At 51.5% G+C, this 113,760-nt stretch overlaps 7 protein-coding genes and 2 non-coding genes across 22 annotated transcripts; 6 read left to right on the plus strand and 3 right to left on the minus strand.

The window, feature by feature from the left end:
- Positions 1-407: 407 nt before the first annotated feature.
- On the minus strand, positions 408-28,852 carry SLC44A2 (solute carrier family 44 member 2 (CTL2 blood group)). Of its 3 annotated transcripts, none has more exons than XM_030764447.2 (22): positions 14,771-14,901; positions 14,251-14,299; positions 10,947-11,020; positions 10,739-10,823; positions 10,074-10,158; positions 9,766-9,876; positions 9,626-9,686; positions 9,415-9,538; positions 9,212-9,295; positions 9,006-9,118; positions 7,224-7,355; positions 7,026-7,125; positions 6,849-6,941; positions 6,588-6,672; positions 5,715-5,977; positions 5,535-5,629; positions 4,883-4,986; positions 4,704-4,777; positions 4,545-4,615; positions 4,292-4,380; positions 2,572-2,656; positions 408-1,702 (listed from the first exon to the last, which is right to left on the minus strand). In XM_030764447.2, exons 1-22 carry the CDS (start codon positions 14,805-14,807, stop codon positions 1,596-1,598), a joined length of 2,121 nt encoding a protein of 706 aa, XP_030620307.1. In that variant the 5' UTR covers positions 14,808-14,901; the 3' UTR covers positions 408-1,595. The 3 variants fall into 3 exon arrangements, with proteins under 3 accessions (XP_030620307.1, XP_022412907.1, XP_030620306.1); XM_022557199.3 differs by lacking the exons at positions 408-1,702; positions 14,771-14,901 and adding exons at positions 1,709-2,113; positions 28,727-28,852; XM_030764446.2 differs by lacking the exon at positions 408-1,702 and adding an exon at positions 1,709-2,113 and having other exon boundaries at positions 14,771-14,902.
- A 6,008-nt stretch (positions 28,853-34,860) lies between these two features.
- On the plus strand, positions 34,861-34,933 carry TRNAD-GUC (transfer RNA aspartic acid (anticodon GUC)). Its single transcript has one exon. It is a non-coding gene; the product is annotated as a tRNA-Asp (tRNA).
- A 2,659-nt stretch (positions 34,934-37,592) lies between these two features.
- AP1M2 (adaptor related protein complex 1 subunit mu 2) lies at positions 37,593-47,019 on the plus strand. 3 transcript variants are annotated; one of them, XM_022557277.3, is made up of 12 exons: positions 37,593-37,700; positions 38,823-38,979; positions 39,142-39,209; positions 41,141-41,271; positions 41,379-41,526; positions 41,632-41,758; positions 42,252-42,400; positions 42,481-42,552; positions 44,678-44,836; positions 45,349-45,474; positions 46,124-46,199; positions 46,631-47,019. In XM_022557277.3, the coding sequence occupies exons 1-12, from the start codon at positions 37,659-37,661 to the stop codon at positions 46,651-46,653; spliced, it is 1,278 nt and encodes a 425-aa protein (XP_022412985.2). In that variant the 5' UTR covers positions 37,593-37,658; the 3' UTR covers positions 46,654-47,019. The 3 variants fall into 3 exon arrangements, with proteins under 3 accessions (XP_022412985.2, XP_022412986.2, XP_030620291.2); XM_022557278.3 differs by having other exon boundaries at positions 42,258-42,400; XM_030764431.2 differs by lacking the exons at positions 38,823-38,979; positions 39,142-39,209 and having other exon boundaries at positions 37,605-37,700.
- Positions 47,020-48,572: 1,553 nt separating this feature from the next.
- On the plus strand, positions 48,573-50,907 carry CDKN2D (cyclin dependent kinase inhibitor 2D). The gene is made up of 2 exons (XM_022557535.3): positions 48,573-48,911; positions 49,949-50,907. Exons 1-2 carry the CDS (start codon positions 48,771-48,773, stop codon positions 50,306-50,308), a joined length of 501 nt encoding a protein of 166 aa, XP_022413243.1. The 5' UTR covers positions 48,573-48,770; the 3' UTR covers positions 50,309-50,907.
- Positions 50,908-51,349: 442 nt separating this feature from the next.
- Positions 51,350-63,199, plus strand: KRI1 (KRI1 homolog). 3 transcript variants are annotated; one of them, XM_022557195.2, is made up of 19 exons: positions 51,350-51,475; positions 51,565-51,638; positions 52,408-52,513; positions 53,016-53,124; positions 53,368-53,422; positions 53,512-53,558; positions 53,856-53,952; positions 54,040-54,117; positions 54,401-54,528; positions 55,205-55,331; positions 55,417-55,512; positions 55,616-55,786; positions 56,622-56,697; positions 56,792-56,880; positions 56,966-57,092; positions 57,178-57,308; positions 58,225-58,289; positions 58,387-58,485; positions 59,262-63,199. In XM_022557195.2, exons 1-19 carry the CDS (start codon positions 51,382-51,384, stop codon positions 59,599-59,601), a joined length of 2,109 nt encoding a protein of 702 aa, XP_022412903.1. In that variant the 5' UTR covers positions 51,350-51,381; the 3' UTR covers positions 59,602-63,199. The 3 variants fall into 3 exon arrangements, with proteins under 3 accessions (XP_022412903.1, XP_030620308.1, XP_022412902.1); XM_030764448.2 differs by having other exon boundaries at positions 53,509-53,558; positions 58,368-58,485; positions 59,262-59,488; XM_022557194.2 differs by having other exon boundaries at positions 51,351-51,475; positions 53,509-53,558.
- On the minus strand, positions 59,834-65,971 carry ATG4D (autophagy related 4D cysteine peptidase). 3 transcript variants are annotated; one of them, XM_022557196.2, is made up of 10 exons: positions 65,443-65,934; positions 64,804-64,887; positions 64,549-64,722; positions 63,977-64,253; positions 63,839-63,903; positions 62,288-62,418; positions 61,148-61,226; positions 60,995-61,071; positions 60,798-60,917; positions 59,834-60,374 (listed from the first exon to the last, which is right to left on the minus strand). In XM_022557196.2, exons 1-10 carry the CDS (start codon positions 65,672-65,674, stop codon positions 60,192-60,194), a joined length of 1,422 nt encoding a protein of 473 aa, XP_022412904.1. In that variant the 5' UTR covers positions 65,675-65,934; the 3' UTR covers positions 59,834-60,191. The 3 variants fall into 3 exon arrangements, with proteins under 3 accessions (XP_022412904.1, XP_022412906.1, XP_089761596.1); XM_022557198.3 differs by lacking the exon at positions 60,798-60,917 and having other exon boundaries at positions 65,443-65,971; XM_089905470.1 differs by lacking the exon at positions 64,804-64,887 and having other exon boundaries at positions 65,443-65,936.
- A 23,385-nt stretch (positions 65,972-89,356) lies between these two features.
- On the plus strand, positions 89,357-93,967 carry S1PR5 (sphingosine-1-phosphate receptor 5). Of its 4 annotated transcripts, XM_030764449.2 has the most exons (3): positions 89,358-89,998; positions 90,359-90,418; positions 91,832-93,967. In XM_030764449.2, the coding sequence occupies exon 3, from the start codon at positions 91,850-91,852 to the stop codon at positions 93,050-93,052; it is 1,203 nt and encodes a 400-aa protein (XP_030620309.1). In that variant the 5' UTR covers positions 89,358-89,998; positions 90,359-90,418; positions 91,832-91,849; the 3' UTR covers positions 93,053-93,967. The 4 variants fall into 4 exon arrangements, with proteins under 4 accessions (XP_022412901.1, XP_089761608.1, XP_030620309.1 ...); XM_022557193.3 differs by lacking the exon at positions 90,359-90,418 and having other exon boundaries at positions 89,357-89,998; XM_089905482.1 differs by lacking the exon at positions 90,359-90,418 and having other exon boundaries at positions 89,357-89,521.
- A 2,447-nt stretch (positions 93,968-96,414) lies between these two features.
- KEAP1 (kelch like ECH associated protein 1) lies at positions 96,415-104,429 on the plus strand. Of its 3 annotated transcripts, XM_089905480.1 has the most exons (7): positions 96,416-96,731; positions 97,021-97,122; positions 98,796-99,481; positions 100,904-101,589; positions 102,876-103,081; positions 103,360-103,536; positions 103,695-104,429. In XM_089905480.1, the coding sequence occupies exons 3-7, from the start codon at positions 98,843-98,845 to the stop codon at positions 103,859-103,861; spliced, it is 1,875 nt and encodes a 624-aa protein (XP_089761606.1). In that variant the 5' UTR covers positions 96,416-96,731; positions 97,021-97,122; positions 98,796-98,842; the 3' UTR covers positions 103,862-104,429. The 3 variants fall into 3 exon arrangements, with proteins under 3 accessions (XP_022412899.1, XP_089761606.1, XP_022412898.1); XM_022557191.3 differs by lacking the exon at positions 97,021-97,122 and having other exon boundaries at positions 96,415-96,731; XM_022557190.3 differs by lacking the exon at positions 96,416-96,731 and having other exon boundaries at positions 96,792-97,122.
- An 8,106-nt stretch (positions 104,430-112,535) lies between these two features.
- On the minus strand, positions 112,536-112,642 carry LOC115804199 (U6 spliceosomal RNA). The gene has a single exon (XR_004025060.1). It is a non-coding gene; the product is annotated as a U6 spliceosomal RNA (small nuclear RNA).
- Between the last annotated feature and the right edge of the window lie 1,118 nt (positions 112,643-113,760).

Below are 113,760 nucleotides of genomic sequence, written 5' to 3' on the forward strand. Positions count from 1 at the left end.
GACAGTAAGCGAGCTGGCACCAAGGGGGCAGTAGTGAGCCTCCAGGTTAGCAGGGTTGGGCAGCTTGGCAGGTCTGAAGCCCTTTAGACGAGACTATGGTGCCCAGGTGCCCGGCCAGGGACAAAGCAGGCCTCGGGGCACATGTCCAGGCTGTGTGATGAGGAGGTAGGCAGGTCACTGCCACCTTCTGCAGTCTGAGGATCAGAGCCTAATAAGGGCTATTTGTTCAGGAGAAACCTGAGCCGCCCGCATGGTGGAATTCAGGCGGAGGCCAGCAGACAGAGGCTTCCTGCCCTCCCTCCTTCTCCCTGGGGAGAGTAGCCCCAGATCAGAGGATCCCAGGGAGGTTGAAGCTGGGGTTCCCCCTAACAGCCTCCCACTCCCCCCACAAACACTCCAGGCTCCGGCTCTGTACAATAGGCACTTTATTAGTGGTTGGAATGCAGTTACAAGTAGGGCTGTACGGACAGAATGGGGGAGGGGGCGGCAGGCACTGGAGACAGAAACCCCAGGCTGGGATTTCTCCAGATCCCGGATTGGGATCCTGGATTGGATTGAGCGGGGGGGGGGGGGGGGGGGGGGGGGGGGCGGCTTGGGATATGGCGAAGGGGGAACCAGCACACCCGTTCCCCCCGAGTTCAACAAATTTGGCAAAAGGATCCTCAAGGGGAGGGGACTGGGCGGGGGGAGGGGTCCCCCCATTTGCCCAGGGCATCTGCCCATCTCCCCACTTCCTCTGAAATCATCCCTTGGGTGGATTCAGTTTCTTTTCTCTCTTACAAAGAGAGCTGTGTCAATAACTGGCAGAGAAGGGCGGCGGGGGGCGGCGGGATTCGGCCCAACCTGCCAGCCAGCCTGTTTCCATTAAGCCGCTATTAGCGACCTCCTCCCCCCTGTTCCACACCAGCTTGATCCCAGCCTCCCTCCCCGGACAGCCTGCCTTCTGTGCCAGGAGACACCCCTACCTGGCACACCCCCACCCCAACCCCAACCCTACCCGAGGAGGGGACATCGGAAAGCATTCCTCAGTGGCCCCGTCTCAGCCGTGATGACAGACAGAAAAAAAGCTAACAGACCCTTTAACGCATGTCCAGGTTAAAAAAACAATAATAAATGCCTGCAGCAGCCGGTAACCAGTTGTTCAGCCCCAGAGAAGGGTCCTGGCATCCTGGCCGGAGCAAACGCAAGTGAAAAGTGGACTTCCTGTGGCCACCGTTGCTGCAGACACAAACGCTGTCCTGTCATAAGAGGGGGACAGGAAGCGGAGGGCAGCCCGCAGAGGGCCCTTGCATGTCAGACATCAAGAAGCCTCGCTGGGCTTCTCATCCCGGCCAGTGGGGGCTGGAGAGACTCATCGCACAGTTTTTTTGGGGGGTGGGGGGCGGCCGTGAAAACGCGGACTGGCCCTTGGCATAGGGAGGAGATCCCACAAATCCTCCAGGTTCCCAGAAACTGGTGGTAACTGGATGATGGGGAGGGGCAGGAAGGGGGCGGCAGTGATAGGACTTCAGGTCAGCCCGATGGGCTGGGGGTTCTGACCCAGCTGCCAAGCACCCATTGTGAGACTTCCAGGGAGGGGTAGGAGGGCGGGGCCTTTAGGACTCCACCGGCTTCTTGTTGGCCTTGTTCAAAAGCTTCTTGAGGGTGAGAGACATGAAGTAAGGCCTCTCAGCGGTGCCATCGTTCCTCTCCAGGTCCTCCACTGCGGAGAGAGAGGCCCCAGAGCAGGTGGCATGAGGGGAGCCCACGGGCAGGGGCCTTAGGGGACAGGGTGGGCGGACAGGGGCCACAGAGAAGCCTCAGAGGGTTAGGAAGCAAGACATGCTGGGACTGGAGGGGGCGGACTGGAGCAGGCTGGGAACTCGACACACACACCCACACACCCACACACATGCTCCCCACTCCCAGGCCAGGAAGCCCCACGTGCACCCCCGATCTACAGGGAGGAAACAAGGAGGCCTGCGTGGCCTCCAAGCCAGCCTCCCTCTCTACTCCTCGACTTCGCCCCGCTTCCCCTCCTCCTCCGCACTCTCCTTCAACAGGATGTCTCTCAGCTCGGGCGACATGAAGTAGGGTCGCTCCTGAGAGCCGTCATTCCTTTCCAGGTCCTCACCTGGGCTCCCCCCAGGAACCAGCAGGGGGGGAATGGGGGTGGTCAGGAAGGGAGGGAAAGAGGGAGGCAGGGAAGAACAGGGAAGCCAGCAGGCATGGAGGAGAGGAAGAGAAAGAGAAAACAAAACAAAAAAACACAGACAGATGGAGAGACCAGAGTTAGTGGCAGCCACCGATCCCACCCACCCCGCAACAAAGCCGGAAACTCCAAAGCTGAGGGCCCAGGGGCACAGTGTTCTAGTTGCAGCCTGGACCAGGGGACAACAGGATGGAGAAGCTCTGAGCGCAGGGGGAAGCTGAGAGGGGGCGCGCCAGGGCCCTGCGACGAGGGACAGCCAGGCCCTAGGGGAGGCTGCAGGCACTGGGTTGGCGTGTGTACCCCCATCGGAGGGAGACGTTCTGCCCAGAGGGGAGAAGGGAGTCAGGGCCCAGGAAGGGTGGGGATGAGGGGTTACTCACAGAAACAGAGGAATAGTGTGTCCACACACATGCCGTAGACACTGAAGAAGCCGTGGGCAATCAGGTAGGAGCCGATGATCACCGTCTAGGCAAGGAGAGACAAGCTGTTTCCACCCCAGCTCCTGCTCAGGGCAACCCCCCACTCACCACCACGTCCCTCCCCAGCTGGGGTTATGGCATTTCCCTGCTGATAAGCCCCTCCTCTGGACCTCCCCGGTGGTGCAGTGGTTACGAATCTGCCTGTCGATGCAGCGGACACGGGTTCGATCCCTGGTCCGGGAAGATCCCACATGCCGCGGAGCAACTGAGCCCGCGCACCACAACTACTGAGCCCGCGTGCCACAACTACTGAAGCCTGCGCGCCCTAGAGCCCGTGCTCCGCAACGAGAAGCCACCGCAATTAGAAGCCCGCGCACCACAACGAAGAGTAGCCCCCACTTGCCGCAACTAGAGAAAGCCTGCGCGCAGCAACAAAGACCCAGTGCAGCCAAAAAAAAAAAAAAAAAAAAGCCCCTCCTCTTAGGCCTTCCTCTGGCTGCAATTTTATGCATCTTCAGGGCAAGACAGGTTTAATGCTCACAACCCTACTAGACTGTGTCTATCCCGTTTATAACTATATCCCCAGTTGGGACTTCCCTGGTAGTATAGTGGTTAAGACTCTGCACTTCCACTGCAGGGGATGTGGGTTCGATCCCTGGTCATGGAACTAAGATCCCGCATGCCACGAGATGTGGCCAAAAATATAAATAATTTAAATTTTTTTTGTTAATTTAAAAATAACTATATCCCCAGCAATCTGGAAACTCACGGGGCCTTGGTAGGTACCTGATAAGCATTTATTGACTGAAGTGAGCAGACTTCAGAGAGATGACATAACTTGCCCAGAGTCACTCAGAACTAGCAAATAAAGAACTAAGATAAAAATCGAGGTCACATATATACACTAATGTGTATAAAATAGATAACTAATAAGAACCTGCTGTATAAAAAAATAAATAAAATTCAAAAAAAAAAAATCGAGGTCACTGGGCTCCAAGGCCTGCACTCAGATACTGTACTGCTCTTAGGGTGATGACCTAATCCCTCCATGGCCCCATCACCTCCCTGCCCTTATCTCCACCTCCTTGCCACTTCACTACCTCCACACCAGCCACACTGATTTGCTCACTGTTCCTGGCATAGTCCTGCCTCAGGGCTTCCGTACTTGTTCCCTCTGCCTGGATGTTGCCTGCATCTTCTTCAGATCTTAGGTGTGACATCACTTCCACGGGGAAGCCCCCTGGACTCCCACACCTGCCCACATCCTCCACCACAAGCTCTAACAATTGGTTCCCTGTAATTCTGCCCTGTGGCACACACAAGTTTGCAAGCATGCATCCAATGCGGATCATCATTGGTTAATGTCGATTTACTCCTAAACTGTAAGGCCTTTTTCTTTTTTTTTGGCTGCACGGCATGTGGGATCTTAGTTCCCCGACCAGGGATCGAACCCGTGCCCCCTGCAGTGGAAAAGCGGAGTCCTAACTGCTGGACCGCCAGGGAAGTCCCAAACTGTAAGGCCTTTACAGGTCATGCCTGGAACGTGGTCGGTACTTAATGTTTGTGTCCTGAATTAACAACTCCCTACCTCTGAGCCCCATCCACATCTGTCTAGTCAAAGGAAGCTAGGCAAGTCCCAACATCTTCTCCCCAACCCCTGTCTGTCCCCAAAAGTTCATACCAGTATAGGAACCCAGTAATAATTGAGGGGTGGTGCTGTGTCCTGCACGATCCTTATTCGGTGGGTGAAGAAGAAGAAAGCCAGGATCCCTGGAGAGGGGGAGGAAACCGGGATGGTTGAGGGTTCTGGATACAGGAAATAGCCCCCCTCAAGAAGACCCCAGAGAAGAAGACAGTTATCAGAGAAGATGTGGGGGCCTGACAGCAGCTCACAAGCGGCCCCCAACAGGCTCCCGCAGCTGGACAGCACTCACCCACACTACCCACGATCAGAAGTTTGCCCAACAGGAAGAGGAAGTCGGTAACTTTGTCCAGGACAGCCACCCTGCCGGGGACAGTAGGAAACAGGCGTGAGTGCTGGCTCAGGGCCTGGGGGAGGAGGGAGGTGGCCAGAGGACAGTGTTTTCCCAGACCTGATGATGTTTCTCATGAGGAGGAAGAAGGCGTTTCTGGCTGAGGTGCAGAAGTTGGTGCCGTAGATGGCAATCTGGAGGGAGGTGGGAGGGACGGATCAGGCCCAGTGGGTGGGGAATGAGGGCTCCTCCACCCAGCAGGAGCTGGTGGGTTAGTGCCTGGTCCCAGGCTTACTCACCATGATGTAGGCATTCCTGTTGAGGAATCTAATGAATTTCTCCAGGCACCAGAAGCAGCATTTGAGACAGGTCATGAGGAACTTTGCAAACTTGTTCTCCGCAGCTGGTAGATGAGGGAGAGATGCAGAGGTGGGTGAGAGGAGACCCCACTCGGCCTGGTAGGAGCCCCCTATCTCCTTGTTACACACACTTGCCATAGTCCAGGACCCTTAGAGCCCACCTTCTCAAAGAGATGGGGAGAGGAAACTTGATCCAGGACCTCAGGCCCAGCCTCCAAGACAAGCAGCAGCGACAACCCACACTGCTATCCTGGCCCCGCCTCCAGGGCAGAAGCCAATCCTTGATGCCTCCTTGGCTCCACCCCAAAGTACAACCAATCCCAGCCCAACCCTCTCGTCAGGAACCAGTGGTGGCCCAGTCCTCTTGTTCCCACCCCCTCAGCAGTAAGAACACCCAGTGGGCTCTTTCAGCCACCCCTCCATCACAGGAACCAATCACTCAAGACCCTCAGCCCCACCCTTTCCCCACCATAGGCAGAAACCAATCTCTGTCCTACCACCTTAGCCCCACCCCCCACAAGAACCAATCCTAAGCTGCCCCTCAGCCCCCCCCCCACCTCGGGAGTTACTGCCAACCATCTGTGGGCCATACCTTTCAGGCGCTGATCCAAGTACTCGAGTATCACTCGGATGATCTGCACGATGGCCAGAATGAGGGAGCCGAAGGCCAGAGAGCCTGTGTGATACCTTTGGGCCGAGGGAGTGGTCAGTGGTCCAGCCAGGCCACTCCCACTCCAATTCACCCCTACCCCCAGCCCACCTTGGGCCCCACCTGAGCGCCCGGCCGAAGGCAGAGAAGAGTGGGAAGGCAGGCAGGTCATCCGGCTTGTTCAGGGCCCAGTAGTAGGAGGCGAAGGCGCCAGCTAGCGTGACCTGGCCCAGCGCCAGCACGAAGTTGGCCAGCCAGAAGAACATGAAAGCATTGAAGATCTGCAGGCCCAGCAGGGCCCGGTGGTAAGTCGACTCACCACCGTAGAAGGCGAACTGGCAGTGGGCTCCAGGGCACAGGCGGGATTCATTGGAGGAGGGGAAGGTCTGTGGGAGGGACGCAGAGCCTGGTCACATCATAGGGGCTAGGGGTTCAGAGTGGGCTCTGGGCATCAGGTCAGACCTGTCAGGTAGACCACGAGATGGGACAGGAGTCATGGGGAACAGAGTTAAGTCAAGGAATTGGGGGGTTAGGATAGGGGCTCTCAAAAGGCCTTCTAGAAACAAGATTAGGGATCATCATCCCAATGGGTGTCAGAGAGGCGGGATAAGCTATCTTGGGGATCAATGGAGTGGCCATGTGGACAGATCACAAGTGGCAGAGATCAGTATGAGGACCATGGAAGGCAGGTTAGGGGCTTGTGAAAGGCAAGACGGGGCTCTAAAGGAAGAACTGACCACCACTGGGTTAAGAGAGGGGTGTCGGGGCAGGAAATGAAGTCAAGGGGTGGGGGAAGGTGGGTAGATCAGCACTTAGTGGGTGGGGGGGAGTAGGTGCCAGGCTGGATCTCTTCCTCTCCCTGCCACCCACATCTGGCACAGGACATACGGCAGGCACCAAATGTTTGCTGAATGGTCCCCAAGTGGGGATGAGAGGCCTTCAGATCAACTGTGGGCTGCTAGGGAAAGAGCCACCCCGCCACTTCCGGACACCCACCTCAGGGTTGCAGGTTTTCCCAGCAACTGAGCAAGCGGTGTCATTGAAGATCTTATAGACAGCTTCGTTGGAAGTGGACAGAAAGCTAGAGGCTCATTAAGGAACCCAACGTCTGGGATTAGGGACCACAGGGGCATGTGGAAAAGAATCCATTCCCACACCAGGTTCAGGCTTTGCCCCCAAGATGTAGGTCACCTCCAGGCAAGTGTGGCACTTAGCCCCCAGCCCCGGGGTCAGAGATCAGGGTCTGACGGTGGATACATAGCGGTGCTAGCCCAGTAGGCGATGCAAAGGCACAGCAGGAAGAAGGTGACCAGTGGGTACAGCAAGGAGCACATCACGTATCCCACAGCCCTGGGAGGAGTAGAAACACAGACATCAAGGCCCGAGCAGGCCTGGGACCACCCCAGCCTGACCCCCTGGCACCCCGGCACCCACCTGCTGGCTTCTTTAATGAGTGCAATGGCGATGAGAATTCTCTTCCGTAGAAAGACGAGCAGTAAGATGATAATAACCTCGAGGATGCTCAGAATGATCACTGCGTGGGGGGGGGGGGGCAGAGAGTGATCAAGTCTGCCACCTGCCTGGGCTCCCCACTCCCACCCAGGCCTCACTGAATGGGGAGCTGGGACTCACTGAAGGCCATCCAGGTCTGCCGCAAGTGCAGGTACACGCGGAGGTCCGTCTGGAAGCCAAGGTCCACCAGGGAGATGTCAGAGCCGGCCTCGCCACGCAGTCGAGCGTACTCCATGTAGCAATGAAATATTCCTGCATGGGGAACCACCGTGCTACGACTGACCTCAGCCCTCCGACGGCTCCCGCAACATTACAAAGCATGTACAGCCACACCCATGTAACAGAAACAAAAACCAAGGCTGAGAGGGGCTGCCATCGCTTGCTGCTCCCTCAGGGCCTTTACCTGCTGTTCCTGCTGCCTGGTTCAGTCTCTCCCCAACTGGATCCTCACATCCTCTAGTCCCTGCTCAAATGTCACCTTCTCATGAGACCTTCTGGGATCTCTTCCCCCATTTAGAATCATACCCTCTTACATTCCAATTTCTTAAGGGATCTCTTCCCCCATTTAGAATCATACCCTCTTACATTCCAATTTCTTATCCCCCTTCACAGCTTTGACATCCCAGAGGTTTTCTGGTTTGTTTCTTGCCCATCTTGCCCATACCCTCTGGAATATAAGCTCCACCAAAAGTAAGGATTTGTCCTGTTTTATTCACTGCTGTAAGCCCAGGACCTAGAAGACTGCCCAGAACATAGCAGCCACTCAGTACATGATGGATGAATGAATGAGTGAATAGAAGTCAGGATGCTGTGTGGCCTGAAGCTTTCCTGACCCCTCTGCCATCCTGGAACAATGATTCATGGGTGGGGAGGGAGGACACGGGTGCTAACGTCCAGTGGGGTAGCATTAGGGATTTTCACCATTCCCCTTAGCTCTGGTAGAAGAAAGTTATAAAGTACAGGTAAAGTACAAAAAGCTAGGCACCAAAACGGCCAGCACCCAGCTAGAAACGACTATTAACGAATATTTTGGGAATTCCCTGGCAGTCCACTGGTTAGGACTCCACACTTCCACTGCAGGAGGCATGGGTTCAATCCCTGGTCGGGGAACTAAGATCCCACGTGCTGTGCGGCATGGCCAAAAAAAAAAAAAAAAAATTTTTTTTTTCTAAATGAATATTTTAACATCTTTGTCTCCAGTGTAGGTTGCACATCCAGCATCTTTCCTCTTGGAAAGTTTAAATGAATAAACAGAACGTGAAGCATTGGCTTCTGAGCACTGCCTCTGAGTTCCACAGGCCTCAGGCCCTCCCGCATCTCATCCGCAGACTGTCTTCTTCTCATTAAGTCTCCTAACTAGTAAATACTAATTATCCCCAATTTATAGAGAAGGAAATTGAGGCATGGGGAGGTGGAGTCACTTGCCCAAGGTCACAGAGCAAGGAATTGGCAGAGCCAGCATTTGAACCCTAGGCTTTCTGGTGCCAGAGGATGTGGCCCTAGCCACTGTGCAAAACGGTATACTTTAGAATGCATTTGCTGTCGATGAAATACAGATCCAGTCCTGCTTGGGAAGATTATGATGTAATGGTTGTTTCCAAGTACCTGCTCTCATAAACAATGTTGAGATGAATATCTTCACGAATATTCCAAATAAAAGATGGAGGATGTCGGATGGCTCAGGAGAAGTTTTGTTTTGTTTTTTTTCGGCTGTGCCACACGGCTTGGAGGATCTTAGTTCTCCAACCAGGGGTCAAACCCAGGCCCCATCAGTGGAAGCGCCAAGTCCTAACCACTGGACCGCCAGGGACAGAAGATCCTTGATAGGCCGATGACAGCTCAAAGGGCATAGGCATTTTGCCGACTGTGGGGAGGGGAGGACACAGGGAGGGAGAGACATACCGTAGCCTAGGACCAAAATCACCATGACAATCATCACCCAGACCATAATGCCAGCCAAGAAGCGGAGCAGGACGATGAACAGGAGGCTCAATACCATGGCGATGACCAGGCCTCTGGGGGATAAAATGGGTGCATGAGCGGACCCCACCCGCTCACCAGTCTCAGACAGGGCAGCCCAATGAGGGCTACCTTCCCTCTCAACTTACATGATAATCCAGTACCAGGAGACTGTATAATCTTCGAATATCCGCATGGCCAGCTGCCGGGCCTCCAGGACTCCATTGGCCTTCCTGGGGGAAGGCAGACAAGGCTTTAGGTCGGACCCCGCTCCCTGATTGGGCCAGCCCCAGGGGATACCCTGTCCCACCCAGGAAAATGTGATGTCAGCATGGTGGGTCACAGTCCTCACTTGGCGCCTTCCACCAGCTCTGTGATGTTTTTCCGAAAGCCATGCCCATCCTCATAGGTTGTCTCGTTGCCCACCATGAGGACCCCCTTGTGGCTGTGGATGTCTGGGAAGCACCGCTGGGCCACTGCACAGAGCAGGGGATAGGACCAGTCAGGCTGAGCCCCTGAAACCTCCCCATGCCCCTCCCAAGCTCATGGGACCCCAGACTCACGGGGTTTGCTGGGGGTGAGGACGGCGGGGCAGTCGCCATCTCGGAGGACCTCAGCCACACCCTGCCAAGAGACAGGGAGGGGGTCAATCCTGTGGGCCAGCACTCTCGACCTGCCCCTGCCTGGGCAGTTACCTGCTTACCTTGTTGTTCTGGAAGCCAGGCACACAGAACTGCTTGTAGTACTCAAAGTCCTGGGATCTGTGAGCGTTCAGGTAGGTGAGGTAACGGTCAGGACATTTCTCCACGCAGATCTTGGGGGGGCAGGAGGCAGGGTTTGAGTGGGATCTGGACAGATACCTGATCGCCTCTCAAGACAGAGGTCCCGCCCCCTTCCCCCTATTCACCAGGGAGAGAGAAAGGGCTGGGAGAGAAGCTGCCGCTACAGAGGGAAAAAGGACCTGATGGTGGAAGTGGGGGAAAGGAAAGAGGTGGGGAGGGGACAAGTTACCTGGGGGGTGGGACACTGGAATTCCAGCAGGACCAGGGGGCTGGCACAGTTCACAATGTTGAAATAAAACAGGAAGGGTTTGTTCCTGGGGTTGGGGAAGGGAGATGGAAACTGTCAAGACTTCTCAATCAGCCTATATAGACTATCTTAACGAAAACAACAACAGTAATAACCACAGCAGCAGCAACTCCATGCCAGGTGCTCTTCTAAGCACTGGACATGTGCTGGCTCATCTAACCGTCACAACAGCCCCATGAGAGTGGGACTGTCATGATCCCCATTTCAGAGATAAGGAAAATGAGACCCAGAGAGGTTGAGACACTTGCCGTAGGTCACACAGCCAGGGAATGGCACAGCTTGGATTGAACTTGCTCTTTTACCTCACCTATTCATCACCTGCGGACATCAGATCTGGGACTGTCTCCTGTCTGTCTCTCCCCTAAAATGTGGGCCACCAGAGGACAAGACTTTGAATGTCTCATTTAGTGCTGTGTCCCCAAGGCCTAGAACAGAGGCAGGGGATGGCGGGAGTTTTATAAATACTTGTTGACTGGACTAGTGGATGGATGGAGGCGAGGAAAGCCTAGAACCTTCTCCCCAGTGCTCATGAAGCTCTCCCGCACACTCCTCCCCAGACCCAGCAGGCCCCAAGGAGCCAGACTCACTCATTTTTCGTGCCCTTCTGCCCGCAGAACTCTCCTCGGCTATCAGTGGGGTAGATCACTTTTCGAGGGTCCCCGTGAGTCCAAGCTGTGGAGGGATCCAGAGATGCCGAGGGGCTGCCACTCCTTAGCACCAGCCCCACTTCTGCCCCAGAGGCGGTGGCTTGCCCTTCCACCCTGGAACCCCAATCCCATCCCCTCCTTTGCTCACCTATGATGCCTACAGCCACATAGCCCACAATGGCCAGGAGGAGGAACACACAGCAAATGACGTCTGTGCAGCCTCTGGGGAGCAAGAGACCGTGTCAGTGGTGGGAGTACTGGTGCCCTGGATATCATGGACCCATCCTGCCTTGTACACATATATAGGTATGTGTTATTTGGACACATGTTCCTGAGCGGTACCAATGCTGTGCCAAAGGGCACGTGCATTTTAAATATTAATACCTTTCATTGCAGCACTATTTACAAAAGCCAAGATATGGAAGCAACCTAAGTGCCATCCATAGATCAATGGGTAAAGATGGGGTGTGTATGCATACAATAGAATATTACTCAGCCCCCCATAAAGGATGAAATCTTGCCATTTGCGGCAGCAGGGAATAGATCTGGAGGATATTCTGCTACGTGAAATAAGTCAGACAGAGAAACAAATAACGTATGCTTTCACTTATATGTGGAATCTAAAAAAATGAAACAAATGAACCAACAAACAGAAACAGACTCATAGATGCAGAGAACAAACTGGCAGTTGTCAGACTAGAGGTGGGTGGGGGATGGACGAAACAGGTAGAGGGGATTAAGAGGTACAAATTTCCAACTACAAAATAAATAAGTCATAGGGATGTAATATACACATAGGGGATACAGTCAGTAATACTGTAACAACTTTGGGGACTTCCCTTGTGGTGCAGTGGATAAGACTCCATGCTCCCAATACAGGGGCCCCGGGTTCGATCCCTGGTCAGGAAACTAGATCTCACATGCATGCCACAACTAAGAGTTTGCATGCCACAACTAAGGAACCCTGGAGCCACAACTAAGGAGCCCACATGCTGCAACTAAGGAGCCGACGAGCTGCAACTAAGGAGCCCACCTGCCATAACTAAGACCTAGCACAACCAAATAAATAAATAAATATTTTAAAAAAATATATTGTAACAACTTTGTATGGTGATGGGTGGTAACTGGTCTGATTGCAGTGATCATTTCATGATGTATAAAAATACCAAATTACTATGTTGCACACCTGAAACTAATATAACATTGTATATTAATTATAACTCAATAAAAAAAACTAAAAAATAAATTTTAATACCTCATGCTACACTGTCCTCAAAGCAGGTTGCAGCAATGTTCAGCTCTCTTTTGATTAAGTGCCCATTTCCCTACATCCTTACCAGCATAGCATATTAATGTTTTTTTTTATATTAATGTTTTTTAAAAGTGAAGCTATTTTGTGGTGATCAGTTTGTAATTTATAGAAATACTGAATCACTATGCTGTGCACCAGGAACTAACATAGTGATGTAGGTCAATTATACTTCAAAAACTAACTGGGAAGAGATATGGGAATATATGTATAACTGATTCACTTTGTTATAAAGCAGAAACTAACACACCATTGTAAAGCAATTATACTCCAATAAAGATGTAAAAAAAAAAAATAACTAACTCATAGAAAAAGATATCAGATTTGTGGCTACCAGAGGTGGCAGCTGGGGGGTGGAAGGGGGCATTGGATGAAGGTATTCAAAAGGTACAAACTTCCAATTATAAGGTAAATAAGTGATGTAATGTACACACGGTAAATATAATGTTGTATGATATATGTGAAAGTTGTTAAGAGAGGAAATTTTAAGAGTTCTCATCACAAGGAAAAGTTATTTTTTTCTTCTTCTTTTCTTTCATATCTATATGAGATCATGGATGTTCACTAAACTTTTTGTGGTAATCATTTCATGATATATGTAAATCAAATCATTAGGCTGGGGCTTCCCTGGTGGCGCAGTGGTTGAGAATCTGCCTGCCAATGCAGGGACACAGGTTCAAGCCCCGGTCTGGGAAGATCCCACATGCTGCTGAGCAAGTAAGCCCATGCGCCACGACTACTGAGCCTGTGCTCTAGAGCCCGCGAGCCACAACTACTGAGCCCACATGCCACAACTACTGAAGCCTGTGCGCCTAGAGCCCGTGCTCCACAAGAGAAGCCCTCGCAATGAGAAGCCCGCGTGCCACAACGAAGAGTAGCCCCCACTCCGCAACCAAGAGTAGCCCCCGCTCGAGGGAACTAGAGAAAGTCCGCGCACAGCAACACAGACCCAACGCAGCCAAAAATTTTTTAAAAATTTTTTAAATTAAAAAATCATTATGCTGTACACCTTAAACTTATTCAGTACTGTATATCAATTATATCTCAATAAAACTGGAAGAAAAAACGAAAACAAAAACCCATAAGTTTCACCAACCATGTTAGCACTTACTAAAAAGAAAAAATTAAACTATTATCATAAGATTAAATATGAACATGATAAAATTTAAACCACACAGGAATGTACATAACCAAGAACTGTCTCCCACATAACCCTCCTCTCCAGGAGTAACCTGTGTTAATGATTTCTAGTGAGTTCTTTATTCACTGGTACAAATGTTTTCCAAAAAAACTTTTTTTGGTTAACTCAAGTATGATTATGATACACCCACTATTTGTGTCTTGTTTTTTTCACTAATATATTGAGAGGGATCCAAGTGACTATTTATAAAGGCTCTTGTACATTTTAACAGCTGTGTAATAAAATAACCTAAAGATGCACTGTAATGTATCTAACTAGTTCCAAGAGATGCAACTCAGATTGTTGGTTTTTGCCATTTTCAAAAAGGCAGCATTATCATACAATTTTGCCCATCTATGCACGGTGTACTGGGAGAATTTTTTTCATAGAATTTTAATCTCTGGAACAAACAACTGTACATCAAAAAAAAAGAAAAAGTCGTATTTCCAAATTCCCTTCAAAAAAGACTGTATCAATTAGTTTCAGAGCAGAATATGTGTCAATCTTTTTTTTAAAATTGAGGTAACATTGATTTATAACATTATGTAAGTTTCATGTGTACAACATTATATTTCTACTTCTGTATACCCTAGTGTGTCAATCTTTTTAGCCTCTGCCAATCTGTGATGGGGAAATTCTGTTTGGTTACTGTTTTAAATTACATTCCTTTACTTTCCAGTGAGTTTGAGCATTTCTCCATAACTCCACTGTTAACAGTATTTCTTGTTCTATAAATGATCTGTTCCAGTCTTTTGCCTGAACTTTAAAAATTCATTTGTAAAGACTTTGTATATTAAGGAAATTCCTTTATCGTTCTTTTATCATTCTTTTAACTTCTTTTATCGTTAAGTTGCAAATATTTATCACCAGGTTGTTGGAGTACAAATGTGGAGGTGTGTAAAGAAACGGGTGGAGGCAGTGTTAGTAGAGACCCCTCCCCTCTCAGGAACCCAGACGGCTTACCTGTTGTAAATGGGTCCTTTGAAGGTGGGGTCATACTTCTGTGGTGTTCCTGAAATTCAGCAAGATTGAGCTGAGTGATCCAAGATGAGGGTGGCAGACCACCCTTCCCCAGATGTTCCTAGGGGTGTCTTGGCCACGGAGAAGTAAGATTCAGAGATCCTGAGGGTTTTCTGTGAACAGCCCGATTTATCACCTGACGACCACTCACTGGGAGGGGGCTGGAAAAAAGGCTACCAGCGAGCCCGGTGGAGAGGGGAGAGTCCAAGGTGGGATCTGGAGATGGTTCTCACAGGAGTCCTGGGGAGGCTGCGAGGACAGACCCTTCGGATGAGGGAGTTTGGAGGGACCTCTGGGCGGGCGTTGGGGTGAAGGGTGCTGCCAGGTGACGATGGGGGGTTGGGGGGGTACAGGCAGAGATCTGCAATTCCGCTCCTCCCTCGTCCCCCCATCCCGGGTCCTCCCGCTGCCCCCTCCCCCTCCAAGTTGCCAGGCCCGGGCGCGGGAGCGGGGCACTGCCTACCGTGCTTCCCGTAGTAATGCTGCCGCTCGCCCCCCATCCCTGCGGGCGCCCTGCCCCGACGACCCACTGACGGCTCGCGCTCCCTCTCTGCCCTCGGGTCCAGACGCGCAGGAGTCCCGAGGGAGGGACCGAGGGACCGACGGACGGCGGCCCCTCCCAGCAGAGCCAGGCGGGGCGGCCCAAACCGGTCAGACCGGCCCTAGCAGAGCTGCTGCCTCGGACGGACTGGACCACGGAACGGAGGGAGGGAGGAGAGGACGGGGCGGGGCGGCAGCTGCTCCAGTCACTCACCCGCAGCCCGATTTAGCCCTCTCCGCAGCCCCCCCCCGCCGCCCAGCCCCCACCCGGGGAACTCTGTGGCTTCACTCTGTGGCTTCACCCTGCGGCCTGGGCTAGCCCCCTGCCCCCAACCAGGCGACACCGCCCTAGAACATCTCTCAACCCTGGAAAGCGTCTAATTACTGTCCCATTCTCCAGGTATGGAAACTGAGGCATAGGGAGGTCAGTGTCTAGCCAGGCACAGCAAAACGGGCAGCTGGCTTAACCCGAACAACCAATGACAGAGTATTTGGGCTGAAAACTCTCCAACCTGTGGATGCATTTTTTTAAAAAGTAAATGCCAACAGTTAAATATTGGGACAGTCCATATAAAAATCCACATCCCTGTCTCTGGAAAACTGCCAAATTAGGACTGACAGCCCCCAGTGCCACATCCCTTTCTGGCATTGCCCCCAGCTGGTCCCTTTGTGGCCCCCAAGGCTACACACCTCAGCTCACCACCCTTGCACACTTTCACTGTAGATAATCCTGAAGCCACTGTTTTGAAGAACACGTATTTATTGAGCGCCTATTGGGTACAGTGGCATGTGAGAGACCCAGTCTTGTGGGTCTGCTCTTGTGGAGCTGATATCCTACCAGGTGGCCCTGGATTTGAATGTTCCTGCCCCATCTGAGCCTGAGGATACTCAGGCCAGGGCCTTACCTTCTCTGAGCCTCGGCTTCCTCAACTGTGAAATGGGTCTAAAGCATAAAACCAAAACCAGCCAAAGACCAGGCATGGGATACCAAGAAGTATACAGTTGGCATGGATGCAGTATATTGTCAGTGTAGAAATACTCAGTTGATATGGATGTATACAGTAGGTATGGGGGTACTGCCAGCATGGGGTATATGGCCCACATGGAGGTATACAATTCGGGGTGTTTAATCAGTGTGGGGTGTACAGTAGGGGTAGCGGTATACAGCTGGTGTGAGGGTACACAGCATAGCATTCCCAGTCAGCTGGCTACACCCCCTACACCAACCATCCACCCCTGCGCCAGCTGTATACTCTCTTGATCACGTGCCTGTTCAAACTGCTATCTCCCAACAGCCCTTGGGGCCAGTTGTATACTTCATAGTACAACCAGCTCTACAGGTGACATGGCATGATACAGTCGGCGTCAGGGTGTAGTCAGCAGGAAGAGATATCCAGTGTGAAGCACACAGCCAGCATGGGGTTATAAGAGAACAGTTGGTGCTCAATACTCGTACCTGCTGCCTCAGAGTCAGGCACCCCCTGATGGGACTCTGGTCACCAACTCAGCTTGTGCCTAGAGAAATGTCACACCACCCCCACAGTGGCGTCTAGCTGTGGAGGCCCCACCTACCCCCTGGCCCACAGGCTTCAGCAAACAGGCGAGGCCCAAGGCTCCAAGCCATGCCCTTGGGTGACCAGGCCTCCCAAAGTAGCCCTGTAGTTGTCACAGTCCCTGCCAGCCCAAAGGCTGGCTGGTCCCACCCCGCCCAGTGCAAGCAGTGCCCAGGCCACAGCCTCTCTCTTCCCAGATACGCTAGGTCCCCTGGGAACACTCTTGCAAACTCCGGCCTTCAGCCACCAGCTCCGCCCTGATGATGCTCAAATATGGGTCCCTGGGGAGGGCCTCACTCCTGAGCAGCTCGACCCTGTGACACCTGCCCCCCAGCACCCTACATGGGGGTCTCATGGGCACCTCCCACTCAGCATGACCACATCGAGCCCCCATTGTCCCCCCAAGCTGCTCTGTCCTCCTGAGTGCTTAGGCTGGAAACCTGGGACACGTCTCTCTTTGCTTCACATCAGCTTTGCCTTCAGAATCTATTCAGGATCCAACCACTCTCACCCCATTTGGCTCCCACCCTTGTCACACGGCTGTCGTCTCCTGCCTGGACAGTGCAGGTGCCTCCACCCTGGTGTCTCAGCTCCCACACTTGTCCCCCACTGTCCACTCCCCCACAGGGACCAGAGGAGCCTGTGGACACCTGAGTCAGGGCACTCCCTCCTCTGCCCCGAACACTCTATGGCTCCCATAAGCCCAAATCCTCACCATTCCCACAAGGCCCTGCCTGCTCTACCCTGTCCCCTCCTCCCTGCCTTCACGCCTCCCACTCTCCCCTTTCCTTGCTCTGTTCCAGCCTCACTGGCACCCTGGTTATACTGTAGGTTATACTGGTTACACTGTATACTGTTTTTTAAACTTTTTCACATTTATTAAAGGTTTTGACCATGAGGGCTTCATAAAATGTCAAGAAATTCTATTTGCCATCTAACCATCTACTTCTAAATAGGGGACAAACACTAGTATAGTGACTGTTTTAACGTGGAAAACTTTTTAAATTTTTTGAGAAAAGAATGATGCATATATATATTTATTTCAACCCCCAAAATATTCCAGCAAAAAAATCGGGGGAGTTTGGGCTGGGTCTCCTTCAATGGGCATCTGTTGCCCAGGAGGATGGTGGACTTGCCCTCACCCAGGCCACCACCGGCCCATGTCCCCCCTGATTAGACTATAAACTCACCAGACACAGTCTCACCTCAGGACCTTTGCTCTGGCTGTTCCCTCTCCCTGGAAAGCTCTTCCCTGAGACAGCCATTTGGCTCCACCTCCTGCAAGCTCAAACATCACCTCCTCAGAGAGGCTTTCTCTGACCATCCTGTCTAAAACAGCACCCTTGAGGGGAAGAGGTTAAGAATCCTCCTGCCAATGAAGGGACACGGGCTCGAGCCCTGGTCTGGGAAGATCCCACATGCTGTGGAGCAACTAAGCCCGTGCGCTACAACTACTGAGCCTGTGCTCTAGAGCCCACGTGCCACATCTACTGAGCCCGCGAGCTACAACTACTGAGCCCGCAAGCCTGGAGCCCGTGCTCGGCAACGAGAGAAGCCACCACAATAAGAAGCCCGCGCACCACAACAAAGAGTAGCCCCCGCTCGCCGCAACTAGAGAAAGCCTGCGCACAGCAGCGAAGACCCAGTGCAGGCAAAAATAAAAATAAATAAAATAAATAATTTAAAAAAATAAAATAAAACAGCACCCTTTCCCCCTTCTCTCCTGTTACCCTATTTTATTTTGTTTCTGACTCATTTACACATTGACTATTGTCTGCCCCCATGTCTGTTTGCTGCACAAGGGCAGGGATTTATGTCTGTTTTGTTCATAACTTTGCCCCCAGCGCCCAGCATAGCATCTGGCACAAGACAGGCACTCAGTCAGAGTTTGTTAAATGAATAACCATGATATATAATCCATGTATAATACAGCTAAAACTGAAAATAAAAATGCAGCTTTGAGTTTTCCAGGTGCACGTATTTAAAAAATTAATTTTCGAAGTTTATACATATAAGAATTGAATACATGATAAATGTGGAATTTCCAGTTGGCAGGGAAAGGATAAATCAGTCAGTAGCCTTCACTGTTCATTTGGAAGAAGATAAAGTTAACTCCACTCCCACCACATAGCAAAACAAATTCCACGTGGATTAATCATGCAAATATATAAAACTCAAAACTATGACAAGTAGGATGGGAAAACACAAGAGCATACTTCTACCATCTGATAGCAGGTGAGACAGGTAAGGTGGGTGGGGGAAGAGCGAAAGGAGTGCCGGAAGTTTCTTACGTCGGCCAAACTGGCAGTGGGAACCATCAGATAAGAACAGCTGGGGCTGGGACTTCCCTGGCAGTCCAGCGGTTAAGAACCAAGGAATATCTTTCAGACACTGGCGCCGAGCTCTTTACAATACGGGTGATCCTATCAACAACCCATTTTAGGGAATTGCCTGGCGGTCCAGTGGTTAGGACTCAGCGCTTTCACTGCCGAGGGTCCAGGTTCAATCCCTGGTCGGGGATCTAAGATCCCACAAGCCGCACGGTGCAGCCAAAACACATCAATTTTACAGCGGAGGAAACCGAGGCTCACGGAGAGGAAGTGGCTCCCCCAGTCACCAAGCAACAAGTGGTCAGTCCCTACTCCAATTTTGATGAATTAGTGGGAGCCACTGAGGGTGTCTGAACAGGAGCATGATGAGGCCGGGCTGGGGAGGGGAAGACACATGGGGAAGTTTCAGACAGCTCTCAGGGAAATTGGTGGCCGTGGATGGGACAGATGGGCTATGGCCTTCCTGTGTGAACTTGAGTTATCCCTCTTTGAGATGGAACTAAAGAAGCAGAGAGGCACCTGGTGTAGCCTTGGCTCAGGGCATTGCCTTGTGGGTGGCTCAGGAAATATAAGAGGGAACAATGGTACTGTCATCTGATGGGTTCCATTAACTCATTTTAACATTAGCCAAGTGGGGACGGAGGGAGGGGCAAGGCAAATACTAATGGTTTGATAATTGAGCCTGAGGATGGAAACTTGCTGAATCTTTGCAAAAATGCTGCAAAATAATAACAGTGGAATGCCCCAGTGCCTCCATATTTCTGACCCGTTTACTGTGTGCCAGGCACTTTTCTAAAACGTTACACGGTTTACCTCAGCTCACCCTTATAGCAACTTTGTGAGGTTGATCCCATCATTACCCCCATTTGACAGATGCAGAAACTGAGGCCCAGAGAGAAACACATGCTGGTGGCCACAAAGATGGTGAGCAACAGAGCTGGGCCACCCAGCTCCTGAGTTAGTGTTTTCTATGGCTGCTGTAAGTAATTAACACCAACTTGGTGGTTCAAAACACAAATTTATTATCTTATGGTTCTAGAGATCAGATGTCCAAAGTGAATCTCACTAGGCTAAAATCAGGGTGCTGGCCGGGCTGCGTTTCCTTGCCTATTCCAGCTTCTAGAAGCCTCCCTCATTCCTCGGCTCGTGGCCTCCTCCTCCATCCTCAAAGCCAGCATTCTCATTAAGCCCACATCCGCTTCCATTGCTACATCTTCTCCTGACTCCCCTGCCTCCCTCTTTTCTTCTTTGTGGCCACACCGCGTGGCATGCAGGATCTTAGTTCCCTGACCAAGGATCGAACACACGCCCCCTGCAGTGGAAGCGCAGAGACTTAACCACTGGACAGCCAGGGAAGTCCCCCTCTTTTCTTTATAAGGACCCTTGTCCTTGGGGCCACCTGGATAATACAGAATAATCTCCCCATCTCATGATCCTAAATTTAGTCCCATCTGCAAAGTGCCTTATGCGTGTATGGTAACATATTCATAGGTTCCAGGAACTAGGACATGGACGTCTTTTGGGGGGACCATTATCCTGCCTACCACAGCGTCTTTTTTTTTTCTTTTGACGTGGACCATTTTTAAAGTCTTTATTGAACTTGTTACAATATTGCTTCTGTTTTATGTTTTGGTTTTCTGGCTGCAAAGCATGTGGGATCTTAGCTCCCCGACCAGGGATCGAACCCACACCCCCTGCACTGGAAGGTGAAGTCTTAACCACTGGACAGCCAGGGAAGTCCCTACCACGGTGTCTTAACCATTTAGGCCAGGGGTTGACAAACCATCCGTCCCCTGTGGGGCAAATCCATCCACCATGCTTTCATATGGCTCAGCACTAGGAATGGTCTTTCCATTAAGTGGCTGAAAAACATCAAAGGAAGACTATTTTGTCATGTGAAACTCAAATGTCAGTGGCTATAAATCAAGTTTGCTTGGCACACAGCCAGCTCATTCGTTTTCATATTGTTTTTTTTTTTTAACAAATTTATTTTGTTTATTTTTGGCTGCATTGGGTCTTCATTGCTGTGCCCGGGCTTTCTCTAATTGTGGCAAGCAGGGGCTACTCTTCATTGCCGTGCACGTGCTTCTCATTGCGGTGGCTTCTCTTGTTGCAGAGCACGGGCTCTAAGCACGCGGGCTTCAGTAGCTGTGGCACGAGGGCTCAGTAATTGTGGCTCGCGGGCTCTAGAGAGCAGGCTCCAATGGTTGTGGCGCACGGGTTTAGTTGCTCCGTGGTTTGTGGGATCTTCTCAGACCAGGGCTCGAACCCGTGTCCCCTGCATTGGCAGGCGGATTCTTAACCACTGCACCACCAGGGAAGTCCCCGTTTTCGTATTGTTGACGGCTGCTTGCTTTCATGTTGTCTGTGGTCTATGGCAGACTCGAGTAGCAGGCATAGATTGTATGTGAAAATATTGACTCTCTGGCCCTTTACAGAAGTTCGCTGCCCCCTGGTCTCTAAGCCATCAACCCACACGTGTTGAGCCCAAGTCTGTGCCAGCATGTTTCATGTGCTCTGCTTATAACAACCGGCAGTGGTAAAGGCATGTCATCCATTCCCGGTAATGTGGGTGGGGAAATTGACAAGCCCTTTCCCTCTCCAGGCTAACGTTTTCCTGTGTGGAGAATGGGACTCATCCTTGCATTTACTGGTAGCTGTTGCCAGGGCTTGGTGCTCAAAAAGCACTTAGCACAGGTCTGGGGTACAAGGCTTTAAGGAATGGTAACCAGGGGAATTCCCTGGTGGTCCAGTGGTTGGGACTCGCTTTCACTGCCGAGGGCTCGGGTTTGATCCCTGGTCAGGGAACTAAGATCCCGCAAGCCACGGCACAGCCAAAAGAAAACAAAAAAATAAGAAAAAAGAAATGCTAACCAGGAGCACGGTACCATTTGACAGAGGGGGCAAACTGAGGCCACGTGCTCAGACCACATAGCTGGTGAGGGATGGAGCTCTGAATCAAACCAAGGTCCCTCTGGCTCCAACCCAGGCCTTTTGTGGGCAGATACTGGCAGAGGCAGAGCTGAAGATGTGACAGTGGTGGGGGAGAAGGCATGGGAAAGTCGGACCGTTAGACCAGGATCGGGGAGGGGAGGCGGCCGTTGGGTCCCAGCCTTGCTGAGTACGAAGGCCGGCCCACCGGGTTCAGTGGGTGTAGGAGATAAGGAAACAGATACAAGCTACCCAGTCACAATGCTCGTGCCAGGACATCAAGTGCCACCCAGTCTGAGGCTTCTGGATACAGGCCAAGTCCCCAAAGCCTACAACAGCCAAAGGCCTCGCCCATGCAGCCAGGCCAGCTCACCACTGCCTTCCCAGAAATCTCTGCCTGGGTAATAGGCATCCCAGCTGCCCAGAAAAATCCCTTTGACAAAAGGTTGGGGTAGGAAAGCTAGAAGTGATTCTACTGGCCACCATGATAGGACCAAAGATAGAGCACCTGCTGTGTGCCGGGCACCAAAGCAGTTATTTCCTTCTAGGAATCCATTTTATCCTTTCAACGAGGCTCTGAGGACAGATGGCACAATGAAGAAATGGAGGCACAGAGATGCTTTGTGACTTGTCTGAAATCACACAGCTGGCAGGAGCTGAGATTTTGAACTCTGGTCCTGACACCATGCTCTTTTTTTTTTTTTTTTTTCCAAAAATTTTTTCAATTGTTTTTGGTCGCACTGCGAGGCTTGTGGGATCTTAGTTCCCTGACCAGGGATCGAACCCAGGCCCTCCCTTGGCAGTGAAAGCGCAGAGTCCTAACCACTGGACTGCCAGGGAATTCTCTCAATTTTTATTTTATATTGGAGTATAGTTGATTAACAATGTTGTGTTAGTTTCAGGTGTACAGCGGAATGATTCCATTATACATATACACCTATCTATTCTTTTTCAAATTCTTTTCCCATTTAGGTTATTACACAGTATTGAGCAGAGTTCCTTGTTGGTTATCTATACCATGCTCTTGAAATGTGTGCTCTGTGAATAACTCCGATTAACTAAGCATTTACTGTAGACCCAGCTCTGAGCTAAGCGCTATACCCACATGAGTTCACTGAACCCTTGAGGCAGCCCCGAGAGGGAGCTGATACTGTCATTAACCCCATTTTCTGGATGGAGAAATTGAGGCTCAGATATGCAAAAGGTACAGATATGAAAGGTTCAGGGATACTAAAGGTCTCTGCAAGTACAGAGCTAGAAGAACGGAGCTGGGACTGGAACGGAGCCAATCCTGGGTTCCAGGACCTGGCTGAGAGTCAGAACTCTGCTTAACTTTTTTGTAGATGTGTTCATTTATTTAGCACCTTGCTACAAGGCGATTCATGTCCCTTGACTAGCGCTATCACCTCTGGTCTGGTTTCCTGGCTTCTGCCATTGCACCCCAGAAAGGCCAGGGGGTACCTGTGAACCCCTGAGTCAGGCTAGGTCCCTCCTCTGCTCAGAACTCAATGACTCCCACCTCTCTCAGAACGGAAACCCAGGGAATTCCCTGGCAGTCCAGTGGTCTAGTGGTTAGGACTTTGCACTTTCACTGCCCAGGTTCAATCCCTGGTGGGGGGAACAAAGATTCTGTAAGCCACGTGGCACGGCCAAAAAAAAAAAAAAAAAAGAACAGAAGCCCAAGTCCTCCCATGATCCACAAAGCCCTGTACACTCTGCCCATCCCCTCTCCGCCCCCACCTCCTCCCATTCTACCCCCTTGATCTCTCCACTCCAGCCACACGCGCCTCTTGGCTGCTCCTCAAACACACCAGACACGCTCCAGCCCCAGGGCCTTTGCACATGCCTTGCCCACTGCCTGAAACATTCTATCCAGCTCCCTCTCTCACTCCTCTGGTCACCTCAGTATGACCTTCTCTGATCCTGTTTGAAATTTTAAACCCTGCTTCCAGGCCCTATAGATCACGCCTATCCCTCCCTGCTGCTAAACTTTTCTCCAGAGCACCTTCTCTGACATTGTGAGAATCTTCCCCATTCATCTTAGTATCTTGTCTGGGTTCCTTTCTACAATTTCAGCTTGACAAGTGCTGGATCTCCAGGGTCTAGGACAGAACCTGGCACATGGTACCTGCACAATAAATGTTTGCTGAAGGAAGTTATGAATGAACTTGCTTATGTTAAGTAAACTGTATGCTTATCAAGACTAAAACAAAAAAAAACTTCAGGCAGAACAAGCCTTTGGACTAAGAAAAATTCCTCTCCCTCTCACCCCTGGCCCAGAGCCCTCACTTCCTCTCCCTGGGGGCAGTTCCTCTCACTGGTTTCCCTTCTAGACACTGTCCACAGGGCACATACCTAAGCAGATTTCTAGATGTTTATCCCTCATCCCCCCTGTTTTGTTACCTGTTCCTCACTTTGCTATTTCACAAACTAACATAATTAGACATTGTTTTGCAACTGCAAGGCTCTTCATCTCACAAGGGAACATAGTAGCCCACCCTAGGAACAGTACCCTTTCTCATTAAACCAGCCTGAGGAGCTTTAAAAATATACAGATGCCACACATACACACAGAAATAAATAGTCTAAGCTCTGGAAAGAGTCTTCTTGGCTGTCTTACCTCTGGGGTGAGGACAGCTAGCTGAGGGTATGTGAAGGGTTCTTTCACTTGGAAAGCTAAAATCTTCTATGCGGTTGAGGGCTTATTTTTAATTTTCAGCCCTTACCCCCAGCCCAGCAGAGAGAATATATTACTTTTGTTATAAAAGAACTTCAAATCCTGTTTTAAAATAATCCTCCCTGGGAAATCCCTGGTTGTCCAGTGGTTAGGACTTGGCACTTTCACTGCCGTGGCCCAGGTTCAATCCCTGGTGGGGGAACTAAGATCCCGCAAGCTGCGTGGTGTGGTCAAAATAATAATAATAATTATAATTATTATTATTATTCTCCCATTGGGGATTGACTGGGAAGGGGCAGGAGAGAACTTTCTGGAGTGATGAGAAGGTTCTTACAACAGATCTACAAATTTTTTCTAAGGGCCAGGTATTAAAAATTATAAGCTTTCTGGTTCAAATGTCATCTCTATCACATATTCTTCTAAGAACGCTTTAAAAATACAAGAGCCATTCTTAGTCCATTGGCTTTACAAAAACAGGCCACAGTGCAACAATGTAATAACAATACCTTATACTACTGAGCTATACCCTTAAAAATGGTTTAGATGGTAAATTTTATGTTATGTATTTTACCACAAAAATTTAAAAAAATATATTAATAACGATAGGCGCTCGGGCTTCCCTGGTGGCACAGTGGTTAAGAATCCGCCTGCCAATGCAGGAGATACGGGTTCGAGCCCTGGTCGGGTAAGATCCCACATGCCGCTGAGCAATGAAGCCCGTGCGCCACAACTACTGAGCCTGCACTCTAGAGCCTGCGAGCCACAACTACTGAACCTGCACGCCTAGAGCCCGTGCTCCGCAACAAGAAAAGCCACCGCAATGAGAAGCCCATGCACTGCAAGGAAGAGTAGCCCCCGCTCGCTACAACTAAAGAAAGCCCGAGTGCAGCAACGAAGACCAAACGCAGCCAAAAAGAGAAAAACAAATACCGTATGCAGCCAAAAATAAAATTAAAAAAATAAAAACAAAAAAATAAAAAAAAAATAATGATAGGCCCTCCTTGGGCATGAGGGGATTCAGGAAGCTGGTAATATTTTTTACCTGATCTAGATGCTGGTTACCTCATACATTTAGAATCTATACCCTTTTACGTATGAATTTTCTACTTCAATAAAAACTTTAGGGAGTTCTCTGGTGGCCTAGTGGTTAGGATTTGGTGCTGTCACTGCTATGGCCCAGATTTGATCCCTGGTCGGGGAACTGAGATCCTGCAAGCTACACGGCAGGGCCAAAATATATTAAATAAATAAAATGAAATTTCATCTTAAAAAAAATGTTTAAAATATTCCGCTTGATTGGTTCAATATAAGAGGGTCCACCCACAAATGCACAGCTTAATGCAACCATCAGCAAAGATTGAGGAGGGTTTCCAGGTGCTGATGTGAGAAAGGGATCATCTCTGACATATATTAAGAAAAAGGAAAAAAAAAGCAACATGATGTGAAACAAACACCTTTTCATTCAACAAACATTTGTTGAGCACCTACTATGTGCTATGTGCCAGGCACTGTGGATACACCTTCAAACCAAACAGACATGCCTTCTTGCCTCATGAAGCTAGTACTCTAGGGATTTGCTGACATTTTTGTAAAAGGGGAAAAAAGCCACTAAATAAAGAATATGTATATAATTGCATGCAAAGGTCTAAGGCCTAGACTTTGGAAGAAAACACAAGATGTTGTAATACTGATGCATCCCAAGAATGAAGTGTGATGTTGGGAGAGGGAGCAAGAGGGAGAGTTTTCATGATAAAGCTTGTTATCTTTTGTTTTTTGAAGCATGTGAATGTATTATCTCTTCCCCTGCAAAAGTTACAATTAACAATACCCTCTTCCACAATATTTTTAACAATTCAGATGCCAGAGCCCTACTGCTGGCTGAGTTGAACTCTCTAGCGAATGAGCCATGGAATCTGCTTTTAAAACAAGCACCATGACTTTTTTCCCAGTCCCCGAACCCCATCAGAGTCTATTGTTTTAGGTTCTAGAATCTTTTTCCATACTGCTCATGCCAAGAGTGGGCTGGGAAGGATGGCAGTGCCCCTTGCTGACATCCGTCGGGGCCGGGAGCCATTTCCTGGCTTCCTCAGAGACGCTGCCTTCCTCTAGATATGGTGTCTGATAGGGAAGGAGCTTTCTGTCCTGCCCAGTCTTGTCCAAGTATGTGCCTCAACAGATAGGGCTGCTTCTCCAGCAGCTCATGGAAAAATCCATGTCCCCAGTATCACCAGTCCCAGAGCCCTCCTGAGCACGTACAGCTTACCAGGCACTGTGCAAAACACTTCCCACCAGCCAGTACAGTCTGCCCAGCCCTACAGATGAGGATACAGAGTCTCAGAGAGGTCACCAACTCACACATGGCCACACAGCTTGTATGTATCAGAACCAACCAGGATTTGAGCCTATGTCTGTCTGATATCACCCACTAAATTCACAATGACTGATGGGAAGGCACTGGGGTACAGGGGAGGATTTGTGAGCCACTCTTTCCAAACCACACTGTTCCCAAAGGAAATCTTGTTATCTGATTTCACAGGGCAGAGCAAGGGCCCTAGGTTTTTGGTTCTAATGAGAATGGACTACTTACAAACTAAGCAAGACACCACCACCCCCCGCCCACTCTGAGGATTCAAGCCATGTGGCCCCTCTGGAGGAGGTGAGGGCCTGGCTGCAAGACCCAGCTGAAGTCTCCATCTCACACTCTCCAGCCTCACAGAGAGAAATAATTAAGCAACTGTGTGGTTTGTTTGCTGTTCCCTCTGCCACATTTTGCTTAAATCTTCCCATGGCTGGCTCAACCTCCAGCCCTTGGTCACCTAAAATAATCCCAGATGATCCTCCCCCCACCACACATACACACACACTCCTACCTAAAATTACGTATTTATTCAAGAATTTTTCCACTCTGTTGACTGCTGTGTTCTCCGTGTCTAGACACTGCCTGAAGGATGCTCAATACATATTTGTCGATGGAATGTGCTTCTAGTGCCCAGCACAAGGTCTGTTGGGCACATAGGTCCCCTGCCTCCTGTGTGTTCCTGGCAAGACCATGCATGGCTGGCTCCCTCTGGCCAAATTCAAGGCTGGGTGAATCAAATCATTGTCCACTCTGCCCCCAGGCTTGCCTCAGGGAGACCAAAGATCCCTCAGGTGCTGCCCACAGGCAGGGAGGACCCCAGGCAGAGAATCCCAGATCAGAGACAGCCAGCCACACCGAAGGGACGCACAGCACGGGCAGCCACAGGGTCTGGGGCTTGGGCCAAAACCAAGAGCAAGGGGGCCCCTCAGGAGGTCTGGGCTGGCAGCTTCAAGCAGAGAGGGGAGAGACTGTGCAGTTGCCAGGCCCTTGGCTGGGCTGGGCAGGGAGAACCCAGCCTCCCCTATCTGTCTCTCTTTGCAGCCTCTGAAGGCCACAGTCCCTGGGGGGAGGGAGGCACAGCTCTAACCAGCTCGTTTTTCTTGATTATTTTTGAGCGGTTTCCGGCCCCCTCCCCAAGGCCCTTCGGTCTCACAGTTTCCAGGAAGTTTCAGACACACAAGGAGGGGTGGCAGAGCGCCTTTAGCTCAAGGCAGTGCCACGTGGGCCGTGTGCCCACCTGAGCCCTGGGGACCCAAAATGGAGGAGAAAAGAGAAACTGAGGACCGCACACCCCTCCGTGGAACCCTGGGAAGGGAAGCTCTGCAGGGCGTGGGTGGGGAGGAAGCCTCATCTTTGCCCCATCCCATAGGCCCAGAGGCCGCCCTCAGAGGTTCGCGGGAGGGGGTCCCGTCGCTGGGACCCCTCGAAATGGGAGCGAGCGCCCCCGGCTCCTTGCACAGGGCGGGGAAAGTTTCTCAATTGTTTCCTGTTTCCTTCCTGTCCCTTCGCCGGTGGCGCCCTTGTTTCCGCCCTTCCCAGACGGCGGGCGAGACCCGATCGCCTCCCACCCCAGCAGTGGGTCTGCCTAGTCTTGCCTCAGTTTCCCCATCTGGCCGAAAGCCCGGAACGGCTACTTCTAAGGGAGTGTGAGCAGGAGGAAGAAGTGGATAAAGGGAATTGGAAGAGGAGGATTTGGGGAGGTTGGGGCCCTGGTCCTTTTCCGAGCCCCGGTCGCCGTGCCTCCCCTCCCCCACCCTGCATCGAGCTGCCCAGATAACGGGACCTCCCCGGGCGGAGCATGCGCCGTGTGTCCCGGCCCATCAGCTGGAGGGGGAGCAGGGGCTCCCGAGAGGGGATGCAGGGCGACCTGGCGGGAGCAGGTGGGTGTGGGCTCGGCGCAGAGCAGGATGCAAGGCCGGGAAGCAGGAGGCCCCCAGCTGCAGCGCGGCTGTTTAAGATCTCGGATGTCTCCCCCCACCAAGGCCCCCGAACTCAGCAGAGGCGGCCGCGGGCCAGAGGCGGCTCCTACCGTAGGCTCCGTCCTTCCGCTCGTCCACCATGGCCGCGGCGGGCGGGGAGGGGAGTCTGAGCCAGCGCGACCCCAGCCCGGCAGGGCGAGAGGCTCCGCGGGCTGCAGCGCCCCGCCCCGGGTCCGGGCCCGCCCCTCGCACCTGGTCATCCCCTCGCGACCCCACCAATGGGAGTCCCGAGCGGGTGGGGGCGTGACCCATGGGCGGGGTCGAGCTCGGGAAGGGGTGGAGCCCCAACCTTTGTTTCCTATCTGGGTTCTCGAGAGACCCTCTAGGTTCGTTTAGTGGGCAAGGAGCAGTCGTCATTCATTCAGTCTATCCATCCACTCATTCGCTAGATAGATATTGAGTGTCGACTGTGTGCGAGTGAACAGACAAAAAGATGCTATTTTTCATTCATCAGATTGGCAAGAATTTTAGAGTTTGGTAACATCAAGCGGGGTGAGCTGATGCTGTGGGTCAGAATGCTCTCTGACAGAAAGATTAAATCCAAACCGTGTTCACCCTATACGATTCCTCTCTGCCACTGATCCTGGAGAAACCATATGCACGGCGAGTACGTGCCAAAAGGTGTTACCTGCAGTTTTGGGAGTTCTTGTAAAAAATGGTGGAGAACATGTATGTCCACCAATTGAGGGGTGCATACAACACAACACAACAAGAGAACACCATACAATGGATGAATAGAATGAAATCATTAGGGAAATGCAAATTAAAACTTGATAATAACACCACTACATACTCATTGGAATAGCTAAAACTCAAAATACTGAGGGTACCGAGTGTTAGTTAGTATCTGGACCAAATGGGGCTCTCCTACACTGCTGGTGGGAATGTAAAATGGTACAACTACTTGGAAAAAAGATCTGATAGTTTCTTATAAACGGGCATCAACCATATGACCCAGACATTCTACTCCTAAGTATTTACCCAAGAAAAATAAAACCAAAACCACTAAAAAAAGAAAGAATAGAAAAGAAACCCGCAAAATGTGTATGCAAATGTTCATAGCAGCTCTGTAATAGCTTTATTCATAATGGCTCCTAGCTTGAAGCAACCCAAGTGTCCAGTGTCCATCAACGGGTGAATGGTTCGTCAAACTATGGTCCATCCATACCATGGAATACTCCTCGGCAAGAAGAAGGAATGAACTATTATTGGTAACTGCCACAGCATGGATGAATCTAAAAAAAAAAAAAAAGACATTATGCCCAGTGAAAAAGGCCAGAGACTTTGATATGAAGTTCTAGAACAGGCATAGCTAATCAACCCATGGAACATGGATCAGAGGTGGCCTTTGCTGTTGGTAGTGATTGGCAGGAAAGGCCATAGGGTGACTTCCTGCGGGGGCAGAAACAGAAACAGGGGATGTGGTTAAACAGATGGGTTCAGTTTGTCACAGTTACTTGACTTCTGCCCTTTCTTAATATGTGTTACATTTTAATAGTGGGAAATATCTCAATAGTTTAAGAAAGAAGGAGGTGGCCCTGCAGGTTAGTGCAAGAGTAAATGTTTAGGGAGATTAGTCAGCATCAGGTGAGGTATTAAGTGCTTTTCATTAAATCTTTATCACCTGTTTCCCATTGGGGAAAATGACACAGGGAGATTAAGCAATTTATTAAGTATTTTGTGTTACTCCTTGCAACCATTTTCCAGCTGCAGAAAGTGACACAGAGAGGGTAACTAATTTACCCACAAACACACAGTTAGTGAGCACTGAGCTGAACAAGAATTTGAACACGTGAAGGCTAACTTCAAATTCCACATACATTCCACACCCCTCAGCCATAACCCTGCAGAGTAGCTCAGCTAGGCTTTCAGGTCCTATTGGTGAGTAATTATAGCAAGTTGTTTTTAGTCGGTTACCTTTGGTATGAGAAAGAGAAAGAAAGAGAGGTACATCAAACAGACACACAGGCACACATCTGCACATAACAACAGAAAAAGATTTCAACTTTATAGGGGATGTCAGAAGGACCAGGTTGGGGGAGGGGAGGCAAAGGGGACTTTTTCCTAATCTATCATGTTCTATCGATCTTTCTCTCTGTCTCTTTAGTGGAAGAAAGTATTCATGCGTTTCTTGGGTAATGAAAACTCTATTTCAAAAAATAGATTCCAGGGGGCTTCCCTGGTGGCGCAGTGGTTGAGAGTCTGCCTGCCGATGCAGGGGACACGAGTTCGTGCCCTGGTCCGGGAAGATCCCACGTGCCGCGGAGCGGCTGGGCCCGTGAGCCATGGCCGCTGAGCCTGCGCATCCAGAGCCTGTGCTCCGCAACGCGAGAGGCCACAACAGTGAGAGGCCCGCGTACCGCAAAAAAAACCAAAAACAGATTCTGGGGCTTACCTGGTGGCCCAGTGGTTAAGAATCTACCTGCCAATGCAGGGGGCACGAGTTCGAGCCCTGGTCCGGGAAGATCCCACATGCCGCGGAGCAACTAAGCTCGTGCGCCACAACTACTGAGCCTGCGCTCTAGAGCCCGCGAGCCACAACTGCTGAAGCCTGGGCGCCTAGAGCCCGTGCTCCGCAACAAGAGAAGCCACCGCAATGAGAAGCCCGCTCACCGCAACTAGAGAAAGCCCGCACACAGCAACAAAGACCCAACGCAGCCAAAAATAGATAAATAAAATTAAATTTAAAAAAGCAAAAAATAGATTCCGTGGAAATTCCCTGGCGGTCCAGCGGTGAGGACTCTGCCTTTGCACTGCAGGGGGTGAAGTTTCGATCCCTGGTTGGAGAACTAAGACCCCGCATGCCGCGGGGGATGGAGGGAGCGGGATGGGGAGTTATTGCTTACTGGGGACAGAGTTTCCGTTTCAAAAGAGAAAAAGAGTTCAGGAAATGGGTGGCAGTGTTGGTTGTGCAACAATGTGAATGTACTTAATGCTACTGGACTGGCACTTAAAATGGATAAAATGGCAGATTTTATGTGGTAAATATATATTAGCACAATAAAAGTTTTTAAAATAGCTTTTTAAAAATACGGTGCAACACAGTTGTGATGGGGGCACAGGAGACTTGGGAAAGCAAAGAGGAGGGATCTGACCAAGACAGGGGGTGGGAGGTCAGAAAGGACTTCTGAAGAGGAGGCCTGAGAGCTGAGTGAGAACCAGGTGGAGTCAGTGTGTCTGAGTCAATGGGTTCAAGCGTGCCTCCTGGGAGAGGTCATCAGGGGTCAAACTTTGTCAAGCAGGGCAGCTTGAGGGCATTGGGGAGCCCTGGGCTATGTGAGGGTGAGGGAGGGCCATAGGACTGTGAGTTTCAGGGAGATGCCTTTAGTGGTGTGGAGAAGAGATTAAGGGGGGTGTCTAGAGGCAAGGTCCCTGTAGGCATCTAGGAGGAACTGGGGCAGGGCCTCAGCCTCTAGGGACGGGGGAGGTTGCAGCTGCAGTAGGGCAGCTGGGCACACAGAGCTGCTCTGTTCTCTGATCCCACTGCAGCTTTTGGGCTCATGAATTTTTCAGCCAAACAGACCTTGAGTTTCAGATTCCAGGGCGCTGGGCCCAGGCTTTTAGGTTCTGTTTACTGCCTGAAAACATGAGGGCCCCAGGAGAAGGGCCCTTGCAATGTTCAATGATGCTGGGGCTGGGGCGAGGGACTGGCAGTGTCCTCAATCCACCCAGTTTACCTTCTGAGCAAGGGGCTGGTCGAGGCACGAAGGACACCCCTCTTTTGGGCAGAGGCAACCTAAAACCTTAGGCTTTGCAGGGCTAGAATTTCCAGCTCTGCCTCCGCTGGCTGGGTGATTTTTGTACAAATCATTCACTCTTTCTGAGCCTCAGTTTTCCTATCTGTCAAATGGAGATAACAGGTTTCCTAACTCAGAACATTGTCTCCCACATTGGAGACTTTTAGGGGAGCCCCTGAGTGTAGTGAGCACCAAATAGGGGTTAGCTATTGTTAGTAATAGTAATGCTTGTATCCTGCAATGAGACAGAAGAGGGCTGGGACCTAGCTCTCAAACTCCACAACTCAGGTTCAAATTCTGGCTCAATTGCTGTGTGGTCTTGGGCAAGTGGCTTCACCTCTCTGTGCTTCTGTTTCTTTCTCTGTAAGAGGACATGAAGGTAAGTGCTCAGCGAATATTAGAAGCAGTGGGTGGTTCTGATAGATGCTGTACTCTCTCCTTCCTTCCTCAGGTCCCCTGTGGGGATGCCCATCCCCCCTTCAGAGGCTGATAAAGACCTGGGGCTGGGTTTGGTGAAGGAGGGACTAAGCATGGGAGAGCTGAGTGTCTCCCCCTAGAGGCCCTGCAGTACCCTCCCTCCCTCTGTGGAGCACGATCATTCTCAGGCAGCCTGAGATTTATTTTCCCTTTCCTTTCCCCTCCCCACCACAAACTTCCCTGCCAACAATCTTGGGGTGTAACCCAGGGTCCACGGTAGCTGATGAGCTGGGAGGCTCCATCCCAGGCACAGTTCCAAGCATCGTGTTGCATGTCATAACTCAGTTGAGCTGCGCTGTAACCTAATTAGGAAAGAGCCGTGGATTTTTTTACTGTGTTTGTTTTTATTTTGTTCTGGGTTTTTTTCCTTTTTTTCTCTTTTCTTTTTTCATTTTGCAAGGTTTTTAAAAAAATTTTATTGGAGTATAGTTGATTTACAATGTTGTGTTAGTTTCAGGTGTACAGCAAAGTGATTCAGTTATACATATGCATACATTCATTCTTTTTCAGATTCATTTCTCATATAGGTTATCACAGAATATTGAGTAGAGTTCCCTGTGCTCTACAGTAGGTCCTTGTTGGTTATCTACCTTATTATATATAGTAGTGTGTGTATGTAATCCCAAGTTCCTGATTGATCCCTCCCTATTTTTTTTTTGCGGTACGCGAGCCTCTCCCGTTGCGGAGCACACCCGGACGCACAGGCTCAGCGACCATGGCTCACGGGCCCAGCCGCTCCGCGGCATGTGGGATCCTCCCAGACCGGGACATGAACCCGTGTCCCCTGCATCGGCAGGCAGACTCTCAACCACTGCGCCACCAGGGAAGCCCCCCTATTTCTTTTTATTTTATTTGTGTGTGTGTTTTAATTGAAGTATAGTTGATTTACAATATCATATTAGTTTAAGATGTACAGCACAGTGGTTCAGTTATGATATATATATATACACACACACACACACACACACACACATTATTCTTCAGATTCTTTTCCCTTATAGGTTACTACATAATATTGAATATATTCTCTGTGTTATACAGTAGGTCCTTGTTGGTTATAGTAAAGTGCAGTTTTAACTGTATCTCATAGATGTGCAAACCGAGATCCAGGGAGGGGAAGCCAGGTGCCCAAGGCCATCCAGCTGGCTGCTTGCATACCCAGGACTTGAGCCCAAGCCGTAGGGTCCAGAGCCCATGCACTCAACCAGCACACACACGAACAACAACAGAAACAATACTGTTACCAGCTTTGTGCCAGGCTCTGCAGTGGGACTTTCCCTTGGGTTGCCCCTGCTCTGAAGATCATGGTGGAAATTCAGGGATGGGAAGCCCATGAACCTCAGCACAGTTAAGGGATCGGCAAATAGTCCCTGGCAGTAATGGGATCTCATCACATTACCATTTACACTCAGGACTTTCTCAAATGTCAGCTCCTTCTCTGATCTCCCTGCCTCACAGGCCCCCATTTATTCTCCAACACACACACACACACACACACACACACACACACACACACGCCTCACAGCTTGTGGGATCCTAGTTCCCTGACCAAGGATGGAACCTGGGCCCTCAGCAGTGAAAGCGTGGAGTCCTAACCACTGGACCGCCAGGGAATTCTCAAGGGTCACCTTATTTTTTTTGGTTTTCAAGTTGCATACCTCTCGCCCTCCCTAGGAGGAGAGCAGTGGAGTGGCTTTGTCTGCGTCACCATCCATAGTGTCCCAGGAGCGCTCAATAAATATTCACTCACTGAATGAACCATCATCACCATAATGAAAACGGCTTCCATATATCCAGTCTAGCACACAGTAAGTGCTCAATAAGTGTTGGTTGAGTGAATAATATAATAATTATAGTCATACTAATGATGACCATTTATCTTTTCAACATTCTATCAACATCCTAATGTCACATAGTAGGATCTTATAAATACGTTGGGAATGAATAAGAGTAACATCAGGGGAGGGAATTCCCTGGTGGTCCAGTGGTTAGGACTCCACACTGTCACTGCTGAGGGCCCGGATTCGATCCCTGGTCAGGGAACTAAGATCCCACAAGCCGCGTGGCGCAGCCAAAAAAAACAAAAAAAAAGAGTTAACATTAGGGGATAAAGATGTGGTACATATATGCAATGGAATACCACTCAGCTATAAAAGAAGAATGAAATAATGCCATTTGCAGCAACATGGATGAATCTAGAGATTATCATACTAAGTGAAATAAGTCAGACAAAGACAAATATCATATGATATCACATGTGGAATCTAAAATATGACACAAATGAATTTATCTACAAAATAGAAACAGACTCACAGACACATAGAACAGACTTGTGGTTGCAAGGGGAAGGGGGGTGGGAGAGGGATGGACTGGGAGTTTGGGATTAGCAGAAGCAAACTATTATATATAGTATGGATAAACAACAAGGTCCTGGCCTTCCCTGGTGGTGCAGTGGTTAAGAATCTGCCTGCCAATGCAGGGGACATGGGTTCAGAGCCCTGGTCCAGGAAGATCCCACATGCCGCGAAGCAACTAAGCCCATGTGCCACAACTACTGAGGCTGCGCTCTAGAGCCCGTAAGCCACAACTACTGAAGCCTGCATGCCTAGAGCCCGAGCTCCACAACAAGAGAAGCCACCGCAATGAGAAGACCGCGCACCGCAACGAAGAGTAGCCCTGGCTCACTGCAACTAGAGAAAGCCTGCGCCCAGCAACGAAGACCCAATGCAGCCAAAAATACAATTAATTAATTAAAGAAAACCAAGGTCCTACTGTATAGCACAGGGAACTATATTCAATATCCTGTGATAAACCCATAATGGAAAAGAATATGAAAAAGAATGTATATATATGTATAACTGAATCACTTTGCTGTACAGCAGAAATTAACACATTGTAAATCAACTATACTTCAATAAAATAAATTTTATTTTATTTATGTATTTATTTATTTTTGGCCACGCCCTGTGACTTGTGGGATCTTAGTTCCCTGACTAAGGATCGAACCCACACCCTTGGCAGTGAAAGCATGGAGTCTTAACCACTGGACTTCCAGGGAATTCCCTAATAAAATAAATTAAAAAAAAAAAGAGTAACATTAGAGTGTTGGTCAACAGATGAATGGATAAAGAAGATGTAGTATATATACACAACGGAATACTACTCAGCTGTAAAAAAGAACAAAATTTTGCTATTTGCAGCAACATGGATGGACTTGGAGGGCATTATGTTAAGTGAAATAAGTCAGACAGAGAATGACAAATACTGTATTATATCACTTATATGTGGAATCTAAAAATTACGACAAACCAGTGAACACAACAAAAAAGAACCAGACTCACAGATATAGAGGATAAACTAATGGTTACCAGTGGCAGGGGGAGGGGCAATATAGGGATGGGGGGTGAGGCACAAACTATTAGGTGTAAGATAGGCTACAGCATGTATTGTACAACACGGGGAATATAGCCAATATTTTGTAACAATTGCCAATGGAGTGTGACCTTTAAAAACGGTACAAAAATTTTTTTAATTAAAAAAAATTGAAAGAGTAACATTAGGAATAACAATAAAAGCAGCTACTTGGGGAATTCCCTGGTGGTCCAGTGATTAAGGCTCTGCGCTTCAGGAGTAGCCCCCGCTCACCACAACTAGAGAAAGCCCGCGCGCAGCAACAAAGACCCAACGCAGCCAAAAGTAAATAAAAATAAAATAAATTAAAAAAAAAAAAGACTCTGAGCTTCCACGGCAGGGGCCACACTTGTTTGATCCCTGGTCGGGGAAGTAAGATCCCACATGGCTGTGGCCAAAAAAAAAAAAAAAAAAAAGGCAGCTACATTTGTCCTGCTAAGAGTGTAACTCATAGTTCCTGTCACTGAGTGAAAGAATAAATTATTTAGTAAATATTTATGGTAATAATTAATTAACTAGACACATATTGAGCACCCAGCACTGGGCCCTGGGGACACAGACATGAAAAGGACAAAGTCCCTGCTCTATTCGGGTGCACATGCATGTGGGAGTGACAAAAGAAACAAGATGAGTGGATGGGGAATTCCCTGGTGGCACAATGGTCAAGAATCCGCCTGCCAGTGCAGGGGACATGGGTTCAGAGCCCTGGTCCAGGAAGATCCCACATGCCGCGGAGCAACTAAGCCCGTGCGCCACAACTACTGAGCCTGCACTCGAGAGCCCGCGTGCCACAACTACTGAAGCCCACGCGCCTAGAGCCCATGCTCCGCAACAAGAGAAGCCACCGCAACGAGAAGCCCGTGCACCGCACTGAAGAGTAGCCCCTGCTCACCGCAACTAGAGAAAGCTTGCGCACAGCAACGAACGAAGACTCAACGCAGCCAAAACAATAAAATAAAATTAAAAATTAATCAATTAATTAAAAAAAAAGATGAGTGGATGGGTGGATGGATGAATGGTTGATTGGTTGGATGGATAGATGAATAGATGGATGAATGGATGGGTGGATGGTTGGTTGGATGCATAGTTGGTTGGTCTGGGGTCCCCACCCATCAGCCCTCCAGGGCGCAAAGGGAAAGTGAGGCGGGGCAGCTGTCCCATCCGAAGCTCCGCCCCTCCCCGCCCCCGCAGCGTCTTCTCGCCGGCAGACTGCGCCGCTCACCTGGTGGCCTCCCCTTTAAGACGCGCTCACCTGGGTGCTCACCTGCGCGCGGGCGCTTCCGCAGGAAGAAGGAAGCGGCGCCACCGTCGCCTCCCGGCCCTCCCTCCCCACCAGCCAGGTCCGCCGGCCACCACCATGTCCGCCTCAGCTGTCTTCATCCTCGATGTCAAGGGCAAGGTGAGTCTGGGCGCAGGGAGTGGGGAACGGACAGGTGAGGCTGCACCCTCCCGGACCCCGAGGCGGCCCCTCCTTGCAGGCAGCGAGGCCCCGGAAAGCTCTGGGGGCGTGGGGACACCCCTCCCCCAATCCCTGGGAGTCCCGCGTCGAATCCCACCTCCACTGTTCACTAGCCGCGTGTCTGAGGCAAGGGGCTTCTCCTCTCTGAGCCTCAGTCTCCCTGTCCGTACAAATGGGAATAACAGAAGTCCCCACCCAAGAAGAACGAATACAACCTTATGCGTGTATACCACCTAGCGCAGTAGCCCTGCTGCAAACATTAGGCGTTCAGCCAATTGAAATTATTATTTCTGTCGCCATCATCATCCACAGTACTAATATTTGGGAAAGACAGCAGGGGCCGGAGAGCCTAATTCCCCTTTGGGGCTGTCTTGTCCCTTTCTGGTGCCCCCTCCCATTCATCTTGTCATTCGGTAGCCATAATAACAGTGGCGGTGAAAATAATATTTCTGATAATAATCATAGTGGGAGCTAAGGTGTGTGAGGACCTGCGGGTGCCCTCTCTGTTCTAAACACTGGACTAAACAACCTCACCAAGTAGGTATTGTTATTGCTGCTTGCCAGGCAGAGCTATATGGACTATGAGAGATGTATGAGAGATATATGGATATAATTGTTTCTTTTCTTTTTTTCTCTCTTTCTTTCCTTTCATCGTCCCTACCTCACCGATTTGGTACCTATGGAGCCTGGCTTGAGAGCAGGAATTCTGGAGCTGGGGCATCTTCGTTCAATTCCCAGCTTCCTCACTGACTATGGGCGTGGTTCATACCTCAGTTTCCTCATCTGTAAAATGGAGATACCACCTACCTCATAGGGTTGTGGTGACAGCAGAATAAATTAGCAAACAACCAGGCTTTAGTAGATGTCAGTGAGGGCTCTAGACGCTCTAGCTGTCATTATCCCGTGCCCATTTTGCAGAGGAGGAAACTGAGATGCAGAGAGGCAGAGCCTTGCCCATGCCCCCTCAGCCAGCAAGTAGGGTCAGAGCTCGGCACTCTGATGCCCCCGGGCGGACAGTCCCTGGATCCCAGCAGTGACCAGACCTTCTCTTCCCACCCTTAGCCCTTGATCAGCCGCAACTACAAGGGCGATGTGGCCATGAGTGAGATTGAGCACTTCATGCCTCTGCTCATGCAGCGGGAGGAGGAGGGCGCCCTGGCCCCACTGATGAGTCACGGCCGGGTCCACTTCCTGTGGATCAAATACAGCAACCTCTACTGTATCCGGGGCCACGGGAGGATCCCTGGGGGCCCGGAGTGGTAGGCAGGGACAAGAGATGCACAAGACAGCAGTGGCTCAGGCTGGAGGGTGAGGGTTCAGGGTCTGTGCTCCATTGGAACCCTTCAAAACGGCACATTTTCCTTAACCTCGCTGCCCGCAGTGGTGGCCACCACACTGAAGAACGCCAACGCCTCCCTCGTGTACTCGTTCCTCTACAAGACAGTGGAGGTAGGTCCTGGCCTTCCATTGGCCGGCCGGCCTGTCTGTCTACCTGTCTTGCCCACCTCTTTCGGCATCCATCTCTCCTAGGAAGATTTCCCTGGGGGTGCCACCATCAAAGCCCCATCGCTCTGTGTTCTCACCAGCTGCTGTGGGGTCATCTCTCCCTATAGGGTAGGAACCAAGGAGGTCTCCGGTGCTCAAAACTGAACCAGAGGGAACTGGGTTCCAGACCCAGCTCCCCCACTTCCCGGCTGTGTGACCTTGAACAAGTCACTTCTCTCTGTGCCTCTCAACTGGGTTTAGTCCTGCCGCAGGGTTGTTGTACAAATTAATCAAATTTGTACCTCTAAAGTGCCTAAAACAGTGCTCAGTATACAGTAAGTGCTCAATAAAGGGTTGGTATTATTGTTAGCATTACCACTAATGTTGTATCATACTATCATATGGTAATTTATTGAGCCCTTACTATGTGCCATTCTCAATGACTGAGAAAGTGCTCAGTAAATACTTTTTTTTTTTCCTTTGGCCGCCGTGTGGCTTATGGGATCTTAGTTCCCGACCAGGGATCGAACCCACACCCTCAGCAGTGAAAGCACAGAGTCCTGGACTTCCCTGGCCATCCAGTGGTTAAGACTCCATGCTTCCACTGCAGGGCACACGGGTTCGATCCCTGGTCAGGGACCTAAGATCCTGCATACCGCACGGTGCAGCCAAAAAAAATTCCTAGTAAATATACTATACTTCGACAAACAAGAGATCTGTATTGATTTGTCTCCTCTCTGCCAGGCAGAGGTGGGGACACAGCTGTGCATAAGACAGGCACTGTCCCTGCCTATGCTGAGGAGTTAAAGGGCAAGAAGGAGGGACTTCCCTGGTGGCGCAGTGGTTAAGAATCTGCCTGCCAATGCAGGGGACACAGGTTCAAGCCCTGGTCCGGGAATATCCCACATGCCACAGAGCAACTAAGGCTGTGCGCCACAACTACTGAAGCCCTCACGTTCTAGGGCCCATGCTCCGCAACAAGAGAAGCCACTACAAAGAGAAGCCCATGCACCACAACAAAGAATAGCCCCCGCTCCTACTCGCCGCAACTGGAGAAAGCCCATGTGCAGCAACAAAGACCCCCAAAAATAAATAAATAAATATGTATATAAAAAAATAAAGGGTAAGAAGGAGATTCAAAGGGACATTGTGATAACCAGTCACTGGGGTGCTAGTCTCACCCTGATACTCACAGGGGTCAAGGGATAGTGGTGGCTTCACTGAGGAGCTGAGGCCTGTCACAAGGAGGCTGCCGTGAGGAGAGTGTCCTAAGCAGTGGGCATAGCATGTGCAAAGGCCCTGAGATGGGAACAGAAAAAAGGCCAGAGAGGCTGGAGCAGGATGAAGGATGAGGTTTCCAATGCTGGGTGACTGACAGGTTCTCTGCTGTGGTGATACCTATTAATCCCAGGGACTCCCATCTTGGGGTCCCCCAAGTCCCAAGGGCCCCTGGATAGAATTCAGGGAGTCCATAAACTGAGACGTATTCCTGTGTAACAGTTTTCCTTTGCCATCTTGTGTTTCTTTTTGTTTTTTTTTTTTGTTTTTTGCTGCGCGTTGCATCTTGGCTTGTGAGATCTTAGTTCCCTAACCAGGGATGAAACCTGGGCCCTTGGCAGTGAAAGTGCAGAGTCCTAACCACTGGACCACCAGGGAATTCCCATCTTGTGTATTTTATTTCATGCATTTACAAACCTTGTTCTGAGGTGGGTCCATTCCAGGAGGGCAGAGACCCTGTTGGCTTTGTTCACCATTAATATACTGACAGTATATTGTCAGTATATATAAGCAACTAACAGTAGTTGCTTGTTGGGTGGCTGGCTGGGTGAGTGGGGACTCAGCCCACAGCTACACCAGCCACACCTCTGTGGATGTCGGTCTCCCTGCACCCGCAGGTATTCTCTGAATACTTCAAGGAGCTGGAGGAGGAAAGCATTCGAGACAACTTTGTCATCGTCTACGAGCTGCTGGATGAGCTCATGGACTTCGGCTTCCCACAGACCACGGACAGCAAAATCCTGCAGGAGTGAGTGGGCCCTGGGTCAACCACAGGGTGGGCCATGGGTAGAAGAAAGTTGGGGAGGGCTGGGGAAGTGTCCCTGGGCCTACCTGCTCATCTCCCTGCCCTGCCAGATACATCACGCAGCAGGGCAACAAGCTGGAGACGGGCAAGTCACGAGTGCCACCCACTGTCACCAATGCTGTGTCCTGGCGCTCGGAGGGCATCAAATACAAGAAGAACGAAGTCTTCATCGATGTCATAGAGTCCGTCAACCTGCTGGTGAGCCCCCATACCTCTGCCCCACCCCTGCCATGGCCTTAGGGCAGGAGAGTGGGCCCTATGCCTGTTGAACCCCCCCCCCCCGCCCCGTGTGTCCATCCTCAGGTCAACGCCAACGGCAGTGTCCTGCTGAGTGAGATCGGGGGCACCATCAAGCTCAAGGTGTTTCTGTCAGGAATGCCGGAGCTGAGACTGGGCCTCAATGACCGCGTGCTCTTCGAGCTCACTGGCCGTAAGTTTCTGGAAGGGGACGCAAGCGGGAGCCTGAGACTTCGTCCCGTCAGGGGTGGATGGTACCGAGAGACTTGCAGTCAGTTCTGAAACAGCACTCGCCCGCCCTCTTCTGGTTGTGTGCAGTACTGCATTTGCTGGTTCCTTGAGCAAACAACTGCTTCATTATTGAGTGCCAGGCGCAAGGAGACCGCAGTGAAGAAAAAAATCCCTGCCCTCATGGGTCTGACATTCTAGCGGGAGTAGGGGACAGAACAGCATCATATTTAACAACCTGGCAGCAAGAGCCTGATTCCCGGAGTTCAGATCCTAGCTCCGCTCCTGGCCAGCTGGGTGACCCTGGGCAAATTACTCATCCACTCCGGGCCTCAGTTTCCTCATCTGTTAAATGGGGGTGATCGTAGCGGTAGAAAGGGAAGACAAGGATAGGGACCATGCCCCGGGCTCCAGGGTCGCCCCAGGCTTCAGGATCACGCTGCTAACTCGGCTCCGAGTTTCAGGGAGTAAGAACAAATCCGTGGAACTGGAGGATGTGAAATTCCACCAGTGTGTGCGGCTGTCTCGCTTCGACAACGACCGTACCATCTCCTTCATTCCGCCCGACGGTGACTTCGAGCTCATGTCCTACCGCCTCAGCACCCAGGTAAGGCAGGGTCAAGCCCCTGGCAAGGGTTAAGAGTTGACCCCAGAGCCTCGGAGAACTCCCTCTTCCTCTGTCTGTAGGTCAAGCCGCTGATCTGGATTGAATCTGTCATTGAGAAATTCTCCCACAGCCGCGTGGAGATCATGGTCAAGGTGGGCCCTGGGGAATAATTACTCACAATGCTGGATCCGCCCCTTCATACCCACCCCCCCTCCCCCATCAGTGTAACCTCATCTCCTACCTCCATCCCTGCCCCTCACTTCCTTCCAGCCACCTGAGTCTTCTGGCTGGTTCTCAAACACGCCAGGCATGGTCCCCGGCTGTTCCCTGGATCATTCTGCCCCCAGCCACCCATATATACACATAGCTTGCTCCTTCACCTCCTTCAGTTCTTTGCTTAAATGTCACCTCCTCAGAGAAGCCCTCCCTGATTTTCCCACCTCCCTTCTTTGCTGTAGTTTTTCCCTTATTACTTACCACCATCTGACACATGATCTGTTTTACTTATTTACTTTCACACACGTATATAAACCATATAGTGTATTTATATGGTTTAAAGATTAATAATAAGCCACACAGCTTATCTGAACGTGTCTGGCTCCACCAGCTCTTCTGAACCCCCACCTGCCCCTCCCCCAATTACTGCTCCTCTTTTGCCTGCAGGTAGCCACAATTTTGAATTTCCTGTAAATAATTTCTTTGCTTTCCTTTATAGTTTTGCCACCTGCATTTATAACCACAAATATTTCATTCTTCTGGTTTCTGACCTTTATATCCATGGACTGGAGCTGTATGACTTTCTGTATAATTTGCTTTGTTCAGGTAACGTGGATTTTTAAGAGGAATCCCAGCAGCCAGAGCTTAGTGCATCCATTTCTGTGGCTGTAGAATATTCCACCGTGAGAATCTTCTGTCCCATCTCTTGCATGGGTTGTTTTCAGTTCCTGGCTACTCTGGTTCACCTTACCATGAATACCCCTGTGCTTGTCTCCCGGTGCCCCAAGCAAGAGCTTCTCCAGGGCATATAGTTAGCCCCATTTACAGATGGGGAAACTGAGGCCCAGAAGAATTAAGATGTCATTCATCTAGGAAGGGAGGGGGCACGTTGAACTTGGGTCTGCCTGGCTCAAGAGTCTGTGTTCTCAGATTTAACTTTGTTCCCCAGTCTTAGAGTCTTCGGGGAGCTGGGTTGTGGAGTGGACGGTCACGGGGCGGGGGTGTTGACATCCCCAGTGTCCCCGTCTCTACAGGCAGGGAAAGTGGAAAGGGCCTTAAAGTTGGTGCCTTCCAGACAGCACACCCCCTGCCTTGTTTTACCTCCAGGTCCTCTGCCCCCAATCCCACCTCTCATATATTCCCCCCCACCACCAAATTCATAAATAAGAGCAGTCATCATAATGCTAGCTACTGCACATGGACACTTAGAGTCCTTGTGTTAAAAGCCAGATCTTAAAAAAGATCTGGCTATAATGTTGTAACTTATCTGTAAGGAGAACATGTGAGGATTGAGAACACAGGCTTGGGTCAAATCCCTGCTGTGCCGGTTATCAACTACGTGACTCGGGCAAAATGCTCTTTCTCTCTGGGCCTCAGTCTCCTCATCTGTAAAATGGACCTTAGGAATGGCTCCTACTTTAGAGAATTAGTGAGAGGGCTAACTGCTTGGCACAGGGCCCAGAACATGGTAGGGGGTCAGTAAATTTCAGCTTTCAAATGAAAACTCTGTGACGGGCTGAGGACCCTTCAGGCTTTGCAGTCAGAATCTTCGGCTGTGAGTCTTGGCCAGGAGCCTTTACTTTCTTGTCTGTAAAGTGGGCTGAGAGCAGAACCTGCCTTAGGGGCTGCTCAAATGAGGGATCTTTTGAACCAGACAAAGGTGTATGACACTTTCCAAACGGAAGGCACCAAAAGCAGGGCCTCTGGGGGACCTCCCTGGCAGTCCAGTGGTTAAGACTTTGCGCTTCCACTGCAGGGGGCGTGGGTTCCATCCCTGGTCGGGGAACTAAGATCTTGCATGCTCTGCATACAGCCAAAAAACAAAACAAAAAAACAAAATCAGGACCTCTGGAGTCTCTCCTGGGTGTGGACCCCGGCTCTGCCACTTGTTGGCTGTGTGTCTCCAGGCAAATGCTTTAACTTCTCTGTGCCTGTTTCCTCATCTGGAAAATAGGCTGGATTATGGTCCCCACTTCAGGGCTTTTGATGAGCTGGCACATGAAAAGGCCTTGGTGAATATTTGCCTGAATTCCTCATGCCCCATGTTCTCTCCACTGACAGGCTAAGGGGCAGTTTAAGAAGCAGTCGGTGGCCAACAGCGTGGAGATATCTGTGCCGGTACCCAGCGATGCCGACTCCCCACGCTTCAAGACCAGCGTGGGCAGTGCCAAGTACATGCCAGAGAAGAACGTCGTTATCTGGAGTATCAAGTCTTTCCCGGTGAGCACCGGGGATGGGCGGGGGATCTGGGGGACCTACCCCTGCTTCTTGAGGGCAAGGCAGAGAATAAATCAGAGAGCCACCTACGTGTGCACACGGCTATCCTTCAGGGATGATAAAGCTGGAAACCAGACCAGCATAATAGTTAAATTCTCCCAATCCCAGACAGCCTTGGGAATCCCACTTCCTCTCATGGAGCCTCAGTTTGCCCATCTGTAAAATAGGCAATATCATGTTACCCACATCCTTGGGCTGCTGGAGGGAGGATTGGTCTGTCCCTGGGATATTGGTGGGGCTGTTCATCAGGGCCTGGAAAATGGGAGGTGATCATTAGAAGGTCCCTGACCAGGCTTTGCAGTCAGAAGCTTTGGCTGTGAGTCTTGGCCAGGAGCCTTTACTTTCTGGTCTGTAAAACAGGCTGAGAGCAGAGCCTACACCTAGGGGCTGCCATGAGGATTGTCTGGGGTATAGAGGGGCCCCTCAATGTGTCTGATACCTCCATGTGCCCTCAGGGGGGCAAGGAGTACCTGATGCGCGCCCACTTTGGCCTCCCCAGCGTGGAGAAGGAGGAGGTAGAGGGCCGGCCCCCCATCGGAGTCAAGTTTGAGATCCCCTATTTCACCGTCTCCGGGATCCAGGTGAGAGAAGTGGGCAGAGTGGCTCCTCTCCTTGACCTCAGTGGGTTCCCTGCTCTCCTATCTCTTAGCTTGGATCACCTCCGTTCCCTGGCCTGGCATATCTCTCCTTTGCAATCATCCTTGTCTTTTCCTGGAACAGTGTTGCCTTTTCTGCTCTCAGCCTGGGTCCCCTCCCCCTCCCCCTCTTACTTTGCCCTGTGCCTAAACTGTGTTGTGTCTATTCCCTTATACTGAGCCATCTTTCCCACTGTCCTGGACCACCTCTCCCCTAACCACCCCCCCACACTGTCCTTGCCATATCTTTGCCCTGAGCCATGTTACTTCATTTCTCCCAGCCTGTGCTTTTTTTTTTTTTTTTTAAATATTTATTTATTTATTTGGTTGCACTGGGTCTTAGTTGTGGCAGGCGGGCTCCTTAGTTGTGGCATGCGAACTCTTAGTTGCAGCATGCATGTGGGATCAAGTTCCCTGACCAGGGATCGAACCCTGGGTCCCCTGCATTGGGAGCTCAGAGTCTTAACCACTGTGCCACCAGGGAAGTCCCCAAGCCTGTGATTTCTTATTCCCCGAAGTTGTGTTATATATTTTCCCCTGGCCCCAGCCAGCTCTCTCCCCCTAGCCTGGGCCACCTCCTTTCATCCCTTTTCAGGTCCGATACATGAAGATCATCGAGAAGAGTGGTTACCAGGCCCTGCCCTGGGTCCGCTATATCACCCAGAGTGGCGGTAAGGCAGCCCAGCTCCCTGGGATGACGGAGACAAGGAGATGAAAGGGGATGGTCTTAGGGCTTTAATACATCCTGTCTCAGAGGGCTCCAAAACTCAACAGGCCTGGCCCCAAGTCTACCCTGTCTTTGTCAGTGTGCCACCCTGGGCCTCGGTCTGCTTATCTTTAAAGTGGGGACAGTTGCCAGTTCCAGGTTAGTGGTGGTGGGGTTTGGATGAGGGGCTGAACACATAGCACCCTCATCTACTGCCTGGAAGCAGGCTTGTTGCTGTGGTTACGGTCCCCATGTTTGAGCCAGTCCTTAACCTTGTTACATACCTGTAGGGTTGACCATGAGCGCTGGGGAAGGGGCTGGACTTGGGTGGGGGGCCTGTCCCTTTGTCTCCTTTCCCCAGTTCTGAGATGGTCCCTGCTCATTGTTTCCCTGCAGATTATCAACTTCGTACCAGCTAGAAGGGAGAAGAAGTGGGGGCTTGAACATAGGCCGTCCTCTCCCCAGGCCCCGACTGCGAACTCTAGAGAGAGAGAGGGAAGATGGGATGCGTGTGTGTGTGGGACGGCAGTCCCTGAATTAGCAGTTTCTTAAGGGCTGGCTGGCTCCCAGCCTTTTCCTTTACCCATAGGCTGGGAGGGATGGTCTCCCTGTCTCCAGGCTCCCGCCCCTCCCCCCTCCCATTTTATATGAAGAAATAGAAAAGGGGCTTGAAGTCCCCCTCATGAGTGCCTTCTTGCAGTGACCTGCCTTAGGAGGTGTGCGGAGCCCAGAGACCCCGCTGGCCCATTCTGAGTTTTAGGATGGCATTAAAAATGAATCTAGCTGCTGTTATGTGTTTCTTGGCTGGCGGCTGGGGAGTGCCAGGGCTGTCCCCTGAAGTGCTGGGATAAGCGTGAGCAACACATATCCATTTCTCATCCCGATTGCCACTCATCTGGGCCCTCGCAGTTGCCCCCACTTTGGTTCCCGGGGCTCTGGGCTTCCCTCCCCCACGACAGCCAGTTACCATCATAGCCGCCAGAGGGCGCCCGTTAACTCCTAAATCAGATCATAGCTCCATTCTTTTTAAAAAGTAAAAGTCAAGCGCTCACAGCAGCCCACAGGCCTGATCAACATTACCCCTCCCCGTCCCCTACCTGCCCTCACCTCCTGCCCCCTCTCTCCCTCTCTCCCTCACTCTTCCTGGACTTACTAGGCGTGCTCCTACCTTAGGGCCTTTACATCTGCAGCGTCTTCACCTGGTATGCTTTCCCCCAGAGATCCCACATGGCTCCTTCCCTCACCTTCAGGTCTCAAATCAAATGTCACCTCCTCAGGGTGGCCCTCTCTGACCTCTCTCTTTCAACGGCCTTCTTTTCCCAAGAGACTATTACTTATCCCGATTTGTCAGCTCCACAGTGTATACCATTCTGAAAATATGTAATTATTGTCTTCTCCAGCCCTAAACGGTAGGCGTCCTGCAGCAGGAGGCACCCAGCTTGCTCTCCACTTGGCCGCCTAGTACACAGTAGGTGCTCCGTAAATGTTTGAAGGTCTCTGTTAAGAGCCTCCGACCGCGACTCTCGCCTCCCAGGCTTACCCACGTGGCACCTGCAGCGTGAACTTTCCTCCACGCCCTTGCACTTGCTGTGCCCCGGCTGGCCCCATCTGAGCCGAATGTGATTCCTTCCTCATCCACCCCATTTCCACGTTTTATTTTCTTCACCGTGCTTAAGACTATCTAAAATTATTTAGTTGCTTGAATGTGCGCTCCCCAGCGCCGGGTTCCTGCACACAGAGAGTGAATGAATCAAAGCGCTCAGCACAGTAAGAGCTAATAAATACTTATCGCACGGTAGAACTCCGAACAGGGCGGCCCCAGCCCTGCCTCCCTTTCCCTCGGAGGTGCCGAGGTCCCGGAGCGGCCCGTGCTACTCTGCTCCTGACCTTTCTCCCCTGGGTCAGTTAAACCGGCCCTCTTTCCCGCCCGCCCGGCGCATTTGAAAAACCGAAAACCCCGCCATTGCCGGCGGTCTACCGGTCGCCGCAGTTCGCCCAATCAGAAGCGGACCCGCCCACGCCCGTGTGCACAGCCCCCCTGGCGACGCGTGGCCATTGGCTGCGCTGGCCGAGTGGGCGGGGCACTATAGGCTCCAGAGCCGGGCAATGCAGCTGGGCTACAACCTAGCTAGTTCTTAAGAAAACGAATCCGCGGCGTTCGGGGGCGGGCCCCTGAGCGCGTTGGCTCCGCCCCCTGGCGGCCGGCTCGGCTGCGGCGTCGGCGTCTGCTCAGAATAGACCCCGCCCGTCGAGGAGGAGGGAGGGTGAGTTGGGGGAGACCCGGCCCCCAAGGGGCGGGCGCCGGGCCGGGCGCTGCGGGCCTCGGAGGGTTGGGCCCGGGCCCACCGGCCGACAGGGGGAGGAGCCGGCCGGGAGGGCGGGGGTCGCGCAGGAGCCCCGGACTGGCGAGTCGGACCAGGAGCCTCGCGCAGGCCGGGGACGCTGTGGGAGGGTTGTTCGGGCCAGCGCCGGTGGGCTCCCCCGCACTGACCGCGTCGGGGTGGGGCGGGGGGCTTCGCAGGCCGCAAATATCGACATGCTGCTGGAGGAGGTCCGCGCCGGCGACCGGCTGAGCGGGGCGGCGGCCCGGGGAGACGTGCAGGAGGTGCGCCGCCTTCTGCACCGCGAGCTGGTGCACCCCGACGCCCTGAACCGCTTTGGCAAGACGGCGCTGCAGGTGAGGCCCGGCCCTCCCGCAGCGAGGGCGAGGCGGGGAGCGGGGCGAGGATCGGGACCCCAGATACCTTCCCTCTTCTCTCCTTGTTCCCGTTGGTAGCCGACTGGGGTCTGTTCCTCCATCGCTGGGCAGACTTGGCTCCCTGATGTCCCCTTTCTTAGGTGGGTGGTGGATGGGGTTAGGTTGGGGGAGGGGAGAACTTTCCATCTTTGGAGTATTCCTCGTTCTATGATTGCGGAGGATTCAGTTTCCCTGGAGAAGTTCGTATTCCTTGGGTGAGGGTTCAGCTTCTTTGGATCCCGGTTTCATGAGGACGGCTCCGGTTTCTTGGAGCTTGCATGGAGGATCCGACCGCAGGAAAAAAGGATTCATGTTTCCAGGGTGTCCCCATTTTCTGGAGGGTTTCTCTGAGAGGTATCCAGTTTCTGGGGGGTCGGGGAATCTCCATTCCCGCGGGATTTTCATATTGGCATATTATTGGGGGGATCCCAATAAGGGAATAGTTACAGATTGCATGGGAGTCCCTCTTCCCTTGGGGACATTTACAAAAGGGGAACCCCATTTCTTGAGAGGGTCAGGTACCTTTGGGAGCATCCTCACTATATGGGAGGGGGAAATTCCTTGGAGATGGAGTTTCAAATTCCCTGGCCATCTCCTTTCCCTTGAGGGGGCTGTTCTCTGAGGTCTGTTTCCTGGCGGGGGTTTCATATTTCCTGATGATTTCCCATCTGTGGAGAGAAGTGTCTCTGGTTCCTTGGGGGAGGGTCTCAGGTTCCTTGAAAGTTTCCATGGGGCTATACCCTAGGGGGAGTGTATTATCCTTGGGGGGGGTGGCCAGTTTTTTGAGGGTCCTTATTCCCAGATCATCTTCTATGGGGTCTCAACAGCTGCCTGGGAGTTTATGTTCCCTGAAGTTTCTCGTTCGCTAGAGGACCTCGTCTCTGGCATTCTGTACTCCTGAATGCCCCTCTCTGCAGTCACCCATTTTCCTGGACCTCCTCCTTCGGAGACCCCCTGACCCTCTACCCCCCGAACAGGTCATGATGTTTGGCAGCCCCACCATCGCCCTGGAGCTCCTGAAGCAAGGTGCCAGCCCCAACGTCCAGGATGCCTCCGGCACCACTCCAGCCCATGATGCAGCACGCACTGGATTCCTTGACACCCTGAAAGTGTTGGTGGAGCATGGCGCTGATGTCAATGCACCTGATGGCACCGGGGCCCTCCCCATCCATCTGGCAGTGAGAGAGGGCCACACGGCTGTGGTCGGCTTCCTGGCTGCCGAGTCCGATCTTCATCACAGGGACGCCAGGGGGCTCACACCTCTGGAGCTGGCAAGGGGGAGAGGCGCTAAGGATCTCATGGACATACTGCAGTGGCATACGGTGGCACCACTGTGACCTGGGGCCACCCACTCAGGCAGCAGTACCCGGCTGGGTTCTGTGTCAGAAGAGGAGGGAAGAAACACTTTCTCCCTTTCTTCCTCCTGCCCACTGCCGAGGGGCACCAGTTTGTGGCTTGTTGGTGTTTATTTCTGGGGTGTGTGTGTTTGAGGTACATTTCTCATTTTTTTTTTCTCACCCCTTTTGGTGTGTTGGGCAGAGAAGGGCTCCTGCAGGCAACAGCCACCTAAACGGTTCGGTTTCCTCCACGCCCCGACTGCTGGGGCTACAGACGAGTCCCAAGGGCAGAGCGTTTAAAGCCCCAGCCCTAGAGTGAGGTCATCGCTTCCAAGGCTCCTGGAACCTGTCGACCTTGGCTGGCTGTACCCAGAGAGAGACCTCAAGTGTGCACACTGCTTTCCGGCATGGGGGAGGGGGGAGTGTTCCAAATCAATAAAAGGGTAGTATGAGTTCATTCATATTTTGTTGAAAGCTTGGTTTCCAGTCCCTTGTACAGCGTTAAAGAAAAAAAAAAGTCTATTTATTATGATTTATGGAAGAAATTGTTGTGTGTGTAATTTAATGTTTTTACCCATTAAATTAAGACTTGTGCATGATCACAGCGCCGGTGGCTTGTGATTTTTGAGGCTGCGATGGAAAGTCGCGTGTTCAGGATGTTTGTGGGGGTGGGCACCGGGGTCGCGGATCCTGGATGCTTTGGGGGAGGGGAGAGAGTGGTAATTCCCAGGGCGCCACGGTGAGTGAGCTGGGTGGGGCAGCGGTTTGCGCTGTCGGAACGGAAGGGAGGCAGGAAACCGCGAGTGGAGAAAGGGCCCCCAGATGTCAGCTGGGTGCCGGGAGCCCCGGCGGGTGGGGGAGTCGGGTGGGCGGTGGCTGCAGCCTTCCCCGCAGAGGCGTGGCCCATGGGCGGGGACTGCGGTCACAGGGCTAGGGATCCCGGAAGGACCGGGGGCGGATTAGGTGCGGCCCATGAGGTTCCGCCCCATTTAAAGCTCGCTAGTGAGTAGCCCCGCCTCCTGGGGGGGGGTGGAGCCTCTTCACACGCGTGCGCAGTGGATCGTAGAGCCGCCATGTCGGAGCCGCGCGGGTCGTCACCCCTGCGGGTGAACGCGGCGTTCGCCGCGCGGTACGGCCGCTACCGGGAGCGCGAGGAGCTGCAGCGGCGTGAGTGCGGGGCGCATGCGCGCTGGGCGCCGGCGCGTGCAGGGCGGTCGGGAAGTGGGGGTTGATCTGATCCCATCTGTGCCCCACAGTGAAAGATCGCTATGGGGATAGGGACAGCTGCGGCGACTCCAGCTCCGAGTCTGACTCCGGCGACGAGCGCGTGGTGAGCTTCCCCGCCTCCCTCCCGGACTTGCAGGAGGTGTCCAAGCCCCACACCATATCCCGGCCCCGACTTATAGGGGGCGGCTAACCTCCAACCCCATCGCGCCGTACGGGAGCGTCCATCTCCCACCCCCCATTTCCATGAGGGACAGACAGCGCCCTTTCCATCCCCAGGGAGTGGGCAGATCTCCCCTACTTCCTCTCCCCTACCTCGGATCTACCTGCCCATCTTGATCTGTGAGGTGTGAATCCTCTGTCCACATTTTCGTCCCTAACAGTTTAACCGTTTCTCCGTGTCTGCCTCTGTCCCCAGAGTGGGGCATCCCTCTGCCACATGCGGCACCCAGCTTTTCCCCATATCAGCCCTGATCTTCCCAGCCTCACTGAGCAGTCCAGCCCTTCCTCTCTGTTCTGATGTGCCCTCTGCCCACTTGCCCCTAGGTTGTCCATCCCTTGTTGATACCAGAAAGTACCACCCACCCCCCTTGCCTGCTACCTTCCTCTGTCTCATATCCCGTACCTATGTGTGGCCCACCCCCAAGAGGGCCCCTCTCCTTCCTCCACCTAATTGACCACTCCCCCCAATTCAGATCCAGCTCTCCACCCCCACCTGCCTCTACCCAGCCGGATTCCCCCGCTTCCTTCCTCCTAACATATACCCCTCTATGCACACTAATTCCCACACACTCTCAGCCCACCTGCCCCTGTTGCTTACTGCCCCCATCACAGCCCCTTTCTGAAGTCTGTCCCCACCCCTTTTCCTGCCCTAGGAATTTGACACTCAGCAGGAGCGTGACTTTTACAGGACCCTCTCCTTACTGAAGAAGAAGGATCCGTGCATCTATCAGAAAGATGCCACCTTCTATCAGAGAACAGGTCTGGGGCTACTTCTACTGAGGCCCAGATTCCTCATTGCTTTATAGGCGGTTGTGACTGTTTAATGGATCTCCACACACATCAAAACTGATTAGCAAAGGGACTTCCCTGGCAGTCCAGTGGTTAAGACTCCATTCTTATACTGCAGGGGGCACGGGTTCAATCCCTGCTGGGGGAAACTAAGATCCGGCATGCCACGCGGCAAGGCAAAAAAACCAAAACCAAAACACCGCTTAGCAGAGTGTCTTAGGTTAAGACCTGTTGTCATTAATAACGGCTGTGTGCTTGGCCCTGTTCTGAGTGTGAATTATTCACTGAATGATCACTGCCAGGTACTTCCAGGTAGTAGCAAGTGTGATGCCTCTTTGATAGCTGGGAACTAGTGGCTCGGGGATTTGAAACCTCGGTCTGACTCTGGCCCAGCATAGTCTTACTCTCTGCCTGCGGGAGGAAGGGGTTTGTGGATGTGGATGATGGCAGGTGTCTTCTGGTGTCCCCGCAGCATCGTCCTCAGACAGTAAGGAGGAGCCAGCAGCTGAAGAGAAACAAAAGAAGGTGCAGCCCATGTACCTGAAGGACTACGAGAGGAAGGTTATCTTGGAGAAGGGAGGGTAAGGAGAAAGCCTGACTCCTCTGCTCCCACCTTCCCAGGGCAGGTGGACACATCAGGCACTTAGGGGCAGGGGTGGGAAGAAGCCAGTGACTCACCAGAGCTGAGGGAACCCTGGAGAGCAGGAGCCTGCCTGCACCCCACTGCCCCCTCCACCAGCTGTTGCTCTTAACAGCCCCCTACCCCATGGGGACAGACAGGCCATGGGGAGTCTATTCTGAAGCCTTCTTCCTTCTTCACACAGCAAATATATTGATGAGGAGAATTCAGATGGGGAGGCCTCCAATCAGAGACTTCAGGTGAGTGAGGTGGAGGCTGGGTGGGGGGCTTGGGGGTGCTTGAAGCCTCAGGGCTGGGCCTGAGGCCCATGTCACTCTCTCTGCAGCAGACCTCATTGAAAAGTTATGTGGAAGAACAGAAACAGCTGAAGGAAAGGTGAGCCCTGGGGCTGGCTGAGTGGCCAGATGGAAAGGAGTTGAGGCTCTGAGGTTGGGCGGGCCTGGGTTCAAATCCAGCTCTGTCACTTAATGGCTGTGTGCCCTTGGGCACATCGCTTGCTAGCTCCGGGCCTCAGTTTCTGCATCTGTGACACGGGGTTGGTCATGGGCTCTATGTCACAGCACAGCTCTGGGCTTGTCAGGACGAGCTCAGGGATTAGTAGACGGGGCTTGTCTTGGGGCAGCGGGCAGGGCCAGCCCACCCGTCCTGAGGCTTGTTCTCTCGCACGGGCAGCTTCCGGGCATTTGTGGAGGACAGTGAGGACGAGGACAGTGCCGGCGAAGGTAGCTCCGGGTTGCTGCAGAAACGTGCTAAAAGCAGAGAGGAGAAGGTGGGTGCTGGGGCCCAGCTAGATGGGGGCTGGTGGCAGAGAGGGGCCCAGGGCTCCCACAGACCCTCAGCGCTGGCTTCCCCCCAGGCCCAGGAGGATGCCGGTTACATCGAGTGGCTGAAGGGGCAGAAGGAGATTCAGAACCCCGACACCCTGAAAGAACTGGTGAGTTCGCATTCACGGTCACTGACCCACTAAACTACCTGGTCTGCTTCCATCCAACCTTTCCCTGGAAACCGGCCCTTGAGACGGTAGCCAGGAGCACATTCTCTAAAGATGGGGTGTGTCCCTCTCTGGGCCTCAGCTTCTACACCTATAAGATGAGGATTAGCCCACCTACTTCCTAGGCTGGCTGTGAAGCTGCAGTCACCAAATCCACTGGGTGCCCACATCTGTGCTCCTTCCCTGTCGCTGATCCGGGTCCTGTTACCCCCCCCTTCACCCCTAGACTCACCTCAAGGAATATTGGAACAACCCAGAGCTAGATGAGGGGGAGCGCTTCCTGCGGGATTACATCCTCAACAAACGCTACGAGGAGGAGGGAGATGAGGAGGAAGAGGAGGAAGGAGAAGAAGGGTGAGTAGCCATGTCCCCCAGGGGCCTGGAGCCAGCACTGGCCAGAAAGGAAAAGGCACCAGGCGTTTACACTTTTTCACATAGATGGTAGCAGAGTTAGCCTTTTTCTTTTCTTTTTTTTTTTCTTTTTTTTTTTTTTGCGGTACGCGGACCTCTCACTGTTGTGACCTCTCCTGTTGCGGAGCACAGGCTCCGGATGCGCAGGCTCAGCGGCCATGGCTTACGGGCCCAGCCGCTCTGCGGCATGTGGGATCTTCCCGGACCGGGGCACGAACCCGTGTCTAGTGCATCGGCAGGCGGACTCTCAACCACTGCGCCACCAGGGAAGCCCTTTTATTTTTCTTTTTGGCTGCGCTGTGTGGCATGCAGGATCTTAGTTCCCCAACCAGGGATTGAACCTGTGGCCCCTGCAGTGGAAGTGTGAGTCTTAACTACTGGACCACCAGGGAATTCCCTAGAGTTAGCCTTTCTTGAGGAAAAGCTGCAGAGTGTGGGCTCTGGAGCCAGGGGGCCCTGCCACTGGATTTCCATGCCTCGGTTTTCCCATCTGTAAATGGGGGTAACGGTGGCACCCTAGCAGAGGGTTCTTGTGAGGATTAAATGAGTTAATATGCTGGTACACAGGAGTGCAGGAGCTCGGCTGATGCCCCCAGTCCCATCCCATCTCATCCCTCAGGGTCCCTGGCCCCCCGGTCCAGCTGGCCGTGGACGACTCCTCAGACGAGGGTGAGCTGTTTCTGAAGAAACAGGAGGACTTTGAGCACAAGTACAACTTCCGCTTCGAGGAGCCAGACTCTGCCTCGGTGGGTGGCCAGTGCCAGCTCCAGGGAGGACCTGGCCCGCAGGGTCCAGGCCGGGAGAGCCTGGAATCATCTCTGCTGCCCACAGGTCAAGACCTATCCTCGGAACATCACATCCTCCGTGCGCCAAAAGGACGAGCGCAGGAAGGAGAGGAGGGAAGAGACGCGGGAGCGGAAGAGGAGGGTGAGTGTCTGTTGGGGCGGTGCGCTGTGAGGAGGCGGGGCCCAGCCTGCAGGGGGCAGGGGGGAGCCCATACCCTCCCTCTCCTGTGAGCTGCCGCCTGCAGGAGAAAGCGAGGAAGCAGGAGGAACTCAAGCAGCTGAAGAACCTGAAGAGGAAGGAGATTCTGGCCAAGCTGGAGAGGCTGCGGCAGGTCACAGGCAACGAGACACTGGGCTTTGAGGAGCAGGACCTCGAGGACGACTTTGACCCCGCCCAGCACGACCAGCTCATGCAGGTGTGGCCCCAGAGCCCCAGCCCGGCTGTGCAGCCAAGTGCTCAGAGTGTGGCTCTGGAATCAGCAGTCCCTTCCTGGCTGTGTGGCCTCAGAAAAGTGACTTGACCTCTCTGACCCTGTGTCTCTGTCTATATAGTGGGTCTAACTGCAGCATTTATGTCAGGGCTGTTGTAAAGATAGCCTGAGAGGAATACTAAATGTTAATTAACTTGGTAAATGCTCAAGGAACTGTGGGTCCTGGTATTTCCTTTAAACTCATTTATTGAGCCGTTAGTGTTTATTGTTGTATTTGGGGAAACACAGCTTCAGGCCACTGGAACAGGCAATGAGGGCTGGATGGGAGAACAGTGGGGACCACGGGCACCGCAAAGCTGCCCCTGACTAAGCCTGGGAGGTCAAGGAAGGAGACTAAGGATGCATAGGTGGGCCAGGTGAAAACTGGAGTGGGTGGGTGCTGTGTGGTCAGCGTTCAGCCTTCACTTTCTAGAAGCTTCTCAGTCCTGAGCTTCAGCTTCTCAATATTTGGCAGTAGTTTCTGTCTCTTGGGGAGCTTGTGAGAACACAGTGAGATGCAGCCCAGCGTCCAGCATGCAGTAGGTGCTTATAAATGGCACGGTTAGCAATATCTGCCTTTGCCAGCCAGTGGAACAGGGGGCAGAGAGCAGGGGGGTCAAGGGGGCAAGATGAGCCAAAAGTGGGTGTGGAGGAGCCCAGACACACAGGGTTCCCCCGACATCAGGAGCTGAGGGGGGTGCTGCGAGGCCATTTAAGGTGCAGGAGTGCTGCCATCTGGGGGGAGTGGGCCCTGCTCACCCTCCCGGCCCCGACCCTGCAGAAGTGCTTCGGGGACAAGTACTACGGAACCATGGAGGAGGAGAAGCCACAGTTTGAGGAAGAGGAAGGGCTTGAAGGTGAGGTCACTTGGGGCAGTGGGCTGGGGGTGGGGGCTGCTTGGCCTGACATGACCCCCCGGCCCATCCCTGCCTGCCTGTCCTCTGGAATCAGACGACTGGAACTGGGACACGTGGGCTGGGCCGGAGCAGGGTGGAGCTTGGAGCCAGCAGGAGCCGCACTGCGAGGACCCCGACTTCAATGTAGGTGCCCTGGGCGCGGGGATCTGGGGGTCCTCAGAGGGTCCCGAGGACCGCAAGGGCAGGCCTGACCTGCGCATCCCGGCAGATGGATGCCGACTATGACCCCAGCCAGCCTCAGAAGAAGCAGCGCAAGGCTCCCTCGTTGGGCAAGAAGAAGCGAAAGTCGCCCTTCGCCACAGCCGTGGAGCAGGAGAAGCCTGTGTTTGACCCTGGTGAGGCCCGGGTGGGCGGCCGTGGGCAGGCAGGGGCTCCACAGGGCCCGGCACACCCCGGCAGCCTGGCTCTGTCCCCGCTCAGGGGACAAGACATTCGAGGAGTACCTGGACGAGTATTACCAGCTGGACTACGAGGACATCATCGATGACCTGCCCTGTCGCTTCAAGTACCGCATGGTGGTGCCCTGCGACTTCGGGCTCAGCACCGAGGAGGTGGGACCCTGGGGGCACCCGCTAGGCAAGGGGGAGCCTGGAGCCATCTGTGCTGTGGCGTGGCCTGTTTTCTCATCTCGAAAACAACAGGAATAATAGTGCTAATGACAGTACTAATAACATTACCTGCCTCAAAGGGTTTCTGTGAGGCCGGGGCTCAAACAGTGCTTTGCCCACGGCAGGCCCCAGTAAATATTAGTTTTAATTCTGTTACCGTATATCGGCAGCAGGGTGACCCTTAAGACTTGACACAGGTTCAAATCCTGGCTCTGCCGTTCACCAGTTGTATAACCTTGGACATGTGACTAGAGCCTCTGTGCCTGGGTTTCCCCGTCTGTAAAATGGGCCTCATAGCAGCCCCACCTCATGGATGTGGATGTGAAAAAAATATGCTTTGAATGTCACTTGCGCCTTAGCCACAATGGCTATGGATGCTTGACAGCAAAAATAGACGATGTTTATTGAGCTTATAACATCTGCATTCACTTCATCTTCCTGATGACCTTCCAGTAGGTTCTAAGGGGGTGCCCAACTCATAAGTGAGGAACCTGGGCCTCATCTGTAATTAGCAAACCCAGTCAGTGGCATGGAGACCCCTGCCCTGGTCTGAGGCTGCTGGGACCACAGTGCATGGGGTGAGGGCTCAAGGGCCCAAATTGTAATCTGAGAGTAGCCACTTCCTGGCCATGTGACTTGAGGCAAGGATCCCCTCTCTGAGCCTCAGTTTCCCCATCTGATGCCCCCAACAACAAAAAAATCAATTAGCCTCTGCAGAAATCAGCTCTTTCTCACCATCATGACATTTCTGCTGGGTGGAACTGGCATTACCCTGCTTTGACCCATGAGGTGACTAAGGCTTAAGAGTCAGGGCCCCCTGGGGCTCACGAGCAGGACCCCACTCTCCCTGCCCTTGCAGATCCTCACTGCCGATGACAAGGAGCTGAACCGATGGTGCTCCCTGAAGAAGACCTGCATGTACAGGTGACGGGGTGGGGCTGGGCCAGGTGCCCCGGGGGGGGAGGGGCGGGCAGGCTGAAGGCAAGCATGGGCAACTCCCAGAGCACCCTGCGGCCTGCAGGTCGGAGCAGGAGGAGCTGCAGGACAGGAGGGCGTACAGCCAGAAGGCCCAGAACGTATGGAAAAAGAGGCAGATCTTCAAGTCACTCTGCCCAGAGGAGTAAGTATTGTTGGTTGTAGGGGGTGGGTGGGCTTGGGAGCCTGCCAGGCCCAGGTTTGAGTCATGCTCTGTCAGCCATCTGTCACATGACCTTGGGAATGGGGTTTCCCTTCTCTGATACCTGGGTGTCAAGTCCTGGCTGGGCTGTAGCTGTGTGACATTGGGCAAGTCACTTTCCCTCTCTGGGCCTGCTTCCTTATTTATAAAACGGGGATAAAGATGGCTCACTTCTTGTTGGGTTTTTCTTTTTTTTTTGAGGATTAAGTGAATTAATTCACACACAGTGCTTAAAACAATAAGTTCTAGATAGGTATTAGCTCTTGTTATTATGCCTGTTATTTCCTGATCTATAAATGAGGAGTGATAAAAGCTCACGGAGCTGATGGAAAGCTAAAATGAGTTAATTTGTGTGAAGAGCTTAGTGCAGGCCCAGGCTCAACATTCAAAATTATCAGTGACACAATCCAGCCTCAGAGTTCTGTAGAAAAATCCCAGCTTGGTATTGCATTAGACCCACATTTGAGTCCCAGGCAGGCCCCTGAATTGTTTTATTTTTTTAAATTTTTGGCCGCGCCACGCGGCATGTGGGATCTCAGTTCCCCGACGAGGGACTGAACCCCTGCCCCCTGCAGTGGAGGCACGGAGTCTTAACCACTGGACCGCCAAGGAAGTCCAGGCCCCCGAATTCTGAGCCTCTCCTTTTCACATCTGTAAAAATGGGGGATGGAAAGCCTAACTGTGACTGGCCTGGGCTGAGCCGCACCTTCCTCCTCCAGGACAGAGATGCCCACAGAAGCCACAGGGAAGCCACAGAGAGACAAAGCTGGCCCACAGGGGCAGCTGCTGGCACCCGATGGGGCCTGTGGGAAGTGGCCCCAGCCTGAGAGCCCCCCAGTACAGGAAGAGGCAGCCCCTGCGACACCCACCAAGAAACCGGCCCCCCAGAGGCAGAGGAGGGGCAAGAAGGCACGTCTCCTGGGCCCCACAGTAACACTTGGTGGATGCGAGTTCAGCCGCCAGAGACTGCAGGCCTTTGGCCTCAACCCCAAACGGCTGCACTTCCGCCAGCTGGGCCGGCAACGGAGGAAGCGGCAGGGGCCTAAGAGCCACCCCTGAGCTCAAGGGAGCCTGCAGGGGCCTTGGGGCTCCTCCCCTTCAATCAAGCCCCCTCTTATCGACTGTATAGACCCTCACATCTACCTGTGGGCAAGGGAGTTTTCCCATCTTAAGAGATGTGAAAGCTGAGGCCTACTCAGTAAGCGTCCCCGGATGACTTGGAACCTCACCTCGAGACATACCCTGAGCCCCATCCCTCAAATGCTGGGCCCAGCCATAGCCATAGCCAAGGTCAAGTCAAACGGCTTTATTAGCCTCCATTGGTCACAGCCCCGCCTCCCTCCCACCAGCCCTTGGCAGGATGGGGGCGTTGGGACCGGTGAGGGGCACGGACGGTCCAGTGCAAACTACAGTACTGAGTCAGGCCCTGAGTGGGTGCCCGGGGGCCCTCCCTCCCTGCCCGGTGAGGAGGGCCCAGCTGGTGGGAGGCAGGTGTGCGGGCTCTGTTCCTGGCTGAATGGCCCCGGCCCGGAGGCTTCCTGGACTGCTCTCAGCTGCACTTGTCAGGGAGGGGAGTTCAAGCTCCCACACCCAGAGTGACATAAATAAAAAAATAAATAGGGTCGTGTCTTCTCCCTCATCCCCTCCCTTTATAAAAACACAAAGTCCTCAGAGCTTGGGCGTTTAGCCTTGAGGAGCCGGCCTGTGCGAGGAAGCCGCAGTGTGGGTTGGGAGGGCTGGGAGCAGAGGTCGTCCAGGCTGTGGTCCTGAGCATGGCCCTCAACCAGGGTGAACATGGGGTATCGCTCTGTGGCTGAGGAGGAGCTGAGGACCTGGTGGGAGGAGAGAGAAGAGCTCAGCCCCCAAGCCATGTTAATTATCCTAGTAGGTATAATTATCTTAACAGGTATATTTATCAGGTGCTTCCTGAACTCAACTCCCATCCCTCCAGGGCAGTGATGCAGGCCAGCCAATCAGCACCTTCTGTGCCCTGGCTATAGTGATTGGCTCAGTGATGAGCACATGGCAGGGTCCTACCACTTGACCCCCTGGAAGCAGCTGTCCCCTTAAATTTTTCATTTCATGCCTCTTTTTGCTCTAATTAGAGCTGGGCTTTTGCAGCTTGTGGTCAGGATAATAATCTTAACAACATAGCCTGGACGTGGCCTTGCCAGGTCTGCTGGCCTCAAAGCCTCTGTTCCTCTTCTACCCTCGCCCTGCCCTTTGCCTCCCACCCTCCAGCATGCCTTGCTCACCCTGGTCAGCTCTGAGCAGAGCGTCTCAAACTCCTTCCTGTCTCCAGCATAGAACCCCACAGTACAGCTCGGGTCCATCTTGGCAAAGGCCATCTTGCGGGGTGAGGTGCAATGGAAGGACTGGGGCAGACAAACAAGGGAGGCTCGGGGGGAACCCTCCACAGGCCTCCAACCCCACCCTGGGGATCCCAGCTCACCTCTAGGGGGAAGTCGGCCTGGCTGACATCCACAGTGGGCTGGCAGTAGTGAGGGTCCAGGTAGAGGAGGAAGTCATCTGCAGGGGAGGAAGCGTGAGCAGGGGTAGAAGAGGGTAAGGTGGGATGGGATGAAGCAGGATGGGGTGGGCCTACCCTGATAGCCAATGAAGTACAGCGAGTGGCGTGGCTTGCCCCCCATGATGCCAAGGCACAGCTCTGAACGCAGGAGCTCCTGCAGGGAAGAAAGCGGGTGAAGGTAAGGACCCACAGCAGGTGCTGTCAGTGAGCATTGTAAGCACTGTCAACAAATGCATAGCAAAGGCCCAATGTGTGCAAACCCAAGCCTGTGCTGGGCCCTGGGGGGTAGCAGTGACCAAGATAGACAAAACCCTGCCCTTATGCAGCTGATCTAGTGCGGGAGAACAAGGAACAAGATGAGCAAGTTACGTCACGTGCCACAAGGCGGTAACACTGGAGAAAGAATAAAGGCGGGAAGAAGGCTTTGCAATTTTAAACTGGGGAATCAGGAAAAGGCCTCACTGAGAGATGATGTTTTAGCAAAGAGTTAAGAGAGTTAAGAGTGCATCTTGGGATACGTATAGCTGATTCACTTTGTTATAGACCAGAAACTAACACCATTGTAAAGCAATTATACTCCAATAAAGATGTTAAAAAAAAAAAAAAAAGAGTGCATCTTGGGAAAGAGTGCTCCAAGTGATGGGAACAGCAAGTGCAAAGGCTCTGAGGCAGGTGTCTTCTGAGAACAGTGAAGAGGCCTGTGTGGCTGGAGCAGAATGAAGTGAGTTGGAGAGTGTGGGCAGATGGTACAGGGCCCTGTGGGCTGTGAAGGGATCTTTGGCCTTTATTCCGGGTATAAACACATCAGGGTCTTTCCAGCCTTGCTGTTCCTTTTGCCCAGAACACTCCTCTGGCTTCTCTCTTGCTTCTGGCTAGAGAGGGGCTTTCCTAGGCTGTGCAGCCACCCGCATCTGCCCCTCATCGTGTTAATTTTGGTTCCTTTAGAGTCCGAGTTGTAACACCACAGCTGTCAATTTGGTTCCACATACACTGCCTGTTATTCCCCCATTAGAAAGTCTGTTCCCAGAGGGCATCAGTTGTTGCCTGTTCACCTCTGAATCCCCAGCAGCTGGGACAGTTCTTGGCACATAATTGGCGCTCCGTAACTACTGGATAAACCGATGAAGAGATGAAGGAAGCATAAACACCTAACCCAAGCTGAAAAAGTCTGCAGGGCTCCTGGGCGGAGGCATGGTAGAATCTGGTAGAACCTACCTTCATGCAGGGCACGTACACGGGGTTGAGAGTCTCACCACCCAGCCGCACTGGCACCAGGATGACCACGGATTTCCACTCAGCTGTGGGGTCTGGCCTGGCCACCAGGCGTGCCACATCCGCCTTGTACACTGGAAGGACAGGGTAGCAGGTCACATTCTCTCCGGCCCTTCGCGCCTCAGAGTATGGTCCTCCATCCTCAGGGGACCAACCCTGCCTGAGCAACCTCTTGGGATGACACTCCTGTCATCGGCAGAAAAACACCTTTCCCGTGTCCCCCCACCCCAAGCTCCCTCAGACAATCCCTGGGCCTCCAGGCAGGTGTGGAATCCCCATTTTACAGAGAGGGCAACTGACGTCCTGAGACTGAGACAAACAGTGTAAAGCTAGGAGGAGTTGGAGAGCCTTCCCCGCAGCCCAGAGTGCCTCTAGTCCTCCCCGACTCGGCGCCTGGGTTTCTAAGATGGAAATGGGAGCGCTGAGCAATCCGCCAGTCAGCTGAAAGTTCCTGTGTGTCCCTCCTCAAGTCCCGTCTGCTGGTTTCTCCTCTCCCGCCTCCTCCCTTGTGGCTATGTGAGCCCCCTCCTGGCTCCCAGAAAAGTGCCTCCCTTTCCGGAGGCAGCTGCTACGGTCTGAATGCTTGTGCCCCCCTCTAAATTCTTATGTTGAAATCTTACCCCGCAAGGTGATGGAATTAGGAAGTGGGGCCTTTGGGAGGGGATTAGGTCAGGAGTGAAATCACTGCCCTTATAAAAGGGACCCCAGAGAGCTCGCTTGCCCCTTTTGCTACCTGAAGACACAGCAAAATGAACCAGGAAGTGGGCTCCCAACAGACACGAAAGCTGCCAGTGCCTTGTTCTTGGACTTCCCAGCCTCCAGAATTATGAAAAATAAATTCCTGTTGTTCACAAGCCACCCAGTCTATGGTTTTTTGTGTGCTGTTTTGGTTTTCTGGCCATGCCGCGCAGCTTGTGGGATAGTAGTCCCTGACCGGGGATCGACCAGGGCCCCGGCAGTGAAAGCGCCGAGTCCTAACCACTGGACCGCCAGGGAAGTCCCTGGTCTATGGTATTTTTGTTACAGCAGCCCTAACAGACTAAGAAAAAGGCTCTCCTGAACTGTTTTCGAGGGAATAATAACAAGAATAGCTAAGATTTAGTGAATACTTACTAAGTGAGAAGCGCTATCCTAAGGGTTTTACTTTTATCACTGACTCACTTAATCCTCATGACAACCCTGTGAGGCAGAGACCCAACTTTCGTACATGTTGGACCTGTTTACACAGTAAGAGCGAGTTGGACCTGCGAGAGGAATTCCTTATGTCTTTTATTCTATCACTCAGGGAGAAGCCCCTGAAGTCTCCTCTCCTGGTTCCAGAGGGAGGGAAGGAATCCTGAGCACCCCGACCCAGTGTGGGCCTCGAATCCTTTCCAAGGGTCCCTCTGCCGCAGAACTTGTTTCAGCATCTGAGGAATGTGGGTCCTAAGAGGCAGCTGAGGTAGTGACTGGCTCAGGGTGAGAACCCTGTGACCTCGGCTCCCAGCCCCTTACCTGTGCAGTCCTGAGAAACGTACACCACCAGGCGGGTGACCTCTGAGCAGCTCTCCACAGCTTTCCTGGGGGTGGGAGGAAAGGCCTGAGCTCCTGGGGGTACCCAGTAGCTCCCGTGTCCCCTGCAGCGGTCCTCACCTGAGTATGTGCGCCACCAGGGACGGCCCATACCAGTCACCCGCCTTCTTGCCCGAGCTCTGCCCAAGCTCCACCAGCCGGTGTAGGCCGAAGGGGGCCCAGGGATGGTCAGCGAACCAGGATACAATCTGCCGGTGCCGGCGCTCCTGCTCCGGCTCAGGGGCAGCCTGGGCCCAGCGCGGAGGCATCCAGTGGGCAGGCCCACGATACCGGTTGGGAGAGGCCAACCTCGATGGCTCAGGGGGACCCAGGCCTGCGCCCAGGGACCACGTCCAATCTGGCAGGGATGGAGTTAAGAGTCAAATGGCAATGGTGTAGGGGGGTGGGGCACAGTTCCCACTATCCATGATTTACACACAACTCTACTGCTCCAGAGATGCCGTGTTTAACTACAATTTTCACATTCCTTCAACTTATTTTCTAAACAACTCTCACTCCCCGCCCCCCCCACAAGCTTACTTTACACACAATTCTAACACGACTTTAAACTCTTTGTTTACAAACAGTTCTAACCCTGCTGACCTGCGGTGGGCGCTATGCTCCTACCGTGCCCCTCCCCCTCCACCGCTCACCTCTGGGCAGGAAGTGCAGCAGCAGCCCCTGAGCTAGCATCATCTGCCCGCTCCGTAACATGCATCCCCAGCCACAGTCGGAGGTCAGGCAGCCCCCGGCGAGAGGTGGGAAGTCCCGGCGGTACGTAAACCATAGGCGAGATACAAAGTCCCGCTGGAAACGCTGGATGTCACCTACAAGAGCAGGCTTGTCAGTTGCCACCAGAAACACCCCTGGGCGACTCCTCCAACCCTAGCCAGGGGCCACCAGCTCACCCTCGCCCTCGAAGCGGTAGCGGCGGCCACAGAGATGGACGCTAGAGATCTTGCTAAAGCTGGTCCGGCTTTTGACTGCCCAACCTGGGGAGACATGGGGCAGTGTCCAGCAAGATGAAGCACTTGCTTGGCAGACACGCAACCTAACAGGGCAGCAACAGCGCTTAAATTCTCCCATCTGTGTGATGGGGGTATCCTAGTTCCTATCTCAGGGAAGGCTCCGGGGAATCCGTGCTACACTTCTCCTGGATGGAGGCGGAGCCCCTAGAACAGCCACATTCATGTCTGCCGTTAATTCGGGATGAATCAAAGCACGTCTGATTACTGTACCCATTTTACAGAGGAGGAAAATGGAGGCACAGGGAAACAGAAAACCTTGCCCAAGGTCACACGGGGAATGGACTGAAGCTTGTAAACACATTCCCCTTTGGACCTGCCAGCCAGCGGCCCGCTCTGGGCAGGGCAGGGCGGGGGACCTACCCACAGGTGACTCACGGGAGGGGAACAAAGGGTGGAATACTTGACAGGCGCAGGGTCTGGTTCTCCTTGACTCCCACCGACCTCCAAGTCCCCAGCCCGCCTGAACCCTCAGCTCGCTCCCACCTCAGAACCCAACCCCGGGGCCCGCCCCCTCCTCACCGTACTTGACGTTGTTCCAGGCTGTCAGGAACTTCGCTTTAAACTTGTCCACTTCGTCCGGCTCCCCCGGGCCGGTCCCGGACGACGCAAGAGCGGGGCCGCTGGCTCCGGAGGGCCCCAGGCCGTTGGGGTCCGGGGTTCGGGGGCGCCGTGGCCTGCGGCCCTCGGGGCTGCGCGCGTCCTCCTGGCTGCCGCTCCGGTACTGAGCTGCGGCCGGCGACACGGAGTTCATGGGCGCGCCGGGAGGGCTGACTGAGGGCCACAGGGGCCGCGCTCGAGCGCCCCAGGGGCCAGGACGCGGCCAGGACGCGGGCGCCCAGGAAGGCGCTAGTGGGCCCCCAACACGGCGACTAGGCCCCCGGGCCCTGTGCGGGACGGTGTCACCGCCGCCGCCGCCGCCATTTTAGCGGCCCTGGCCCCGGGAGGGAGGCGGGCGTGACACAGCCGGACGCCCCGCCCAAGCCCGGCCCCCAGCCTGGGTCCCCAGCCCCAGTCCCGTGTGGCTGCGCTGTGACCTCCTGACGCCGCGCCTCCCTGCGGCGCCCCGCGACCCCCTCCACCGCCCGCCTTATCGCAGAGCCAGGCGCGGCCGAGCCCCTAGAGGTCCTTATCGGAGGCCCCAGAGCCGGGAAGCCCGCGCCAGGCCCCGCCCCTCGCCGGTTCCGGCCCCGCCCCTCCCGGCCCCGCCCCCTCCGTGCGCAGGGGGACTGACCCCCAGGCCGGACCCCTACGCGGTTTGCGCTTGCCCACGTCCGCCACAGGATCAGAGCGCTGCTCTGCGGGCTGAGCACCCGAGACCTGCCTCGGTCGGGGGCCCAACCTGTGCGTGACACCCACTCCCCCAAACTCCCCCTTCAAGCCACACCCCTACGTGCTTTAGTTTCCCCAGGAGCAGAAGGGCTCAAGTACACGCAACAACATACACGAATCTTCTAATTTTGCTGAGGGAAAGAAGCCAGACAAAAAAGAAGAGTATGTACTCGCTGGTTCCATTTATTTAAACTCCAGAAAATGCAACCTCATCTATAGTCATAGAAAGCAGATCAGTGGTTGCCTGGGGGTGGGGGGGGGGAGAGGTGGGAGCGAGGGATAAAAAAGGGCTTGGGATGTGTTAAGTATCTTGATTGTGGTGATGGTTTCCAGCATGTGAAAGCTCAACGGATTGTACACATTAAAAGCGTGTGGTTTGTTGTATGTCAGTTATACGTCAAGAAAGCTGTAAAAATTTTTCAGTGCATCTAACTCAGGGGAATGTTAGGAGGACGAGCTGAGTTCATTCTGGTAAAGCGCTTAGCGAGGCATTTGAGGCACAGTTAGGGCTCAGAGAAAGCCACTCATGACCTCAAAGGCAGGATGAGTGCCCTGGGAACCACAGAGAGGGTGCCCTCTAGTGGCCAGCCCACGGGCTCTGTCCTCAGCAGGCAGAAGGAAGTTGGATGAAGGCTTTAGACGAGGGCATGCAATGTGAAGAAGACACAAAAGTACAGTCACCTCCCTGACTTTCTCACCTTGGGTTCTCCCCTCATTCACTTCCCTTCAACCACACACCTGCCTCCTTCCTCAAATTCAACAGGTACCAATCCACCTCACCTTTGCACTTGCTGTTGCCTCTGCCTAGACCTCTCTTCCCTGAGATATCTGCATGGCTGTCCCTCAACCTCTTTCAGGACTATTCAAAGGTCACCCCTGCAGTGTGACCACCTTCAAAATTCCACCCCACCCCTACCCTTGGGATCCTTCCCCCTTCCCTGCTTTTTTTTTTTTCCAGAGCAGTTACCATAACCTGATTGTCTGAGTCAGCTTGGACTGCTGTAACATTAGTGCATGGTGAGGGCCCTATTCCTAGCGAAGTCCTCACATGGCCTTTCCTTGGTGCATTATACAGAGAGAGAGAGATATCTCGTGTCTCTTCCCTCTTTTTAATCCCATTGGGGGGGGCTCCACCCTCATATCCTCATCTAAACCTAATCACCTCCCAAAGGCTCCTCCTCCTAATACCATCACACTAGCGGGTTTGATTTCAACCTGTGAGTTTTTTGGGGGGGACACAAATGTTCAGACCACAGCACTGATCTTATATTTATATGTATAATTTTTATGTTTATCACCTCTGTCCCCACCACATCACTAGAGCAGGCATCTCTGTCCATCTTGGTCACTGCTGCCTCCTCAACACTCAACGGGGGGCCTGGCATATGGTAGTTGTCAAACAACTTGTGGAGTGGAAGGAGAGCTGATAGCTTCACAGAGGACGGATGGACTGGGGTGGCCCCAGGTGACCCCTTCTGTTTGATTTGCTGGCTGAACCCCGCCCCAACCATGGTCGCAGCTGTTGACCGAAATCCCCCGCCTTGGTCAGGCAGGACGCTAACCACTTGCATGAGCTGTCTCACAACAGGAGCTCCCAATAAAGAATATGGTGCTGCCGCCGAAACTAACTGGGGGAATTTGGGAGGGGCCAAAAGGAGGGAGGAGATGCCAGCCCATAATATTGTCCTACAGACCTCCCAGGATCCTTCGCGCTAGGGTCCGTCTTGGCTGAGATGCACGCGCCACCAGAAAGGACCCTGAGTCAGACTATATATGGGCCAAGCAAGATGACTGGCCAGAGACAACCCGGAAACTAACTCCATTACCATAAAACCTAAGACTGCGAGCCACGTGGCAGAGCAGTTCTCCTGGGTTCCCTTACCCTGCTGCTGTCCACCCGGGCGCCCCTTTCCAATAAAGTCTTTTGCTTTGTCGGTACGTGTGTCCCCTAGGACAATTCATTTCCGTGTTAGACAAGAGCCCACTCTCAGGCACTGGAAGGGGTCCCCCTTCCTGCAACAGCTCCTTCCTGGAGGAGGGCAGTGATTCACAGTGTGACCTTCAATTTCTTCCCTTCACTCGCCTTCCATACAAGTACAGCGACAATGTCAGCTCCCCACCTGGGTCTCTATCCCCACCCAGCACCCAGCTGCCACCTGTATCCCCCCTGGGATGTCCCCCAGTTTCCCCAGTTTCGGTTTTTCACCCCCACTGGCTTTTCCTCCCATGCCCTTGGCTTCTCCCCACCCAGCCTTCATTGCCTTCCTTCCTGGGGGTCTGTCAGTCCACTTACTAATCTGTCCCCAATTGTCCTCATGTCCCCAAAGGAGCACAATAGTTATGGGCAGATGCTGCAGCCAGGTGTCTTAGACAGGTGACCTTGCTTCTCTATACCTCAGTTTCTTCATCTGCCAAATGGGATAGTAATAGTGCCTAGTTCCTAGGGTTTGGGAGAAGAATTAAAGGAATATGCAAAATGTTTAAAACACAGCAACCACCACTTCACTTTGAATTGTTACTGCCATTGTCTTTCTTATTCCCACCACTGCCCTCTGAGGTCTGGCCCCCACCACCACTGTTGCATCCTTCCTGGCCTCCTGAATGCCATCTCTGACCCCTCAAATCCACACAACAGCTGGAAGAACCTATTTATAAAATTATTTTCATGAACATTTCCACCACAAAAAAAAAAATCTAGAGCAGCACTGTTTAATAGAAACATAACATGAGGTACATTTTTCAATATTCTAGTAGCCATGTAAAAAAAAAATACAGCTAGTTCAATTAAAAAGTGGGCATGGGGGGGCTTCCCTGGTGGCACAGTGGTTGAGAGTCCGCCTGCTGATGCAGGGGACACGGGTTCGTGCCCCGGTCCGGGAGGATCCCACGTGCCGCAGAGTGGCTGGGCCCGTAAGCCATGGCCGCTGAGCCTGCGCGTCCGGAGCCTGTGCCCCGCAACGGGAGAAGCCACAATGGTGAGAGGCCCACATACAGCAAAAAAAAAAAAAAAAAAAAAAAAAAAGTGGGCATGGGGGACTTTCCTGGTGGTCCAGTGGTTAAGAATCTGCCTTCCAGTGCAGGGGACGTGGGTTCAATCCCTGGTCGGGGAACTAAGATCCCACACGCTGTGGGGCAACAAAGCCTGTGCACAACTACTGAGCCCACGCTCTAGAGCCTGTGTGCCACAACTAGAGAGAAGCCTGTGCGCGTAAGGAAGAGCCCACGTGCCAAAACGAAGACGCCGTGTGCCGCAACTAAGACCTGACGCAGCCAAATAAATAAATAAATTTTTTTTAAAAAGTGGGCATGTAAGCAGATAGGGTAAGGGTCCCTGGAAGAAAAGAACCAGATATACCTTTTTGACATAAGAGAAGCCATTTTTTACCTAAGCCATTTTGTGATCTAAGGCCGGCCCCAGGGCTTGCCCTTGAATGAGTCTCAGTAATTAATGATCTTAAGAGAACAAAAGAATGCAGGAATGAACCACTGTTATCAGGCAAGAGAAGTAACAGTAGCAAAGATAATAAATCCGTTGTAAAGACTTCCAGTTCTGTTTCAGTGGTAAAGAGTAGCTTGAAGCACTCCCTTGAGCTGTTTTGCACAATTCAAACTCCCCTCAAGTGCTCAGTCACCAGATCAACTAGAACCTAAGGAATGATGATGTTGACCTTTTCTGACCCTCTTGATTTCATCAACTTAAGCTTGGACTCTGTCAACCTTTGTCCAAATTCTATGCTGAATTCTCCTCTGCTCAAACCCCTTCATGGATATGCATATAATCTTAGCTTAAAACGTCCCCAATTTTACTGCCTGGGGAGATACTGCTTTGGGAGAGATCCCCGGGGTTCTCCTTACTTGCTGCAAGTAATAAATCCTTCCTTCACTCGCTCTTATCTTATCTTCGGCTTGGTTGTGTCTTTTGGCTTGACACCCACAAAGAGGCGGGTTTTCTGGTAACAGGCAGAGGATCTGAATAGATATTCTTCCAAAGAAGACATACAGATGGCCAACTGGTACATGAAAAGGTGCTTGACATCACTAATCATCAGAGAAATGCAAATCAAAACCACAGTGACTATGATAATAGTCGTTCTAACAGGTGTTAGAACGACTATTATCAAAAAGACAAGAGATAACAAGTGTTGGTGAGGGTGTGGAGAAAAGGGAACCCTTCAACACTGTTGGTGGGAATGTAAAACCGGTGCAGCCACTATGGAAAACTGTATGGTGGTTCTTCAAAGAATTAAAAACAGGACTATCATTTATCCAGCAATTCTACTTCTGGGTATTTATCTGAAGGAAATGATATCACTATCTCAAAAAGATATGTGCACTCCCATGTTTATTACAGGGTTACTTACAATAGCCAGGATGTGGAAGCAAGCAACCTAAATGTCTACCAGTGGATGAATGGATAAAGAAAATGTGATATAGGGGAATTCCCTGGTGGTCCAGTGGTTAGGACTCTGTGCCTCCACCGCAGGGGGCACGGGTTCGAGCCCTGGTGGGGGAACTAATATCGTGCATGCCAAGTGGCGTGGCAAAAAAAAAAAAGTGTGTGTGTGTGTGTGTGTGTGTGTGTATATATATATATATAAACGTTATATATATATATAAACGTTACTCAACCACAAAAAGAAGGAACTAAGTCAGACAGAGACAGATACTGCAGGATCTCACTTATATGTGGAATCTTAAAAAAAACAAACTTGCAGATACAGAGAACAGGTAGATGGTTGCCAGAGACGGTGAGTGGTGGATGAAATCAGTGAACAGAGTCAAAGGTACAAACTTCCAATTATAAGACAAATAAGTCATGGGAATGTCATGTACAGCACGGTGATTATAGTTAATAATACTGTATTTTGCATGTGAATGTTGCTAAGAGAGCAGATCTTGAAAATTCTCATCACAAGAAAAATAAATCGAACTATGTGTGGTGATGGATGTTAAATAAACTGATTGTGGCGAACATTTCAGAGCATATACATACAGCAAATCATTCTGTTGTATACTTAAAATGAATACAATGTTATATGTCAATTCTATCTCCATAAAAAAATTACAAGAAATAGGTGACTAATTTTAATAATACTTTGTACTTAACCCACTATACACAAAATACGATCATGTAACAAGTATAAAAAATTATTAATGAGCTATTTTACCTTTTTGGGGGGTACTGTTCTCAAAATCTGATATAGTTCATGTGTTTTTTTTACAACCATAGAACGCCTCAATTTGAATTGGACACATTTCAAGAGCCACATGTGGCCAGTGGCTACTGTATTAGTGCAGGAAATGTAACCATTGCCCAGGTGAAGACAGGAGACATCCCAGATGCAGCTGGAACCCTGGGTCCTTCGCTCCATGTTCCCAGATAGTCTCTGCCTGAATTGCGGTGGACTCCTTGGAGCCTGGTGTAGGGCTGGAGCCCAGTCTGTATCTCCAAAGGTACTGACTCTGCTCTTTGAACCCCTTCTCCTCTCTTCCCTCCTCCTCCTGCAAGGTCCCACTACCTTAAACAAACCAGATGCCAGGCGCCCCCACAGGGCCACCCCAGGCTTGTCTGGATTGGCCTGGGGCCACCACCTCAGATTCCAAATAACAATGACTGTCACGGGCTGTCCTGCCTTGTGGGCTGTATTGTTTCTCCACAAAAGATATGTTGAAATCCAAACCCCAGGTCCTTGAGGTTGTGACCTTATTTGGAAATAGGGTACTTTGCAGATGTAATTAGTTAAGATGAGATCATACTGAATTAGGGTGGGTCCTGAATCCAATATGACTGATGTCTTTAGAGAAGAGAGATGCAGACAGACACAGAGGAAGAAAGTCATGTGACCATGGAGGCCAAGATTGGGGTGATGCAGCTTTGTGCAAAACCAAGAAGGCCAGGGCTTCCCTGGTGGTGCAGTGGTTGAGAGTCCGCCTGCCGATGCAGGGGACACGGGTTCATGCCCCGGTCCGGGAAGATCCCACATGCTGCAGAGCGGCTAGGCCCGTGAGCCATGGCCGCTGAGCCTGCGCGTCCGGAGCCTGTGCTCTGCAATGGGAGAGGCCACAACAGTGAGAGGCCCGTGTACCGCAAAAAACAAAAAAACAAACAACAAAGAAGACCAGTAACCACCAGAAGCTAGGAAAGAGACAAGGCATGATTCTCCCCTCTCCCCTAGAGCCTTCAGAGAGAGCATAGCTCTGCTGATACCTTGATGTTGGACTTTTAACTTCCAGCACTGAGAGAGAATCCATTTCTGTCTCAAGGCACCCGCTCTGCAGTAATTTATTGCAGCAGCCTTAGGAAATGAGTGCAGCCTGTTTATCCCTTCTCTTCTTCAGGTCTTGGCTTGCCAATCACCTGCTCTAAGAGGCCTGCCCTGACCTCCAGCTTGGGCCAGGCTCTCTTTATTCTCAGGCTCCTCCTGACCACAAATGAATTATTACATCTTTACAATGGTGTCATCGCTTGTTAATCCCAGTGTCCCCTGTGAGAGCAAAAGCCCCACGAAGAGAAGAGCCACAACAGTCCTAACTCCATTATTCCTTCAAGAGCATCCACGGTAAAGAATGAATTACTTTTTTTTTTTTTTGGCTGCACCACGTGGCTTGTGGGATCTTAGTTCCCCAACCAGGGATCGAGCCTGTGCCCCCTGCAGCGGAAGCGCAGAGTCTTAATCACTGGACTGCCAGGGAATTCTCAAAAAGAATGAAATTCTGCTATTTGCAACACCATGGATGGGCCTCGGGGGCATTATGCTCAGTGAAATAAGTCAGACAGGGACTTCCCTGGTGGCGACTGTGGGACTTCCCTAGATCCCACATACATGCCGCAACTAAGAGTTCGCACGCCACAACTAAGGAGCCTGCCTGTCGCAACTAAGACCCGGCACAAGCAAATAAATTAATTAATTAATATTTTTTTAAAAAATAAATAAGTCAGACAAAGACAAATACTGTATGTTGACTTATGTGGAATCCAAAAATAATACAAATAAGTGAATATAACAAAACAGAAACAAACTCACAGATACAGAGAACAAACTAAAAGTTACCAGTGGGCTGAGGAAGGAGGGAAGGGGCAACATAGGGGGAGGAGATTAAAAGGTAGAAACTACTATGTATAAAATAAATAAGCTACAGGCTACATTGTACCACACGGGGAATATAGCCAATACTTTATAATGACTTAAAATGGAGTATAATCTACAAAAATATCAATTCACTACATTGTACAGCTTAAACTAATAGAATATTTTATTTTTATATTATTATTTTCTTAAATAAATTTATTTATTTTATTTATTTATTTTTGGCTGCGTTGGGTCTTCATTGTGGCATGCGGGCTTTTCGTTGTGGTGGCTTCTCTTGTTGCGGAGCACGGGCTCTAGGTGCACGGGCTTCAGTAGTTGTGGCACGTGGGCTCAGTAGTTGTGGCTCGCGGGCTCTAGAGTGCAGGCTCAGTAGTTGTGGTGCACGGGCTTAGTTGCTCTGCGTCATGTGGGATCTTCCTGGACCAGGGCTCGAACCTGTGTCCCCTGCATTGGCAGGTGGATTCTTAACTACTGCTCCACCAGGGAAGTCCCTAATAGAATATTTTAAGTGAACTTTACTTCAGTTAAAAAAAAGAAGAACATCCATGGTCACTCTCAGTGTCCTGCACCGGGCCAGCGATGACAAGGAGAGAAAACCAGCCTTCCCGGCTCTCTGGTGCCTCTTGTGTTGTTACATGACAGACACACAGTAATTGTTTTTTAAATGACTGAATGATTAAGGAACTTAGCTGTCCTAAGAGCCTCCTCCCAGCTTTTTAAATTTAAGTAGAGTTGATTTACAATGGCGTGTTAATTTCTGTTTACAGCAAAGTGATTCAGTTATACATATATATAAAACCTTAAAAAATTTTATAATGATTTTTAAAATAAATTTATTTATTTAATTTATTTATTTTTGGCTGCATTGGGTCTTCGTTGTTGTGCGCGGGCTTCTCATTGCAGTGGCTTCTCTTATTGTGCAGCACGGGCTCTAGGCACGTAGGTTTCAGTAGTTGTGGCTCACGGGCTCTAGAAAGCAGGCTCAGTGGCTGTGGAGCACGGGCTTTTTTGCTCCACGGCATGTGGGATCTTCCTGGACCAGGGCTCGAACCCGAGTCCCCTGCATTGGCAGGCAGATTGTTAACCACTGTGCCACTAGGGAAGCCCTATAATGATTTTTAAGCAATATTTATTTATTATTTATTTTGGCTGCACCAGGTCTTAGTTGCGCCACACGGGCTCTTCGTGGCAGCATGCAGACTTCTTAGTTGCAGCATGCAGGCCTCTTAGTTGCAGAATGCATGTGGGATCTTAGTTCCCCGGCCAGGAATAGAACCCGTGTCCCCTGCACTGGAAGGCGGATTCTTAACCACTGGACCACCAGGGAAGTCCCAGGACCTTGTTGTTTATCCATTCTATACATAAAAGCTTCCATCTGCTAACCCCAAACCACTCCATCCCTCCCCCACACCCCCTCCCCCTTGGCAACCTCAAGTTTGTTCTCTATGTCTGTGAGTCTGTTTCTATTTCATAGATAGGCTCATCTGTGTCATATTTTGGATTCCACATATAAGTGATATCATACGGTATTTGTCTCTTTCTGACTTACTTCACTTCAATCTCTAGTTGCATCCATGTTGCTGCAAATGGCATTATTTCATTCTTTTCTATGGCTGAGTAGTATTCTACTGTATACATGTACCACATCTTCATTATCCATGCACATGTCGATGGACATTTAGGTGGTTTCCATATCTTGGCTATTGTGAATAGTGCTGCTATGAACATTGGGGTGAATGTATCTTTTTGAATTAGAGTTTTGTCTGGATATATGCACAGGAGTGGGATTATCGTATGGTAATTCTATTTTTAGTTTTCTGAGGAAACTCCATACTGTTTTCCAACGTGGCTCCTCCAGTTTACATTCTTACCAACAGTGTAGGAGGGTTCCCTTTTCTCCACACCCTCTCTAGCATTTGTTATTTGTAGAGTTTTATTGATGGCCATTCTGACCAGGGTGAGGTGGTACCTCACTGTAGTTTTGACTTGCATTTCTCTAATAATTAGCATCCCCAGCTCTTTCTGAATCTCCTCAGCTGACTTCTCCAGGGTTCAAGATCAATTCCCTCAAGACTTGCTCTACTGGCTTTACCTGTCTTAAGTCATTTAACCCTCAGTACAACCCTAGAAGTTAGATCTAATTATTTTTTAAATAAATTTATTTATTTATTTATTGGCTGCTTTGGGTCTTCGTTGCAGCACACGGGCTTTCTCTAGTTGTGGAGAGCAGGGGCTACTCTTTGTTGCGGTGCGAGGGTTTCTCATTGCAGTGGCTTCTCTTGTGGCGGAGCACAGGCTCTAGGCACGTGGGCTTCAGTAGTTGTGGCATGCGGGCTCAGTAGTTGTAGCTCACGGGCTTAGTTGCTCCACGGCATGTGGGATCTTCCCGGACGACGGATCGAACCCGTGTCCCCTGCATTGGCAGGAGTATTCTTTTTTTTTTTTTTTTTTTTGTGGTATGCAGGCCTCTCACTGTCGTGGCCTCTCCCGTCGCGGAGCACAGGCTCCGGACGCGCAGGCTCAGCGGCCATGGCTCACGGGTCCAGCCGCTCCGCGGCATGTGGGATCCTCCCAGACCGGGGCACGAACCCGTGTCCCCTGCATCAGCAGGTGGACTCTCAACCACTGCGCCACCAGGGAAGCCCCTTGGCAGGAGTATTCTTAACCACTGCACCACCAGGGAAGTCCCTAGATACGATTATTAAACCCATTTTACAGATGAGGAAATAAAGTATCAGAAATAGAGGTCATACAGTGGGCGAACTACTGTTATTCCCAGTGGTCATCTTCATAGTCGTCATACATTTAAAACTCAGAAAGCAACCCAATAAAAGCACAGGCAAAAGATCTATACAGTCTCTTCACAAAAGACAAATGGATGCCAAATAAGCACATGAAAAGATTCTTATCAAAAGCCATCAGGAAAATGCAAAATAACATGACAATCAGATACCACCACCAACCCACCAGAACAGCTAAAATGAAAAAGACTGACCCTGGGGCTTCCCTGGTGGGGAGTGGTTGAGAGTCCACCTGCCGATGCAGGGGACACGGGTTCGTGGTGGGCAAAACAAATCAGTATGGTAACATTAGGACACGGACACAAAATTCCATTTGAGTGGAATCCAGTGAGGTAGGATTGGTGACTGTATTCTGGTGATTGTATTTTGGCGTCAGTGCCTGAATTTCATCCTGGGTCTCTCAGCAATTTCAAGAATGTTTTGTGCTTCTCCACCCAGTTCCCATGCTCCTTAGTGAAATCATCCCTCCTAGGCTGAGCTGACTAAATTACACACTCTTGAAGGAAACACAAATATGTATAAAGATGCTTTCTCACATAGATCACTCTCCTAGTCAAACTTCCTTGCTTCCTTAGAGCCCCCTTGTCCTACCTCTCATGCCTTTATTGCACCCAGAGTTGTGTGAGAGAATGCTCTAGAAATGAACTCACATTATGACTGCCTTTTTGGCTGAAAGGATGCCAAACTCTTCTTTCATTCAACAAATGTATCCTGGGGGTAGGGATAGATTAGGAGTTTGGGATTAAAATATACACACTACTTTACATAAAATAGATAACAAACAAGGACCTACTGTATAGCACAGGAAACTATATTCAATGTCTTGTAATTACCTATAACGAAAAAGAATCTAATAGATAGATAAAGTATAGATAGATATAGATATATAACTGAATCACTTTGCTGTACACCTTAAACTAGCACAACATTGTAAATCAACTATATTTCAATAAATTTTTTTTTTTTTGGCTGCACTGCATGGCATGTGGGATCTTATTTCCCCGGCCAGCGATCTAACCCTCATCCCCTGCATTGGGAGCACAGAGTCTTAACCGCTGGACCACCAGGGAAGTCCCTCAATAAAAATTTTTTAAAGTTAAAACACTACTACTAAAAGCCAACCAACCAAACAAACAAAACCCCACAAATTTATCCTGGGCATCTACTATGTGCCAAGCTCTATGCTGGGCACAGTGCTATAGAAAGAGGACAAATACCACGGTCTCCTCTTGGGGTCTTTGAGGTAGGATAAAGGAGATAAATGTTGAATTCATTACACAAATAATTACATAGTTATGATTGCAATAAGGGTCACATAGGAATGCAAGCTTACAATAACAGGAAGTAACCTAGTTTGGGGGCTGTGATCCAGGAGGACTTCCGAGGAAGCCACATTTAAGTTGGGCTCTGTATTAGTCTGAATAGGTCAAGTTTCCCTGCAATAGCAAACAAGACCAAAGTCCAATGGTTTAACACAACCAAAGTTTATTCCCCCCTCATGTTACTCATCCTACATGAGCTGGCAGAGGCTCAGCTCTACACAGTCATGAAGGGGTCCAAGCTGACCAGGTACGTACCACCTTGTGGCTGTACCATCAGGAACTCACTGCCTCAGTTGCCACAAAGGAACAAGAGAGAGACTGGAGAAGCTTGTGTGGGCTTTTTTTTGTTGTTTTTTTTAAATTATTTATTTAAGGGCTTCCTTGGTGGCACAGTGGTTGAGAGTCCGCCTGCCGATGCAGGGGACACGGGTTCGTGCCCCGGTCTGGGAGGATCCCACATGCCGCGGAGCGGCTGGACCCGTGAGCCATGGCCGCTGAGCCTGCGCGTCTGGAGCCTGTGCCCCGCAATGGGAGAGGCCGCAGCGGTGAGAGGCCCACGTACAGCAAAAAAAAAACAAAAAAAAAGAATTATTTAATTAATTAGTTTATTTTGGGACTGCGTTGGGTCTTCGTTGCTATGCATGGGCTTTCTCCAGTTGCGGCGAGTGGGGTCTACTCTTTGTTGCGGTGCGCATGATTCTCATTGCGGTGGCTGCTCTTGTTGCAGAGCATGGGCTCTAGGTGCTGGGGCTTCAGTAGTTGTGGCACGCGAGCTCAGTAGTTGTGGCTCTCGGGCTCTAGAGTGCAGGCTCAGTAGTTGTGGTGCACGGGCTTAGTTGCTCCGTGACATGTGGGATCTTCCTGGGCCAGGGATCAAACCCGTGTCCCCTGCATTGGCAGGCAGATTCGTAACCACTCTGCCACCAGGGAAGTCCTTGTGTGGGCTTTTTGATGCTTCCTCAGAATTGATTGACATGCAGAAGTGATGTATGTCATTGCATACATCTCATATTTCAATGGCCAAAATTAGTCAAGAGAGTCACCTAATTGAAGTAGTTTTTCATTCAATAGATAGTGATCCCCAGAAATGTTTATCGTAGCATCTAAAGGATGAGTGAGAATTAGTGAGAAAAAGAGAGGAAGGAAGGAAGTGCCTTCCTGGTAGAACAGCACATTCAAAGACATGGGAAACAAAGAGACAATGGGGGCTTCCCCGGTGGTGCAATGGTTAAGAATCCGCTTGCCAGTGTAGGGGACATGGGTTCGATCCCTGGTCCAGGAAGATCTCATATGCCATGGAGCAACTAAGCCCATGCGCCATAACTACTGAGCCTGCATGCCACAACTGCTGAAGCCCCTGTGCCCAGAGGCCATGCTCTGCAACAAGGGAAGCCACTGCAATGAGAAGCCCGTGCACCACAACGAAGAGTAGCCCCCGCTTGCCGCAATGAGAGAAAGCCCGCATGCGGCAACGAAGACCCAACGCAGTCAAAAATAAATAAATAAATAAATAAATCTATTTTAAAAAGAGAGAGAGGTTCCCCGTCCCACTCCTGCTGAGAACTTGCCTTTGCTTCCTGCCCTCAGGTGTGTGAGAGGAGCATGTTTCTTTCCAATAAATACCAATACATCAAAAAAAAAAAGAGAGAGAGAGAGAGAGACAATGGGGATATGGATTCAAAATTCTGACAGAAAAGGATTTTCAATCCAGACCACTATTTCCAGCCAAAATATTGATCAAGTGTGAGGAGCAAGTAAACACATTTCAAAACATGGAAGGACTCAGAAATGTTATCTTTGATGCTCTTACGTTCTCAGAAATTTACTGCAGGATGCACTCCACAAAAACAGAGGGGTAAACAAAGAAAAAAAGAAGACATGAGACTGAGGAAACAGGGATTCCAGCTTAGGAAAGAGATGAAGAGAATTCCTGGGATGGCGGCAGGAGGAATACCCCAGCAAAAAGAACCCAAGAGGAAAACAGAGTGCTACCTATAGATTATCTGATGAATTTTATCATTTGGAAAGTTGGATTGAGATAAATTACCAGAACTTCTAAGAGAGACAGCTAAAGAAAAAAAGAAGGTAATTTACTCCAGGTGGAGAAATTATACATCATAATAATTACATTTCTTAATTGTATCCTTCAAAAGGAAATTACATTTTCATAAAATCAATAAAAAGAATGTAAGCCACCAAGACACCAGGTGAATGCATGTCTCATATTCAGTTGATGACTCAGTGGCACCACCCGATGGCGGGGAGGCATCTCAAACTCAACTGGCCCTAAACTGAACTCCCTGAATTTAACTTCTGCCCTTTCTGTTCCATGCCCTTCTCATCTCAGATGCCTGAAAAGCAACCCACCAAAGTTTGAGGACTCCTAATGGCCCACGTGAAGATGCTCAGACCAATTTTGGGTTGACTCCGCCCACATTCTCCAACCTGACCAATCAGAGCAGTCCACTCCCCAGACCAGGAGATTGGTTTGGTTATGACATGTGATCCTAGCTGGGCCAATGAAATTCAGTACTAGGACTTCTGGTGGAACCCTGGGGTGACTGGATATCTTTTTCCAAGTTGCTACTGAGTGGGAATAATGGATCTGTAGTGCCAGGAAGAATCTCTGCCACCCAAAGGGGAGCTTGATGAGATGAAAGCCCAGCTGAGCCAAGAGACAGAGTTAGATTCCTGGTGACACTGGAGCTTCTTGATCCAGGTATGCCTGAAGTTAACCCAACTCCTAGATCCCTAGATTTTCAGCTACGGGAGTCAATTCATTCCTAACCACTGCCCCCACGCCAGTTTGAGTTGTTTTTAAGTTGGACTTAATTTTTTTTTCCTGGAACTTTCAACTAAACACATCCTGATTAATACAGCCCCTACTCAATGCCAGGCATTGCACTAGACAGTTGACACGACCAGTCTCACTGAACCGTATGAGAGGGGAATAGTTATGATTCCCATTTAACTGATGAGGAAACTGAGGCTCACAGATGTCAATCCATCTGCCCAAGATCATCAGAGCCAGAATTCCAACCCACGTCTCTCTGACCCCAAATCCTGCTTCTCTGACCATGAGGAACAGTTGCCAGATTTGGAGATTTAGAGACAAGAGGTATGGTATGGTAGGGGGTGGGGAGCAGGGGAAGAGCCAGTTGGCAAAGGCCTGGGCTGCCTGAGCTTGCTTTCTTTTTTTATTAGTTGTTTTAATTGAAGTAGAGTTTATTTACAATGTTGTGTTTGTTTCAGATATACAGAAAAGTGATTCGGTTATACATGCATATATATCTTTTCTTTCCAGATTCTTTTCTCTTATAGGTTATTACAAAATTTTGAGTCTAGTTCCCTGTGCTATATAGTAGGTCCTTGTTGGTTACTTATTCTACATATAGTAGTGTGGATATGTTTAACCCAAACTCCTAATTTATCCCTTCTCCCCTCTGCTTGAGCTTTCTTCAAAGTGCTCCAAGGAGTTACAGGAGGGTCGTGAGTGGGGAAGGACAGGAGGAAGGATGCACTGCAGTGTGGGCATTGGGATCAATAAAAATAATAACAAAAAGTAATAACTATCAAACCACAATGAGATGCCACTTCACGCCCACCAGGATGACTGTAATAAAAAAGGACGGAAGGGACTTCACTGGTAGCACAGTGGTTAAGAATCCTCCTGCAGGGGACACGAGTTCGATCCCTGGTCCGGGAAGATCCCACATACCGCGGAGCAACTAAGCCCTTGTGCCACAACTACTGAGCCCGTGCGCCACAACTACTGAAGCCCGCGTGCCTATAGCCTGTGCTGCACAAGAAGAGAAGCCACCGCAATGAGAAGCCTGCACACCGCAACAAAGAGGAGCCCTCGCTCCCTGCAACTAGAGAAAAGCCTGCGCACAGCAACGAAGACCCGACACAGCCAAAAATAAATAAATAAATAATAAAATTTAAAAAGGACGGAAAATAACAAGTGTTAGCAGGATGTGGGGAAATCAGAACCCCTATATATTGCTGGTGGGAATGTAAAACAGGGCAATCACTTTGGAAAAGTTTGGCAGTTCCTCAAGATGTTCAGCAGAGAATTACCACATGACACCACAATTCCACTCCTAGATATATTCCCAATAGAAATGAAAATATATGTCCACATAAAAAAACCTGTATACAGGGACTTCCCTGGTGGTGCTGTGGATAAGACTCCACGCTCCCAGTGCAGGGGGCCCAGGTTCGATCCCTGATCAGGAAACTAGATCGCACATGCATGCCACAACTAAGGAGCACGCCTGCTGCAACTAAGACCCGGTGCAACCAAAAAACAAAACAACAACAACAACAAACCTGTACACAAAGGTTCATAGCATTTTTCAAGGTAGCCAAAAATAAAAGAAGAAAAAGAATAGAAACAAGCCAAGTGTCTGAGAATTCCTTGATGGTCCAGTGGTTAGGACTTCGTGCTTTCACTGCAGGGGCCTGGGTTCGATCCCTGGTCAGGAACTAAGATCCTACATGCTGCACGACATGGCCAAAAAAAAAAAAGTCTGACATTTATCAAGTGGTTAGCTCTGGGCCGAGCAATGTGTTAGCTCTTTACACCAATGATTGCCTTCATACTCCCAAGATCACTGTGAGAACGAAAAAGACTTTCATGACTTCATTTTACAGATGAGTAGACTGAGGTCAGAGAGGTTAAGTAAGTCACACAGCAAGATGGTGAACAGATATCACAGGCCTGATATTTGAGGTCCACCAGATCTGCCCTTGCCCCACCCCCAGCTTCACCTCCCACTCCTGCTCTTTCCTCCCACTAAGCCATAACTCTGCCCTACTGACCTGATTTCTGTTTCTTTTACCCACACATTCTTTTCAGCCTCCACACTTTTGTTTTTGTTTTTGTTTTTGCGATATGCGGTCCTCTCACTGTTATGGCCTCTCCCGTTGCGGAGCACAGGCTCCGGATGCGCAGGCTCAGCGGCCATGGCTCACGGGCTCAGCCGCTCCGCGGCATGTGGGATCCTCCCGGACCGGGGCACGAACCCGTGTCCCCTGCATCGGCAGGCGGACTCTCAACCACTGCGCCACCAGGGAAGCCCAGCCGCCACACTTTTGCATGTGCTGATTCAATATCTCTGCCCAATTGTTCTTTCCCCTCCCCTCCCTATCTAGTCTGTGAAATGAATGTCTAAGTGTGAGGGGGAAGAGAGAGAGAGAGAGAGAGAGAGGAAGAGAGAGGAGGACCTGACTCCAAGTTTCCAAACCTCACTTGGAAGTGAGGGATGCAGGGAGGGGGGCACCAAGAGGGCTGCTTGGTGGGAAAGATCAGGGCCTGCCTCCTCTGCCTTCTGAGGACTTGGTCTGCCAACCATGTCTCCAGCTTTTGGAGCCCTTGGCCTGGGTTTAACCCAAGCTGTATCTGGGGACATCTGTGCAGGAAGATGAGGTCAGATTTTCCCCTGGGCAGTTCACCAGGCCCGGAGTGAGCAGGGGAGAAAAGCATGGCTCTGCCCAATTTCTGCCCAGCACCTGGGGACGAGGTGATTCCCCCCCCTGCCACGAAGCCCCTCACTCTCCCAACTCAAAGCCTCTTCTCGGAGCCTTTTAGAATTTTTAATAAGTACATCAATACAATAGTATTATTCACTCATAAAAAGAAATGAAGTCCTGCTGCCTGCTACAACCTGGAAGAACCTCAAAACATTATGCTAAGTGAAAGAAGTCTGGTGCAAAAGGCCACATATTGTATGATTCCATTTATACGACGTATCCAGAATAGAGAAATCCATAGAGACAGAGTGCAGATCAGTGGTTGCCTTGGGCTGGGGGATGGCGATGGGGAACAACTGTTTAATGGGTGTGGGGTTTCCTTTTGGGGTGATGAAAATGTTTTGAAACTAGATAGAGGTGGTGGTTGAATACCATTGTGAATGTCCTCAATGCTACTGAATTGTTCCTTTAAGAGGATTAATTTTAGGTTACGTGACTATCACCTCCATTTTTTTTTTTTTTTTTGGCTGCGCTGCGCAGCCTTTAGGATCTCAGTTCCCTAATCAGGGATTGAGCCCAGGCCACTGCGGTGAAAGCGCTGAGTTCGGACTTTCCTGGTGGCACGGTGGTTAACATCCGCCTACCAATGCAGGGGAAATGGGTTCAAGCCCTGATCCAGGAAGATGCCACATGCCTCGGAGCAACTAAGCCCATGCGCCACAACTACTGAGCCTGCGCTCTAGAGCCCACGAGCCACAACTACTGAGCCCATGTGCCACAACTACAGAAGCCCACGTACCTACAGCCCGTGCTCTGTGACAAGAGAAGCCACTGCAATGAAGAGTAGCCCCCGCTGGCCGCCACTACAGAAAGCCCACACACAGCAACGAAGACCCAACACAGCCAAAAATAAATTAATAAATAAATTTGTTAAAAAAAAAAAAAAGAAAAGCTCTGAGTCCTAACCACTAGACCACCAGGGAACTCCCTCAATTAAAAAAAAAAAAGGAAGTACAGTAAGCTAGGCCTTTGCTCATGCTGATTCCTCTTCCAGGAACACCCTTCCCTCTGCCTTCATGTTATTCTGACCTCAGCTCACTTCACCTCCACAAAGAGGCCTTGCCTGCTCTTGGATCTAAAATGGTCCCCAGGACTTCCCTGGTGGCGCAGTGGTTAAGAATCTGCCTGCCAATGGAGGGGACACAGGTTCGATCCCTGGTCCGGGAAGATCCCACATGCCGTGGAGCAACTAAGCCCATGTGCCACAAAGACTGAGCCTGCACTCTAGGGCCCGTGAGCCACAACTACTGAGCCTGCGTGCTGCAACTACTGAAGCCTGCGCGCCTAGAGCCTGTGCTCTGCAACAAGAGAAGCCACCGCAAGGAGAAGCCCGCGCACCACAACGAAGAGTATTCCCCGCTCGCCGCAACTAAAGAAAGCCCGCGCACAGCAACGAAGACCCAATGCAGCCAAAAATCAATCTATAAGTAAATAAAATTTTAAAAATAAATAAATAATAAAAAAAATTAAAAAAAATAAAGTGATCCCCATTCCGGGAATTCCCTGGCGGTCCAGTGCACACTTTCACTGCCAAGGGCACAGGTTCAATCCCTGGTTGGGGCCCACAAGCTGCGCGGCCAAAAAAAATAAAATAAATTCCCCATTCACTCCCGTAACACATTACATTTTATTTGTTTATAGTACATGTCACTATATGGAATTCTCTTAATAACTTGTGTATGATCTTTTTTTTGTCCCCCACAAAAATGTGAGCGTCTTATGGGCAGAGGACCATGGTGTTCCCATTTTCAGATGAGGAAATGGAGGTTCAGGGAAGTTTAGAAACTGAAAGTCGCCCTGCTACCTGTCTCCTCTGAAATCCATGCTCCTGGCACTGCAGCCAGAGATTTCAAGCTCAGATACTGTGAGAGGCCAGGCTGGCAATAGAAATGTCCAAAGCCTCCTGGTGGCGTGGCCTGGGAGTATATGTCTTCTCGAGGACCTCTCAGGCTGTAAAATTGCCTTTTCTAAAAAAAATTTAATTTAATTTTTTGGCTGTGTTGGGTCTTCGTTGCTGCCTGCGGGCTTTCTCTAGTTGCAGAGAGCAGGGGGCTACTCTTCGTTGTGGTGGGTGGGCTTCTCATTACGGTGACTTCTCTTCTTGCAGAGCACGGGCTCTAGGCACACGGGCTTCAGTAGTTGTGATGCACGGGCTTAGTTGCTCCGCGGCATGTGGGATCTTCCTGGACCAGGGAACAAACCTGTGTCCCCTGCATTGGCAGGCGGATTCTTAACCACTGCGCCACCAGGGAAGTCCCTAATTTTTATTTTATATTGGAGTATAGTTGATTTACAATGTGGTGTTAGTTTCAGGTGTACAGCAAAGTGAATCAGTAATACATATATACATATCCACTCTTTTTCAGATTCTTTTCCCGTATAGGTTATTACAGAGTATTGAGTAGAGTTCTCTGTGCTATAAAGTAGGTTCTTATTAGTTATCCATTTTATATATAGTAGTGTGTACATGTCAACCCCAATCTCCCAATTTATCCCTCCCCCCACTTTTTTTTTGATCAATAAACTCTATTTTTTAGAGCAGTTTTAGGTTCACAGCAAATTGAGCAGAAAGTACAGAGATGTTCCATATACTCCCCGTGCCCCACTCCCAACCTCTCCCACTATGGACACCCCACACCACAGCAGTGTATTTAGTACCACTGATGAACCTACATGAACACATCATTATCACCCAAAGTCCATAGGCCCATAGTGGCTCCCCCACCCCCACCCCTTCCCTCCCCGGCACTGCGAGACTGCGAGGCATGCCAGGATCTTATTTTCCGGACCAGGGATTGAAACTGTGCCCCCTGCAGTGGAAGCACGGTCTTAACCACTGGACCACGTGGAGTCCCGAAAGTCCATAGAGTTTTTACATTGAGGTTCACTCTCTGTGTTACACATTCTATGGGTTTGGACAAATGTATAATGACATGTATCTACCATTACTGTATCATACAGAATAGTTTCACTGCCCTAAAAATCCCCTGTTCTCTGCCTATTCACCCCTCCCTCCTCCATAATCCCTGCCAATCACTGATCTTTTTACTGTCCCCATAGTTTTGCCTTTTCCAGAATGTCACATGGTTGGAACTATACATCATGTAGCCTTTCCACATTGGCTTCTTTCACTTAGGAATATGCATTTAAGTTTCCTTCATGTCTTTTCATGGCTTGATAGCTCATCTCTTTTTGAGCTGACTAATAGTCCATTGTCTGGATGTACCAGTTTATTTATCCATTCACCTACTGAAGGACATCTTGGTGGCTTCCAAGTTTTGACAATTATGGATAAAGCTGCTAGTAACATCCATGTGCAGGTTTTTGTGTGGACAACACTCTATTCTTTAGAAGCAAGTCTCAAAGTCCAGCTTCTTCCCTCAAGGAGGGGGGAACTTAGCTCTCCCCTTTAGAGGGAGTTTCCAAGAATTTTTGGACGAAGATTAAGGCCACCTAGGTGATTAATAAATATTTGGGAGGAGAAACTTTGAGGCTATGCGAATGTCTTCTTTCTCCTTAAAGTTTTACCCATTAATTTTCTCATTAATCTGTGGATTCTACCTGCAACAATTATCACAGTGGTATTCTAACAGTGATTTTTTATTTTCATCATTCATTATACTTTTTTTTTTTTTTTGGCTGCATCATGCAGCTTGTGGGATCTTAGTTCCCTGACCAGGGATCGAACTCTTTCCCCCTGCAGTAGAAGTGCAGAGTCCTAACCACTGGACTGCCAGGGAATCCCTCATTATACTTTTATTAATTGGAATTCTTCTGTCAGGAAGATTTGTTCCTTCTCCCTCATTTTAAAATAGATTCAACCATGTATTTAAATCGGTATGGATTTGTGGACATTTATTCTATTTATTCTATTCATATAAATCAATTCTATCGCTATTTATTTTGTTCAAATTGTTCCAGCTTTGGCCAGTGGGAGTTCTTTCAGACTGGCTCTGGTGTCTTTTTGGCATTTTTTTTTTTAAAGCACTCTGTCTAGAAGATGCTCCAGGGCCCTTGTGCTGTTTCTCTGCCCCAGCCCTAGAAGTGGTCGTTTCTCCAAGAAGCCCTGGTTCCTCATACTGGAAAATGGTATTTAGAAACCAAGATCTGGGTGCTGAGTGTACTCATTGCTACCGGGGTGTCATTGCTCTGAGCCCTCGGCAGACAGAGCTGGGAAATGTGTGTGTACTAACCCATGTGTACACTCACATCCATATTTACTTTCATATCTAACTGTTAAAATAAACACTTCATAATGATAACCCCATCCAGCACCACACTGCTTATTTGTAACTTCATTCTCCAACAGTATGAAAACTGGTTGTCAGTATCTACAACATATGTACTTATTTGTTCAGTGCTAGTACATAGCAGTTCCAAAATTAACCCGTACCCCTGTGAGAAACAAATATACCGACCAGACTAGTGTTTCTGTACAGTTCAGACAGATGTTTGAATGGGAAACCTTTGAGCCAAGCAACCGAATCTTGAGGTTGTGAGCCGGAGTTGGCCCTTCGACCTCCAGTTTGAGACAACCCCCCACCATCCCCCCCACCCCACCCCACCGAAACCATGAATGCTCTGGTCTCTGGCTGTGGGAAAGTTGTCAGTTTGCACCTCCCTGCAGCCACATTCATGCCTCAGGACTGGTCAGAGGGAGATGGAGAGGGGGGGAATGGGAAGTCCTGCTGCAGCCCTCTGACTCTGGATGGGTGGAGGTGTGAGGGTACTGTGGGAGGCATTTTGCTCTTTCAGAGATGAGGATACAGCTCAGTGAGAGTGGGCACAGATTGGGTGGGGCGGCCCCTATGGGTGAGGGCCCTGGCAGTAGAACCTGCCGGGCAGGTGTGCCGGCCCAGACATGCATCAGGCAGCGGGCTGTGGCAGGAGCTCGGAGGCCAGTGGTGCCCTTCCCCTGGGAAAGAGACCAGGCATGGCTGGGGGGCAGGGGGTGGAGGCAGGTTGGGGTGGTGGTGGTGCCTGGGGTTGATGGGGCCTGAGTTGAACCCCTTCCTAATTCCTCCTCTGGGATAAAGTGGTGACCAATAGCACCTGAGCTAACATTTACTGAACTCTCACCTGTGTCTCGCAGCTCTGTTCCACTCCTTCCTCCTCAACAGCATCCCTCGGAGTGGGGACTGTCATTATCCATTTTACAAAAGAGGCCGCCAAGGCTCAGAGTGGGTGTCACTTGCCCAGAGTCCTAGATTACAAAGTAGCTGAGTCCAGCTCCACACTCCAAGCTCTTAACCTTTACTCAGTGACTGGGCAGAGGGACAGACAGGATCCCTGGCTTCCTGGAGCTGGGAGTCTAGGGCAGAGACCCACAGTATGCCAGATGAATAAGTAAATATTCAAGGTAATCTCAGATGGTGCCAACTGCCGTGTGAGCTTGGGGAGGAGGGGGACGCAGCAGGGAAGGCCTCTCTGTGGAGGTGACTGGCTGGAAGGGCTGGAAGAAGGATGTTTCAGGCAGGCTGATCCCCAAGTGCCAAGGTCTTGAAGTGTGTGAGGAACTGGGGGGAAGTCAGTGGGGCTGGAAGGGAGCATGACAGAGGAATAGCAGAGATGTAAGGAGGAAAGACTGTGCAAGGCCTTGTGGGTTTTGAAGGCCTTGTAGTTAGGGTTTGGACTTTAACTCTGAGCCACATATGGAGCCATGGGAGGGTCTAGAGCAGGAGAGGGCTGTGATCTTGTGGGATCTTGCGTACGAGGTGGCATGAGTTGGGGGTGCTGGGCCTGAGACCCGTGGCAGGAAGAGCCCCCCTCCACCCTGCGGGGCCCGTGGGAGGTGAGATCGCCGCCTGGGAGGTGAGAAGCAGTCACTTTCCCACCCTGGGGTGTGGCTTCCCCTTTGCAGAATGGGGTCATTTATGTATCACATGACGTGTGCCAGGCATGGCCCCGCCGCGTCTGGGGAATCTTCAGGGCTCATCCCAGAGGGCTTGGTCGCGGGAGGCTGTGGAGCTCTGGCACCCAAACCTTAAGGCGCCCCCCTTTCGTGGGCCCCACTGGCTGCGCTGTCCCTGTGTGGGACCTGTTGGAGCAGGCAGGAGTGGTTGTATTTGGAGCCACAGGGATTCCCTAAGAGGCTACACGGGGATGCGACCTGGCCTGGGTGTCCCACGCGGTCCCTCCCCTGGCGGCACCCTTCCGATCCATCCCCAACCTCTGGCTCATGGTCCCTGGGACGCCCTCACCCCACCCGTGACCCGCAAAGCCTGAGGCAGCAGGTGCAAAGGGCACAGTCCTGGTGAAGGTCGTGGCAGCCAGGCCCAGCCCCCCTTCCCGGCTGTGGCCTCTGGTAGGAGGGAGCTTCCCAGCCTGGAGGCTCCTGGGAACTGGGGGTGTGGGCTGCGGGGCCAGTTGGGACTGGTCCGTCGGAGGAGCGGAGGCCTGGGAGAGACGTGGGAGAGGCACAAACAGAGAAAGAGAAGCGACTGAGAGAGACACACAGAGACGGGGAGAAACAGAGACGGAGAGACCCTGACAGAACAGAAGAGAGACACACAGAGAGAAAGTGAGGGAGACAGTCATTCATTCATTCACTCAGCGGCTGCTTACTGGGCACAGGCTGTGTCCAGGCAGTGCCCACGACAGAACGCAAATTCCTACCCCTGTGGGGCTGACTGGTAGGGACACACTCCAGAAACATGACAACCGAGTAAATCACGTTGTCCGGAGTGATAAGGGTGAGAGAGACGGGGTGGGGGAAGCGGGAGAACCAGGGGGACTTACGAGCCAGACTCTCCTTATCTGGGGAGGAAAAGGTTCCCACCAGAATCTTGACCGCGCCTGCCCCTCCCCCACTCGCCCCAGACGGGGGGTGGGAGCGGGGAAATGGGGTGGGGCCTGAGCCCGGAGGCCGACGGGACCTAGCTGCTGGGGGGAGGGGATTGAGGCTACTGCTGCCGAAGACCCCTCCTAACCCGGGTTGCCAGGGTCCCTCCGCCGGCGGGACGTCCTTGGGGTGCAGCCCAGGAGGTTCAGTTGGAAGGTAGGTGGAATACAGGGAGGGACCAGTGCCCAGAGGACAGAGAGGACCCCTTTACTTCGGTGGGGGTGGGGTGGGCGGGGGGAGAGGCTGAAGAACCCTCCCCTTCTCATGTCTCCGGGTCCTCCCACCGCGACGGAGCGTCCCTGGGAGAGAAGCCCAGGCCCGGAGGGGGGAGCTGAGGGCTCGCCTGTGCCAGTCGCCACCAGGGCGCGTTCCGGTGCCGCGGCGGGTGGCACAGGCTGGCAGACACGGGCTGGGAGCCCGGGCCCCAAGGGAGGTGGCAACTGCTTGCGACCGCCGGCACTCGGCCTTGCGGGCCCGCCCCCTCGCCTGTCAGCTCCAGTCCCGCCCCCCGAACAGAGGCAGCTCACTCAGCTCCAGGCCGCTCGACGGCTGAGCGCACAACGCCTGGGCACAGGGGTGAGTGTACAGCACTGGGTCCTTTCGCGCGCGGGGCTCGGCCTGGCCCAGAGGGCGTTGCCCTTGTCACTACCCTTGTCCCCTTGCTTGGGTTCCTCGGCCTTTCCGGAAGGCCTCGCGGGAGAGGAAAACCGGCGACTTCGGGACTGGATGCGGGACCCGGGATGGGGGTGTTTGTGGGGCGCCCGGAATCCCCTGGCCTTGCTCCCTCCCAGCCACGCCACTGCAAGTTTCACTACCTCACTCCTGCCTCCAGGCAAGACGAGGCGAGGCAGGCGGTGCACAGGGTGTGAGCCTCTGTGCAGTGTTCCCAGCAGAGCGAATGTAACCTGTATCTGCGTGTATCTGCTGCCCCCTTCCCCCCCAGCGTGGCTGAGTCCGTGACTCCCTGTGAGTCCGTATTTGCGCCTGGTTCCCTGTGTGCAGCTGAAGCTGTCTGGGGTGCATTTGTTTCTGCCATGTCCAACTAAGTGCGTTCCCCTCCCTAGGCCTTGGTTTTCTCATCTGTTAAGTGGGACTCCCGTGATTGTGTAACTGTTTCTGCGTGGATGTGTTTGTGTGGGAGCGTGAAAACCTTTGTGCCTGCTTCTATGCAGGGTACTTTGAGCGTCAGCTTCCTCGCCTGTAAATTGGGGACGAGGGGATTATAGCGTGCAGTCACAGGTGGGAGGTATTATTATAGTTTAATGACATATATGCCCTTCTGCAAGAGTCTGTGAGATGTGGATCCTGTCTGCTGCCCTCAGGCTCTGTCGCTGCAAAATGCGTGGATAGGCTCAGCTTTCTCCCTGGGGTTTTGTGGCGGATGAAGGGGGGTTCGCAGGAAAAAGCCCTGTGTGCAGCGAGGTGTGAAGATTGTGGGGCTCTGGGTTCCAGGCTTGGTGTGGGTGGAGTTTGTGAAATTGTGGCCTGTGAGACTAGGCATAAGATCCCGTCTGCGTGTGGCAGAATCTGTATATCTTTGCCTGTGTCTCTCTGTCCATGTGTGAACGGGCATTCGTGTTTCCCTGATGGGGTGTAACTGCGCATTTTGCCCTAGTTTGTGACTACCTGTGCACACGTCCTTGTCGGTGTGTCGCTGTATTTGTGTGTCCCTTTCTGTGTGTGGCTATTTCTGTCTATGATTAATACGCCTCTGGACATCCTTGCTTGTGTGTGAATTATTAGTGTACCTTTCCTGTGGGACTTGTGTTACCCTGTCCCCTTGTGATGTTATTTGTGTGTCTTTGTGTCGGCCTGTCTCCATGGACACCCCCCTGCCATCCCAAACTCCCTCTGGGCCCCGTAGTGCGTGTGGGGTAGGGAGTAGGGGGTTAGGGCCCCCTTCGCAGGTGAGGCCCCGCCCGTGCCCGCCTCCGCAGGCCGCGGGGATGGTGCGCGCCAGGCCTGACATTGCACCCAACCTCTCTGCAGTCTTGGGGCGGGCAGCCCATGGAGCCGGGGCTGCTGCGGCCAGCGCCAGTGAGCGAGGTCATCGTCCTGCATTACAACTACACCGGGAAGCTCCGCGGTGCGCGCTACCAGCCCGGCGCGGGGCTGCGCGCCGACGCCGTCGTGTGCCTGGCCGTGTGCGCGCTCATCGTACTCGAGAACTTGGCCGTGCTGATCGTGCTCGGACGCCACCCGCGCTTCCATGCGCCCATGTTCCTGCTCCTGGGTAGCCTCACGCTGTCCGACCTGCTGGCGGGCGCCGCCTATGCAGCCAACATCCTGTTGTCGGGGCCTCTCACGCTGCGCCTGTCGCCCGCGCTCTGGTTCGCTCGTGAGGGTGGCGTCTTCGTGGCGCTCGCCGCGTCCGTGCTGAGCCTCTTGGCCATCGCGCTCGAGCGCCTCCTCACCATGGAGCGCCGGGGACCCGGACCCGCTCCCTCAGCTCGTCGGGGGCGCACGCTGGCGCTGGCGGCCGCGGCCTGGGGCGTGTCGCTGCTCCTCGGGCTACTGCCCGCGCTCGGCTGGAATTGTCTCGGCCGTCTGGACGCCTGCTCCACGGTCCTGCCGCTCTACGCTAAGGCCTACGTGCTCTTCTGCGTGCTCGCCTTTGTTGGCATCCTGGCTGCCATCTGCGCACTCTACGCGCGGATCTACTGCCAAGTGCGCTCCAAAGCGCGGCGCCTGGGGGCCCACCCCGGGGCTGGCGAGGGCGCCTCGACCCGCGCACGCCGCACGCCGCGCTCGTTGGCTCTGTTGCGCACACTCAGCGTGGTGCTCCTGGCCTTCGTGGCTTGTTGGGGACCACTCTTCCTGCTGCTCTTGCTGGACGTGGCGTGCCCGGCGCGCGCCTGCCCTGTGCTCCTGCAGGCGGACCCCTTCCTGGGCCTGGCCATGGCCAACTCGCTTCTGAACCCCATCATCTACACGTTCACCAACCGCGACATGCGCCAAGCGCTCCTGCGCCTTCTCTGCTGCGGCCGCCGCTGTTGCAGCCTAGGCCCGGGTGCCTCCCAGCCGTCGGGGAGCCCCCCTGGGGCTTCGGGCGGCCTGCAGCGCTGGCTGCCTCCTGGCCTGGATGGCAGCTCCAGCCACTCCGAGCGCTCGTCACCCCAGCGGGACGGGCTGGACACCAGCGGCTCGACAGGCAGCCCTGGCGCGCTCACAGCCGCCTGGACCCTGGTACCCCCTCCAGCCGCAGACTGACGCCCCTTGGTCCGCCACTGGCCTCCCTAAGAGCTCTTTCGCAGACTTTCTTGCTAAATTAAGGAATTTATAGGAAAAGCAGCTGAAGATGGTGGAGGCAGAAAAGACGCAGGAGAATGTATTTTATTGACGCTAAACCCCACGGCAATGAACAAAACAGACAAAAATCCCTTCCCTTGTGGGATTGATGTTCTGGTGGCAGACACAGACAATAACGGAATGAAGAGGTATGGAGATAATTCCAGTGACAATACACTGATGCGATGGTGGTCAGGGGATGCCTCTCTGCAGAGGTGGTAACATGTGACGTGAGATGGACTGTCCCGGGAACTTCTGAAGGAAGATCATTTCAGGGTGGGGCTGCAAAGGCCCTGAGCCTAGAATATGCCTGTGTGTTCTCTGAAAAGCACATATGTCAATGTGGCTGGAGCGGAGGATGGAGAGGGAGAGTGGGAGGAAACAAAGGCAGGGGGATAATGGGACAGATGGGGCAGGGACTTATGAGCCCAGGGGAGGACTTTCTTTTGCTCTGAGTGAAGTGGGTTCATGGAGCGTTCTAGGCAGAGGAGGGACTTAATCTGGCTTACGTGTTTACAGATGCCTCTGGTCTCTGTGGAGGGTGAAGCTAGGAGAACAAGGTGATGGTGACTGCACTGGCCTAGGGGAGTGGTGATAAGGAATCAGACCGTGTGGATTCTCCATGGATTTGGGAGGTATTGGACAGAATTCCGGAGGAAATTGGGGGTGGGGGAGAAAGGAGTCAAGGACAGCTCTTCACTCGAGAGGAGAGACCAAAGACAGGGCACCCTAAAATTTGACTCTAGGAGACTCAGCCAATTCCTATCTGAAACAAGATTTCTTTGAATGTGGTGTCAGATCCTTCATAAAGAATAAAAATACAATCGAATAATAAAAGTGATTACAGTTTATTGTGCCTGGATAGTCGCCCCATAGTGCTAGGCCCAGGACAGGCCTTTTTCTCACCCTTACTGCAACCTTTCAAGGTAGGTTTCCTCACCCCCATTTGACAGATGAGGAAACTCCAAGGACAAAGTACCTTGTCCCAGTGTCTGAGCCAGGATACAAGACCAGGTGGTCAGGCTCCAAGGTCCGAGGAGGCGCAGGCTTGATGTCTGGTCCCTCTGGAGGGGTCTGTTAAGGCCAAGCAGACACTCCCTCCTTCAAGGGTCTGCATTTTCGGCCAGGGGCGATCCTAGGGCCCCGTTTGTTCCCATAAAAGGCTTCAGGAGCGGAGGCCGCGTCTGCCAGCTGTCCCTGGCCCCCAGGTGTCCCCAGGCGTATTCCTAACCTCTGTGCGGAGGGGCTGGCGGGAGAGGGGCGGGGTGGGTGTGGGGAAAGGATTGGGGGCTTCGGGCTCAGATTGCGGCACGCCACCTGCCGGGAAACATCGGAACTGCAGGCAGCCGTAAGTAAAGATCGCGGTGTGTTTTGGGGCGTGGAGCGGGGGCTGACCCCTGCAGACCGTACGCACGGGGAAACAACCTACTTGCTGGAACACAAACACACTCAAACCTGGGGTCGCCTCCCAGGGCACTTCGAGAACTGGACCCAATCTCCCACCTGGCCTGGTTCCCCTATCCCCAGGCTCCTGTTATCTTCCAGGGCAACCTGAGACACCCCACCCCATTGTTCAGTTGTGTGATAGTGTGATGGTACACGAGTTATTCACTTGTTCACATCTTACAAAATTCAAAAAGCACCAGTTCCCCCTCCTGGATGCATACACTATTGGGAAACTTCCAGAGCTATTCTGTGGATAAATGAGCTGAAATGTAAATACACCTCTCTCATTTTACACTTTAGCACTGCTCTCCACCTTGCTTTGATCACTTAATAGTATATCTTGGAAATTGTTGCACATCTAGATTTTGTACTGTGTTAATTGGCTCTGGCTGCCATAACAAATACCATAGTCTAGGTGGCTTAAACAGCCAAAATTTATTTCTCACAGTTCTGGAGGCTGGAAGTCCAAGATCAAGGTGTCAGCATGGTTGGGTTCTGGTGAGTGCTCTCTTCCTGGCTTGTAGACAGCTGCCTTCTGCTGTGTCCTCACACTGTGGAGAAAGAGAGCAAGCTCTCTGGCGTCTCCTCTGATAAGGGCACTCATGCCATCACGAGGGCCCCACCCTCAAGTCCTCATCTAAACCTGATTACCTTCCTAAATCCCCATCTCCAAATACCATCACCTTGGGGGTTAGGGCTTCAAAATATGATGATGGGGGGGGCACAATTCAGTCCATAGTACTTTTTTCTTTTTTTCCACATGAAAAAAAATCGAAGTAAACATGTCTTGCTTCTTTTCACTGGCTGCATGGTATTTCACAGCATAGACATACCACCACTTATTATACCAGGGCCCTAGGGAGGGACACGTGTTGAGTCCAACACCTTGCCTTTATACACAGTGTGGCAATAAACATCTGTGTACATACATCCTCCTGCACCTGTGCCAGTGTACCTTGGATAAATTTCTACACGTGGCACTGCTGGGTCACAGGTCTTGTAGATGTTATTTTGAGATACCGGAGGTTTCTTTCGGCCTGTGGAGGAGGGTGCGGGTTTCCTCACAGTCTCAGTCACTCCCTGTACAGTATTTGCCGGCTATGCTATTGCGCCCCCTCTGGAGCTACCCAGAACTGCAGCTTCACGCAACTGGAATGGGAGGAGGGGGGGAGGAACCCCACTCCGGCCTCGGACACCGGATTAATCCCAGACCCTGAGCAGGGAGGCTGAATCTTCCAGGTTCACCCCGGAAGCGGGTGGAATCCTTTCTTATACCAACATCTGTTCAGCCTAGTGTTTCATATAAATAAACTCTTTTTAAAAAACTTAAATACATTTACTTAAAAACTAACTTTATATCACAAACAGCATAAATGGCAAATCAGTATCACTTGCCATGAAAAATAACAATCCATATTTATTGGGCCCTAGCGTTCTCCTTTAGTTCTCCCGATAACCTAGCAGGTATTAACATTTTACAGGGAGGAAACTGAAGCATGGAGAGGTTAAATTATGGGCCCACCAGCACACAGAGTGGCAAAGCAGTTGTTCGAATGCCCGCCCGCGAGCTCCACGCGCCTCCAGAGTGGAGATAAAAAATAAAGACAATGCAAATCCAAGTAGGTAGACAATTCTGGCTGGATCCTGCGGCCGCCTTAATGTGAGGCCTGCACTGTGTGGAGTTAAAGGGAGAACAGGTCGTGAGCGCAGACCTGCGCTGACACGACGAAACCCGGCGGATGGAAGGGGCTGCGAAGGAGGGACGGGCCGGGTGGGCTTGGCCATGTGCCCTCGCCCGACGCCCCATTCCTCGCTCATGGGCGCCGGGCACCTGCGGGAAGGGCGGGGAATCGCGACTCCTTCCCCGCTGCGCCCTCTCCCTGCCTCCTTCCCGGGCGTCCCGAGGCTGCCCCCCATTCGACGGCCGCAATCCCGCAGGCCCCGCCGCCCCAAAGCCGAGGCCCCCCAGACGGCGGAAGCTCCCGCGGGACCCTGACAGTGAAGGTTAGGCTGGAGCCTCGCCCGACCGGGCCACGGCCCCTCGGGCTTCCCGGAAGCTCGGTGCGCGGGTGGCACCACCGTACCCGGAGCCACCGCCGCGCCCCTGGCATCCCCACCCCGCCTCGAGAGCAGCGGAGGCTACGCAGAGGCGCAGGTGAGCGCGCCGGCGGCGGCAGCGGCGGGGTGGGGTGTCCACTGATCCCTGGTGCGGGAAAGCGCTGGGCCTCGAACCTGGGGCTCATTCTCCGCGGCTCCGACCACGCGGCTGGGTGCGCTGCGGTCCTTGGCCCCGCCGCAGTGACCGGCGCTGTGGTCGCCACGCTGGGGCTGCGCAACAGGGCGACAGCTAGCGTGGGCGGGTGAGGGGGGAGCGGCCCTGCCGCGGGAGGCCTGGGGCCGCGGGGACTTTTATTCTGACACGGCCGGCGCCCGGCTCTGCTTAGTCATGGTGACCTGCGCGCGTTCCGCGCCTCCCCCCTGCGCACTGCGATGGAGGCGCCCGGGCCTGGGCGACGGAGGCGGAGCCCGAGCGCGGCCATGGCGGGGTGAGTGGGGCGGCCAGCGCCCGGGCTGAGGGCGCCACGGACCGTGAGCGCCCTGCGGCCGTGCCCGGGGGCCAGAGAACCGGGAGATGCGGGACCGGTCTCGGGGTTCCCGCGGCTCCGCGGAGGGCCAGGAGGGCGCGGCTCGAGTCCTATCCTTTTGTTGGACGGCGCGACTCGCGGGGTGGCCCGGGAGCGACGCAAGCCGAGCGAGAGGCCCAGGGAGCGCCGCTCGGACGGAGGCCCGGGGACCCCGGGGCGTTGGGGGGCTTGGTTTGCGCCCTGGGGCTGGCAGTGGAGAGGCCGCGGCGGGGTCACTTCCTCCCTTCTCCAGGCCTTGGAGGCTCAGGCGGGACATGCGCAGTCCCCCACTTACCGCTTCTTGGGGGGAAGTGCCCGGTGCCCAGGGGGCACCGTTGACCCATTGGCCAAAGACCGAGAGGCAGGCCTGGGTCTCGGCTGGGGAGAGGCGGCCAAGCGGCATCCAGGGCCCGGTGGAGGAGGGTGCTCTGGCAGGGACAGTGGAGTGGGCAGTCAGCCAGCCACAGCTTACTGACCTCTGCGGGGTGCCAGGCCCCAGGCAGGATGCAGGGGAGGCACATGAGAGGGTGGGCATAACCCTGACCTACACAGGTCTACCTGCTCTCTGAAGCCTGGGGCTTAGGGCCAGAGGAACAGGCCATCCTTCAACAAGCAAGCAAAGGAGCTCCTTTCCATTCTTGACAAGTGCTGTGATGGAAATAAAACAGGGAGGAGGTGACTCTGAGTCGAGCCCAGAAAAAGATAAGATGAAGAACCCAGGGAGCCTCTTGCAGACGCCCCCCCCCACGCCACTCCCCACAGGACTCTTCAAAACATAATTCATGCCCTGGCCCTCCAGACTCCACAGGGTTCACCGAAAGCCTCCCTTCACTAGTCAGTCTCTCTCATTACACTCCTCCCTGATTCTCTAGATTGTCTCTCATCATTCTGCCTCTGAGCCTTTGCACTTGCTGTTCCCTCTGCCTGGAAAACTAACTCCCACCCCCAGCTTCTTCATATGTTCACCCTTCTGGTATCAGCTCCAACAGAGGCCTGGACTACCTGATTTAAAAAAAACTGCCCCCATATGACACTGTCCCAGTGCTGTTGTCATTTTCTTCATAACCCCAGTTTCTGCTCCAGTCTTGCTTATTTTACTTATGGCCCTTCCCTCCCCAGTGTCAGCACCAGCGGGGCACAGTGCATTTCTGTCTTGGTCACTGCTGTGTCCTTGGTGCCTAGAACAGTGCCTGGCACACAGTAGGTGCTCAATAAATGTTGGTGAGGTGAATGAAGGAATGAGTTGGACATGTCCTAGGAAGGGAGGGGCCACCAGAGAGCTGGAACAGAATGAGCAAAGGGAAGAGGTGGACAGGAGCTGACTGTGAAGGGCTTTGCAAGCCATTGAAGAATTTGGTTTTATTCTTCATGCCACAGGGAGTTGTAGGGGGATTCTGAGCAGGGGAGGGACACCATCTGACCTATGATTTAGGCTGGACCCTCGGGCTGGTGAGGCCATGGGGCAGTTAGGGAGTGCAAGTGCACACTGCTTCACCTGTACTTAGGAAGGAAAACTGGTCTAGGAGTTACTTTATCTTAGAAAAGAAGGCCTGGCCCCAGGCCCTCCCCCCAGCCCTGTGCTCTCCCTCCTCCAGGCCCCTGAGTGCCAGTGGTGGTGTTGTCCCTTGTCACCTGGAACCCCATGCAGCTGGAACCCGGGCCTAGTGGGGCTGGGGCCCACACCCAATTCCTACCCCTGAGGTCACAGCGCCCTGAGGGGGCAGGGGACACGGTGATGTACGCCTCCACCGAGTGCAAGGCCGAGGTGACGCCCTCCCAGCACGGCAACCGCACCTTTAGCTACACCCTGGAGGATCACACCAAGCAGGCCTTCGGCATCATGAACGAACTGCGGCTCAGCCAGCAGCTGTGTGATGTCACACTGCAGGTCAAGTACCAGGACGCACCAGCCGCCCAGTTCATGGCCCACAAGGTGGTGCTGGCCTCATCCAGCCCCGTCTTCAAGGCCATGTTCACCAATGGGCTGCGGGAGCAGGGCATGGAGGTGGTGTCCATTGAGGGCATCCACCCCAAGGTCATGGAGCGCCTCATTGAGTTCGCCTACACGGCCTCCATCTCCATGGGTGAGAAGTGTGTGCTCCATGTCATGAACGGTGCCGTCATGTACCAGATTGACAGCGTGGTCCGCGCCTGCAGCGACTTCCTGGTGCAGCAGCTGGATCCCAGCAACGCCATTGGCATCGCCAACTTCGCCGAGCAGATCGGCTGTACTGAGCTGCACCAGCGTGCCCGAGAGTACATCTACATGCACTTTGGGGAGGTGAGCAAGGGGAGGGGACGTGGAGCCAGGGCTTGGGAGCAGCATCAGAAGGACCAGGGAACAGACAGGTGGTCACCACTGTCTCCCCTTAAGATGTGAAGGGTCAAGGCAAGGAGCTGGAGAAACATGGGGTTCTGGTTTCCTAGTCTACATATCTGGGGCAACTCTGGGAAACAGCGAGGAAAGTGAGGCCTTCACGGGTTTCTGGGCCCCCTGGTCTCTCTGGGGTCAAAGGTGGGGATAGGGTGCAGTGAATATGTTGGCAGTTCCATCCTGGTGTGCTGAGCAGGGCCTGACCTTTCAGTCAGTCCGCCGTTATATATTGAACACCCATGGCATGCTGTTGACTGCAAGTATGACCCTTACACATGTTTTCTTTGGTCCACGGAGTGTTGTCCTTGCACTATTCTTTGTTTCGTTTTCGTTTTTAAGTGGAGGAAGTTGTGAATAGAGAAAATAAGTGCTTGTTTAGCACTTGCTGTGGGCCAGCCCCTGTTCTAAGTGATTTTCATCCTTTAAATCACTGAATCTTCCCAGCTCTCCTAGGAGGAGGTGTGCTTTGGAGTGCCTTCTTGGAAGTTTTCAAAGTCATCCTCCAGTGGCTGGGACCAGCTGGGGTGGACACTACCCTGATCCCCACTCCTCTTCTTCTCTACCACCTTGGGGGTTGTCCAGATGCTCCAAGAAGCTCTGGCATTAGTCCTAAGGCCTGTGGCTTCCAGGAAGGTGGTCCAAGAGCAAGGCTGTCCCACTGACCTGCACAGCATTGGTTTCAAGGGATTGCATGGGCTTGTGGGTACCAGAAAATTGGGAACCCGCTTATGTGGGGTGACTGAAATTATTTATATAGACCAGTGCCTGGCAAGAAATATTTACCCCAGGAGTAGCCCTGCTATGAGATAGCTACTAATTTAATCCCCTTTTTATAGAGAAAGAAAACCAAGACCTGGAATGTTTCAGATCTTTGCCCAAAGTCACACAGTTAGAAAGTAGTAGGCCGAAATTGCAACTCAGGCTGTTTTCTTCGAGCCTGAACTTTTTTTTCTTTCTAGAATATTCTATTGCTATTGCCTTTGTAGTCTGTCTGCTATTTTGAAAAGTAATTTCCTTAAAAGAAAAGGGTAACCTTATAGTTCAAATACAAAATCATACAAAAACGTACACGGTACATTGTGTCCTTGCCCATTTGCCTGAGTACTTGTGTATTACACGCTTGGCTCATGTAATGTAACTCATTTGATCCTCACCAACTGTGAGGTTCGTACTATTCAAATCCCCATTTCACACCTGAGGAAGCTGAGGTCGTCAGAGGCAGGTTGAGTGACTTGTCCAAGGTCATAGCACTGTTGAAGGGCGGGCTGGGGGGGTGGGGAGGTGGAGAGAGACATGTAAGTCAGCCCATCACACAAATGCCCTCTGCAGGTGGCCAAGCAAGAGGAGTTCTTCAACCTGTCCCACTGCCAGCTGGTGACCCTCATCAGCCGGGACGATCTGAACGTGCGCTGCGAGTCTGAGGTCTTCCACGCCTGTATCAACTGGGTCAAGTACGACTGCGAGCAGCGGCGCTTCTACGTGCAGGCGCTGCTGCGGGCTGTGCGCTGCCACTCGCTCACACCCCACTTCCTGCAGATGCAGCTGCAGAAGTGCGAGATCCTGCAGTCGGACTCCCGCTGCAAGGACTACCTGGTGAAGATCTTCCAGGAGCTCACCCTGCACAAGCCCACCCAGGTGATGCCCTGCCGGGCGCCCAAGGTGGGCCGGCTCATCTACACGGCCGGCGGTTACTTCCGCCAGTCACTCAGCTACTTGGAGGCCTACAACCCCAGTGATGGCACCTGGCTCCGGTTGGCGGACCTGCAGGTGCCAAGGAGCGGGCTGGCGGGCTGTGTGGTAGGTGGGCTGCTGTATGCCGTGGGTGGCCGGAACAACTCCCCCGATGGCAACACCGACTCCAGCGCCCTGGACTGCTACAACCCCATGACCAACCAGTGGTCGCCCTGCGCCTCCATGAGCGTACCTCGAAACCGAATCGGGGTTGGGGTCATCGATGGGCACATCTATGCTGTCGGCGGCTCCCATGGCTGTATCCACCACAACAGTGTGGAGAGGTGAGTGGCGGCGTCTGGAGGGGTGGGCTCCAAGGGTTCCACTGCTGACAGGTCCCAAGCCATTGGGATCTGGGGGTTCCCCCTGTTGTTGAGTGCTTTTCTCTGTGCCTTGCCTTCAGGGAGTGGAAGCCTCAAGGTGAAGCTAAACTCCTGGGAGATTTATGGTCGTGACCTTGGATGCTGGGTCTGGGCCTGGGAACTGTTTACAGGGCCACCACAAATGCACACAGCAACTTTATGCAGCTTTGGAAAAAGTCCCATCAGTTTGAAATTGTTGTAATATGCTGACTTTGTTAAAACGTGACACCTCACTGCCATCTGTCCACAAATTGTTGTAATAAACATATGTATGAGGCCTGCTACATGGTAGGTCCCCCCTTAGATGTGGTGCCCTTGTGCAGTACACAGTCTGCACAACTGTGCGTGGTGACCCTGTGTTTAGAGGCCAAGTATTTTGGGCTTTTGACTCTCCTATAGCCTCGTCCTCTGCCTTCTTGTTTTCCAGAGGTGTGAGCCAGAATACAGTTCTCACCTGGAACTTGTTAAAACAAACTCCCCGGCCCACGACAGGGGATGCTGGAGATCTGGCATTGGTGGGTTTGGAGTGAGGCTGGGGAGTAGGAATTTTAAACAAACACCCCAGAGGCTTCTAATGTACACGGTCTGTGAATAGGATGACGAGATGGTGCATCACCCTCAACAGGCCACTTTCGAGAAGAAAAGGGGCCCTATGAATTATTCCGGGAGCACAGGCCTGAACTGGAAGTGCCTGGGCCAACTGGGACATATGGTTACTCCGTCTTTGAGCATCATACTTTGAGAAGAACCATGCCGGGGGGTAGCCTAGTTGTTAGGACTGGGGTTCAGGTGTCCAAGAGAGCTGGATCAAACCCCAGGTCTGCCACTTCCTGGGTGACCCTGAGTATGCCATCTCACCTCTCTGTGCCTCTGTCTTGTCATCTGTGAGGTGGGGGACAATAGCGAGGACTCCTTTCCCCACCAGGCTGTGTGGGGCTTTGGTGAGATAACACACATAACACTCAGCACAGGCAGTGGTATGATGGAGCCATTGGGGTCCAACAGATGTGCATGTGACCTTGAGCAGATGGTGGCTGTGAACCTCAGTTTCCTCATCTGGAAAATGGATCTCCTGATAACTTGTGTTTTGGGGAATCCTTGTGAGAATTAAAGAGTTCAAGTGCCTAAAGACGTAGCAGAATGTCAGTGGGGGTCAGTGTTCCAGGTCAGCTGTGGTTGCTGCTGTCATTGTTATTATGTCGTTGCAGGTATGAGCCAGAGCGGGATGAGTGGCACTTGGTGGCCCCAATGCTGACACGAAGGATTGGGGTGGGAGTGGCTGTCCTCAACCGTCTACTCTACGCGGTCGGGGGCTTTGACGGGACGAACCGCCTTAACTCAGCCGAGTGTTACTACCCAGAGAGAAACGAGTGGCGAATGATCACACCCATGAACACCATCCGAAGTGGGGCAGGTGCGCAGGGGCTGCGGGGAGGGGAGAGAAGAGGAACACCTTCCCACCCCTGGGCGTGAAACTCGGCCAGGCCTCCTGTTTCAGCCTTAAACCCCATGGCACACACAGGAGAGCTAGATTCTGATAGAGTCCATGCTCTTCTCTCCCGGCTTTGTTTCTAAAGGGTCACTCGGGAGAGGGGAGAAGGGAGAGGGGAGGGTCCCCCCGCCCAAGAAGGTGGTGGCTGAGGCCCGCAAGGCCAGGCCCCGGAGTCACCCTCTCTTTGTGGTACCACTTAGGAGTCTGCGTCCTGCACAACTGCATCTATGCTGCGGGGGGCTACGATGGTCAGGACCAGCTGAACAGCGTGGAACGCTACGATGTGGAGACAGAAACATGGACTTTCGTAGCCCCCATGAAGCATCGGCGAAGCGCTCTGGGAATTACTGTGCACCAGGGAAGAATCTATGTTCTCGGTGAGGCCCTGGGGGTGGGGGCCTGGGTGGAGAAGCCTACCTAACCCCATCTTTTAGGGGCAGGCTCCAATCCTGGCAGGAAGGCATCTTGTGGTTTCTTCTCCTCTTTTTCCCCCTGCCCTCGGAGGGAGCAACCATCCCTTCTGCTCTCCCTGCAGGAGGCTACGACGGTCACACATTCTTAGACAGCGTGGAGTGTTACGACCCAGACACGGACACCTGGAGTGAGGTGACCTGCATGACATCTGGCCGGAGTGGAGTTGGCGTCGCTGTCACCATGGAACCCTGCCGGAAGCAGATTGACCAGCAGAACTGTACCTGTTGAGCCACTTTTGTTTCTTGGGCAAAAAAATGTTCCAATCCAGAGTACTGTCGTCTTTGTACAAAAACAGGGGCAAAAGAAAAGGCTACAGAGCAAATGCTTGTCCTCCAGGATGGGAGGCTGGGATGCCTCAGTGTTAAAATGACAACTCGAAAGAAAAGGCCAGAATGGGAACCCGTGAGCCCATCAGAGTAGTCCCAGGAATGTCCAAGAGAGCCTGCCCGGGAGGTGGGTGCGGGAAGGGCAGGCCCCCGAGGAGAGGCCCCTACACCAGCTACCCTGAGACCAGGCCTGGGTCCCACACCAGCAGCCACCACCTCCCTTTGGGATGAAAGCAGGTGCCGAGGACAGGCTGGTTTTTGTTCCCTGCATCTTCGTGATTGGTTCTTGGAGGCCTGGGAACGAGCCAACTGAGGCCTCAGGGGCTGAGGCCCCTCCAGAGGTGTGGACCCCGGGGATGGGCCTGTACATAGAAACCATTGGGTATCACTGCCCTGGACAGTCATTTTGTTGATAAGTAACCCTGTAACTTTCCATTGAAAATAAAGAACAAACTAACTAGTGTCTTCCACCCGGGCTCTCAGCTGGAGGTCTTGAACCAGTGGGACGGAAAGGACTCTTCTCCTGAAATGCACTCAAGCCTTCGATTTAGGGCTTGGATTTGAAACCAGTTTGTTATCTCGGCCCATTGAATTTTGATATGTAGGTTATCTTTCTCCCCATGGGCAAGCCACACAGGGCTCACTTTGTCTGTCACTTTTAGCTGCTTTGCAGACAGTGACCCAACTCCTTGACTCATCTAGGGCTCCCTGAGGTTAATTGCACACGCGAACAGTTTATATTTTAAGGAGGACTATCCCCAGCACACCTTCCAAATTCCGTGAAAGTCCATCCGTCATCTTTATACACTTCAATAATGTAGACCGAGCCTTTTATTTTATTTAGGTGTCTGGGACAAAGGGGTTCTTGAGAATTTTCTTAGGCAAAGGCTTCAACAGCCTGGTTCCTTCTCAACTATATGTGTGAACGGAGTATGTGGCCTGGATCTTTTCTTCTGCGAGTCAACTCTGTTCGTGCTGGGGGAGTGGAGAAAAGAAGAATGAAGTATGGTCTCAACTATTGGGGATTTCACAGGTTCTTCCAAACAGCTTAGAGGAAGCATTTGATTCCTTCCCTGCCAGGAGCAACAAGAGAAGCCACCACAATGAGAAGCCCGCGCACCGCAATGAAGAGTAGCCCCCGCTCGTGGCAGCTAGAGAGAGACCGCACGCAGCAATGAAGACCTAACACAGCCAGAAAAAATAAATTTATTAAAAAATACTATACTAATATCAATAAAAATAATAATATATTTAAAAAGGTATCCAGTTGGGGAGAAAACAATTTTTATATTAGGTCTCTCTGTTCATGAACTTGGTATATCCGTCTATTTAGTGAAGACTTTGCTGTCCTTCAGGAAAGCTTTATAATTTCTCCACAAAGGGCTTGCAGTAGGTTTTATGGGAGTTTTATAGGCCTTGCTCTTGTCAATGAGATCTTTACTCACTGATCCTTTTAAATTGATATTTCTGTTACGGGGAAGTTGTTGATATAGATGTATTGGTCTTCTGCCAGCTTCTTCATCTACAAATAATGATTGTGTAATGTCATCTTCCCAATAGTTCTACAACTCATTTCTTTTCCTTGTCTTACAGCATTAGCTAAGACATCCTACAATTTTGATTAGTAATGGTAATAGTGGGCATAGTTGTCTTACTTCTAACTATAAGGTGACTGCTTCTAATGTTCCACCATTAATTCTGATACTTGCCCAAACATTTTCTGTAATCTGTTCCTTAAGTTTTGCTGGAAACTTTATCAAGTTCAGGAAGCTCCCTCCTATACCTAGTTTGCTACATCTTTTTTAAAATCATAAATGGATGTTGAATTTTCTAGATGTCTCTCATTCACGAGGTGGGTGCCAAGAAACTGCGTTTCTAACAAGTTCCCAGTTGATGGCTGAAGCTGCTCGTCCAGGGACCACATTTTGAGACATTGGCGTAGAACAAGAATAATGGGTTAAAGGCAAATTCTGAGAAACAACATTTAAGGAGTAGAGGGATGTAAGAGAAGGCCCGATAGAAGCGCAACAGCAGCAGAAAATTACGAGAAAAACTAAGAAATGTACAGTGTCACAGAAGCCAAGTGGTGAAAAATTTGAGCACAAAAAGTTTAAAAGAATCACACTATTAAAGACAAAGCGGTTCAGAAAGAGACCTTCATATGCGCACTGGATTTGGCGATTGGAAGGTAAGCTTACTAAGAACCATTTCGGTAGAATTGTGAGGGTAAAGCAATAGCTTCTGCAGGTGTTTATCGAATGCCTCCTTAGAACAGGCACTGTGCCGAGGAGATAACACTGAATCAGTGAAGGATGCTGAAAGAAGGAATATCTCTTTTGAGACATTTGGGTGAGAAGAGGCAAAGTACGCATGACAGCTAGAGAGGAACGAAGGGTTCAGGGAGGGTTTGGGGTTTTGCTTTCAAGATTCAGAAGACAGAGCGTGTTTATAAGCTAAGGGGAAGTTCCAGTATAGAAAGAGAAAACAAAGATGAAGGCGAAAGGATGAACTTATAGTGATGATGAGCAAGTAACTTCCCACTCTTAATCAACTGGACAACGTCTAAGATAACTTTCAGCTCTGTGAAGGCCACTGTAGTTCTGGGTGCTAGAGTATCTTGCTTTGTGCAATACAACATACCTTCAATTCAAGGACTATCTTCTCCCTTGGGAGTATATTCTGGTGCGTTTGTTTGTTTTTTAATTGGGCGAAGGAAGTATTTATTACTTGCAACAAGTAAGGAGAACACTAGGGATCCTGGTTTTAAAATAGAAATGTTAGTGAGAATATACAGTACTGCAGAAGATAGAATTTAAGAAAATTAAATTTAAAAGAAAAGAGAAAACAGACTAGGTTTGAGACCCATATCTGTCACTTATTAGGTGCAAATCCTCTCTGGGCCTCATTTTCCTCCTCTGTAAAGTGGGGAATAGTAACAGTATCTAGCACCTGGCACACAGTAAGAATGCAATAAATGTAGTATTATTGACTAGGAACGAGATAAGTACTAGAAACCTGAAATGCTAACATTAATCTGAATTATTAAGGTTTTCAAAGTCAGAATGATAATGATAACATTTTATTACCTCAGAGCACTATACCTGCATTACTTAAAATTCCTCACTGGCTCTCATTACCTGTGAAAAAATCAGTGCTTCCACCAACCCACCTGTCTCATTTTATGATGGTTTTGTAGCTCCCCAAGACCCTCAGGGTTGATACAGGAAGTGTGGCCTAAAAGGAGTGCAGCACCCTCTTGTGGGCCTTTGGGTAAAAAACGGAACTATTTCCAGAGAAGAAAAGGAGCAAGATTGGAGAAGCCCGAGAGTGTAGAATGCCCTGATTTTGGCTTGTTCCTACTTTTTTTTTTTTTTTTTTTTTTGCGGTACGCGGGCCTCTCACTGTTGTGGCCTCTCCCGTTGCGGAGCACAGGCTCCGGACGCGCAGGCTCAGCGGCCATGGCTCACGGGCCCAGCCGCTCCGCGGCACGTGGGATCTTCCCGGACCGGGGCACGAACCCGCGCCCCCTGCATCGGCAGGCGGACTCTCAACCACTGCGCCACCAGGAAAGCCCAGTTCCTATTTTTTAAAAAATCAGCATTCTTCAAAACTTCTGGGAAAATTATATTTTTATAAATAAACAAGGACTCTCCCTCATGTGAGCGCCAGCACCAAATCCACACCTCTGGGTTGTAACTTTGATTTTATTACACCAAATTGTAAGCCGGACACCCAGGAACACTTTTCAGACTACACATCCCAGGATCCCCTGGGATTTATTCAGTTGATTTAGACAACATTTGTGGGAAATTCGAAACTGCAGCCCGATGCTGACGTCAGCTACCTCTTTGCCTTCACTTGCCCTCACAGGAAAGATTAATAGCATTGGCCAAGGAGTTGGTGTTTCTTTCTTAAGTCTCAGCTATCGCAGGTGGATTCTCTTCCGTTTCTAGCCCGTGTCTTTCCCTTACTGATCATATATCACCGTCTCTGACCATCTCCCAGTTCCTCTGAGGATTCACCAAGTGAAGAGATGAGGCGGGAACAACAAATATTTCAGTGCCTACCATATTCCAGACCCTGTGTAGATACAACTGGGAGCAGAAGACATGGTTTCTGCCCTCCTGTAGCCCATGGTCAAGGGCGGTGAGGAGTGGACAGTTATTTGTATTTTATTAATGTACAACCAGAAACCCTGAGAAGTGCTCTAGGAAGAAGTAGCTTGCAGAAGTCATAAACAATGTATTTTTTGCCTTGTATTCATAATTATTCTTCGTCTTGTTCACCATTTTATTTACTGGCACACAGTAGGAGCTTCACCCATATTTGAACGTTGAGTAGATGAATTCTTGGTCACAGTGGATGTATGATAAACATTTGTGAGATTAAATGGAATTGGTGAGGTCACGCAGATGCTTCTCCAATGGTGTGGATTTCGCCAGCTCTGTGCAAGAGTAGAGCTACTTAGCCTGTTACGATTTTAGTTCAACCCAAGAAGCCCTTTTGACCTTTCTTTACCTGTTATCATCAGATACCTTGGAACGTCATGGAACAGAGTAATCCCTCTTTCAGGTAACAGCCTGCATATATCCAGTTGCTGAATAAGTACCTACTGATGTTGTCAGGAGCTGTGAGAAGCCCTTGATAAATATTTTAAGGCAGCTTTAGATCCTTCCTCCAGCTCCCGTTTTAGGAGAAACAGCCCCAGTTCCTTAAACAATTTCTCATGTGACATGGTGAGTTCCTTTATCAGCTAGTTTCACTCCCCCGCCCCCAAACATTTTGAGGGTGATTTGAGTCTTGCCTTCTCCCTCTCCCCAGCTGGGGATAGGAGAGCGCAGGAGGGGGCTTTGGGACTTCTCATGTACGGGGACCACCGAAGCCCTTGCCGGGGTCCTTCTCGATTTGCAAGGGAGGAAGAGATTACCCTCAGAGAGAAGGGGGATGATGGGTCCTTTCAGGGTGTGGGGATGGCAATGACGACAAACCCTCAGGAAGGGAGGGGACAATGCCAGACCCCTTCTCAGGAAGGAGGAGCAATACGGGGACCCTTGAGGAAGGGGGGGAGTATGACCCTCGGGGTCCCCTTCGGAAAGGATGACATAGGAGGGGACCCCTCAAGAAGAGGGGGGTGACGCCAGGGTCGGTCTCCCTCAGGAAGGATAATGCTGGGGCCCCATCAGCAAGGGGCCTGACACCAGGGTTCCCTAAAGAAGTGGGAACGACTCTGGCGTCGCTCTCAGAAAGAAGAGACGCTACTAGGGTTCACTTCAGGAGGGCGAGAGGATGCTGGAGTCCCCCTCAGTACGGCAGGAATGACGCTAGGGTACTCTCAGGAAAGGGGGATGACGCCGGGGTCTCCCTAAGAAAATGGGAACGGCGCTGGGGTCTCTCTCAGGAAGGGAGTGACGCCAGGTCCCCTCACCCGCCTCAGGGTTCGTCGCACCTGCCTCGGTCCAAGCTCCTCGGCTCCCTCGGTCATCTGGTTCGAAAAGCGAAGCGGCCGCACCTCTCATTGGCTGCTTTATTGGCTAATGACAGCTACGACAGCCAATCGTAGCTCGCGGAAGAAAATCTCCCGCGCGACTTTGGCACGCCTTCTTCCCAGTCTACGCGCCGCGCGCCTTCATGCCTGCTGTAGTTTTTCAGATCCACTCTAGGGGGCGCACGGGGGTTCGAACGCCTAGTCCTACCTCCTTCCTCGCCTGTGACCCATTTTATAGAACAGTACCTACTTAGCAGGGCTGTTACGAGAGCTAAGTGCAATAATTTATGTAAAACAGTGCCTGGCACATGGTAATCGCCTGGCAAACCTGAGCTGTTATTATTTGCATTTTACAGCGAGGGAAACTGAAGCACAGCATGAGTAAGTAATCTGCTCAAACTAACTCAGTCATTAACTGGCAGAGTCGCGACCAGAATCCAGAGTCTGTGTGCTTATCTACTATGCTTCTGTGGCTCCCAGATAACAAATACTGGCTATGTCTTTCCTCTGATTACGAAACAACTTCCCCTTGATTATGAAAGTAATACATGTTCATTGCAAAAATTCAGAAAACATCCAAGACTACAGAACAGAAAACACCAGTGTCTTTTAATCCATTCACTGGAGGCTGTAAATATTTTGATGAACAAGCTGCTTTTTCTATGCAGATATGTAGGATGGTATAAAGCAGAACATTTTAAAAAATTTTATTTTTATTTATTTATTTATTTTTGGCTGCATTTGGGTCTTCATTGCTGCGCAGGGGCTTTCTCTAGTTTCTGTGAGCAGGGGCTTGTTGCGGAGCATGGGCTCTAGGCGCGTGGGCTTCAGTAGTTGTGGCTCGTGGGCTCTAGAGCGCAGGCTCAGTATTTGTGGCACACAGACTTAGTTGCTCTGCGGCATGTGGGATCTTCCCGACCAGGGCTTGAACCCGTGTCCCTTGCATTGGCAGATGGATTCTTAACCACTGCGCCACCAGGGAAGCCCATGCAGAACGTTTTGAAGCCCGCTCTTCTCATTGTGAACATCTTGTCATTTCAATAAATACAGACCCACCTCATTGTTTTTATTTTTATTTATTTATATTTATTATATTTTATTTTTTAAAATTATTTATTTTATCTATTTATTTTGGGCTGTGTTGGGTCTTTGTTGCTGCACACGGGCTTTCTCTAGTTGCAGCGAGTGGGGGCTTCTCTTCGTTGCAGTACGCAGGCTTCTCATTGCGGTGGCTTCTCTTCTTGTGGAGCATGGGCTCTAGGCGCGCAGGCTTCAGTAGTTGTGGCACAAGGGCTCAGTAGTTGTGGCTCACGGGCTCTAGAGCGCAGGCTCAGTAGTTGTGGCGCATGGGCTTAGTTGCTCTGCGGCATGTGGGATCTTCCCGGGCCAGGGATCGAACCTGTGTCCCCTGCATTGGTAGGCAGATTCTTAACCACTGCGCCACCAGGGAAGTCCCACCTCATTGTTTTTAATAAGTGCATATTACTCCACCATACAGGAAGCATAATTTCATGACTACCTAGTGTTGGACATCTGGGTTCTTCACAATTCTTCACTATTCTGACCAGCACTAGAATGGGCATTTGGTACCTGCAACTTTAGGTTTTCATCCAACTGGTTCTTCTTTTTTTTCAAACTTTTTTATTGGAGTAAAATTGCTTTACAATGTTGTGTTAGTTTCTGCTGTACAATGAAGCGAATCAGCTGTATATATATCTATATCCCCTCCCTCTTGGGCCTCCCTCCCCACCCCCACCCCCATCCCATCCATCTAGGTCATCACAGAGCACTAAGCTGAGCTCCCTGTGCTATACAGCAGGTTCCTACTAGCTGTTTTACTCCTGGTAGTGTATTTATGTCAAACCTAATCTCCCAATTCGTCCCACCCTTCCCTTCCCCCAATGTGTCCACATGTCAGTTCTCTACGTCTACGTCGCTATTCCTGCCCTACAAATAGGTTCGTCTGTACCATTTTTTCTAGATGCCACATATATGCGTTAAAATACGATATTTTTCTCTTTCTGGCTTACTTCACTCAGTATGACAGACTCTAAGTCCATCCACATCTCTACAAATGACCCAATTTCATTCCTTTTTATGGCTGAGTAATATTCCATTGTATATACGTACCACATCTTCTTTATCTATTCATCTATCATTGGACATTTAAAAAAATTATTTATTTATTGATTTTTGGCTGTGTTGGGTCTTCGTTGTGGTGCACGGGCTTCTCATTGCAGTGGCTTCTCAGCACGGGCTCTAGGCATGTGGGCTTCAGTAGTTGTGGCGCGCAAGCTCAGTAGTTGTGGCACACAGGCTTAGTTGCTCCACGGCATGTGGGATCTTACTGGACTAGGGCTCGAACCCGTGTCCCCTGCATAGGCAGGTGGATTCTTAACCCCTGGGCCACCAGGGAAGTCCCTGGACATTTTTAAAATAAATTTATTTATTTGTTTTTATTTTTGGCTGTGTTGGGTCTTCGTTGCTGTGCGCGGGCTTTCTCTAGTTGCTCTGGGCGGGGGCTACTATTCGTTGCGGTGCGCGGTCTTCTCATTGTCGTGGCTTCTCTTGTGGCAGAGCACGGGCTCTAGGCCCGCGGGCTTCAGTAGGTGTGGTGCATGGGCTCTAGAGCGCAGGCTCAGTAGTTGTGGTGCATGGGCTTCATTGCTCTGCGTCATGTGGGATCTTCCTGGGCCAGGGCTCGAACCCGTGTCCCCTGCATTGGCAGGAGGATTCTTAACCACTGCACCACCAGGGAAGCCCCACTGGACATTTAGGTTGTTTCCATGTCCTGGCTATTGTAAATCGTGCTGCAATGAACACTATGGTACATGTGTCCTTTTGAATTATGGTTTTCTCAGGGTATATGCCCAGTAGTGGGATTGCTTGGTCATATGGTAGTTCTATTTTTAGTTTTTTAAGGAACCTCCATACTGTTCTCCATAGTGGCTGTATCAATTTACATTCTCACCAACAGTGCAAAAGGGTTCCCTTTTCTCCACACCCTTTCCAGCATATGTTGTTCGTAGATTTTTTGATAATGGCCATTCTGACTGGTGTGAGGTGATACCTCACTGTAGTTTTGATTTGCAAAAATATGGAACGCTTCACGAATTTGCGTGTCATCCTTGTGCAGGGGCCATGCTAATCTTCTCTGTATGGTTCCAATTTTAGTATACGTGCTGCCGAAGTGAGCACCAACTGGTTCTTTAGGATAAATATTTTTAAAAGTGCAACGTCTGCGTCAAAATGCATGCACAGTTATGTTTTTGATAAATATTGTCAGACGACTCCTGGAGAGCTGTATTTGCTAATTTCTACCAGCACTAACAAACTATGAAAGTGCTTTGCCCACCCCTGGATGGTCCATCTTTTCATTATTTGCCAATAGGTGAAAAAAGAAAACTGTCTTTTCATTTTACTTCCATATATTTTGATGCTGAGAAAGAGGGAGAAATATTACCCACATCTCAGAATTTTGTGCATGTGAACTAAAATAGCGATAATAATATAAAAGTACCAGGCAGCTATCATTGTCAGACAGGCATTGGGTGAAGTGAGATCCCTGCCTTATTTCCCTGAATTTTCTCAACACTGTGAGATCACTTCTCAGCCTCAGTTTCCTCATCTGCAAAATGATGGTACATATCTCAAGAACAGCTGGAAAGTTGATAAAATAATCTGAGTAATGAGTTTAGCATAGGGCAGAGCCCTCTAAAGCCTGGGCGAGGTGGAGCCATTTGCCCCAGACCCCTGTAGCTTGCAAGTGGCTGACGTCAACTTCAAAGAATGAACTGACTCCACCCCTTCCCAGGGCCCCCTGTCCTGTTCAGATTACAGGGCTTCTCTGCCCTTGGCCACCTTTCCCTGAAGAAAGATGAACTCCCCAACAGGAGAATTTTAAAGAGCCAGCTGACGGTCACATGCCACCTCTATCCTTTGACCCACATTCTCAGACTGTCACCAAGTCCCAACTCAGGAGGCATGTGGGACATCACTCCTACCCTTTTACACTTGGGAAAACTGAGGCCCAGAGCGAGAAGGCTCACCCAGAGCCGCCCACCTAACCCCTGCAGGCTGGGATTGATACTGTCGCCTCCTGACCCCCAGCCCAACACCCTTTCCCCGACTCTGCTTCCCTTTGAAACACCCTCGGGAAAACAACTGTGTCTCCTCGTTGCTTCTTGCGCAAAATTCAGATTCCCTGGAAACTTCTACCTAGTTTTTCAGCTTTGCTCCGCCCCCCTGGGTTCAGGCTGGCCCCTGCTCCTCTGGCCCAGGATATCTACTATGAATCTTTAAGCCAAAGTTAACTC

This window comes from Delphinapterus leucas, unplaced genomic scaffold, assembly GCF_059928025.1.
Source record: "Delphinapterus leucas isolate spDelLeu-1000000601 "Yukka" unplaced genomic scaffold, BTC_Dleu_Yukka2 spDelLeu_asBTCV2_sq25, whole genome shotgun sequence".
Lineage (NCBI taxonomy): Eukaryota > Metazoa > Chordata > Mammalia > Artiodactyla > Monodontidae > Delphinapterus > Delphinapterus leucas.

Coding starts and splice junctions, on each gene's coding strand:
- SLC44A2 (XM_030764446.2), bottom strand. CDS start 14,807: ATGGGGGGCGAGCGGCAGCATTACTACGGGAAGCACG. Junction 9,119..9,211: donor TCCTGGTACTGGATTATCAT/GTAAGTTGAGAG, acceptor TTTATCCCCCAG/AGGCCTGGTCATCGCCATGG. Junction 5,978..6,587: donor GGAAAACCTGCAACCCTGAG/GTGGGTGTCCGG, acceptor TCCCTCCCACAG/ACCTTCCCCTCCTCCAATGA.
- AP1M2 (XM_022557277.3), top strand. CDS start 37,659: ATGTCCGCCTCAGCTGTCTTCATCCTCGATGTCAAGGGCAAG. Junction 39,210..41,140: donor TCCTCTACAAGACAGTGGAG/GTAGGTCCTGGC, acceptor CTGCACCCGCAG/GTATTCTCTGAATACTTCAA. Junction 42,553..44,677: donor GCGTGGAGATCATGGTCAAG/GTGGGCCCTGGG, acceptor CTCCACTGACAG/GCTAAGGGGCAGTTTAAGAA.
- CDKN2D (XM_022557535.3), top strand. CDS start 48,771: ATGCTGCTGGAGGAGGTCCGCGCCGGCGACCGGCTGAGCGGGGCGGCG. Junction 48,912..49,948: donor TTGGCAAGACGGCGCTGCAG/GTGAGGCCCGGC, acceptor CCCCCCGAACAG/GTCATGATGTTTGGCAGCCC.
- KRI1 (XM_022557194.2), top strand. CDS start 51,382: ATGTCGGAGCCGCGCGGGTCGTCACCCCTGCGGGTGAACGCGGCGTTC. Junction 53,559..53,855: donor CAGAAACAGCTGAAGGAAAG/GTGAGCCCTGGG, acceptor TCGCACGGGCAG/CTTCCGGGCATTTGTGGAGG. Junction 56,881..56,965: donor GCGAGGACCCCGACTTCAAT/GTAGGTGCCCTG, acceptor GCATCCCGGCAG/ATGGATGCCGACTATGACCC.
- ATG4D (XM_022557196.2), bottom strand. CDS start 65,674: ATGAACTCCGTGTCGCCGGCCGCAGCTCAGTACCGGAGCGGCAGCCAG. Junction 60,918..60,994: donor AGGCCGACTTCCCCCTAGAG/GTGAGCTGGGAT, acceptor TGTCTGCCCCAG/TCCTTCCATTGCACCTCACC. Junction 60,375..60,797: donor TCTGCTCAGAGCTGACCAGG/GTGAGCAAGGCA, acceptor TCCTCCCACCAG/GTCCTCAGCTCCTCCTCAGC.
- S1PR5 (XM_022557192.3), top strand. CDS start 90,107: ATGTCTCCGGGTCCTCCCACCGCGACGGAGCGTCCCTGGGAGAGAAGC. Junction 90,419..91,831: donor CACAACGCCTGGGCACAGGG/GTGAGTGTACAG, acceptor ACCTCTCTGCAG/TCTTGGGGCGGGCAGCCCAT.
- KEAP1 (XM_022557191.3), top strand. CDS start 98,843: ATGCAGCTGGAACCCGGGCCTAGTGGGGCTGGGGCCCACACCCAATTC. Junction 101,590..102,875: donor CACCACAACAGTGTGGAGAG/GTGAGTGGCGGC, acceptor ATGTCGTTGCAG/GTATGAGCCAGAGCGGGATG. Junction 103,537..103,694: donor GGGAAGAATCTATGTTCTCG/GTGAGGCCCTGG, acceptor CTCTCCCTGCAG/GAGGCTACGACGGTCACACA.